We start from the raw sequence: 144179 nt of genomic DNA on the forward strand, positions 1-144179 counted from the left end.
TCTAATTTTCAGTCATGAATATTTTTCTAGTTGTAATCATGATATGTACATTCCCCTGTACATGTTCCTAACATCTTACATGTCTTGATTCTCTAATCATCACGACTCTAAAGTGGGCCGTTATCCTACTATTATTCGCATTTTACAGATGAAGGTGCTCAGATGCAGAGGTAGAGTAACTTTTGTAAGATTTCTTAGCTTGCAGGTGGTGGAGCTGGGTTTGAATATAAGAAGCTTAGTTCCAGAGTCCTGGCTTTTAACCAGTCTCCTGTTTGTTTTCATGCTTCTCATCTCTATGTTTAATGGCTACATTATATTATATAGAGTTAATATGCCCTAATTATGAAGGTATTCCATTATTGATGGACAGTTAAAGTATGCTCACTTCCCCATCTTAGGTGCAGTACAATAGTGAATGTCTAGTGCATTTCTCTGTTGAATTGTTTCATGAGGATAAATTAAGTGATATTAATATTACTGCATCAAAGCACCTGACATTACTATGTCTCCTACTATGTATTGGCAAAACATTCGTGCTATTCTTGGGTAAATGGTTAGAAAATTGGCATCAGCCTGAGGTGCCTTACAAATGTGTCCATTTAGTGACAGGATAGAACTAGAAACGGTTCCATGGTGAGTGAACTAGGCAGTCAAGGCCCAACAGGATTTTTGACTCCTGAGAGGTTGATGCTGATATGAACATTCCTGTCCAGGAGGCCCTAGACTATGGAGCACTTCTGGTTCCTAAAACTGTTGATGTTCTCTGAGATCTCTGGGTTTGGTGTTTGGACAGCCTGAGCGGTCCAGCAAGAGGAGGTTCTTCTTGGTGTGTTTGAGAGTAGGCTGACCACTGACAAAACTGAGCCCAGCAGGACTTACCCTGCCAAATCTGCCATGTTACACTCGACCCTCATCTTTTTTCCTCCCCTAATGGCAGCAATGGAGAAGGCAGTGGCACCCCATTCCAGTACTCTTGCCTGGAAAATCCCATGGACGGAGGAGCCTGGTAGGCTGCAGTCCATGGGGTCGCTAAGAGTCGGGCATGACTGAGTGACTTCACTTTGACTTTTCACTTTCATGCATTGGAGAAGGAAATGGCAACTCACTCCAGTATTCTTGCCTGGAGAATCCCAGGGACAGAGGAGCCTAGTGGGCTGCCATCTATGGGGGTCACACAGAGTCGGACACGACTGAAGTGACTTAGTAGTAGCAGTAGCAGCAATGGCAGCAAACATGAGACAAAATGATATTATAGGACCTCCACAGATAGATGATAACCCCAGACCCTGGGGCAGAGATGGGTTAGGGTAACTTCCAGGGCGGCAATGGCTCATTCTTAATGTATGCCTCCCTACCTTCCTTCCACAAGGATCATGCTAATTTGGTTATAAAAACTAGCATATGCTCTTATCTTTGATCAGTCATAAATTGATCCACGGGTTCTTTTTAGCTTACATCCTGTTTTGTTTTGCTTTTTAAACTTGAGTCAGCTGAAAACATTTAAAGAGTAGACTTAACAGAAAAGCTCAAATTTTCTCTGTGTCTCTTGAAAAATTGGGTCTGCATTTTTTAAGGGTAATTGTTGGTTAAGGCTGAGTAGTGACTGTGCCATTAAAGAGAGCTTTAATTCTCTAGTTAGCCACAGTGCCCACCCTACCTGCTTCACAATTTACTGTGTTTAGTTTCCTAGACTGGAGGTTTTCATCCTTCCCAGATCTAATATTTGTTAATGACTGCTTCACTATGTTGAAATTAATGCATAATATATAACCTAACAACACAGAAATTAAAAAAACTGTGAAACTAACAGTAACAAATTAAAACCATGAGTTACTATCCTTCTAATAAAATTGGTATTTTGGTAAGAATGCTCAGGTCCAGCTATACTAGAGGACGTATAAAGTGGTCAGATGCTTGTGTCTGCTTATAAATTGAGAAGTAAGACAGTAATATGGCACCTCATATTTGACATTTTGAAATAAGGGCTAAGTACATACGAAATTCTTGTGATTGTATTCCTGAAAGCAGTGTGTGGTATTAGCAACTCAGATACCACAAATGCTATGGCCTTTGGTGATGTGATTGTTCTGAAATGGTGAACAGTTCTTGGTATAGTAAGGTTCTGAACATGAAAAACTTGAATTTTTCCTCAGTTTGCAGGGCTAATTGCGTTACTGGAAAATCTGATGTATATTAAAACACCACAAAATATTTTGTATATATGAGTAAAAGTTAGATTTTTAGGCTTAGACAATTGAAAACACAGTGATTTTCTCGCAGACATTAGAAAGTCAGGTAAAATGTAGCATAATTGTAGCATAATTATTCCTTATGCAGGACTGTCTTCTGTATTATAAGAAGACCTGCCCATAAATAACCTGGATCTGTCTGTAAATAACTGGTAGCATGCCCTGACCATAATGTTAACCAGAAGTGCACTTAATGTTTCCCAGATACCCTCTGCGGGGCAGGGGGGGGGGGGGTCATTTTTTAAATTGAAACTCTTTCCCTTAAACTCTTGAAATGTGTCCCATTGGCCTTACCTCCTAGTGGTTTTATCACACATTTTGCTAGTTTAATAGGTACAAAAGGATACCTTTAGTTGCTTTACTTTTTGATTTCCTTATTTGTTTCCAATGTTTATTTTCTCTTCATAGTTTTATTTAACTTGCCTGTGCAGTTAGCCCTCTGTTGGTGGTCCTGAATCTGCAGCTTCGGCCAACCATGAATTCAAAATATTTAGGAAAAAAATTTTCAGAAAGTCCCAGAAAGAAAAACTTGAATTTACCATGTGTAGGCAGCTTTTTAGATGGCATTTCTCTTGTATTTACAACTATTTACATAGTATTTTCACTGTATGAGGTATTTATTATAAATAATCTGGAGATATGTTAAAGTATATGGGAAGATGTACATAGATTATATGTAATTACTTTATGTAAGAGACCTGGTAGTTTGTGATTTTAATATTGTCGGAGGGTCCTCGAACCAGTACCCTGTGGATACCAAGGGACAGTTGTAATTACAATGTATATCTTTGTCTTAATGTTTTTGTCTTTTATGCATTTTATTGAAAGTTAGCATCTGTATTTTTCTATTGATATTACATGCATTTAAATATTTTAATCCAACCTTTTCATTGTATCTTTTCTATTCCCGTCTACCTTACATGTTTCTTGAAATGTGATAAGCATTTTTAAGTGTTTATTTCATTTTCTTCCATGTAATCATTTAAACATTAATAGATTTGAAGAATTAAAGATCTCTTATATTTAAAAACTTAAACAAAATTTTAAGAAAAATTTAAGAGCTATTAGTCCTGTTTTGACTGGTCTTCCAGAGTGTTTTTTGAAGAAAGATACTCCTGTCTATACTTCAGAATTGAGAAGGGTGGTAGCTGTTTCTTAAAAACAAATTCCCAGGCCCTAATCCAGATCTACAGAATCAAGCTTTTTAGGGATAGAGTTTTGGAATCTGCATTTTAAACTAGAGGGGCTATTCTTATGTGTACAGTGGAGTTTGAGAGCTAGCTTGTCTTTTTTTTTCCTTAAAACACTTTTCCCCCTCCAATAATGTATTGCCTGGAATGGACACTAAATATACTTAAATATTCCTTAAATATTTGAAAACCTTCCAACTACTTTTTTTTTTAACTAATAAATACCTTAAAGCGAATGGACATTTTCAATTTTTTGTTTGGACTTCCTTCAGGGGCATAAAGGGAACAGCTTCTAACATCTTTCTTTTCCCCTTTGGTAAACCTTGGCATTCTAAAACATTCAGTATGCACTGTGTGCCAAGGACTTCTCAAAGATTCAGGAAGTGAGGTTTCCTCTCAAAAAAGGCTGACACCTTGTGGTAAAAGATATTTTTACAAAGCTAATGAATAACCTAACCTGACACTTAAAATGGATAGCCTGTAATAGGCACTCAGAGATGGGGTAGAGGGGTGATTGGAGGATTCAAAAAAAAAATGTTTTCCCAAAGAGGTTACTTGAGCTGTGCCTTGAAGGGTAGAGACTTCATAAGGTGCATTGATGTGGGGAACAGCATGAGTTGTAATAATAGGGTGTGAAAAAACTTGTTGAGTTTGAGCAATCATCAGTAGTTCTTGGGGCCATTGCTTGGAGGATGGGATGGGAGAGTGGCAGTAGAAGATGAAACTGGGAAGGTGGATAAGCAGTTTCAATTAGAATTTCAGCAAGGTTGTTTCCTTTATTTGGATAAAATCATCTTAAATTTTATATAAAACAGTAAATGCCTGGGAATAGCTAAGAAAGTTTTGGAAAAAAATAGTCAAGGTAAAGGGAGCTTCCTTTCTAGATACTAAAACATTGTATAAAGCCACTGAATTTAAATCATTATAACATGAGCATAGGGATAGACAAATAGTTGAACAGAACAGGTTTGTAAATTTCTACATAAATGAGAATTTAATATATGACAAATTGGTATTTCAGGTCAGTAGGAAAGGGTGTGATTTTTTTAAAAAATGTATTTATTTGACTATATCAGGTCTTATTGCGTCATTCAGGGTCTTTTGTTGCGATGCATGGACTTTCTAGTTGTGGTGTGTGGGCTCAGTAGCTGCAACATGCGAGCTCTCTAGTTGTATGCTCAGACTGCAGAGCATGCGAGCTCAGTAGTTGTAGTGTAGGGGCTTAGTTGTCCCACTCCATGTGGGATCTTAGTTCCCCTGCTGCTGCTGCTGCTAAGTCACTTCAGGCGTGTCCGACTCTGTGCAACCCCATAGACGGCAGCCCACCAGGCTCTGCCGTCCCTGGGATTCTCCAGGCAAGAACACTGGAGTGGGTTGCCATTTCCTTCTCCAATGCATGAAAGTGAAAAGTGAATGTGAAGTCACTCAGTCGTGTCCCCTACCAGGGATCAAACCCATATCCCTGCATTTCAAGGCAGATTCTTAACCACTGGACCACCAGGGAAGTCCCAAGGATGTGTTTTTAATAGATGATGTTGACACAACTGACTATACATCTTAAAGGAAATAAAATTGGGTCTTTCCTGTAACACTTATAGAAGTAAATTCCAGATGGCAAAAACTTCAATGTGAGGACCAAATTATCTTTCTTGGAAATCTAGTAGACTACATATACATTTTAGGGTTATGTTTTTAAACTTTTGGACCTAGACCCACAATAAATGTTTTATGTATTTTATATTGTGACCCAGAACATATGCATATATAAAAAATGAAACAAGATTTCATAGAACTTTGCTTACCTTTACTGTGTATGGTGCCTTTATTGTATATTCTATTCCATATAATTAAAAAATATTATCTATTACATTCATTTTATGACCCAGGTTTTGGAAAGCACTCATATGGAGGATAGGAGGGAGAAATCATCTAAGGCAGACTCAAAACAAGGTGTAAAATAAAAATATATTTGGCTAGAGTAGTGAAATTTCATTTCATACCTCCAAACTGGCAAATAAATAAATACATAAGTAAATCTGATTCTTGGCAAAAGATTGAGAGTGAGAAGATGGAAAAGCTCTCATCCATTCCTAATGTGAATGGGAGTTATTACAGCTTTTGAGGAAGTGATCTGGCAAGATCTGTTAACGTTAAAAATACATATACTCTTTGATCCAGTAGTTTCTTTTGTAGAAATTTAAAGGCCACTGATTAAGGATATATAAGCAAGCCTATTTCTTGCATTATTATTTCCTAGTGACAAAAAAATGGGAAATGAAGTAAACATATTAGGAGTATTATATTTATTATAAAAAATGGGAAATGAAGTAAATATATTAGTTTTTTTTTCTCCTGAAAAAAACATTATTAGGAGATTGGTTGAATAAATTATGCCATATCATGGAATAGTACATAGTCATGAAAAAGAACCTGTCATTAGAAAGAAGTATATTTGTGAGGTACTGGTGAATAGGAAAAAGATACAGGAAAAAGTATATAGTTCCTAGCTTTGCGTGTATATAAATTATTTTAATATGATTGAGCAAAGTACAAGAGGAAGTGTTAGGTTGTTTAAATGGATTATCTATCCTGGGGAGCAAATTACTTGGATAGGGAATGAAGGCAAACAAACAAAAAGGGTGAAAAATCACGCTAAAACAAAAAACCCTGTAGTATAATGTTCCTGTGCATTTAGGTAAGAGATTATAGTGTGTGTATGTATATTATACTGTGTACTATATGTATATGTATTTATGTGTATATATGCTTATTTTCAAAGGTGAGAAAAAATGTGTGGGTATAAGTTGTCCTCTGATGGGAATGGCACCCTATCAGAGTTTCCCCTTTTTTCCCTTCCAGTTTTGAGAGAGTTGTTTTAGGGCAGCCGGGGGCTGGGGAGACACCAGGATACCCTTGTCGGGGGTTCCTTATAAATCCTAAGGAGACTGAGGCAATTTTAATAGAGTCTCACATCCACCCATCCTTCACATTGTAGGTACCTTGTTTGATGCTGATTCATCCCTTCTGCCTTTGTGTTTTCAGGGACTCTTGTCCAGAGGCGGGCCATATCCTCTTGAAAAACACTGGTACTTGTTGAGCCGGAATGAGGTTTTCTAAGATAAAATTAAACAAAGCTACCCATTTGAAGAAAAACTAGCTTAAGGGATGGAAGTTTTTAAAGTTTAAATGTACCCTTAAACTCTGCTGGTTGGGCCAACAGATTTCAGAGCAAGTAGAAAATGAAAGTTTACAGAAATGATTTGGAAAGGACCAATCATCCTTGATTTGCTTCATGAATGTGGCATTCGTGATTATAATATTTACATTGTAATCATATAAATAACGTTTTCTGTGGCTAGAATTTTTTATTTGTATAGTAGACTTAGATACCATTTCATAGAGAATATACAGCATTGGGAAAAGCAGTCTATGTCATGGAGAATCTATAGGCTAGAGAGGGGCAGCACGTACTCGGGTTAAGAGCATGGTCCATGGAGCGCAACAGATGGGACTCAAAACCCAGCTCTATCATGTTATAGTTCTTAAGCCTCAGAGAAGCAGCACACCTCTCTATGCCTCAGTTTTTTCATCTGTGAAATAGGGATAACGTGACTTAATTTTCACAGAGTTGTGAGGCTTTCATGAGCACTAGGTAATATATGCTCAATAAGTGGCAGGTCTTAATAGATTTTCTGAAGAATACTGAGTTCCAGGTGTTCCATTACCAGAAGAGGGTATGCCACTGCTGTAGAGAATGAAATGTTCTCAAATAATTTTATGTCTGATTTAAGGGCAGTGGTGGGAAATTGCAGGGGTCTGTTTCTAGCATGTAATAGATACTTGGAAACTGTTGACTGAAAAAATCTGGGGCTTGGAGTAAACCCTTTCCTTTGTCTCGCTTTTCTACTTGGAGCATACCCTTCTTCCATCTTTTTCCATTCTGGAACATGGAATGAGGAGGGTTCCCTCATGCCGTGAGTGCCCCAGATCTGATTATTTTATCCCCTTGCACTGTGGCCATCTGCCCCAGCTCTCCTCTGGGCTTCTGAAGGCTCTTTTGCGGAGGTGCTCAGACAGCTGCTTCCCAGGGTCTGCCTTTCCTGCCTGATCTCACCAAGAGGCTATTGAGAACATCCTCAAAACATTTAGGTGTTTTGGTTTTTTTTCCCTCAGTCATCTCAAGGCAGCTGCTTTATTGTGCTGTGTAGGGTAAATATGTATTTTACTTATTTTTATTAGCTTCCAGCAGTATAATCTGACGTGGAATTCTCTTTTGTCTTTTCAGGTGCCATTTGGATAGTCCTTTAGCGGCACGATGTACTCTGAGTGGAGGTCGCTGCATTTGGTGATTCAGAATGATCAGGGCCACACCAGTGTGCTGCACAGCTATCCAGAGAGCGTTGGGCGAGAGGTGGCAAACGCGGTGGTTCATCCTCTCGGGCAGGCCTTAGGTACCCCTTCAGTGGCTGGGAGTGAGAGTTTGTTAAAAACTGACAAAGAAGTAAGTGTTTCTTCATTTCATTCTACTATGTGAAAGTATGGTTGTTACTGCATAATCTATTTAACATTTTATGGGATTCCCTGGTGGCTCAGACAGTGAAGAATGTGCTTGCAATGCAGGAGACCCAGGTTCAATCCCTGGGTTGGGAAGATCCCCTGCAGGAGGGAATGGCAACCCACTCTAGTATTCTTGCCTGGAGAATCCCATGGACAGAGTAGCCTGGCAGGCTACAGTCCATAGGGTTGCAAAGAGTCTGACACAGCTGAGCAACTAACACACACTTTTAAAATGGATTTCTGCTCAGTGGAGTGTGACTTCTCAGTTTGAACTTATATGGGTTGTGGGTTAGAGCTCAGAGTTTGTGGGAGTTCAAGGAATAGATTGTTCCATTGTGCTGTTGGGACTTCCTGCTGCTGCTAAGTTGCTTCCATCGTGTCCAACTCTGTGCAACCCCATAGACGGCAGCCTACCAGGCTCCCCCATCCCTGGGATTCTCCAGGCAAGAACACTGGAGTGGGTCGCCATTTCCTTCTCCAGTTCGTGAAAGTGAAGTCACTCAGTCGTGTCTGACTCCTAGCGACCCCATGGACTGCAGCCCACCAGGCTCCTCTGTCCATGGGATTTTCCAAGCAAGAGTACTGGAGTGGGTTGCCATTGCCTTCTCGGACCCAATTCTCCTCCACCTGAGCTGTGTGCTGAGCAGACTTGGATGTCAGGACATCAGGCCCTTTCCCCAAGTTCTAGGCTCAGTCTTCAGATTTCTCTTCAGAGGCTGTGTTTGGAAGGTCTTTGTTTTTACCTCTAAAAGGCCTCTAACCAAAGGCCTGTTTTGTGTGGTTTTCAGGCTGCCCGTGTGCATTGAGCCTGAGGCTCTCCTGCTGTCTCCATCCTGACTTATAAGTTTGAGAGTTCTGCAGAGCAGTTCAATCTGTATGGCTGTGAGCCCAAGTGGTTGGAATGGGGGTCATGTTTGCTGTCCCTAAAGATGAGGAGTTTTTGGAGTGGCTTGGCCTGGAGCTGGTCCTCTGTTCTTGGGTTCAGGGGACTGGGCATTACAGTTAGGTTGCTTTAAGTTGGACTTAACCTGCCCATCCCTTTTCACTTATGTTCTGATTTCTCCTGAAGGAGAGATTAGACTTAATCCAGGTATAGGACCATTCTAGAGAGACTGAAGATTATAGCTCAGGAGGCAGTTTATTTACCCTCTGTAGGCCATGGACTACCAAAGGGGAAGCCCTTCATACTGAAGAGCATTTTCTTCTCGGAGTGCCCTGGCAGAGACCTACCCTAAGGACTAGCACTTGCCCTGGTGCACTCTCTTCTTGGTGTATCTATAATTCCTTGCTGCTTTCTCCTGGGAGGAGATGGCATGTGATTAGGTGGTGGTGTTCAGTGCAGCTCTTTCTACTCTCGAAAGAATATGAGACAATAATAGTTCTTAAATCCAGTGTCCTCTCAAATTATGTAAGTGAACTATTGTATGAAGATACCACCAAAGGTATATCTTCTGCTTGGTCTTTCCTCTGATAATTAGGAACTTGGCAGCCTCTTTTAAAATTCTTTACCTTGTTCAGCTTAATCCCTCTCTGCACCCCTCCCCACCTTATTTGTCATAGCCTCAATGTGTTGTTATAGTTGCTTTTAATATTAATTGCTGTGACATGTTGTTTTCTGTTACACTGTTGTTATATATTTTCTACCTGTGACCTTTGTAGTTTTGTTCTGAGCTTAAATATTTCAGTACATGTATTTATCTTGTTACATTCAGGTTTAGTTTTAAACTCCTGAAATCTTTGTGAATCCTGAATTTCTGTTTTACAAGTTAGTTATTTTTTTAGTTTTGTGACGTCTACACATGGTCAGCATGTAATCCAATTTTCTCTAAGTTAAAATCTTGGCAGAGCCTTTGGCATGCCATTGGGCATCTGCTTCCAAAATGATCTTGGTACAGTAATCTACTGCTAGTCTCCCACATTATTTTGACCAGTTACAAATCCAGCCATTCTACCTTCTTCTGGACTATATGTTGTCTCCATCTTGTCCACAAGGACCAAATTTATTAAAGCCCAGATCCCCCTTTGCCAGAGAAGACTGTTAATGGCATGGTGAGAATAGCTTTAGATTTCTAGGCCAGGGATCTAGTTTTCAGCTCTGGTATTTTGAAGCAGAGGCTTTGGGCCAAATAGCTTAATTTGCTAAACTTCAGTTTTCTTATGTCTAAAATGACGATAGTTTACCCTCTCACATGGGTTATTCTGATGGTTAGATAATATTTATGAAAGTGCCTCAGAAACTGATTTTAAATCAGTACCAGGTTTATACCAGCTGCCTTCATAGTAATCCTCTTGATAAAGGAATGAAGCTTGTCTGGCATGACTTGTTCTTTTGAGCAGGCTAGTTCCCACTGACCCTTCTTCCCTTTTATAAGTACTCCCTGATCATCTGCTTAGTAATTTGTCCCAGAGTTTTGTCTGGAATTCACTTAAACTTTCCAGTCTACATTATCTGGAATATAGTTTTATCTTCTTTTGCAAGTTGGACCATTTTCCCCTTTTCATTGTACCTTATTCATTCGTAATTGCTGGCAGTGGTTCAACAGTCTCAGACAATTCCTCTCAGCCCCTATGATTCAGACAGGTCAGGAGACTGGAAGTCATTTAGTGTACCTAAGTGCCTTTTTTGGAGAAGGCAATGGCAACCCACTCCAGTACTCTTGCCTGGAAAATCCCATGGGCAGAGGAGCCTGGTAGGCTGCAATTCATGGGGTTGCAAAGAGTCGGACACGACTGAGCAACTTCACTTTCACTTTTCACTTTCATGCATTGAAGAAGGAAGTGGCAACCCACTCCAGTGTTCTTGCCTGGAGAATCCCAGGGACAGGGGAGCCTGGTGGGCTGCCGTCTATGGGGTCGCACAGAGTCGGACATGACTGAAGTGACTTAGCAGCAAGTGCCTTTTTAAGATGTTACCCAGCTTCAGTCTCTTCTGTCTTGTGTTTGATCTTGCCCTTCCATTTAAAATATTATTTTCTTTGCCAAATGAAAATAGTCACACAGTAAGAGTTGGACAGTTCATCTTCCTTCCTGTTGTTTGTTAAGTTGCATAATCTGAAAATGGAATATGATTAAATTTATGTAAATGATTTCCTAAATGACACATACCCACATGCAAATTAAGTGGAGGAAAATATCTAAAATTTTCTATTTCTGTGTATCTAATCTCTGTGGAAAGCCAAGATGACCTGTACTTTTTATTTTACAGAGCAAACAGTAATAATGTCTAAGGGGTGAAAGCCAATGTAGGCTTGATAATTAGAAATAAGCACATAATTTATTTTCTTAAATCTTTTGCTTAGAGAGTGTTGTCTGAGTATGTCTTATACATGGGAGGTGCATTTTCTAAAATTAATCTGATCTATGTTGAGACGAATATACTTCAATTGAGAGGTTTTTGGTAATAAGAAGTTAACATTTTAAATCAGTCCACTGATAAACAGGGAGGGATGTGTAATAATTCTATATCTATATTTTCTTTTGTGTAGGTAAAATGGACCATGGAAGTAATTTGCTATGGACTGACACTTCCATTGGATGGAGAGACTGTAAAATATTGTGTTGATGTATATACCGACTGGATTATGGCTTTAGTGTTACCGAAAGATTCTATTCCATTGCCAGTTATTAAAGAGCCTAATCTATATGTTCAAAGTATACTAAAACACCTGCAAAATCTTTTTGTACCAAGGTAAGCTATACTAGTCTATCTGGCCATTATCCGGATCATAATAAAATATTCATCATTGTTACTTTTTTATATTCTAGGAACTGATTTCATTGTTAGTCTTTTGAGCAGTAATTTTCATGTCTTTTTCAGTTAAAAAATGTGTTAATATCAGTGAGAGAGATGGGCTTATATAATGTTTTCTAGGACTCTTTAACAATGTGTTTTCATTTTAACAGCTTTTGGCTTTGCTTCTAAGATCTGATAGCTATTAGGTATGAAAATACTGTGACCCCTTTTCCCTTACAGTAAAAAAAACCCTGTTTTTGCCTAACATAATTCTTGTCTAAACTTAAGCTAAAGGACTAACTAAGCCCTGTACCTTAAAATGAATCTTATGAGAGAATGAAGATATAGAAGTAAGCAGATTTGAAATTATGGGCAAATTTGTAGTAGACCGAAAGAATACTTTTGACAGTTGTATTACTGAGTTTTTCTCCTACCTTCTGTGACAGAGACCTTAACTATTGTAATGTACGGTTGCCTTCAGTTCAGTTCAGTCTCTCAGGCGTGTCTGACTCTTTGCGACACCATGAACTACAGCACACCAGGCCTCCCTGTCCATCACCAACTCCGAGAGTTCACCCAAACTCATGTCCATCGAGTCAGTGATGCCATCCAGCCATCGCATCCTCTGTCGTCCCCTTCTCCTCCTACCCCCAATCCCTCCCAGCATCAGGGTCTTTTCCAGTGAGCCAACTCTTCACATGAGGTAGCCAGAATATTGGAGTTTCAGTTTTAGCATCAGTCCTTCCAGTGAACACCCAGGACCAATCTTTAGGATGGACTGGTTGGACCTTCTTGCAGTCCAAGGGACTCTCAAGAGTCTTCTCCAACACCACAGTTCAAAAGCATCAATTCTTTGGCATTCAGCTTTCTTCACAGTCCAACTCTCACATCCATACATGACCACTGGAAAAGCCATAGCCTTGACTAGATGGACCTTTGTTGGCAAAGTGTTATCTCTGCTTTTTAATATACTATCTAGGTCAGTCATAACCTTCCTTCCAAGGAGTAAGAGTCTTTTAATTTCATGACTGCAGTCACCATCTCCAGTGATTTTGGAGCCCAAAAATTAAAGTCTGACACTGTTTCCACATCTATTTGCTATGAAGTGATGGGACCAGATGCCATGATCTTAGTTTTCTGAATGTTGAGCTTTAAGCCAACTTTTTCATTCTCCTCTTTCACTTTGATCAGGAGGCTTTTTAGTTCCTCTTCACTTTCTGCCATAAGGGTGGTGTCATCTGCATATCTGAGGTTGTTGACATTTCTTCCGGCAATCTTGATTCCAGCTTGTGCTTCCTCCAGCCCAGCATTTCTCATGATGCGCTCTGCGTATAAGTTAAATAAGCAGGGTGACAATATACAGCCTTGACGTACTCCTTTTCCTATTTGGAACCAGTCTGTTGTTCCATGTCTAATTCTAACTTGCTTCCTGACCTGCATACAGGTTTCTCAAGAGGCAGGTCAGGTGGTCTGGTATTCCCATGTCTTTCAGAATTTTCCACAGTTTACTGTGATCCACAGGGTTGCCTTACTTATACCTAAAACATTTTTTCCCATTCTAAAAGAATTATATGTCATTTTAAAGGATTTTGGAAATAATAGAAAATGGAGAGGAAAACATTAGTTGCCTACCCATTTGTAGGGATTTCCTTTGAGAAAAATCTGTTTTCATCTGTGTGTGTTTCTTTTTTGAAAATGTCTGGAAGGGTCAAGAGGGCTGACTTCTATCCTTCTGGAAAAGTTTTGGTTAGGACTTTTGGTCTGTCAGATGATGAGGGACTATAAATTATCCAGAAAGCATCTCTGTAAATTTTAGCATTTTAAATTTAGAAGGAAGATTACTTTAGAAAATCTGAATTAAAAAAGAGAATCTTCATTACGTGCTGTGATCTATAGGATCAAGTTTGCAAACATACCTCAAGATATTGTTGGTTTGATTCCAGGCTGCTGCAGTAAAGCAAACATTGAAATAAAGCATTTTTCAGTTTCCCAGTATAAAAGTTATGTTTATACTATATTGTTGTCTATAAGTGTGCAATAGCATTATGTCTAAAAAAACGAAGTACATGTTTTAATTAAAAAATACTAGCATTACTAAAAAGTGCTAAGTATCATCTGAGCCTTTAGTGTGAACTGTTACCTTTTTGATGGTGGAGGGTCTTACCTTGATGTTGACGGCTGCTGGCTGATCAGGTTGGGTGGATGTGGCAGTTTCTTAAAATAAGACAACAGTGACATTTGCCACATGGGTTGACTCCTCAGTTCATGAATGATTTCTCTGTAACATGCAGTGCTATTTGATAACATTTTGCCTTCAATAGAGGTTCTTTCAGAATTAGAGTTAATCTTGTCAAAGCCTGCTACTGCTTTATCAACTAAATTTATGCAATATTCTAAATCCTTTGTTTTCATTTCAATAATGTGCACAACATCTACACCAAAAGTAGATTCCATCTTAAGAAACCACTTTCTTTGCTCATCTGTAAGAGGCAGCTCCTCATCCATGAAAGTTTCATCATGAGATTACGGCGATTCAGCCCCATCTTCAGGTTCCACTTCTAATTTTAGTTCTCGTTATTTCTGCCACATCTGCATTCACTTCCTCCACTGAAGTCTTAAACCCCTCAGAGTCATCCATGAGGATTGGAATCAGCTTCTTCCAGACTTTTATTAATGTTGATATTTTGACCTTTCCCCATGAATCATAAATATTCTTAATGCCATTTAGAATGATGAATCTTTTCCACCGGGTTTTCAGTTTCTACTTGAAATTGAAAATGGCCATCAGAGAAATCCCTGTCTATGGCAGCTATAGTCTTACCCAAATGTATTTCTTAAATAATAGGACTTGAAAGTTCAAATTACTCCTTCATCCATGGGCAGCAGAATGAATGGTAGGTTAGCAGGCAACATTAATCTCATTGTACATCTCAGTGTTGACTGAAAAAACTGCGCAGCCTAAAAGTTGAGAATTACATTTTATTCATCGGATTTACTGAAAACTATAGCCTGGATATAGCCTCTCAGATGCTCAGAGGGAGTGTTCCAAAGAGGTAAGGAAGGAGCAAAGATATATAGGAGTTTTTCTGGGGAAAAAAAAAAAAAGCTGTGTAGCAGAACATGAAAAATTACTGCTAATCAAAAAAAGACATCTCAAGTTAATGATTTTAGTGCCTTTCTTTATATAGGAAGATGCAAGAGTTTGAGCTTATTGAAATTATTCCTTTGATATGCATCTTAACTGTGTAGGCTCAGTATTTTGTTTTCCTCTGTCCTCAATTCCCCTAGGGTGTACTGTAGGGAGCGGCTTTAGTGACTGTGGCTTTATGGCCACAACATTGTTTACTGAAATGGCAGGTGACATCCATCAAAACTCTTGGATGACCAAGTGCTTTGTAAATGAGCAGTAATATTTTAAAAGGCATCTTTTTTTCTGAGTAGTAGGTCTCAACAATGGGCTTAAAATATTTAGCAAATCATGTTGTAAACTGGTGTGCTGTCATCTAGGCTTTATTGTTTCATTTATATGGCACAGGCAGAGTAGATTTAGCATAATTCTTAGGGGTCCTAGAATTGTCAAAATGGTAAATGAGCATTGGCTTCAACTTGAAGCCACTAGCTGCTTGAGGCCCCTATCAAGAGTCAGCCTGTCCTTTGCATTTTTGAAGCCAGGAGTTCTCTCTAGCTATGAAAGTCCTTAGATGGGATCTTCTTCCATTAGAAGCCTGTAGGCTGTTTTGTCTCCACTGAAAATCAATTGTTTAGTGTGGCTACTTTCATCTTCCTTAATTATCTTGGCTAGATCTTCTGGATAACTTGCTACAGCTTTTACATTAGCACTTGCTGCTTCACCTTGCTGCTGCCCCCACCCCCCATGTACACTTTTTTTTTTTTTTACGGCAACAGCTTCTTTCCTTCAGCCTCATGAACCAACCTCTGCACTTCAGACTTTCCTTCTGCAGCTTCCTCACCATTCTCAGCCTTCACAGGATTGAAGAGAGTAAGGGCGTTGCTGTGGGTTAGGCTTTGGCTTAAGGGAATGTTGTGGTTTGTTTGATCTATCCAGACACTAAAACTTTCTTCATATCAGTAATAAGGCTGTTTCTTTTTCTTATCATTTGTGTGTTCACTGGAGTAGCACTTTTAATTTCCTTCAAAAGCTTTTCCTTTGCATTCACAATTTGGCTTACTGATGCGGGAGGCCTAGCTTCTAGCCTGTCTTGGCTTTTGACCTGCTTTCCTCACTAAGCTTAGTCATTTCTACCATTTTACAGTGCCGTGTTACATTTTGTTATACAACAAAGTGATTCAGTTTTGTGCACGTGCGTGCACACACACACATGTTCTTTTTCAGATTCTTTTCCATTATAGGTTATTATAGGATATTGAATATGGTTCCCTGTGCTATTACGGTAGGTACTTGTTATTTCTAGTTTTTGATTTAAAGTGAAAGACTTGATTCTTCCTTTCATTTGGACACTTAGAGGCATTGTAGGGTTATTAAATGGCCTAATTTCAATATTGCTGTGTCTCAGGGAATAGGGAGGCCTGAGGAGAAAGAGAATGCAGGAAAATGGCTGGTTGGTGGAGCAGTCAGAACACATTTATCAGTGAAGTTTGACATCTTATATGGGCGTGGTTTTTGGTGCTGCAAAACAATTATAGTAGTAACATCAAAGATCAATGATCATCAAATCACTGTAAAGATATAATAATAAGGAAAATATTTTGAGAATTACCAAAATGTGGCATAGAGACACGAAGTGAGCAATGCAGTGGGGGAAATTGCACGTACAGACTTGCTCAGTCAGTGTAAGGTTGCTACAAGTCTTTAGTTTGTAAAAAACCCACAATATTGGTGAAGTGCAATAAAACGAAGTGCAGTACATTGAGGTATGTCTGTTAACCCCTTAATCTTATCACCCCGTCACCAGCCACCCAGTTCTACTTCTGGTGGTGTAGTCATTCAGTCATGTCCAACTCATTGTGACCTTGTGAACTGCAGCACGCCAGGCTTCACTATCTCCCAGAACTTGCTCAAACTCATGTCCATTGAGTCGGTGGTGTCATCCAACTATCTCATCCTCTGTTGCACCCTTCTCCTCCAACCTTTGGTCTTTTCCAGGATCAGGGTCTTCTCCAATGAGTCGGCTCTTCGCTTCAGGTGGCCAAGGTATTGGAGCTTCAGCCTCAGTCCTTCCAATGAATGTTTGGAATTGATTTCCTTAGAATTGACTGGTTTGATCTCCTTGCTGTCCAAGGGAAGTCTTCTCTAACACCACAGTTCAAATGCATCAGTTCTTCAGTGCTCAGCTTTCTTTATGGTCCAACCCTCACATCTGTACATGACTACTGGATAAACCATAGCTTTGACTGTTTGGACCTTTGTTGGCAAAGTGATGTCTTTGCTTTTTAATATACTGTCTAGGTTACATTTGGGTGAATTAAATGCTGGTTGTTTGTATTTATTGATTTCAAATAGAAGTTATAACAGGAAATGGTGGAAAGTAAGTGGTAGGAAGACATTGTTTGTAGCTACGCAGATTCTTCTAAAATGATAATACTTTTAATGCTTTCTTATCATCCCATTTAGGAGACTAATTTGCTAGGCTTTTTCTTAGTAAATGGGAGAGTTTCATGGGTAGTATTGTCTCCTCTTTGTACTCTTACCAACTCTGAGTGCTCAGTTAATTTTATTGATGAGAAAAATCAATTGCATTTATATTAATTAGGCTTTTGCTTTTCTCTTTTGAGAAGCATGACTACCGTATAAATCGTTCATTTTACTATTTGGTAATTAGCTTGTTTTCCCAAAAGTGTGTGTAATTCTCAGAGGGTGCTTGCTGAACTGAGTATTAGAGTTCTCCTGGATAATTGTATCTTAGGGAGCTGAATATTTTCAGTGCTAAATATTGGGAGTTATGATATTATCTCCTGTTATTGGGAGTTTTTTGTTTTTGTTTTTTGAGTCAAATAGTCACAAAATCATCAAGTTTACTTAATTGTTTTTATGAAAACTAATGCTCAAATAGAGGAAACAGCCTCTACCACTTTGCTGAAGATTAGGTCAGAATGGTGTAGCCTTTCTCTTTTCCCTATCAGTTTGATTTGGGGGAGTGCATAACTTATATGCAGAGTACATCATGAGAAACACTGGACTGGAAGAAACACAAGCTGGAATCAAGATTGCCGGGAGAAATATCAATAACCTCAGATATGCAGATGACACCACCCTTATGGCAGAAAGAGAAGAGGAGCTAAAAAGCCTCTTGATGAAAGTGAAAGTGGAGAGTGAAAAAGTTGGCTTAAAGCTCAACATTCAGAAAACTAAGATCATGGCATCTGGTCCCATCACTTCATGGGAAATAGATGGGGAAACGGGAAACGGTGTCAGACTTTATTTTTTGGGGCTTCAAAATCACTGGAGATGGTGACTGCAGCCATGAAATTAAAAGACACTTACTCCTTGGAAGAAAAGTTATGACCAACCTAGATAGCATATTAAAAAGCAGAGACATTACTTTGCCATCAGAGGTCCGTCTAGTCAAGGCTATGGTTTTTCTGGTGGTCATGTATGGATGTGAGAGTTGGACTGTGAAGAAGGCTGAATGCCAAAGAATTGATTATGTTTGAACTGTGGTGTTGGAGAAGACTCTTGAGAGTCCCTTGGACTGCAAGGAGATCCAACCAGTCCATTCTGAAGGAGATCAACCCAGGGATTTCTTTGGAAGGAATGATGCTAAAGCTGAAACTCCAGTACTTTGGGCACTTCATGTGAAGAGTTGACTCATTGGAAAAGACTCTGATGCTGGGAGGGATTGAGGGCAGGAGGAGAAGGGGACAACAGAGGATGAGATGGCTGGATGGCATCATTGGCTCGATGGACGTGAGTCTGAGTGAACTCCAGGAGATGGTGATGGACAGGGAGGGCTGGCATGCTGCGATTCATGGGGTCGCAAAGAGTCAGACACGACTGAGTGACTGAACTGAACTGAACTGATAGCTGAGTGAGCACATAGCCATCATTTAAAACTGATTAGGGTCTTCATTGCTCGAATATACTGTACTTTAAAAAGTGTGGCATTTTTCTAAAGCAATCGTCGGCAAACTTTTTTTGTAAAGAGGCATATAGTAAATATTTTAGGCTTTGTGGGCCATACCATAGTGTCTGTCTCAACTATTCAACTCTACTGATATAGAGAAGCAGCCATAGACGATATATTAATCAATGAGCATGGTTGTGTTCCAATAAAGTTTTTTTTTTTACAAAAACAGATGACAGGCCAGATTTGACCCACATACCATACATAGTTCACCAGCTCATGTTCTAGAATAGTTTTTCTGAAGTTCGCATGTTACTTTTGGAAATATTAGGGGGAAAAGAGCATCTGTGGTGTTTCGACCTTTCTATTTGTTTTTCAGTAAAGGTTGCCTTATTTCTCTTAGCTGTGTAAACTTGGACACTGCTCTTGAATTTAGGCTGCTGAGTGATGCCACAGTACCTAAGGAGCAGATGTTTCCTTTTCTGCACTGGCAGGTAGTACTAGGAATGGTAGGTAAGCCTGGGTTACCGTTTGAAAAGTTTCTAGTGTTATTGCTAGCTTGTAAGAATGTTGCCCCCAGGACCACTAGTGGTATTTTTATTTTTTATTCTGGGTTTCCTCTTACATGGCTATATGAAGTTTGGGGCTATTGTGTATTTCTTACTCTTGCTTAGTAGCAGACCAACAGATACAACCTTGAGCCTTTTGGCTTCCCGTGGTCTGGATTCACCTCAGACTGAACATGGGACCTCTCCCTGTCCTTGGGGACTCTTGTCTTTTCCTAGGTGAATGTCTCATCATTTCACTTTAGGTCTGGCTTCTTTAGGAGGAACTTAGGGTTGTCATTTTCTTGCAGCTCTAGTGTAAGTGTTTGATTTTATGGGTTGTGGCCCAGAATCTGAGAATCTTTATCTTGAGGTTGTGATGGAAGTTCTAAGAGCACTCACTTCATTGTCTGGATTTCTCAAGGAGGCTCTGAGATTCCCTCCTCTGATAGAGACATGTTTTATGAATTTTTTGTGACGTGAGTCATGTAGAAACTTGGCCTCAAGATTTATTTCAATAATGATAGTTACTTGCCTTGGTCTTCACATGGGAACTCTGGAAGCCAATTCACTATTTGCCAATGCAGTAGGTTTACTATGATTCTTGAAAATCTTAAGGTGATCCATGTTGGATAGTGGGAATAAGGGCTGGGGCTTGTACTTCTATCTTCCTCCTCAACCCTAGCCCTGATACACTGATGTAATAATACTGTTGGGGGAAAATGGTGTTGTGAAGTAAAGAGAGCTATAAAACTTCTTTGGGAGTATCTTGGGTACCTTTGGGCTAAGTTGCCTTTTTTTAATAGAGCCACAGTTAGCAGGTGCTCATTTCTGAGGAAGTTATCTCTGTATCCCATCAGTTTGGGGGACCTGTTAGGATATTTCATTTTTTAAGCTCTTCTCTATCAGACATTAACTTCAAAGGGATTGTGAGCATTATGAAGTTCATGCTGAATTGTTGTGAACATATGTTTAAAAATTTTTTAAAGAATACAAAGGTCATTCTGCTGTGTGAGCAGCAGAAGTAGCTGTGGGTATTTACTCATTCATTCAGCAGAAACCTATGAAGTATCGGTTGTATGTGCCAGGCACATTTCAGACTTAGAAAACCCAGAGGTGAAGTCCACTTTCTAGTATCCTCCCTCTCCTCGGGAGCTTTTCAAGCTCTTTAGGAGTGGTAGGTTTACATCCCAGAATGCCAAACTGCATGAGGAGGAAGTAGCTTTGAACTGAAGAGGGTGCGCCTAGTTCTGTCTGCTGGTGCTGTCAGAGAGTTGCCTGTCTTTAACTGTTGCATTCTGTCCTTAAGCTTGTCAGTGATGTCTGTCTGTCTTCTTTAGACAGGAACAGGGCTCCAGTCAGATCCGACTATGCTTACAGGTCCTGAGAGCCATTCAAAAACTGGCCCGTGAGTCATCCATTATGGCCCGAGAAACCTGGGAAGTCTTATTGTTGTTTCTTCTGCAGATTAATGACATACTTCTAGCGCCACCAACTGTTCAAGGTTTGTTAATTATTTTTTCTGATTTATTGCTGAGCTCCAAACACAGTTCACTTTTAGATTCAATGAGTAGTAGACTCAGTAGGGATTTAAAATTTGGCACTACAGTTGACAAACCAGTATGAGGAGAGACTCAGTGTTTGATAATGTACATGTTTGATAATGACAGCAACAGTAGCTTGTTCAGTGTATCAGGACAGATCGCCTATATAAGAAACAACTAATGTACCTGATTGCAAAGTAGTTATCCAGGAAGACTGAAAACTTGATGGCTGCAGAAGATATTTTGTTTAGCAAATGAAACCTAGAAAATCTTAAAGTATTCTATTTGGAAGTATGACAAGTATGTCATTCATTACCTAGCCATCAAAAAGCCTTCAGTTTTATGAGTTCAGAGTGTATTTTAAGATGTCTTGCTTTGTATAATGGAGCACAGACAATAGAGTATACACAGACAATAAGTTGACAATTCTAGTTCCAAATTCCCCTGTTGCTTATTCATCTGTTTATTCTTTTTATTAACAAATGTGATTGTGCTTGTGCTCTCACATAAATGCAGTGTCCAGGAAGAATTTTAGTGTTGAAAGGGACTCCATAATAGAATACCCTGTCTGGGATTGGTGATGAGCTAGCCAGACAGGTAGTGTGCCTCTCTCTTAAACAATCCCCATGCCAGGGATTCAGCACCATAAGTCAAGCCATCCATCCCTTTCTGGAGCTTATTATTGTTGAAACTTCACTTTTGCTCATTTGAAATCCTTAGAACTTTTCGTTCTGTATGGAAATCCAAAGTTTGCCTTCTGTGGCTAGGCAGAGTACAGACCGCTGCTGTTCTCCTTAGTTCCCAGGCTTGGAACCGAGGAGCAGCTCTATTTTCATGCTTGAGGCTTTGTCCTACCAGAACTAGTCCTTTGGCTCCCTTCTTTGTCTCCCTCTCCCTTGAAGGGTGGCTTTCAAACACATGAAGCATTTTATAGCAAAGTTTGAAGGTAGGAAGTCTCAGGTATTTGTTCTGATTCCTTTTCTTATTGGCTGTGTGAACTTGGGCAAGTTACTTAAATTTCCAGAACCTGTTTTCTCATCTTCAAAATGGATATAATTGGTACTTGGTAATAGATACTATTGATATAAAAACCTACCCTGCAGAATTAATGTGAGGTCACGTGTATGAGCTATGTGGCACAGAAACTAATAGCACTCGCTCATTGTAGGCACTCATCCTTTCCCTTCTTCTGTGTGTGCTCCTGGAAGGTTAAGATCTTCCATAAGAACCCAGCAGGGTCACTTGAAAACTTCCTATGTGATAATGGGTTGATGTGTTCATGATTTCCTTCATAAGAGCTCCTAAGAGTAGTTTTTTGTTCTTACTATTAAGTGATTATTTGAAAGTCAAAACTTAACATTGCAGTTATTTTAATTTTTTGACCAGTTCTCCCAAATCGGTGAGTTAGAGTCTGCTTTACAAATAAGTATGCCAAAGATGTTTTCTTTTTGTTGGTAAGGTGGCATTGCTGAGAATCTAGCAGAGAAGTTGATTGGTGTTCTCTTTGAGGTTTGGTTACTAGCATGTACGCGGTGCTTCCCAACACCTCCTTACTGGAAAACAGCCAAGGAGATGGTGGCTAACTGGAGGCACCACCCGGCAGTGGTGGAGCAATGGAGCAAGGTCATCTGTGCGCTCACTTCAAGGTAAGTTACTGTCATGAACTTGCCTTCTTTCATCCATCTGGCTGTAGGCAGCCTTCCCCTAATTCTGTGTCTTTCTGGAGTAAGTGGTAAAAGTCTCTATTCTGTGTCTCTTATTATTATACTTTAGTTAATAGAATCAATCAGTTTTTAAAAATAGATGTAGCAATTGGCCTTGTGCCTGTCTAATCTAAAACCTTTTAGATTGAGAAAGTATGTTGGAGAGGCAGATGAATTCTGAGCCCTACTATTCCCACCCCCCAAATCCCACTCTAATTCTGATTATTAAAATGTTTAGAAAGAAAGTGAAAGTGAAGTCGCTAAGTCGTGTCTGACTCTTTGCGACCCCATGTGCTGTAGCCTACCAGGTTCCTCCGTCCATGGGATTCTCCAGGCAAGAGTACTGGAGTGGGTTGCCATTTCCTTCTCCAGGGGATCTTCCTGACCTAGGGATTGAACCCAGATCTCCTGCATTGTAGGCAGACACTTTACGGTCTGAGCCACCAGGGAAGTCCAAAATGTTTAAGATCATTATTTTAAAAAAATGAAGCAAAGAAAGTTATAACAGAAAGAGTTAAGTTCACCAGAAATCTTATAAATAATTTTACAGAAATAGGACCATACTATAATATTCTCATCTGTAACCAAAGTAGGTAGTTTTTTATAATAATGATTTTTGTTTTAGCCATTTATATATAATATCATCACTATTCTGTGAGTAAACCGTTAAGCTTCATTTTTTTCGGACTTTTTTTTTCATTTCTTGTAATATATAACTCTTTAAAGCTGAGCATTCTTTTTTAAACATGATCACAATACCATTATCACACATGAACAAAATGTTAACAGTTTTCTAATGTTGTTTAGCTATTGAGTGTTCCGATGTCCCTGAATGTCACAACTTTTTAAAATAGTTGATTCCATTGAATCAGAACACAGACAAGGTATGGACATTGTATTTAGTTGACATATTTCTTAAGCCTATTTTAAACTGTAGGTTCCTGCTCTCTCATTTTTATTTCCTTGCAGGTGTTTTTTGTTGAACTGGTTTGTTTTGTCTTATTGAATGCTTCACATTCTGGATTTTTCTGATTATGTCCTAGTTTTGTTAATTAATATGTTCCTCTCCCTTATATTTCCTGTCCGCTGGTAGTTAATCTGACAGGAGACTGGAGATCTGATTAGACTTAATCTGATTTAGACTTAATGGGAGGGTTAGTGGAGGAGGTGGAAACAGATAATTTATAGGTGGTATTACTAGGTGGTATTATAGGTGGTATCAGAAGGTACATTGGTCTTTGTATGAGTTAATATATATATCTTTATCATCATTTAAGATGAATTTTTGTTTGTTTATTCTGGTATGTCTTTATGAATGTCACTATTATGAATCTATTTTTAAATAATACATCTTTTTATCTTGATTATAAAAGTATAATACATGCTTATTATGGAAAATTTGGAAGACATAAGGGGAAATATCCATCACTTACAAATAACCAATCTTTGAATATATATTTTTCTATCTTTTTTAAAAATCAATTTGAGATTATTCTATATAATGTTACCTGCTTTTTTTTAACTTTATGTCTGACTCTTGTCCCAGTAATTACATGTACCTTTTTTCTTCTTACATAGATCTCAAGATCCTATTTTAAATGGCCTTATAGTTTTTCATTATATAAATGGAATTATAATTCATTTAATAGTTTCTCTGCTGTTTTGATATTTAAATTGTTCTCTGTGTTTTCCTTTTAAAAACTATTGTTGGGAATTACCTGGTAGTCCAGTGGTTAGGACTCGGCACCCTCAGTGTTAATGGTCTGGGTTCAGTCCCAGGTCAGGGAATTAAGATCCCATGAGTTGCTCAGTGGGGCAGGAAAAAAAACAAAACAAAAAGAGGTAAATAAAGGAGGATATAAAAGTAAAAAAGAAAAAATATTGTTGATTTGCAAGTACTTTACACTTAGTCTTTGTTTGTATTCTGGTTATTTTATTAAGATATATTTTTAGATTAGCTGTAATAGATCATAATCTGTTCTCAGTATAATAGATTAATAATTGAGTCAAAGAGCTTTGAACAGTTTTAATACATTTGGAATATTAGTATTTAGTTAAGTAATTGAATTGTCAAATTCAACTTATGGGACACATACCATAAATTCTAAACTTCATGTAAAGTTATGTTGTAGTTGTTAGGAATAAATTATAATAAATTAGTTGTGTTGAAGGCATTTGTAGTATGATGAATCTTTTAAAAAAGAATTTATTGTTTATATTATATGACTATATAATCAATATAAGCATAATTGTGCATGATTATATGATTTGTTATTTGCAGTTATAAATTAAAATTTTAAATAATTTGTAATTTTATAAAATTATATATAATTTGTAATTTATGTTATAGTATACACTATAAATGGAGAAGGCAATGGCAACCCTCTCTGGTCCTCTTGCCTGGAAAATCCCATGGACTGAGGAGCCTGATAGGCTGCAGTCCATGGTGTCGCTAAGAGTTGGACAAGACTGAACAACTTCACTTTCACTTTTCAGTTTCATGCATTGAGAGAAGGATATGGCAACCCACTCCAGTGTTTTTGCCTGGAGAATCCCAGGAACAGAGGAGCCTGGGGGGCTGCCGTCTATGCGGTCGCACAGAGTCGGACACGACTGAAGTGACTTAGCAGCAGCAGCAGCAGCATACATTATAAAATTATATTCTGTATAAGTGTTATTTATATACAGTGTTGTATATTACATACTATGTTATATATAATAAGATGTATTAAAATTTATAATGAGAAGAAATATTTAATTTATAAAATCACTTATTTTATAATTATAATGAAATCATATAAGTAAATAACAAATTTATAATATAAATCATATAACATAAATATATGAGATAAATTATAAATGATATTTAAATAAATAAATACTTTAAAATAATTTTTACAAAACTGAAAGTCCTCTTCCAGTTTATTTTATAAAAGGGTTTTCACTTATTTTATTCACCTCAGTGAGGTATAATACAAGTTTCATTTATTTTTTCCTATCATATTTCTCTTACTATATTTTAATGCTTGAATGTATCTTCAGTTCTGTTAAAAATGAACTTAGTGGTGTGATTTTTTTTTTTTTAATTTTCTAGATTGCTACGCTTTACATATGGTCCTTCATTTCCTCCATTTAAAGTTCCCGATGAAGATGCCAGTCTGATCCCTCCTGAAATGGATAATGAGTGTGTTGCACAGACTTGGTTTCGCTTTTTACATATGTTAAGGTACCTTTGTTGTTGTATTTCATGTGTCCTTACCCAGTAAATGTCTTAGGCAGGAACCATACTGTAACTCCTTGTTGGAGTTCACAGTGTAGCTGCCAAGCCCAGGGGTCAGATGGAGCCAAATTGGACAATACACTCATCTGTGTCACATGCCCCTTCATCCTGGCAGGGTCAGGCTCTCCTCAGCTGCTCTTGGGCCACACTCTCTAGGGGCTTGTTCCCTGCGGTAGGTGCAGTATTTGTTCTCCTGCCTGTTGCTGCCACCTGGGTGACAGTCTCTCTTTCAGGACTTTGTCACATTCTATGGGGGCTGAAGACTACCTTGTTCCTCTCTGTGACCAGCACTGACTGGTCAATCTTATTCTCAAGGCCTCTCCTCTGGTAACCTTGTTTAAAATTCCACTAAGGGAACAGCATAAAATTTCACAGAGGGACAAATTGTTAAAAGTAATAATACTTCATGCTCTTTCTTTCTTTATGATATTGTTTTCAATTCAATTTCATTGCTTCCTACCTTTCTCTCTTCTAGCCCCATCCTGTGCTCTGTGGAACTTTAATTCTGTTGTGTACTATTTTGATTCATAAACTTTTTCCTTGCATCTTTTCTTTCTAGTTTGATGAGCCTCATTTTTCTGTTTGTATATTAGTGATTCTAAATTACTCTCTATGACCTGTTTATAAATTAGGGGTCTTAACTATTTTCTGTCATTTTATTTTTCAGTTTGTAGTTTGTTTTTCATCTTTCAGTGATTTTATATCTACCTTTTTCTGTGACCATTTTCTGTTTCCTTAAGATTAGAAAGTCTTCTGTGTACTTTGGTCAGGTATATACTCATCTATACTCACTCACTGCTTCTGACTGTTTTCTTTGTGCCATTAAGTTTCTTTATATGTATGGGTTTTGTCTTTGGGTTGCATATTATTCCATTGATCTTTCCATTCATTCTTATAGGAGTCACACTTAATTACTTTAACCTTCTATAGTTATTGGTATTTGGTAGAACTAATGACTTTTTCCCTTTTTCCACTTAGAATATTTTTAAGAATCCCTCTTGCCTATTTAACATTTTAGATGAATTTTATAATCCATTTGACATGTTATAAAGTACACGTGAAGAGAAGAACCTCACAAAACCTGTTGGGGTTTGGAGTATATATTAGGGTAAGGAACATGTCCTGCTTTAGCAGATGAACCTGAAAATTTTAGTGGCTTGGTACAATATGTTTCATAAAAGCCTTGGGTAAGGAGCAGCTTTGCTTAGGTAGTTGTTCAGGGCCTCAGGCTGGCAAAGGCTCCGCCATCTTCAACATGTGGCTTTATTAGAGCATTAACTTTGTAGGCAGAAGCCTCTGTATCTGGCTGGAAGTTGGAAAAGAGAAAGCAAGGAAAATTATGTAGAAAGTTTTTATGGACCAGCTCCTAAATTGATGTGAATCACTGGTACCCATATTCCTTTGGCTGGAACTCACATATGCCACATTAAATTAGAAGAGAACATAGAAGGAAAAGAGAAATTACCAAACAGCTAAGCAATTCTCATCTCTGCCAAAGATGAGAATTGTATTAGCTTGTATTTCTATTTGGGAGCAGCTGACATCTTAATATATTGTGGTTGCCTTTCAAGAGTAGGTATTTTTCTTTTTAAGAATCTTAAATATCTTGTGGAAGTGTTTTGTACATCTGCATAATTTTTTTTTGCCATTATTCCTATGTATTTATTGCTGATGTTGTGAAAGGCTAACTTTTTTTTCCTATTGTTAAATCTTACAAGTGGCTGTTGCTGCTGTAAAGAAAATGTTTTACGTATTTTACTTTTGTATATTATATTTGGGGTTTTTTAATGCTGTATTTCACTGATTCTTTTTAGATTTCTAGATATAACAGACATATATATTTGCATATATCTGCAAATAAAAAATGTCTCCTTTCTAGTAATTTATACTTGTGTGAAGTCGCTCAGTCGTGTCCGACTCTTTGCAACCCCGTGGACTGTAGCCCACCAGGCTCCTCTGTCCATGAAATTCTCCAGGCATTTATACTTGAGTCTGTGTTAAAAGTATTTTGATTGCAGTAAGACCTGTATATGAGTTCGTGTTCTACTACTGTTTCCTTTGTGAGCTTGAGCAAGCAATTTAGTCTCTCTGAGTCTTTTTTAGTCTATAAAATGGGGATAATTATAGTGTCCATATTGTTATAAGAATTGAAGAAAATGTGAAAGACTGCATCTGCTATGTGGTAGGTGCTTGAAAAGTTGCCACTTTTGTTACAATTATTTTTGTATATTGTTCTCAGTTCAGTTCAGTTGCTCAGTCTTGTCCTACTCTCTGCGACCCCATGGACCGCAGCAGGCCAGACCCCCCCTGTTCATCACCAACTCCCAGAGTCCACCCAAACCCATGTCCATCAAGTTGATGATGCCATCCAACCATCTCATCCTCTCTCGTCCCCTTCTCCTCCTGCCCTCAATCTTTCCCAGCATCAGGGTCTCTTCCAATGAGTCAGCTCGTCTCATCAGGTGGCCAAAGTATTGGAGATTCAACTTCAACATCAGTCCTTCCAATGAACACCCAGGACTGATCTCCTTTAGGACGAACTGGTTGGATCTCCTTGCAGTCCAAGGGACTCTCAAGAGTCTTCTCCAGCACCATAGTTCAAAAGCATCAATTCTTAGGCGCTCAGTTTTCACATCCATACATGACCACTGGAAAAACCATAGCCTCGACTAGACGGACCTCTGATGGCAAAGTAATGTCTCTGCTTTTTAATATGCTATCTAGGTTGGTCATAACTTTCCTTCCAAGGAGTAAGCATCTTTTAATTTCATGACTGCAATCACCATCTGCAGTGATTTTGAAGCCCAGAAAGATAAAGTCTGACACTGTTTCCACTGTTTCCCCATCTATCTGCCATGAAGTGACGGGACCGGATGCCATGATCTTAATTTTCTGAATGTTGAGCTTCAAGCCAACTTTCTTTAGTTCTTCTTCACTTTCTGCCATAAGGGTGGTGTCATCTGCATATCTGAGGTTATTGATACTGGTCAGAATTTCTACAACACTGTTGTGTTAAAATGACACTGTTTTGACATCCCTCTTTTCTGATTTTCACTCGAATGCCTCTACTGCATGAAATTTTGAGTGGGATATTGGTTGTTAATATTAGATAGTTACTGTTTCTTGTGTTCTTGATTTCATAAGCAATTAAAGAATTTTAAATTTAAAAATATAAATGGGAAATAGGGCTGAATTATTTTCAAGTCATGTTTTGGGATCTGTTTAAGCAATTAAATATCTTTTCTTCTTTTATCTGTTGATAGTATATTAATTTTTTCCCCCAATGTTGAATCCTGCATCCTTTAAAGATAAATTCTGCTTAATTATAGAATGTTGTTCTTTTAATATTTTCCCAAATTGTCTCTCTTTCTGTTTTTTGACTGATTTATATTTTGGCGACTTTAAAAAACTAGGAAACTTCCTATCTTTTTCTGTACTCTGTTGTATGAAAGTTATATATTCCTTAAGAATTTGAAATACGCCACCAGTAAAACTCTAGTAGTGGAATCTTTTTTAATGGTAGTTCTTTTTTTTTTAGTGGTGGTTCTTAGGTAGTCTTTTCCTTTTCCTTCACTATTTACAGTCTTTACTTTTGGTTGTGCTGGGTCTTTGTTGCTGCACGGGTTTTTCTCTAGTTGCAGTGAGTGGAGGCTACTACTCTTTGTTGCACTGCATGGCCTTCTCATTGGGATGACTTCTCTTGTGGAGCCCAGGCTCTAGGGCGTGGGGGCTTCAGTAGTTTTCAGTGAGTGGGCTCAGTAGTGACTCCTAGGCTTTAGCGCACAGGCTCAGTAGTTGTGGTGTGTGGGCCTAGCTGTTCCATGGTATGTAGGATCTTCCTAGACCAGGGATCAAACCTGTGTTTCTTGCATTCACAGGCAGATTCTTTACCACTTAGCCACCAGGGAAGCCCCTACTCCTTCACTATTAATTGATCTCTTCATACTCTGTCCTTCTTGAGCTGAAAGAATGTTTTAGTCACTTTTTTTTTTTGAATGTACAGAATAGGAATTTGAACAAATGCTGGTGGAAAAGAGGCGTTATTGTGTGATAATAGAGAGGTCTTACTGGGCGTCGGGAAGCAGTGAACACTCAGTACTCGTGATTGGAGGGATCTGGGCAGCCTTGGGATAGGCTGCTCTGTCATCTGTCTGTCTTGGCTGTTTTGATGATCTTATGTATATGCACTGCTCTCTTTCTCTGGCCCTGAGGCACATGGGACCTTAGTTCCCCAACCAGGAATTAAACCTGCATCCCCTGCCCTGGAAGGCAGATTCTTAACCACTGCGCTGCCAGGGAAGTCCTTAGAGACTGCTTTTCTCCTCCACCCCACAGAGTGAACTGCAGTTTTGTGGATATAGTATACTAAAGTATACAGTATACTAGAAGCCCTTTTCCATACAATTCTTCTGTCCTTACTTTCATTTACATGAAATTAAGGGTCTAACTGGATGAAAAAAGGTTTCAAAGGCCCAGGTCCTCTATAAACCACTCATTTATATTTCTCAGCTTAATTCTTTTGATCTTGTAGCTAGTGGAAGTTCTTTCCAAGTGGCTGGCTATGCGTTAACTAACATTATTACTTTGAGTTGGAAAGGCTGTTTAATGGACACTTAAGCAGACTGTTTTGAATGAAAACATAAATCTGTTTTTCAGTGGAAATACTCAAGCCCAAATATGTTGTTTTAAATATATCAAAATGTATGACTTGAGTGCATGCACAAGAACGTAAGCACTAATCCCAATTTTCACGTAGTTTTTTCAAAATTGGAAATATTAATACTCAAGTAAAATTTTCTCCTTGGGGTTCTTGTACATTTATTTATAATTTTACCATTCTGTTGCTTAATTCCAAACATATAACAATATATCCATATATACTTTTATAAAGTAAAAATTTCTAGTCTTATTTTGGTTCTCATTCTCTGAATAGGCAAATGAAGTTTATGTAAACATACTGCAGGTCTTCTGTAGAGTTGATGTTTGCTTCTCTAGCCTATTAAACACAGATTCATCTCCTCTCTGAATCAAATAGGTACACACAGCCCTGTTCTTAAAATTAGATTGCATGCATTTTATTGCTAAAGAAATTTCTAAATGTATAATTAATTCTTGCTCTCTCTTTTGATAGTAATCCCGTGGATTTGAGTAACCCAGCCATTATAAGCTCTACTCCCAAATTTCAGGAACAGTTCTTAAATGTGAGCGGAATGCCACAAGAATTGAATCAGTATCCCTGCCTTAAACATCTGCCTCAAATATTTTTTCGTGCCATGCGTGGAATCAGCTGTCTGGTGGATGCATTCTTAGGTGAATTTTGTATATGTTGCTGAATGTTTGAAGATAACTCTAGAGTCTGGTTTTAGAGACTATTAGGGGACAGCCCAAAGAAAAAGATGAAGAGATTTGATTGCCAAGTAGTAAACTAGGAAAAATTATTTGCAACTAATGTAATAGCCTGAGTGTTTTTGTTATTATTATATAAATGCTGAATAGATCAGGCGATGCAAGAGAAAAGAATAAGACCCGGTAGATAAGTGGACAAAGGCTATGAATAAATGATTTGCTAAAGAGAGAAGTGTCATTTCACTAATAATCCTAGAAAATGCAGGTTAAAATGTGTTAGGTATCATTCTTATATGAATCATTAGGAAGCAAATTATACTTTTTGTGAAACGTTGTTTTAAACTGTTTTTCATATGAAAAGTCAGAATTTTTTTAACCTGTTAAAGAGCAGTGATATTTAATGTACTCAGATGCTCAGGTGTATCCGACTCTTTGTGATCCCATGGACTGTAACCTGCCAAGCTCTTCCATCCATGGAATTCTCCTGGCAAGAATAGTGGAGTGGGTTGCCATTTCCTCCTCCAGGGGATCTTACTGACCCAGGGATTGAACCCCACATCTCTTAACATCTCTTGCATTGGCACGCAGATTCTAGTGCCACCTGGGAAGCCCTTGATATGTAATACCTGTCATTTAAAAAACATTTGTTATGTATACTTAATATATTACAGAGGTATTACAGAGGTAATACATTAGTTAAGTTAAGTTTGGCTGCCACTTGGTCAAAAATACCAATGGGTTTAAACAGAGTAGCTTATTTTCATACATGTTAAGCCCCAGGCTAAGCTGTACAGGGCTGCTATGGCAGTTCCACCATTCTCAGAAACCCAGGGCACTTCCATCTTCTGGCTCTTCATCCTTTGTGCACACTCTTATGGGCCATGATGGTTGAAAGAGTCCCAGCCGTCCTCTTAGTAACTGGGAAGGAAGAAGCATCTATCTTTGATTGGTCCTTAAAAGGACACTTAAAAGGGGATTTTTGGAGAAGACTTAATGCAGTAATCACCCACTTCTCTATGGTCAGAACATGGCCACATCTGGCCATAAGCGAGCCTTCAGAATGTAGTTGTTTATTCTGGGTAGCCACGTCCAGCTGAGTTTTGTGTTCTGTAACTCAGGAAGAAAGGATGGGTGGCAGTTGGGAGGCAGCTTGTAGTCTCTGCTATACTAGTCGGTCCTGAGCCTTCACCAGTGTTGCTTGAGGAAGATTTGCTGACCACATATTTGGAATAAGAAGAATAACTCCTCTTGTCTTTCTTTAAAGGCATTTCTAGACCCCGATCAGACAGTGCTCCTCCAACACCCGTGAACAGATTGAGTATGCCTCAGAGCACTGCTGTCAATACCACCCCACCACATAACCGGAGGCACCGGGCTGTTACTGTGAATAAGGCCACCATGAAGACAAGCACAGTAAGAGTTTTCATCACCATTATTATACCGCATACAATTGGCTGTTTAATCAGCCATCCTTTTAAAAAGTCCTGCTATTTTTGCAAACTTCTTGTCACTGTGGCTCTATTATTTTGTTCTTCTAACAGGTTAGTACTGCTCACGCCTCGAAAGTTCAGCACCAGACATCCTCCACCTCTCCTCTGTCAAGTCCAAATCAGACTAGTTCAGAACCCCGGCCACTGCCTGCGCCCCGGAGACCAAAGGTTAACAGCATCTTGAATCTCTTTGGATCATGGTTATTTGATGCAGCATTTGTTCACTGTAAACTTCATAATGGGATAAACAGAGACAGCAGCATGACTGGTAAATATTGCTCAAGAAATACGTTATCATTTTTTTCTTTCCTTTTTTTTCTTTTTAATCTTTCCTACCTGCAAGATTAATATGTATCTTAAAAAGCTCTCTGTCTCTGACCAAGCAGTGTCTTGTGCTTAACCCCTTCCAGCTGAAGTAATTTTGAATGTTTTCCTATGTGTCCTTTTCATGTTTATTCTACGAGGTTTGGCTTTTGTCTGGTTTTATTAGACACATTTCAGGCTAGCCACTTTTTGTTCAATCAGATTCCTTTCAGTAGGTGACCTGGAAGTTCCCTTCATGTCAGCCAGGATAATACTGTTGATATAAAGAATTAAACATGATTGACCGGAAATTTCACAAGAAGTGTTTTCTTAGATTTTGACAGCCATTCACTCATTACTGTATATAAATCAAATTTCTGCTTCACAGAAGACTATCCTTTTAAGTTTTAGTCTAGAACTAAAGTTTATTTCAAGGGCACATTTTAAAAAATATCATTTGCTCTGTAAGTAAATAAGACTAATAAAGAATTAATAACTCAACCTTGATATCTTCATTTAGATTTTATTTCCGAAATGAAACTCTTATCTAAATCTTATCTATGTCATCTTACCCTTACAGTTGTAAGTAGTGGCATTAGGGTACAGGATGGGAGGGTGGGGTCCTATAGAATATACTGAATATTTATGACTGAATGAATAGAGCTGAATAATAATAATGGCTAACATTTATTGAGTTGTGGTTACTTTGTACCAGGCACTGTGCTTTATGCATTAATTCTGCTCTATGTAATAATATAATTAATATTGGTTGATTGGTAAGAGAAGCACTTTTCCCCTGGGGTTGGAAATAACTTGAGATAAAAGGATGCCTAATTGCATTAGATTATGCATCTTCCTTGGTGGCTCAGACAGTAAAGAATATGCCTGCAATCCAGCAGACCCAGGTTCTATCTCTGAGTTGGGAAGATCCCCTGGAGAAGGGAATGGTAACCCACTCCAGTATTCTTGCCTGGAGAATTCCATGGAGAAAAGAGCCTGGTGGGCTACAGTCCATGGTGTCACAAAGAGTCAGACATAACTGAGCGACTACCACACACAATGCATCTCTGGGGACAGTGCTGATTTCAAGGATAAAACTAATAAAATAGCCATAAGGGTATCTTGCTTTCTCTCAGAAATAAATTCTTTTCTTTTATATATCATCTCAGAACTAAGGGTATATGGCTGTTAGCATTATACACATGTAATTATTCTGGATGTTCTTATAAATCTTTAAATAATTTAGAAGAGTAGTGGATATAAAGACATTTTCAGGAATATAATTTGAGGTTGCATGATTGAGTTTAGGGATTCCTTGTTTGTTTTGTTCAAATTCAGATACCTTTTATTCTACCATTTCATATTTTATTTACAAGTTTGACTTATGGATAAGTAGATGTATTTATTTGATGACTAAATGAAAACACTTAAAAAACTTTCTGGCTTCTATTTTCTTATGTTCTTGTGCCTTATATTTTGAATTTTATCACCCATGTTTATGTTTATTGTATTATATTTTCTGGATTGAGTCAGTCATATATTTATTTTCACTAAGATATAATTCTTTTACAGTGTAACTTTTGAGTATCAAGCTGTTGACACTAAAATCCCTGAATCCAGAGTGGTTCAACCTGCTGCTTCCTTGGTGGGCTTGCTTAAAGGGAACTTACAAATCTTCCCACTCTATAGGGAGTTTTTAACAGCTTGGCTCATCCTCTCGTGCCAAAAGATAGAAACTAAAATTCACATTGTATGTGGGCAACTAATTCTTATTTTCAACTCGTAACCATTTTTCTTGGTGGGGAAAGGATAGCAACTCTTCTTCTCTGACCTTGTGTTCAGAGATGAGAAAATCTGTCGTATTACTCAGGAGATAGGAGGTGTCCAGACAGTTGAATGGGTTAAATCCTTTTGGGTGCTGCTCTTGAGGATTTGGGGGTTGTGGAAAGTTGGAGAATACTAACTCTATTAGTCTGTTTTCTAAGTACTGGCTGCCATCAAGGAATTCTGCCATGTAGTTCACCTCTAACTTAAAATGTTTGCTTCTATGAACTAGTTAGCTTTAGATATACATGACAGTATATGGTGTTTTGTAAATGTAACATTGAGCTGGGAAGGGTTAATGAACTAAAATTTTAATGCACGTTATGGGCAGTTCAGAACCTCAATTCCTTGTAGTTGTGTAATTTTCTCCGTTCATTGTTTTGCATGATACAAAAACCATAATTTTGGATCTGAATGCAGTTTCCTGTTTTTGAACTAGCTTGTGGTATCATAAAGCTTTTAACCTAACTTTTAAAAAGCTAAAAAGCTTCTTAACTTATTGTAAAATTTCACCATCTTTAAAGTATTTTATAATTACTGCTGTCCTTTGATTTGTTTCCATTTATTTCTATTATCTTGCAGCATCTTTTATCCAAATTCTTCTTTCTTATAAATCTTGTAAGTAGGAACCAGAAGCTTCTCCTTAATTGCAGTCATGTTTTTATTTTTTTTCATAATTCCATTAAAATTTTTGATTGTCATTGTCTCTTGTAGTTTTTGCACTTGGGAAGAAAAATACTTTTCTGTGTTTTGAATGGGGAAGATTGTTGGCAAAAGCAAATTAATCTGCCTGAATCAGTCCCATTATTTTGTACACTAGTCTGGTCATGTCATGAATTCCAGGATTTTGCACTAACTGTGTTTTGGCTTTTTTTTTTTTTTAATTTAAAGCTTAAGCTTATTTTTATACAGATTTAGTGTTTGATTTGTATGCATTCTGCATGTAGTGTTTTTCAAATGTATTATTGCTGGATACCTTATTCAGGACTAAAAATGGCTCATGGGAAGTTGCATAAAGATTTATGCTTGACTCTGCATTCTGTTAAATCTATTACTATAAAATAATTTAAACATTTCATGTAGAGTGATAAAAGATTTCAGAGTGACTTTCACTACACAATGAAATCTTTTCCTAAAAACACGAGCAACTTTCGAAGGGCTTCTGTTTCAGTGACAACAAATGACCATGATAATCTTTCTTAACCAATCCAATTTTCTGATTTATCAACCTCAAGTTAGCTGCTGTCTGTGGTTGTTAAAATTCATTCTCATTTTGCTTGGTTGAGCAATTTTTGGTGTGTGTTTTGGAGTTGGGTGGGTGGTGGGAATGCTCTCTCTTCCTCCCTACCCATTCTGTCCTTACCTTGTCCTCTCCCTAAAGTATACACCCTGGCATGGGATTACCCATTCAGTTATGATGTCTGTCTGGGGTAATGTGTAAATTGCAGCACCTTTTTTTCTTATTGTTTAAGCATCACTTTTATCGGGAGAGGAAAAAACAGAATAAGTAATAGAAAAGCCAAATTCTGTGTTATATATCTGTATGTTTGTGAATACAGATATATATAAATGTACTCTGCTAATCAAAAATTCAGTTGAAAAATGCTTCTTGTTGAATCTGTTAACTGACAGTACCACTATAAACTGTTACCCCTTTTCAAAGAAGATTTCAGAGAGCCCTTTAAAAAAAAAAAAACAAAAGCATTTGCCAAACAAAAGCATTATTGGATTCTATTCAAGTAGCTATTTAATCACACCAACATTTGATCTTTGTGTCCAGGGTCCCATGAGCCTTTTTGCATATCAACAAATATAATAAAACCCTCCTTTTTTCTCCCCAGCCATTACAACACAAGCTAGCATGGAGTTTCGACGGAAAGGGTCACAAATGTCCACAGACACCATGGTTTCCAATCCTATGTTTGATGCAAGTGAATTTCCCGATAACTATGAAGCAGGAAGAGCTGAGGCTTGTGGGACACTGTGTAGGATTTTTTGTAGCAAGAAGACTGGAGAAGAGATTCTGCCAGCTTATTTATCCAGGTCTTAGAATTTTTTTGTTTATTTTTCCATTTGTATAGTTGTGATAGTGAAAGTCTATTGTAGCATGGCTTGGTAGGCTGAATTGATAAGTAAATGTTGGTTTTAAATACCTGCAAATGCATGTAAGTAATTGAAAGTTTTGCTTGAATTCCTTTTTACCTACCATACTAGATTTCGTGAGGACGCCCAATACATCTCTTTTATTTTAGAAGTATTTATTCCAACTTATTGACATGTAATAATTATAGAGAGATTTGGAAGGGCCACACTCAATTTTTGATACATTTTTTTTTGCCACAGTATTAGACACTATAGGTGATCCAAAAATGTTCGCTGTCAATCCTGCCTCTAAGGAGCTAAGTTTCTCAAGCAGAGCCATGTGCATAGTAATACCAGTCCAGCAGCAATAGGAACTTGGCAGGAGAGAGACACAGGTAAAATGCTGTAGGCATTCAGAGGAGGCAGCAGCATGCCCTTGCTCCGGGGCTTCAAGAAAGAGTGCAGAGAGTTGGGTGATCGTGCTGGACTTGCTAGATGGCTAGTTACTTAGACTGGGTTAGCAAGTTGAATGGGGTCATTCTATCCTAATCTGTACCTTCAGCCAGTCTTTTTGAATGTCTCTGCCATCCATTCAGTTGCTTATGCCAGAAACTTGCCATCATTTTAGGCTTCTCTTCTCTCCCTCTGTATCTTTAGGTGGTCAGCCAACTCTTGGCTTTCTTCTACTTAACTCTCTTTCTAATCTCTCCACTCTGTCCCCACTATGACACTTCAGGTGTCACTTTTTCCCTAGATTAACTGGTAATGGCCTCCTATTTTTCTTGACTCTCTTTTGCCTTCCTCAACTGATCTTTCACACAGCTGCTGAAGTGATATTAGAAAGAACATTCAGGTGTCTGTGTACATACTAGATTCTCAGGAGAGGAGATTAAACTGACGCAGAAAAAGTAGAGAATATAGGTAGAAACAGAATGGTACATGCAGGGAACTAATCAGGAGTTAATAAGCTGTTGACTTTAATGGAAACCCCTCTTAATGTGACTTAAGCAACAGTTTGAGAAACTCATGCTATTTAATATCTTCTAAGATCAGGACATGCAGCAGGGTCTCACAAAGGGCAGAAACCAGGGGCTAGAAAGTATTCAGGGACCAAAACACCTTTCTTCCTTTCTGTTTCTCTGTCGTCATGGCCTTCTAGAGCTGCCTCATTCTTCTGTTATCTGCATAGCAATTTCTTACATTGTAGTGTAGTTCTGAGTTCCAAATTTCCATGGCCTTTGCCTTAGTGACACAAAGGCCAATTATTATTCTGAATCCCAATTTCAGATTCCTGGGAAAGAGGATCTGATTAATCAGCTGTCTGCCCCTGGTCTAATCAGCTACAGCTGTGTAGGTGGTTCATACTACATACAGGCACCCCTTGTGGGGACAGATTTCTTAGGAGGGAGACTATGGGTTGGGGTGGTCCTCCAAACAGTGTCAGTAGCAGTAAGGGAGAAGGCTGTGACCATGAGCCTTCCATCTGGCCCATAAGATCGAATGGGTTGTAGTGTGACCAACCAAAGAACAGATGTGTGAGGGGGCCAAGGATGGGCTTAGTGTTGAAGCTGTTGAATTTGAGGTGCCTGTGGGTTATTTACCAACAGATATTTATGAAGTTCCTTCTTTGTGCCAGACACGGTGCACAGGGAGTTCTAGAGTCAGACACGTGCTGTCCTCAGGTCTCCAGTGTGCTTTTGGCTAATGGATATGGAGCTAGAGACTAATTTGATTATGTTTGCTGGCTTGTGTATTATTTAACCAGACTAACAGCTTAGAGAACCAAGGTTGTCAGCCTGGGGAACACTAGTATTATGAGGCATGTGAAATACGATTTGTTAAAGGAACTAGCCATAGACATGAGAGAAGAATAAGAGAAGAAGGGAGTACTCAAAAGGTTGAATGCTTTCAAAAAGCAGAGTAAATTAAGAGTTAGACATGTTTTTTGGATTCAGCAATTGAGAGGCCACTGGTTATTTGTTATAACATATTTTTAGTTGAGTTCCAGAAAGAGAAGGTAGATTGAAATGCATTGAGCAGTAAACAGGAGGTGAGGAGTTTTGTGGAGAAAATGCCTTATATAGTTGGAGAGTATACCTATATAGTGTCTCTTGAATGACAGAAGTTTGAATGCTTAGTTCTTTGGGGGTTAGGGGAGGATGTTGAAAGTAAGGTACACTTTAAGTACATTCCTAAAAGAATTCTTACTCAGGGTGACCTTCATGTTGTTCATAAAGGGTCAAATGAGGTTTCTTTCTTTCATCGTGCCCCCAAAATAGTAGGGAAGTGGGAAAAGACACAACACACTTTTTTTTTCAGGTATTTTGGAATACTCCAAAATTTTACTGACATGAAATTTAATTTGGTCATTCCTCCAGTTTATTGATAATTACTGCGGCCTTTTGTTTTTAGTTACTTCATTTGCAGGCACCTGTAACTTTGAGTTGCAAGGCTTAATTAACACTGCAAGAAAGTGTACTAGACATGAATCTTTTTTTTCTTTTAAGAAATTATAACTTGGTTCTTAGTGTATTTGATTCTGAATTGTTCTAACTTTCATTAATGCCTTTTAAAAGATAGAAGTAGTGAAGATTGGAAATAGAATTTAAGATGACTATGTAGAAAATATTAGTGATAATGAAAACGGTTGACCAGCAGTTTGTTTAAAATTTTTTTCTTGCTTTCCTAGATTTTACATGCTTTTAATTCAAGGTTTGCAGATAAATGATTATGTGTGCCATCCTGTCTTGGCCAGCGTTATTCTAAACTCCCCTCCTTTGTTCTGCTGTGACTTGAAAGGGATTGATGTTGTGGTTCCTTACTTTATTTCAGCTCTTGAAACCATTTTGCCTGACAGGTAAGCTTTCATCCTGTACTAGTATGTCAGTTGTTGGTTTTGGCCTGGTCTATTTTGGTGCTTCCTCCCCGGTTTCCCAGTTTCTCCTGTGCAGTGGTCGTCGTAATCCAAGGGCTCTCAGGCCACATTAAATGAGAGTAGAGTGTCTAGACCCACCTTGTCCCTGAACTCCTTCAGTTCTGATTTGTCCATGGGTGTATTGAATCCTTTCTTGCCTGGTCTAGAGGGATAAGAGTAGCCCCAGCCCATGGGTCTTTGTAGCATAGGCCTGATATTTAAAATCAATCCATCAGATTCTAGTTTAATTCCCTAACAGTTTAACAGTGTGATTCTCTCTCTCAAACACACAGAAATTACAGAATATAAACTCAGTGGAAAGTAGTTTCTGCATTCTCTGTAAAACCAAACCCAGTACTTGTATTGTGAAAAATTAGCGTAATATATATATATATGGCAATAGGTAAAAACATACTTCAGTTCAGAAATACTAATAGCTTTTGGGTTTTTTTTGCAGAGAACTCTCAAAATTCAAAAGCTATGTAAACCCAACAGAACTGAGACGATCTTCCATTAATATCCTGCTTTCTTTGTTGCCCCTCCCACATCACTTTGGCACAGTCAAATCTGAGGTAAGATTTTATTAAAGTTTTTTGTATTATTTATGTTTTGTGTGCTAATTCAAGTCAATATATATTTTTAAGATGGAACAGGAACTTTCTTAAAAATTTCAGATTATTTCAGGTAAATCAGCAAAGTTGATTTGCGAAGGTATTTCTTCTGTCACTCAGCCATTCTACTATTTCACGTGGGGAGAGGCTAGTGTGTCTGATCCCCTATGTTGTGTAAGTTAGTGATAGACTTTAGCACGGTGGCTACCATCAGTCAGACCGAAAGCCCTGCTCGTTGGACTGATGCTCTCTTTGTCCACTGTAGCAGTTCCTACAGGACTGTAGTGTGCCACAGCAGGTGATATTAAATGTCATTTGTTTCTTCCGCAGGTAGTCCTGGAAGGAAAGTTTAGTAATGATGACAGCTCTTCTTATGATAAACCAATAACTTTTTTGTCACTGAAGCTGAGACTTGTGAATATACTAATAGGTGCCTTGCAAACGGAAACGGACCCCAACAACACTCAAATGATACTAGGTTTGTGTTCACACATTTTTTCTGTAAGTGGAAACCCAGATACTGTTGTTGATCTCAGGCATCTTGAGGCAGGGGGTCAGTGATAGGAACCTAAGCGAAGTACAGCCCTACTTAATTCTTAATCAGAGGCAGAATTGTTTGCTCTTAAACTTGAAAAAAGTTTGAAGAGGTGAGATGAGGGAAGGAACGCATCAGTTGTCTTGGTAGGTCATGTTGGATTAGTTTTTTGTGTGTTCTTTATTCTTCTCTTCCCCGCTTGCCCTTCCTCTCTCCTTGCGTCCCCCTTTTCTCCCCTTTCCTCTCTGCCATCATTACTTTTACTTCTGCCTTTTCCTCCTGCCCGTTAGTACATGCAAGGCTGTTTGGAGTTGGGTGTAATTGTGGAAGTCATGACAGAACCTGCCAAGAGGAGACTGAGGAGTAACTGTTTCTGCCTCCTCCCTTTTCCCTTATTGTTTCCTACTGGTTTTCTAATCATACTGTTGTGAATGACTTTTCATCATTATCGCCACTTCTGTATTTTAAACCCTTATCACCTTTCAACTTGGTTACTGCAGCTGTCTCTTACTGTACTTTTTTGGTTTTTAATCAGATCTAAGGGCATGGTCCTAAGTACAGGTACTCTGAGGAGAAAGAAGCAAATTGCACAGCTTTTATCCTTGAGCAAGTCTCATTGCAGAGATTGAAACACCTTCTCAGAATACTCAGATAACAGCAGAAGGCAGTGCTGCTGATAGCATGTCATGTTGGATGTCTTTAGTGTTGAGAGAGAATAAACTGAAAGAGCAAGGAAACTTCATAGGGGAAAGTGGAAATTAGATTGGATCTTAAAGGGCAGGATTTGAATAGGCACCATTGAGGTTAGGATTTCATTTCAGGAGGGGAAACAGCAAGGCCGGAGAATTTGTGGTGACAGGAGTGGTCGGAGTGGGTGCCCCGTAATTATAGTGTGTTATGCAGCAAGAAGGGAGAATAAATAGAAGAGTAAATCCTTTCATTTTGGAAAGGAGTTTAATGAACAGAGGTTAAAGCTCAATATGAGAGAGCCTCCAAGTTGTAGTTTTTTAGATTGTTTAAAACACATATCACTTGAAATCAGATAGTTTCTACAGTTGATGGAGTATTTAGTTCTGCTTTATCCTTGTTCTGTAGAAGCTCCCCTTGTATGTTCCAAGGAAGAGCCAATTGTCACTCTTGCATAGTTTGGCAAAACTGTTACTGTTCTCTCTATCCCTAATGCACGGGAGCACTCCCTCACGGGGACGAGGAGTGCACGGTTCACCATCTTGTTTCTTTACTAGTTTCTAGGGCTGTGAGTTCCTTGGTGATAAATACATGTGGCTTGCCTTCAGAATATGCAGCTGTGGGCAAGCCCTAAAAGCATTCTTACAAAGCAGTTAGTTGGTCAGAAGGATACAGCTGTGGATTTTCACTTTGTTATTTTATACTGAAAAGATCAGAATCTGGTTTTTAAAATGTTCCATAATACTTTTCTTAGTTTATATTACCCTTGAAATTGAGATGTTTACATCTAGTCTTTTACACCAATTTAAAAATTGGTCATGTTTTTATACAAAACAAAGTTTGACATTCAGATTTATTTTAGAAAAATGTCATTTTAAAATTTGGGGGGCAGATCAGAATTAGGTCATTTTTGAAGAGTTTCTTTTTTGACCAACTGATGGATTTATCAGTAATCTTATAGAATTTCCAGGAATATTCTGCTAAAATCATATTCTTATCTTTGCTGTTAATTGAGATATTTTGTCCATTTTCATATTCTTGTCATGTATTTAAATGTATTTTTTTGTTGTTTCAGGGGCAATGTTAAATATTGTTCAAGATTCAGCACTTTTAGAAGCCATTGGTTGCCAAATGGAGATGGTAAGAAGCATACAATATGTAATTAGTCAGAGAATATCAACTTCTGCTTTTATGTGAATTATATTCCAAAATGTCTGTCCTTGTGTTCTTAAAGGCATTTGTAGATTCAGCTCATTGATTCAGTGGGTCCTTTCAAAAATATTATTTGTTTTGAGGTTTCTTACCTTTCAGTGTCTCATTAGGTCCCTGAGAGATTCTGCGGGAGAGAAATTCCAGCTAAACAGTGTCTTTACTCCTGGACAGTGTTTACCTAAAGCTTTTTTTTATATCTTTTGCTGTATTGGTGAATTGGCTTGAATAATCTAGAAAAATTCCCTTATTCTCTGATTCCATGTATCTGTAGTAGATGTAGTGTTTGCTGTAAACACTATCTAGTTTATCCTTTTTGATCTCAGCTGCTCTTTCTGTCCCTCTAGACCAAAGTTTGAAGGTTTTCCCAAAGCACCAATGCCTCTAAATCAGAAATACTTTCCAGAGACTCCAATGCTCCCTGCTTCTGTCTTCAAGATGTGTGATGCCTCTACCTGGAATAGAGGCAGGCAGTTGGTAGGCAGGGAATTAACCGAGTATACTGGGGTGAGATGAGTGGATGTAGGATGGGTGATCAAATTATTATTAAGGAAATTATGTTCACGTCCCAGTAGGTGGCTAACAACAGTCACCTTACATGGATAAGGTGAAATGTGTTTGTAGGGGAGATGAGGGAAGTCTTCAGCAGATACCTTCATTAGCTCCTGTACATATGAGTTGATCTTTATCTATCTATCTATACTAATATATGCTACATATACTAATCATATATTTATTGTTTGTGTATTTTATGTAACATTGGAAAGTACTGTTATTCATTTATTTGTGTTTTGTTTTTTAAGATGTATTCCTATTCTGAAGTTTTTTGGAAGGCACTAGGGTATTTTTTTACAGACCCAGAACCATTAACTATTGAAGTCTAGTGAAGGTGGAAATAGTCTGATCCTTTTAAACAGCAGCAAAGATGATTCCAGAATGGGCAGCCTCTAATCATCAGACCCTTGATACCACCAGTAAATGGTGTTTATGTAAAAACACAACAGTTTTAATCCTGTTTATATAAAAACACAACAGTTTTAATCCTTTGTCAGTTTTTATCTATGTATTAGTTTGTGCTATTTAGCTGGCACATTCCATTTTACCTGCATGGCTTTTAGTGATTGGCTTCTGTCCATATTTGCATATTTGATTCATTTTTTTTTTTTTTTTTGACTAGGGTGGTGGAGAAAATAACTTCAAGAGTCATAGTCGCACAAATAGTGGTATTAGTTCAGCGAGTGGTGGAAGCACAGAACCCACAACTCCTGACAGTGAAAGACCTGCTCAAGCTCTCCTGAGAGATTATGGTAAGCCATGTTTAGTTTAGTTTGTTTTTTTTTAATCTAAAGTTATAGAATAACTTTCAATGCCCAGATATATAAAACAAGCAGAGAAATTTTAAACTAGATTTTCATGTTCATAATTTTTGTGTACTTAATATAACAGAGAAGCTATTAGTCTAAAACATTATGAAAAGGAAAACAGATCTTTTAAATTTAGCTCTACAGTTTTTAGTAGTTAGATTTTGGATAGTTTCTTAGATTTTATAAGTGATTTATAGGAAGCATTTCTGAATTCTATACCAGGTGCTAGTAATTCAGAATTGAATAGGATTTAGGCACTGCCTCAGAGTCTAATGGCAGAATCAGTCAGTGTTTCAGTTTTTGCAGTGTAGTGAGGATGGTTTATGCATTAGATGGCAACCCAGAGGAGAGTCTGCCTTTGTGTTTGAAGCCTGTGTACCCTACTATGTCTGGATAGATTCTTCAGTCACAAAGAGTAAGGAAGCATTTGCAAGTAGAGCATCCTATTCAGTAATGTCCTTTACCATGGCCAGTTGCTTTCTGGATTTTGTTGAGTTTATGGGTGCCTTTATGTTTTTATGCATAAATACTAATGGTGTATTGAATCTAAGATTATTAATCCAACTAGATTGGAATGAAATCTAACTTCTTAGATGGAGTTTAATGTTTTAATCATTTGGAGAGTTTATAAGCCCGGGAGTCCAGGCATGTTTCAGTGATTTAAGTTTGCTATAAGTATCCTTCAGCTTGTCAGATACATAAGGTCATTATGTGGTTATTTAACACATTTAAATATTGCATTGATGAAGAAGTTCTTTAAATCGTTATTTTATTCATTATGCTTGTATTTAAATATAGGTGAAAATTTGTTTATTTTTCTTCTAAAATGTTTTTAAACTAAAGAAATTTTTGCATTATTATATGTGTTCTAATATAAATGTTTGAAGTGGTTATTGTTTGTTTCAGTATTTTGAACTGGTGTTAGTGAGTTCTGCTTGTAATGTCATAAAATAGTTTTTACTAAGAAATCCAGATTTGTGTTAGTGTCGCATGAATGTCTCTCTTTAATGATCATTCCTTTTTCTGTTGTCACTGCCCTCTTTCTGATAGGATCGACAGGTATAATGTCCCTAAAGCTTCCTTTATAAATTCAATTTAGTTTGTCCTAATTTATTATTAACTGAGTAGTAATTACTTTTAAATATAGAATTGGAGGCTACATAAAAACACAGTTACTTGATTATTTAATTTTTTAAGAGTATTAAAGTTGTCTCAGAGAATTAAATGTTAAAGTTTGCTTGAAAAAGCATTGCATGTGACTTTTGACGATATGAACCCTGAAAATAATTTCAGCAGATGCTTTAGGATAATTCCCAGCATCTGAAGAGATTCTAAAATTTGAATTCCTTCCTCTATAAAATTCCAAGGAAATAATTGATAGCCTTTTGATTGTTTCGTTGTTTTTTTTTTTAATGTAACTCTGTGAGTTAATTTGGAAATGTTGAGATTTATACTGTTAGAGAATGATATTGAAGCTTTCAAATCCCAGTGGATGTCTGTGTGAGAGTACCTGAGCTGGGAGCTAGAAGCTGCTCTGGTCCAGTGTGTGCACCCTGTGCACCATTGTTCAGTCAGGCTCAGCTGCTCAGGCCAGTGGGGCGGGGAGCGTAGCACTGTGTGGGTGCCCGTCATGCTCACTGTGGCTGCTGTGGTCTGTGCCTGGTGGAATGCTGTGCTTCTCGTTACTAATGCTTAGTTGTTTTCCCTCCCTGTGGGATGTGGCATTGGGGTTATATCCTAGCTCTTAATACAGATTCGGCTGCTGGGCTCCTGATTCGCAGCATTCATCTTGTCACCCAAAGACTCAATTCTCAGTGGCGGCAAGACATGAGCATATCACTGGCAGCTCTGGAGCTCCTCTCTGGACTGGCAAAGGTGAGATGACAGTCCCTTTATTTTAGCCCAGCAGCCTTGGAGTATGGCTCTTTTTTCTGTATCTCCTGACCCCCTTCATGTGTGTGTTGCAGTCTTGATTACACTCATCACAGTTGATACCCAAAATGTGCAAAAATGAGCCTCCAAGTGAGATTTTACAAAATGATCTTTACTTTTTTGTTTAATAGGGTCAAAGGGTGTGAATGATACTTTTGCTGTTAGATGATAGGAAACATTTCAGTACTTGCTCTTTATTTGCACATAATGATAGAACACTGGTTGATTTTGTGTTTATTCATAATACCCTTAAATTTTCAGCATGACATTTTGTGCCGTTATAAGATCAGCAATCATCTAATTTTAACGAATAAATACAGATTTGGCAACGAAAGAAAAACTTATCGTAAAATACACCATTTGGGCCTACCTGTGACTCTTCCATCTTCCATTATCAGAGTTAAATGAAAGTTGGCTGTACTTTCAGATTTCTTTCCCAACTGTTTATCTATTTTGTGGAACCTTAGAGTTGGGTGTCCATTTGCATTTCTCTTTTTTTTTTTTAATTAAAGTGAAATTCACATAAAATTAACCTTTTGATGTGAACAGTGCAGCGCCTATTAGTGCTCTCACAGTGTTGTGCAACCACCCCCTCTTGCTGGTTCCAAAGCATTTGCCACCCCCAGAGAAACCCTGTGCCCATGAAGCAGTTGTTTCCTGATCTCCCTTTTGCCTTATCTCTGACAACCACCAGTCTGCGTCCTGTCTCTGTGGATTTACTTACTCTGATACTTCATAGAAATTAAATCATATAACCTGTGACCATTTGTATGTGGCTTTCTTCACTTAATACGCTCTTGAGGTTCATTTATGTTGTAGGAAAATGTCTCAATCTCATTCCATTTGTGGCTAAATGATATTCCATCATATTTATGTACCAGTTTGTCTATCCATTCCTCTGTAGCACATTTGAGCTGTTTCTACCTTTTGACTCTTGTGAGTAGTAGTGCTGCTGTGAGCATACATGTACATGTGTTTATCTGAATGCCAATTTTCAGTTATTCTGGTTATATAACTAGGAGGGGAATTGCTGGGTCATATGGTAATTCTATATTTAACTTTTTGAGAAGCTGCCAAACTGTTGTCCTCAGCAACTGAATCACTTTACATTTCTACCAGTGATGTAGGAGGGTTCCAGTTTCTCTGAATCTTCACTAGCATATAAGTATTTTCATATCTGTAAAATAGGCAGGATTATCTTGTGTGTAACACCTGGTGATGTGAGGATGAAGTGAAATGAAATATGTAGAACACTTTGTAAACACAAAGGTGATATACACACATAAAGTGATGATGTCTGAGATGGTAAACTTTAAGCCCTCATTTTATAGATGAGGGGACAGGTGAGCAGAGGCTGTGACTTACCTGAGTCATGAAAGGCAAAACAGACAAGAAAACCTGAGGTGTTCTCACTACCACTTAGAGCTTACCTTTACCTTAAAGATTCTCAAGCATAGATGTAATGGCCATATTTTTGTGAGGAGCAGTTACTGATGTAGGAGGTAAGAACAACCATTTGTGTGATGTGCAGGACCACATGGTCTTTGAGAGCAAGATACTGTTGACTGTGACCTTCGGTATCCTTGCAGTAGTAAGGAATAATTAACCCTAAATGGAGTGCTGTCTAGACCTAACAAATCATAAAGGGCTAACACTACCTGATTTTATGACTTGCTATAAAGCTATGGTAATCAAAACAGTCTGGTATTGGGATAGGTTAGACAGCTGGATCAGTAGATAGAGCGGGGAGTCCAGAAATAGATCTGTGTGTGTATGGACATTTGATTTTTGACAGAGGTTCCATGATAATTCAAAGGAGAAAGGATAGTCTTTTCATCCAGTGGTGCTAGAACAATCAGATATTTATGTACAAAAAGAGAGAGAAAGGACTGTTAAATGGTGTAACCATTTTAGAAAACAATCCCCTGGAGAAGGGAAAGGCTACCCACTCCAGTATTCTGGCCTAGAGAATTCCATGGGGGCTTAAAAAATGTGTCCATGGGGTCACAAAGAGTTGGACACAATTGAGAGACTTTGACTCACACTTCACAGGTCCATAAAAAACTAAACATACACCTATCATATGATCTAATCAGTCCACTCCTAGGAAGTAAGAGAGCATATACTCTTACAAAGTCTTATACATAGCAGCTTTATTTGTAATACTCAAGAGCTGGAAAAAATCCAAATGTCTAACAGTTGACTGGATAAATTAATTATGGTATAATCCATATAATGGAATACTACTCAGTAGTAAAAAGGAGTGAAAAATTGATATACACAAGACTGTGGATAAATCTCAAAACAATTATGTTGAGTAAAAGAAGCCAGACTTTCCCCCCACCCCAAACAGTACAGTACTCTATGATTTTATTTATATAAAACTATAGAAAATGCAAGTTAACCTATAGTGACAAAAACCAAATCAACAGTAACCTAGGGAGGGGACAAAAAGGAGTAGGGGGAAGTTTTTTTTTTTTTTTTTTTTTTTCTGGGGAAGTGTTATAAAGGTGCATGAGATTGAGGGGTAATGAATATGTCTACCCTTGATTATGGTAATAGCTTACAGGTGTATACTTAGTCCAAAATTTATCAAATTGTACACGTTAAATATGTGTAGTTTACTATATGTTAATTATACCTCTGGACAGCTGCATAGAACTTTGTAGCCCATAGAACATCATTACGGGGTGGGTTAGGGGGCTTAAAATGTGTACATGTTCCATTGCCAGCTCTTCTTGTGGTCTCTGGCAGTGATGAGTAGTTGTACCCCAGCAGTTGAGGTTTTAGAGCATGAAAAGGGATGCTAAAATAAAATTTTACTGTTTTAGGGTTTGAAAAATGCCCTCTCTTTTTATAGAGTGTATATGATAGTACATCTGAAATATATTCTCAGAAAGGCTGGGCCTCAGTGTAGAGGCTTTGAAATTGGTACCGTGGTTCCTGGCTAACTGTGTTCACCAAACGAATATGCTCAGGTGAAGGTGATGGTTGACTCTGGAGACCGGAAGCGAGCCATCAGTTCTGTGTGCAGCTACATTGTGTACCAGTGTAGTCGGCCAGCTCCTCTTCACTCCCGGGACCTGCACTCCATGATAGTGGCCGCTTTTCAGTGTCTCTGTGTATGGCTGACAGAGCACCCCGACATGCTTGATGAAAAGGTTAGTTTACTAGGTATTAAAACAGAAAATAGGAACAAAAATGTACATTGGGAAAATATCTTTATCTTATCTAAAAGAGAATATCTAAATTTAAATCCATATTGCATACTTTAAGCTGAATATAACTTGTTATATTTCAGGAGAACACTTATCCTATTGAGCATAACTGAAAAACTATCATCATGCTTATATAGTTGATCCTTGAATAACATAGGGTTGAACTGCGTGGGTCCACTTACATGCACATTTTTTAAAAACTGTAAATATTATTACATGATTTGTGATTGGTTGAACCTATGCATGTGGAGCTGTGGATAGGGAGGAATTGCATATATGGAGGGCTGACTTTAATTTATATGTGGAACAGAAAAAAGAAAAAATAATTTATATGTGGGTTTTTTATTGTACTGGGGGTCGATGCCTCTAACTCCCATGTTGCTCAGGGGTCAACTGTATTTGATTGCAGATTAACCCATAGAGAAATTCTTTGAAAGATGGAGCTTTGGATAATTTATCTGCAAACAGTCAGGATTGTTTTTTCTTGAAAGGATGGTAGTCTTGAGATGGCCAGAAGGTACTTTGGTCACCTTTCATCAGACCAGAAAGGGAACTTGATAACTAGGCTGCAAACCTAGAGAACACCTTGTTCGTAAAGGTTGTAGCTAAAAATTTCATTTCACACATGTTTCTTTCATCTTAAGTAAACACAGATTATCTAGGCTGCTTTCTCTTACCATTGTAATACTTTTCTTATGGGAAGACAATTATAAAAGAATGCATAGTGTAAATAAGAGAAGAGATATCAGGCTTACTGGAAAATTATACAGAGCTTTATATAGTTTATAAAAATAATACCATTGATTAAATCTTAGTCATTTGCATGATGATGTATAGGATTAGGATACCAGAAATTGTTTTAAAAGTGTCCAGGTTTAGCTGAATTACAGTTATATCTCTTTCAGTTATCTTTCACAATTTATAGTCCATGGTAATTTTACAGGAATGGTGACTGATAAAATTGAAGTGAATTTATCATTACTTGTTATCTAGATCTCTTAATACTCAAATTTAGATCTTTAAAGAAAAATTGGGGGGGCAGCAAGTTTATTTATTAAATTATTATGAAGTTGATATGTACCTACCAAAGAAAATGAGACATTAGAGTCTCACCACCAAAACACAACCAATATTGACACTTGGATATATTTCCTTGTCTTCTCATAAGATAGATGTATTATAAAAACTAATCTGCTTTTCCTTTTTCTAGGATTGCCTTAAGGAAGTGCTGGAAATTGTGGAACTGGGTATTTCAGGAAGCAAGTCCAAGAACAGTGAGCAAGAGGTCAAGTACAAAGGTGATAAGGAGCCAAACCCTGCCTCTATGAGAGTAAAGGATGCTGCTGAAGCCACCCTAACATGGTATGAAAGTGATGTCACAGGGATTGTGTCTAGGAGTTAGACGGGATTGGATGTGATACTGTGTTGTTTCATCTCCTCCCCAGTTGTTCAACATTAAGTGACATAACCTGATTTAGGATACTTTTTCTCCAGAAATAAAATGGAAAAGAAACTGTCTTGTTCTTTTGGACCAAAGAAACCAGGATTGAGGCTAAAAGTTTGGGTCCTTGTTTTTCTATGCTGGCTGACAGTAATTCAAGTCATATCATGTTAGAGCTAGAAAGGATCTTGGAGAGCCTTACCCACACCCTCACTCTGATGGCTAAGTCCAGAGACTTTGATCACACCATTACCTCTTCTGCTTTCCAGCTTAGTGGTTTTTATTCTGTGCTACACCGTTTATATTACATGCTATAGGTTCATTCAGCCAAAACTTACAAACATCCTCTTACAAACTAGTAATAGAATTGTAAAAATAAATCAGATTTAGTTTCCACACCCAGAGAGCTTCTAGTCCAATAGGGAGGAATAAGATATGAACACAAATATCTATAATATTAGCTGGAGAATAAATGCTCCAAGAGAAGGGGTACATATGGAATGCAGGTGTGTTGGAAAAAGGGAGTGAATACTTTCAGATTCAGGGAAGTCAGATTCCTGAGGAAAATCACATTGACCTGACTCTCAGAGAATGGATAGTTTGAGCTGTAAGTCAGATTTCAGGGGTGGTTATGGCAACAAGAGAAAATTCCTATTTCAAGCATTTTGGTAATGAAGGGACGGAGACAGGTTGGTATCTTGAAAAAGTAGCAGAGAGAGTTGAAAGTTTATGTTTGGCCGGTTAGTTAGCAGAGTAGAAAGAGGGAAGAAAGGCAGTTTATTGACTGAAAGAGACAGATGGAGAAGATTGGGTAGAATTGGTACAGCTGGGAAGAAGTGGCTTATGAAAGGGTAAGTGTGGATGAGGATCCAGAACAACATAAAAATCAGGGAGGAGGAATGTCAGGTCATATTGAGTTGGCTCATCTTGGTCTTCTTAGTAAAAGTGGTAAGACAGCTTGTGGGCTTCCCTGGTGGCTTAGCAGTAAAGAATCTGCTTGCAGTGCAGGAGGCAGGGATTTGACCCCTGAGTCAGAAAGATCCCCTGGAGAAGGAAATGGCAAGCCACTGCAGTATTCTTGCCTTGGGGAATGCAATGAACAGAGTAGCCTGGCGGGCTACAGTCCATGGCATCACAGCAGAATCAGACACAACTCCCTGACTACACAAGAAGACAGCCTGTAGAAGATTTGTATGCAAATGAGCCTTTTCCAAGAGAACTTGGGGCATGGACAATAAAGTTGGGTTTATTTCTGTTCCTCATGGGCTTAGGTTATTCAATAAAATTTTAGAAGCATGCTTGCTTTAGTTCAGTCCTGCTCACTGTGCTAATGCTGGGCTAATGCGTGGTCTGGGGTGGACTTAAAAATGTTATTAAAAACTAAGATCTGGTGGGTACCTTAGAGAATAAAAGAGATATGGAGAAAGAGAGAAGGATATTTCTCACTGGGACTCTGCATTATATAAAAATAAGTTTGCTCCATCCTAGCCTGTGGATGGGACATTCCGTTGAGAGTATGATTGACAGTGAGGATTGGATATAAGCCCAGAATGAGCAGAGTCTTGCTTGTCGTCCTCAACTTAGGCAGTAGTTGTCTAGGTGGCTCATCTCTGCTGGCAGCTCTACAAAATGCCTCATGTCTTAAAGAGGGCCCTAAAGAGTCATCATGAAACATCCAAAACCAATTTTCTCTGTTCCCACACAATTAGAGCTTTGTGTCAGTATCATGACTGTTTTCCAGCTATGCAAACTCAAAATTTTGACTCTTTCTGATTTATCTCTGTTTTATCTGTCATTCCCTATATGAAGTCAGTGACCAAGTCCAGTAGAATTTAATTTTGGAAGTATTTCCTCCATTCCCTCAGACCTGAGCATCCTAGTCCAGGCCCTTCTCACTTTCTGTCTGATTTCCCTGTTTTCAATCTCTTACTCTTTTCATTTTGCACTCTGTTACTGAACTCATCATCTTAGGTACTGTGCTTATTCTGTGTGAGTGATTGAAAACAGATTTCTGTTTATTGCCACATGCTGTGAAATTTTTGGTCTGGTGTTCAAGGCCCTCCTTGAGTCCCCACTCAAACTGTGATCTCCTAGCACAACCCTTCTGCCCCAGCTGGCTGGCCACTCGTGGCTGTGAACTGCACGTGTTCATACCTATCTGTCTGCTTCCCCTGCGTTTCAGGACTTCCTCTCCTCTTGGCCTCATCCTCCACTGTTAGCTGCTCACGTCACATCTAGCTACCTCTGTGGAACCTTCTTTGATTATTCTGCTTTTCCACACCTCTGTGTTCATTCAGTCTGACCCTGCCCCACTACATGAATTTTATGGTGTCAATGATCACACCTGGTTGTATTTGATATATGCTAGTCTTAGCTCCCTACCCTGGGTAGAGGCCCCATTTCCCTTTTTACACCCCTCATGGTGTAAGCACACAGGAGATAGTTACAGAATGTAGATCAGCTTGTTGTGGTTTTCCCCTTGCTGTAGAATATACATTAGGACTCTTGGAAGTCATTTCAGTAGCCCCTCTGCTTAGTGATTTTTAAGAGTTATTTACCAAGTTATTTAGCCTCTAATTTGGGGATACTTTAACCCCCCAAGTGCCCATTTCAACTGTTGAAAACTTGGTGTTTACATCTAGCTGAAATCTCTCCCGCTTTAACTTCTACCCATTTGTTCTGATTCAGACTTTCGATTGTAAAATCCTGTTTTTCCAAAGAGTGGGGATATCTGAAGACAGTGCTTGTGTTTTGTTTGTTTTTTATTTTACATTTTGGCTGCATCCCCTGGTAGGTGGGATCTTAGTTCTTTGACCAGGAATAAAACCCACACCCCTGCACTGGAAGGCAGAGTTTTAGCTTCTGGGCCACTGAAGGAATTCCAACAATGCTCATGTTCTTCCTCATTCATTTCTGCCAGTACCTTTAACTATTTTTCATATGACAGGGATTTAAAGTACTTTTTATCCTAGTCATTTTCCTTTCAGTGCCATTGGTTTGACTGTGTACCTCTTTAAAGGGTGATCACCTTTAAATTCTGTAGAATATTATATTTTCATTAAAATTGGGTTTTTGAGAAACCTAGTCAAGGCAAACCTTAGAGGCTTTTTTTTTTTTTAACACATTCACATTTGTCTTTCTCATCCTGAACATTTATTTTGAGGTGTTTGGATGTAATATATAGAATTTTACATTTAAACTTGAAATTTCTTTATGTAAGATTTACCTTATTATTTTTAATCTTTTAAGATTCTTTTGGATCCCAGCTCTTACTCTGGTAATATTAACTCTGCAGCTCAACTTTAGGCCAACTGTAGATTTAATGAGCCTGCCCTGTGTGTCCTAATCGGAAACTCTGATAAGAATATTGAACAGAAAAAGACTGACATAGTACGTGATAAAGAGATTTCCCTTCTGGTTCACAGGGATTTTTAAATCTTATCTATAAGTTTTTAATGATATACTGCCAAGTAAGCTGCATGTCTTGATTTCAAAGATACTTCTCTGCCTTTCCAGTCTAGTCATTATCGAGAAGAGAAAATGTAGTTAGGCTGGTGTGATTTGATCTTAGTGACCTATTCCCTTCCCAGCATCCTATTTGATAACGCCTTAAAATCCTGCATGGAACATAAGCTTACATGGTCCATATGCTTGTGACAACCATCTCTGTTCCATATTAGAAAACCCATGTTTTTCCCATTACTGGTTTTCTAGAAATCCTTAGGCCTGAACTCATCATGAAATTCTCCTTGTCCTTGAAATTCTTAAATAGTCCTCATCCTAGAAGGAGAAAAAAATGGAGGGAAAGTATCTGTTGAGCAGTGTTGTCTTCTGTTATCAGAGAGATTTGGGTTCAAGCATTAGAATGAAAGAGAAGAGGAGAGGCTACTCAAGCTGAGAATTGCAATGATGTAAGTAGTGGTGGGGAATACTAATTTTCCAAATGAGTTGCTTTGGAAGGGTCTGATGATATTAGGACCACAAGATAAAATCTTTATGTTTTCTTAACAAGATTCTTTCTGTGTTTCAGTTTCTTAATTATGAAATGGAAATAATAATGGTACCTATTTCATAGGGTTGTTAAAATAAATAAATAAAGTGTTATGTGTCAAGTGCTTAGCTCTAGACTCTGGCACATAGTAAATGGTATTGTATAAGTTATTACTGTTCCTTGAAGACATGCAGGAATCTCTGTGGATGTAAACATTTTGGAATGTTTAGGCTTGATCAGTTGAATTCTAATTTAAAAAGCATTTTTTCTTATATAGTCTGATTTAATAATTACAGCAGTCCTGTAAGATGTAACTACTAGTGCATCAAGTTCCTGGTCTGTAAAATGAGGATAGCTGTTCATGGCCACACAGTGAGAAGGCAGCAGGTCTTGGTTTCTGGTCTTTTCAGTTCAGTTCAGTCGCTCAGTCGTGTCCGACTCTGCGAGCCCATGAGTCGCAGCACGCCAGGCCTCCCTGTCCATACCATCTCCCAGAGTTCACTCAGACTCACGTCCATCGAGTCCGTGATGCCATCCAGCCATCTCATCCTTTGTCGTCCCCTTCTCCTCCTGCCCCCAGTCCCTCCCAGCATCAGAGTCTTTTCCAATGAGTCAACTCTTCGCATGAGGTGGCCAAAGTACTGGAGCTTCAGCTTTAGCATCATTCCTTCCAAAGAAATCCCAGGGCTGATCTCCTTCAGAATGGACTGGTTGGATCTCCTTGCAGTCCAAGGGACTCTCAAGAGTCTTCTCCAACACCACAGTTCAAACGCATCAATTCTTTGGCACTCAGCCTTCTTCACAGTCCAACTCTCACATCCATACATGACCACTGGAAAAACCATAGCCTTGGCTAGGCGGACCTTAGTCGGCAAAGTAATGTCTCTGCTTTTGAATATGCTATCTAGGTTGGTCATAACTTTTCTTCCAAGGAGTAAGCGTCTTTTAATTTCATGGCTGCAGTCACCATCTGCAGTGATTTTGGAGCCCAAATAAATAAAGTCTGACACTGTTTTCCCGTTTCCCCATCTATTTCCCGTGAAGTGATGGGACCAGATGCCATGATCTTCCTTTTCTGAATATTGAGCTTTAAGCCAACTTTTTCACTCTCCTCTTTCACTTTCATCAAGAGGCTTTTGAGTTCCTCTTCACTTTCTGCCATAAGGGTGGTGTCATCTGCATATCTGAGGTTATTGATATTTCTCCCGGCAGTCTTGATTCCAGCTTGTGTTTCTTCCAGTCCAGCGTTTCTCATGATGTACTCTGCATATAAGTTAAATAAGCAGGGTGACAGTATACAGCCTTGACATACTCCTTTTCCTATTTGGAACCAGTCTGTTGTTCCATGTCCAGTTCTAACTGTTGCTTCCTGACCTGCATACAGGTTTCTCAAGAGGCAGGTCAGGTGGTCTGGTATTCCCATCTCTTTCAGAATTTTCGACAGTGTATTGTGATCCACACAGTTAAAGGCTTTGGCATAGTCAATAAAGCAGAAATAGGATGTTTTTCTGGAACTCTCTTGCTTTTTCCATGATCCAGCGGATGTTGGCAATTTGATCTCTGGTTCCTCTGCCTTTTCTAAAACCAGCTTGAACATCAGGAAGTTCACGGTTCACATATTGCTGAAGCCTGGCTTGGAGAATTTTGAGTATTACTTTACTAGCATGTGAGATTGCATCCAAGTACTGCATTTCAGACTCTTTTGTTGACCATGATAGCTACTCCATTTCTTCTGAGGGATTCCTGCCCACAGTAGTAGATGTAATGGTCATCTGAGTTAAATTCACCCATTCATTTTAGTTCGCTGATTCCTAGAATGTCAACGTTCACCCTTGCCATCTCTTCTTTGACCACTTCCAATTTGCCTTGATTCATGGACCTGACATTCTAGGTTCATATGCAATATTGCTCTTTACAGCATCGGATCTTGCTTCTATCACCAGTCACATCCACAACTGGGTATTGTTTATGCTTTGGCTCCATCCCTTCATTCTTTCTGGAGTTATTTCTCCACTGATCTCCAGTAGCGTATTGGGCAGCTAATGACCTGGGGAGTTCCTCTTTTGGTATCCTATCATTTTGCCTTTTCCTACTGTTTATGGGGTTCTCAAGGCAAGAATACTGAAGTGGCTTGCCATCGCCTTCTCCAGTGGACCACATTCTGTCAGGCCTCTCCACCGTGACCCGCCCGTCTTGGGTTGCCCCGCAGGCATGGCTTGATTTTTAATGATCACTTATCTCTTTTGAGCCTGAATTTCCTCAGCTGGAAAGTTGAGGGGATTTGGCTGATCTTCAGATCCTTGTCTGGGTCTAGAATACTTTAGCTAGCATAGTCCTTAAACCTGGAGTGTGCATATTTTTAAAATATATCTTTAGGAGCTTCATGATTTGGAAGTATGATTGGTCAGGTTCCCTGGGGAGCAGGCTTTGACAGAGAAATTTGCCTGTAAGAGGTTTATTGGAAAGTGCTGTCAGGATCAACCCTTACGGGGGAATGAGGGAAGTCACACTGAGCAGAGGGAAGACCCAAACTGTGATGCATTTGCAGCAAAGAGCTTTGGAGCTGGGCTGGCCCTTCAGGAGTCTCTCATGTTGTGGGACTTTTTACCCCTTATCCTCCGGCATCAACAGTTCATTGGACATGAGCTGTCCCAGGAGGAAGCTGTGGTCTTGAATAAAGTGGTTCTCATTGGCCTCTCCAGGACTCAGCTGAAAATTAGGGCCAACGTCTCTCTGTATCTGGGGCAGTGGATCTTTTCAGTTTTGGAGAGGGAATCCGGACAGCACACCACAATATCCACCACAGGGAGTAAATCTGACCCTCAAAGAGGAAGCGTGGCTGTGGTCAGATAAATCTAGAGACAGATTGATGCATGGGGTAAAGTTGTGGTCTTGCTTTGGGATTTAACTCTTATCTTTTGCATTCTCTCTAGTATTATGCAGTTGCTTGGCGCATTTCCTTCACCCAGTGGTCCTGCCTCTCCTTGTAGTCTGGTGAATGAGACCACTTTGATCAAATACTCCAGACTGCCAACCATAAACAAACATAGTTTCCGGTACTTTGTCTTGGATAACAGTGTCATCCTGGCAATGCTGGAGCAACCTCTTGGAAATGAACAGAGTAAGTTTCAGCACTTCGGGCTTTTTCCATTGCTAAATCAACATGTCTATCAATATTAGCAGGCTGTCTCTGGGATCGGGGAAGGAAAGACAAATTTTAAGTAATTTTGCATTTGTCAAAAAAGGCTTCTAGCTGATGACCTAATAGCAACTGAAAAGCAGAGGGTCAAAAAGTAGAATATACATATGAAATAGAATCTTTTTAGAGGCTCTTAATGTATATCTATTAGAAAAGAGCTCCATAGCTTTATAAAAAGTTTATTTTGGTAGAATATTTTCTGTTGTTCCCTGTGTATGAACATCATTATTCCTCTTCCTTCCTTCTTGACCTTTGGATCCTATACCTCTCCTATCCCACCTTCACTCCGCATTGTTCTTTTTCAGTTATGGTTGCCACCCAAACAGGCTAGAAATTGGAGGAGTCATCTTCACCTGCTCCTTCCTGTTACTCCCTTATATATTTGGTTTCCAAGTTTCTCTTCCCTTAGTGACTTTGGCGTCCTCTGTTCTCTGCATTCCTCCCAATACAACCAAATGCAGGACTTTTATTTCTAGATTATTGCAGTTGCTTCTTGCCTGATCTGATTGTCCCTCCTTCCAGTTCCAAAATTCATCACCCTTCCCTCCATCCAACTTGCTGCCAGCGGTGCCTCCATCCTCAAATGTAGATCTGATCATGCCCGTGCCCTCCTGAAAATCCTTCATTGATTTTTCCATTGATGCAACATACACTGTTTTCTTCCCATCTTTCCCCCAGTTATAACCATCTCAAGGTGTATTACCCCTGCAGTATAGACTGCTCAAAGTACTTTTTTTTCTGATGGTTATTGGAATCAACAAATATGTAAAGGAAGCATGTTCTTAGAGAGATCTTTATTGCTGGGAAGGGGAAGGAAAGTGAAGATTACAGAATCTTTGGGCATACAGGAACCCAGGGAATCTACAGATGAAGAAAGTAGGGCTCAGAGAGGATATTTGACTTGTTCATGAAATAAAACTAGATGTTTCCCAGAAGTTCAGGGAAATAACCACCAGAGGTGTCCTTTATGTTGTGGTAAAATATAGTGATTTTAATAACAACTAGATGGGGCTTTTAATTGTTGCCCAATTCCAGAAGCACTGGTCCCAGGTCTTTCCTGCAGGCACCTCATCCTTCTCTACCTTAGACCTGGGGTTGCTTGACTTTTTTCCTTGGCTCGTATCAATTATTCCTGGCTCCTCCTGCTTCCCACTCCCAAGCTACCTGCTGTACGAGTCTATAAAATACCAGTCTCCCCTGTTTCCTGGCCTGAGGGGTGTCAACCCTTTTCCAAATTTTTTAAGACCTCCACTCCTCTCATTCTAAGTGATTTCATTGCATTGAAAGTCTACCAAAAATATAAACAATTGGGATTATTTATATGTACAAGGACATTTTAAAACAAAAGTGAAAGAAGTTTGAACAAGTTTGACTGCTAGACCAGAGGAAAAAGAAGGAAATAGGAAGAAGGATCTAGGTGCTTAGGAAGTCCATTCTGCATCTATTCCCCCTTGGGATGAAACAGTGCCTGCCAGTGGTGGGCAGCAGTACACAAAGGCATGGGTGAATGTGACTTCAGCATCACACGCACCCAGTCTGTCTTTTGCATTTAGACCATCTGCAACACTGACAGTTAAGAGTATTTGCCAGGATAACATTTCCAAAACATGTGTATGTGTACTGCTGGAGGTATGCAATATGATGTTATTTTATATATTTTTAAATAGGTGTTTTAAAAATATATAATTAACACACCAGAGTTTCTGGTTTTCCTTTTAAGGATATAATTTCCTTTTGAAAAAACAGAAAAAGGGAAGAAAGAAGTTAATAGAGAAAGTAAGGTAATAGTCACAGCGGTACATGGATATGGCAGAATCCGCAGAGGTGGTTTACAAAGGAGAAAAGCTAGAGAAGCACTGTGCTAGGGCTGTGTTTATTAGACGCTCTAAAATTGACAGCAGGTGTATTTTATGTGTTGCCAGAAATAAAAACTTTTCCACCAACATTTTATTCTAGATGATTTTTTCCCCTCTGTCACTGTCCTCGTCCGGGGAATGTCTGGAAGACTTGCTTGGGCACAACAACTTTGCCTTTTACCCAGAGGAGCAAAAGCAAATCAGAAGGTATCCATCAGAAGTTACAGGGGAGTGGCTAGGAGTGAGTGCCTGTGTATGCGTTTGTGTGTGTTGTGATTTAAAGATTAAGTAATACTCCAACAAAAATAACAGAGAAAATAAGTATTTTTGATCCTAGCCAGGTTCTCAGTGAGTTCACATCAGAATCATCTTAGGAGGCTAGAATTCCAGGTCCACTGAAATACTCTTTAAAGACATCTTCAAGGCAGGTGTAATTTCAGAACGCTTTCTGGGGTGACTCTGACATCCACTTAAGATTAAGAAGTGCTCTTCTGAGTGTGGCTGAGTCCCTTTGCTGTCTACTTGAAACTGTCACAACATTGTTAATCGGCTATACTTCTAAGTAAAATTAAAAGTTAAAAAAGAGAACTGCTGTTCTGAAGAGTGGCCCCAACTATTTTCATGGAATGTTAAATAAAATTTACGTACATGCCATATGAAAAAACTTTGGCCAGATCCTAGATGTCTCTGTCAGTAGTACTTAGTTTCTAATTGTTTCATTTAACTATATAACTGGTAATATGCTCTGTAATTTTTTAATGTGCTGTATAATTTAATGAAGTCTTTCTTTTGGGTGGCACAGTTTATTTTTTTATAACAGTTGTAATTATGTGAATAAAATTTGCTCATGGGAGAAAGTTGGAAAATGAAAATAATGAAGACGGTATTTTAAGTCACCTATATTGTCACTCTTCAGAAGTAGACGGCCTCTGTTAATGTTTTAGTGGATTTTCTTCCCATCTTTTTTCCCTTTCTGTATCTAACACTTCAATAGAATTTAGTCATTTTTGTATACTGCTCTTTTCATTTTTTATCACATTGAAAGCTTTTACTTACGTTATTAAAAATTCTTTAAAAAAAAGAATAAAATTTGGCTTAATAAAATTTTACAAGCATTTGAGAGAGAAACTCACAAAATTAGAGTGCATGCCTAAAATAATTCAACATTCTAGATGTTGCTGTTGCATAACATGTGTTTGCTCTGAGGAGCACACACCTGCTTTCTCCTAGTGGTGTCATACCTGTCAGCAACACTATAAGCCACTCAGTCCCAGTAAAGACTGAGGAGGAAGGAGGTCAGAAAAGGCACTAAAACCTGTTTGACAGTTTAATATGTGCCATATATATTTTTTATTTAATCCTTGCAGCAGTCTTGTGATGTGTTGTTTCCATTTGTCAAATGTGGAAACAGAAGTTACATAGCTCATATATATTTATTAAAACAGGGATTTGGAGCCATGAAGACCTAGATTCAGTGCCAGACTTTTTCAGTTAAGCGATGCCAAGTTTCTAATTATTGAATTCACTGTCTAGAGATGCCCAGTGGATGTAAACGTGCATGATTTGAAAGCCCTTGGGGGAAGACGGAAGTTTGAGCCTTAAATTTGGAAATGCCTTATCTATTAGCTTATCACTGAATGTAGAAGATTCAGGCCTGGTATACTAGAGGTCCATAACACATACATCAGTCACAAAAATCTATAAGTTGATGAACATTTTTATAAAAATAAAGAAGAGTACACTGGTGCCTTTACCATTAGCAGTAGTATTTGCAGATTTTTACTGAGATTCTGTGTTTTGTAACCCTAGGGAAACACAGACATCTAAGAGACCAGGGAAATACATGTCATTTCTGATGGCACCAAATGTAATACATATAATGTTGTTTTTTTTAACAGCTTTTTGTGCCTGAACCTCGTCCAGTTCCTAAAAATGATGTTGGATTTAAATATACTGTGAAACATCGACCATTTCCTGAAGAGGTGGATAAGATTCCTTTTGTGAAAGCGGATCTGAGCATTCCAGATTTGCATGAAATCGTCACGGAAGAAGTAAGATAAATTATTACCAGCTGTTGTTAAGAGAATGACTATAAACATCCTTAAACAACTTCTGCGATCAAGATACTGCCTTTGTTCGGTATTCCTGGAGGTGGTTCTTAAGATGACCTAGATGTTTGTTATCCAGAAAGTTGTCATGTAGTAAGACAAATAGAGATTGTGGCTAAGTGAAAGGAACTTGACATCGGGCTGCCGATGTCCAAAGGAACCAGTCTAAAGGAACTGGACTGGTCTGTGGTTTCGTTAGTGTGATGGCATGATCCAACCCTAGTGGAGGATGTTTGGAGAGGGGAGACCAATTCAGAGACCGTTATGATAACTCAGGCAGGGGATGGGAAGGACTGCCTTATTGGTAGTGTAAAGTTTAAATATATGGCATGTCTCATAGAGATATTTTGATCCAGACAGTCTTGGATTGATGAGGGATAGAAAAGAGCTGAAGAACTTTAGATTTTAGGCTTGAGTGGCAAAGATAACAGTGCCATTTATAGAATATAGAAATATAGACATTAGGAAGAGGACAGGTTTAGGAAAAAAATTACTTGGCTTTAGATTAATTTAGGTACTTAACTAGATTAAATAATTGGTTACTTAGGTCAAGGAAGAAGAGTTCTAAGAAATGAAAGACAGATATGTCAGGGCATGAGCGAATAGAAGGGCAGGTATGGAGGCTGCCTATAGTATCAGTTGCTGGAGAGATTGGGGGAAGGAACACTAAGAGACCCCTGGATTTTGTTATGAAATGTTGGTGACCTTTGAGAGCAAGTTCAAAGAAATATTAAAGTGTAAGATCTGGGGAATGAATGGTAAATGAGGAAAAGGCAATGAATATAGGCTACACTGTTAACTGTTAGCAGTAAAGGGAAAGGTTGTTGTTTAGTTGCTATAGTCATGTCCGACTCTTTGCAACTCTGTGGACTAGAGCCTGCCAGGCTCCTCTGTGCAAGATTCTCCAGGCAAGAATACTGGAATAAGTTGCCATTTCCTCCTCTAGGGGATCTTCCCGACCCAGGGATTAAACCTGCGTCTTTTGCATTGGCAGGTGGATTCTTTACCTTTGAGCCACCAGGGAAGCAAAAGATACAGAGTAGAAAATAGAATGAGGAAATGGCCTAGTGAAGGAAAGGCAAGGCTCATTTTTCTTTCTTTTTTTTTTAATTTAAGAAGAATCAGAAGTAGAAGGAGCCAGTGAAGAAGGGTCAGCAGCCTACACTGTGAGGCAGGCTGGGGAAATGATAAGTAATAGAATAAGGCCCTGGAGGCGATTAGGTCAAGAAAATCTGTGATTGTATCTAGAAAAGGGGTCCTTCTGGTAAGATAGGAGAGAAGAGGGGCTTGGTTTAGGTTCAGAGATATTTCGAGGTGGAAAGAAGGGAAATTGAAGCTGCTTATGTAAATTTTAATCTTAGTTCTTAGAAATGACATAGGGAAGCAAAGATGCTGCTTAAAATTGCCAGGCAGCCCAGCTAGATTAAGTAGGATCATCTGTAGTGAAGTTACTTAACTCATTCTGCTGACTTTCTTCAAAAGTTATTGGTATCCAGAGGCATAAATAAAAAATTTGAGTGATGTGGAAATTGGCCAGGTGAATAAGGAAGCATAAGGAATAACATAGCCATTTTATATGCTTAGAAGAGGGTATTAAGATGTCAGATTTGGGGGGTTTACTTTTGGTTGGGACATAGATGAAGCCAGAAGGCTTGGAAAAATAGAGAGAGGGGTTGTTTACCCCACAGTGATGGTAAAGGGAGAATGGGTATACAGGTGAGCTGTAAGAAAGGAATTTCAAAATTGGAGCTTGAAAGTATAGCACATCTGAGGTACAGAGTTTGTCATGGAAGGCCAGAGTTGTGAAGGTTGAGGAAGTTGTAGGAATGTAGGCCAGGCTATTCACCAAAGAGGATGAAATTTTAAATAGGATAGATCAGAAGGAAAGCAGAGGCAACTCCCAAGAGTATAGCAGCTAATTCATGCAGTTGTGGACTTCAAAGAATGAGGACATCCTTGTAGGACAAAGATGGACAGGGGTCTGGAAGAAGAGGGAAAATGATGTGGAAGATAAAGGGAACATGGCAGAGAATGGCAGCTCTGCCCCCTTTCTTGCCAATGTAAAGGGAAGCAGAGACAGAATGGTTTCACTTATAGCGAGGAGATAAAGGAGCAATTTTTGAGGCTAAAGGAAAATTCTTGGGGTTTTATTTTAACTTTAAAACATTTTTGCTTGGTTTATGCGTATTTGCTCTTGGTTGTATTGAATTGAAGCTCAGTGTTGATCACTGAAAATTATCTTCTATTTTGTTGCTTGTAGCCTTCTTTTCATTTAAAAATTTAAGATTAATCCTGATACGATAATTCCCCCAAAATGAAATGTTCGGTTTATTTCAGTTAGAAGAGAGACATGAAAAATTAAGGAATGGCATGGCCCAGCAGATCGCTTATGAAATACACCTTGAGCAACAAAGTGAGGAGGAATTGCAGAAGAGAAGTTTTCCTGATCCAGTTACAGATTGTAAGCCCCCACCTCCTGCCCAGGAATTCCAAACGGCACGTCTTTTCCTTTCACACTTCGGATTTTTGTCTTTAGAAGCATTGAAGGTAATTTTCATAAACTTCTGTGAGTAAATATATTCATACATTAACATTCAACTGATGATAGCTAAAGCATTTTTGTGAAGATGGAGAATTAAAACAACAGAAACTATTTAAAATCTTACCTTTCATACAAGGAAATAAAATTCTATTATGCTGCAGCTTACAGTATGAGCTCCAAGACAGTTTTCCCGTGAATGTATTTAGAGTTCTGTTGTGAGAGCTGCTTTGATAATATATCCACCTCTGACTTTTCCTAGGTGCTGTAAGACTCATGTTACATATATTAATGACATCTATAAGCAGTTAGAAAAAGAATGTTAAAACTTTTCCCCAGTAAAGTTTATGACTGAAAGTATGGGCTACAGTTGACTGCTCTTTCATGCCACTTTTGAAAAGGAACGAATGTAAACACTTGTTAGGTTGTGCAGTTTCTAGTGTCAAACTGTCTTGGTTTATGTCCTGGCATCACTACTTACCAGCTGTGTGATCTTGGCAAAGTTACCCAACTTTGAGTCTTAGTCTCTCATGTCTGAAATAGGGGTGATAAGGGTATCATCTCATGGCGGTTGTGTCAGGAGGTTCATGTAGTACATAGAGTCAACCAGCCTGTAAGGTAAATGTTGCCATTACTCTTAATTTCATTAAAACAGTTTTACTAGGAAAGTGGTAGTATCTCTATATCACATATGTAGAAACAGGGCCTCAAAAATGTGAAATAGCTTACACGTATGTGAATTTAAAATTTGTGCTAAGCCTGTTTGTTTTGAAAAACCCAACTGAAGATTGCCAGGCAAGAAGTAACTTATTGCACAAGTTGCCCCCTGCCTTACTCTCTAGCAGCTACTTGGCTAAAGGCCATTTAACTTTTAAGGAAAGTAGAGGGGAACATTGCTGTCTTGAGTTTGGATTTTGGCATGTAGATGAAAAATATTTTATGTTGTAGAAAATTGAATTAGTGGTGGAGAGTAAAAAATAAAAACTCTTAAAATGCAGAAGAAAAGAACAGAAAGAGGAAAATAATGAGAAAAGCAGTGGTAAATGTGGAAAGAAAGGAACAAAAATACAACCTAACAGGTGATAAGTGATATTCCTAGTGGAGAAAATTGGACAGAGTAGAAGCAGTAAATAAAAACATTCTAGAAGGAAATGATTGCATGCTATGGACTGAATGGAGACAAGACAGATCTCTGAGATTGAAATTTCCTTTCATGTTATCTACTGTAGTTGAAATGTTTAACCTTTCAAGAAAATAATTCCTGTACTTTCTCACCTGGGTCAGAACATAGGAAAAAGTTAGCAAGTAGCCTGGTTTATTTTATGAATCTAAGCATACCTCTAATAAACCTGACAGAACACACATGCAAAAGTATATACAAAAGTATTAAGAAGAATGCTAATAAAATGAATTCAGCAGCAATGAATTCAGAAGTTAAACAAATTAACTTCTACAACCAAGTAAAGTTTATCCTAGGAATGCAGGAGAGTCAGTTATTGGTAAATATTAGTAAAGTTATTAAGAAAATAATTTGATTCTGTTAGCAGATCAGTCAATACAACAGTCAATATTCAGCAAAACAATATTTAGTCTGATTTTTAAAAAATGAATAAACAGCCAAAACTTCACCAGGGCCAGTAATGTAGATCTGTGTAAATGGCAGCCCATTTAAGAAACAAGGTGGAGAATGAGGAAATGTTTTTTTTAAAAAATGTGTGTAGGGAGATTCCCCCAGTGAGTAACATCTTACCTAACTATAGTATACTATCAAAACCAGGAAGGTCAATGAAATACTAAAAGAAACTAAGAGGGGAAAAAAACATTGGAAAGGAAAAGACAGTTCCCAGATAATATAATTTCTAATTAGACAGCCATGGCATCATTGACTCCGTGGACATGAGTTTGAACAAACTCCGCAAGATAGTGAAGGACAGGGAAGCCTGGCGTGCTGCAGAAGAGTCAGATACAACTGAGCTACTGAATGACAAGAAAAAGGAGAATCAGTAGAGTGTTTAAAGTAAATGAAAGTTAAGATCACCAGATATGAAGTACAAATATTAATGACTATAGCTGTTAATACCCAGTTAGAAATACAATGCAAAATAACTCAGTTACAACTGTGATATTGACAAAAGGTATCCTAAGGAAATTTATTAGGAAAAACACAGACCTCGAGGAAAAAACTTTAAGAAGTTATTAAGAGATATAAAGTACATACATGTTATGTTCCTGAATTAGAAGAACATCCAGAAGAACAAGCTGATGAGGTAGCTTTAAAAAAAAAAAGAATGAGGAGCCCTTGTCCTGTGAGATGTGTTGTAGCACGCTGCCGGACTGCAGTTCCTTCTTCATGATTTCAAGGTGAAAAATGAAAAGCAGAACGTTTTTTGCATATTTTTGCAAAAAAAAAAAAAGCAAAAAAAAAGTAAAAGAGAAGAGTGAAAAAGTTGGCTTAAAGCTCAATATTCAGAAAACGAAGATCATGGCATCAAGTCCCATCACTTCATGGGAAATAGACAGGGAAACAGTGGAAACAGTGTCAGACTTTATTTTTTTGGGCTCCAAAATCATCCCAGATGGTGACTGCAGCCATGAAATTAAAAGACGCTTACTCCTTGGAAGAAAAGTTATGACCAACCTAGATAGCATATTCAAAAGCAGAGACATTACTTTGCTGACTAAGGTCCTTCTAGTCAAGGCTATGGTTTTTCCTGTGGTCATGTATGGATGTGAGAGTTGGACTGTGAAGAAGGCTGAGCGCTGAAGAACTGATGCTTTTGAGCTGTGGTGTTGGAGAAGACTCTTGAGAGTCCCTTGGACTGCAAGGAGATCCAACCAGTCCATTCTGAAGGAGATCAACCCTGGGATTTCTTTGGAAGGAATGATGCTGAAGCTGAAACTCCAGTACTTTGGCCACCTCATGCGAAGAGTTGACTCATTGGAAAAGACTCTGATGCTGGGAGGGATTGGGGGCAAGAGGAGAAGGGGACGACCGAGGATGAGATGGCTGGGATGGCATCACAGACTCGATGGACGTGAGTCTGAGTGAACTCTGGGAAATGATGATGAACAGAGAGGCCTGGCATGCTGAGATTCATGGGGTCGCAAAGAGTCGAACACGACTGAGCGACTGAACTGAACTGAACTTTTTGCATGTTTTTAGAAAATTCATTTAGTGGAAAAATCTGACCTGAATTGACACGAGGCTATCTGTAGTCTTTTTTCATAGTGTGAATACTCTTCTGTTTGACTGCAGAAATAGTGGTGTCTTTAATGACAGGGTGTTGCCTCAGCCCTTGTTTGGAGTAGGAAAAGAGTAATCCTTGCAATCTCTGAGGGATGCTTTCCTGAAAAATACCAACAATGATAACAACCTGCTGGTCAAGATCAAGATCTCAAAGAAGATAAGGGATCAGGGGGAAAACAAAACAAGAAATGAATAAAAATTAATAGACTATTTTTTAAAGCAGTTAGGTTTGCAGAACAGCTGAGTAGAAAGTGTAGAGAGTTTCCATATAACCTCTTTTCCTCCACACACATAGTTTCTCCTAACATCTTGCATTGTTGTGACATAATTTGTAACAGTTGACAAACCAGTATCAGATGGATTATTAACTGAACTCTATAGTTTACATTAGTGTTCACTCTGTGTTGTACAGTTCTGTGGGTTTTGGCAAATATGAAATCACATATGCTCACCATTATAGCACTATAGAGAAGAGTTTTACTGCCCTAAAGTCCGCTGTAGTCTTGCTAGTCATCCCTCCCCTTCTCTGGAAATTCCCCGGACTCCTGACAACTACTGATCTTTTGCTGTCTCCACAGTTTTGCCTTTTACAAAATGTCATATAGTTGGAATCATATAGTATGTAGTCTCTTCAGATCGGCTTCTTTCACTTAGCGGTTTGCATTTCAGGTTCCTCCATGTCTTTCTGTGGCTTGATAGCTCACTTCTTATTATCGTTGAATAATATTCCATTGGGTGGATTTATCACAGTTTACTTACAGAGCGACTCCTTGGTTGCTTCCAAGTTTTGCTTCCAGTTACGAATGAAGCTGTGTTTTTGAGTAGACATTTTTAATTCATATGGGAAAAGAGTTATGCAGTTGCTGTCCTGTATGGTAAGATTATGCTTAGCTTTGCAAGAAACTGTCAAACTGTCTTCCAGCATGGCTGTACCATTTTCCATTTCCACCAGCAATGAATAAGAATAAAATACATACTAAATTTTTTCTAGAAAGTTTGGTGTATTACAGAGAAAATTGGATTTTAAATTAAATACATAGTATGATCTCAACCGTCTTTAACAAAAAAAGGCAAAGGAACTGGAAGGAAATACACAAGAATGTTAAATAGTTTCTGTAGTTTGGGATTATGGGTCTGCTTATTCCTGTCACTTTTTAAATTTTTTTTAATGTTTATTAAACCATGAGCAAGTATTAGTTTTATAATTAGAATAGTGCAAAGAGATGATACCTTCTCCTTTCTTCCTTTGGCGGTAGGAACCTGCAAACAGTCGTCTACCTCCTCACCTTATTGCACTTGACTCCACGATACCTGGATTTTTTGATGACATTGGTTATCTGGATCTCTTGCCATGTCGTCCCTTTGACACAGTTTTTATTTTCTATATGAAGCCAGGCCAGAAAACAAACCAGGAGGTAAGATTTCTGGATTTGGGGGATAATTTTTTATGCTGTAAACTGAAAAAAATTTACATGACTTGCACTTCCCTATGGTGGATGGTGAGTTATTCCTGATCTTTAAAGATTTCCTGTGAATCAGTTCAAAAACTGAGTTAATGAAAACTATGATGCCTAGACCCTCAAGTCTCTTGACTCTCAGTGAATGTGATGTAGAGAAGAGCTAGAGCATGTCTTTCTTATCTTAAGGAATTCAGATTCCTAAGACACAGGAAACTAAAATAACAAAAGTTAACCATGAAAAGCTAAAGTTAGGCTTTACTGCCCAGCAACAACTGTTTACTGACCATCTTCCCTGTGGCTCCCTTAATGTGCCCAAGTGTAGAAGTGATAACACCCTTTCCTCTTAAGGAACTCACTTTCCAGGTAATTTCACAAGGAAATAATTTTAGTCAAGGCATGCACAGTAGGAGAACATCTGAAATAAAGTAAAGGATAAAAACAATAAGTAAAAAACAGTTGGGTACATGTAACAAAGAGACTAGGAGAAGGATGAAGACAGGTATAAGACAGGTGAGAACAGAAAACTGAGAGAAGATGTCAGGAGATCGCGTGTCTATCAGAGATAAACGGTTGAAACATGGATTGGACAGCAGTTACCAGCTGTGACTGAGAGAGGACCAAAAGAAGATGTGTAAAATATAGCATGTATTCACATGTGTAGAGCACTATGACTGTATTATCTTGGAGTTTCACTATAATCATTGCAAGACCATTAGCTAATCAGATTAAACACACTTGAAGAAATATACCAGAATTACAAAATGTTTATACTAGAAGCATATTTCAGATTATTGGCAAACTACTAGAAAAGGAGAAAATTCTTCTCATTTCATGTTAGTGATTCAGTAAATATTTACTAAGTGTCTGCTGTCAGGTGCGTGGGTTATAGTGGTGAGCAAGATATACGAGGTTTCTGGACTTCTGGAACTACTACTGTGTAGAGGGAAAGACAGATGATGAAACACACAACCGTGAATAAAGTGTGCTGATAGGAACATGTTATAGGAGCCGTAACACAAAAACCTAACCTGGTTTGAAGAAGACTTCCTGGAATAAAAGACTTTTAAGCTAATGTATGAGGTATACATTGACTGTAGGTTAAAAGGTAGAAGTGGGTTGTCACTAATCAAGAAACAGCATCTGTAAAGGCCCTGGAGGTGAGAGAGAATTTCATTTTCATAAAATTCATTATTGGCTCCAATTTGTTTGTAGCTTGGGAGGCTACTGGTAGCCAGAGATGAGACTGGTAGACTCCCAAGTTTTTTGGAAGATCTTCAGTAGAAGTGGATTAAATGCAGAGGGTGGGGATCTGTCTTGAAGGAAGTCTATTCATGGTTCATATGAGAGCAGTGGGGCCATTTTCCTCCTACGTATAGAAGAAGACACAAACCCTTGAAGTAATTCTTACACCAGTTGAGTTTCCTTAGCTTTTTAGGGACCAAGGGTGATGGGAAAACAATAAGATTCCCAGAAGCCTCCTTTAGAATGGCTGAGTCCTGCCTTCCCTAGCCCCATAGGGAAGATTTAGATGAATTTCCAGCTGCCAGTCAGTGGCCTACAAGTTGAATTTAACTTACTTATTGTATCTTGGCTACATTTTCAAATTGTTTAAAAGTCTCCCCTCTGAATAAAATAATTAATTGGGAGAAAACAAAAACTGGCTGTCAGATCAGTTTCCTGGCACTGATAAGAATATGAAGGGATATGGGGAACTAAACAGGTATACTTCTGAAGAGAAGTGTTAAAGAGATGAGGCCTGGCAATGATGCCCACTAGATTGAGAAGTATTTGATGTAACCACATATTTTGACTTCATTAGGTTAGCATTGTATGAACTACATCAGTGATCTGTGGGCTGGCTACATTAAAAGTTACTTGGGAGACCTCTTGGAAGTAGTAATTCCAGGATCTTATCTCTGCTAATCTGATACAGAGGTTCTGGAGTAGGCTAAGAAAATCTCATGTTTAAGAAATTCCCCAGGTGATTTTAATACACTGCCTCTCTCCCCATTTCATTTTTAATTTATAGAGGACTTCTCATTTTCCTTCTTCTAGCATTGGACTTTGAACAGCAGCAGTGTTACTGTTTTGAACCAAGTAATTCCTTGTTGGGGGAGCTGTTCTATAAAAATAGGACATGTAACAGCATCTTTGGCCTCTGCTCACTAGATCCCAGCAGTGTCCCACCAGTTGTGATGTCAAAAATGTTTCCAGACATTGCCAGATATCCGCCGGAGAGCAAAATCCACCTGATGTGAACCACTGTTTTAGAACAAGGGACTTTTCTTTCTGGGGCCCAGGAATTAAATTTGGTACCTGGTGAAGAGGAGAAAGCCTTCATTTTTATCTGGGATGGTTGTATTCTCTTCTTTGAACCCAGAGAAGAATGTTTTCCCACTCACTTATTAATTATAGCTAGTCATTATTGAATTTTTAACAGGTTTGTGCTTTTTATAGCATTTGTCAAGATTTGTAAGTAAATAATCACATACCTATGTGAAGGCAGGGACCTAGTGTTTTTTGTTTACTTTTGGTAAGCATATCTGGCTCAGTAATTATTTTGCTAGGAAGAGAGTTAAAGGATTTTCTTGCTTTATCTCACTTAATCTTCACAGCCATCATTATTACTCGCTTTATAGATGAAGAAACTGAAACAGTGGGATTAAGAAACTTGCCCAAAGCCCAGCCAGGATTTGAACCCAGATCAATATAACCCAGAAGCATACATATTTAACTGCAGTCATATGTATAGTCCTCAGTTTATTCTCAGCTTGGACTTGATTTATCAGATACTCCAAAGAGAATTTTTATGAAGATACTTTGATATGCTCTTTTGTTTCCTTCACTATAGTTGATGATTGGTATGTATTTCAGATTTTAAAGAATGTGGAGTCTTCCAGAAATGTTCAGCCACATTTCCTAGAATTTTTGCTCTCCCTTGGCTGGTCAGTAGATGTGGGCAAACACCCTGGCTGGACTGGGCATGTTTCCACCAGTTGGTCTATTAACAGTTGCGATGATGGTGAAGGACCTGAACAAGGTAAATCTCATATGGTCATTTGTTTTTTCTTATTTTGTTACTCTTGACCTCTCTCCTTTAATATGAATTTGTAGTCTTATGAAAGAAAAAAAAAAAAACAAGCAGATGTATGGAATGGAGAAGTCTCTTTCCTCTCATCCTCACAGGAGATCACTTAATAACTGTATCATCTTCCAAACATTTTCTGTTAATATGAGGAATAATTATGTGTGTGTATATATATATAAACATGTATGTTATATACATACATTATGACAACTAATATAAAATTAATGGCTTAATTGTCATAAAGTTGGTAAGTTTTTTATAGTGGGAGTGAACAAATTCCATTTTCTATAACAATATTATAATAATTTTAGATTATAGCAAACAATAGTTTCCTAACAAGTATACTTTGTGTAATAAATACAGTTTTTCTACTAGCAGGTATGTTTTTTAGACTTTGGGCTATCATTTAAGGTTACACTGTTAGGACATTATATAAAAACCTTTGTAGTAAACAGCTGACTGAGAGATTCATACACATCAATACAAATCCTCCTGAGGAACTGTAATCAGGATAGCAAGTATAAATTTAATCTTAAGGCCTTTGCCCTACCTGGCTGGAGCTTTCTGTTCCAAGGGCCCTTGAAATCACTGGAAAGTTAATTATACCTCTCTGAAGTGGGAAAAACCTGTGTCTAATGCTTTGAATTAGCAGAGTTCCTCTGTCAGTAAGATTATGCTCTTAAGTTTCCCATTAAATACCATTGTGACTTGTGACATAGTTTTCTCCTGCTTTCAACCAAGGTTGAATCAAAGTATATGAGAATGTGCTCTAATTTCAATTGCCACATAACCTTTAATAGTTAGCTTGAGTGTATTTATCAACTAAATTCCCACAAGTAGAATTGATAAAAGATTTGCACATTTTTCCAGTTGATAAATGTATAAATGTGTCACTTGGATGCTTAAGGTTGCAAGTAACAGAAAACCTGACCCAAACTGGGCTAGATTTTGAAGGTCATTTATTGCCTCATATAACTGAAAATCCCAGACATTAGTGTGCAGTTTTGTTGCCATGTGATCAGCACTCCTGTTCTATTTCTCTGCAGTTTTCTTTTAGCCCTGTTTTCCATGTGTTGGTTTTGTCCCATCCTGGCTTTCTTCACACTGCAAAAAGGCCATTCCAGGCTAAAACCATTCACATACCACACTAGTCTAAAGAGGAGAGGTTAGCTGGGTCTCAGAACCTCCCTTCTCCCAAAGCCAGAAATACACAGTGATTAGACCACCATGAACCATTGCTGTGGCAAGAGAGGTGGAATGACCCTGAAAGAGAGATGTGAACGAGGAGGCGGGTAGAATGAGTGTGTTGGGGCAGTAACCACAGTGTATGCTATGGTAGGCACAATGCCCGCCCAACATCTAAACCAGGAGCCAGCACCTACAGCCCATGCCTATTTTTGTAAATAAAGTTTATTGGCACTCAGCCATACTTGTTCATGTATTATCTGACTGCTTTCACACTACAACGGCAGACTTACATAGTCATGGCAGAGACCATATGACATGCAAAGCTTCATTTACTGTCTGACCCTTTGCAGAAAAAGTTTGCTAGACTCTGATCTAAACTTTGTTTGCCACCTCCTCACCAAATTAGGTGTCTTCTGATCTGTTAGATGAGGAGTTTTCTATTTTTAATTATGATTGAGTTTTAGCATCTCATATTTTTATTTCTTAGCTGAGAACTACTTGTTTATTTCCTCTTCCCAATTTTTTGTCAGGTTGTTGGTCTTTTATGTATTACTTGTAGGGCATTGTGTTCATTTTAATGGAGAACTAGACCAGCTCTCATGCGAAGAGTTGACTCATTGGAAAGACTCTAATGCTGGGAGGGATTGGGGGCAGGAGGAAAAGGGGATGACAGAGGATAAGATGGCTGGATGTCATCACCGACTTGATGGATGTGAGTTTGAGTGAACTCCGGGAGTTGATGATGGACAGGGAGGCCTGGCGTGCTGCGATTCATGGGGTCGCAAAAAGTCGGACACAGCTGAGCAACTGAACTGAACTGATACCAGCTCTCAAGAGTGTTATTTTGGTTAATTCTATCTTGCTGACTTAGAGCAGATACTATGATTAAAGTTTCCTGTACATTTTCATATTATATCACTGATCACAGGAGAAAATGACACACAAGCAAAGCTGAAGAGCAGTAGAGAGACTAGGGACAGAAATGCCTGCGAGCAAGCGTACACACACGCAGACATCTGCCCCACCTCCCTTCAGAGGGACTGGGTGGTCTCCCTTTTAATTACTGTTACCTCTTCCAAAAAGTCTATTCCCTGAAACTGCCTGATACACATGAACTAAGGTCCTGCTAATCAGAAGTGATCTGATTCAGTTTCAGCAACTGTGAAATTAAGATTTTATGGTTTAAAGTTAGTGTTAAGCCATTTAATGAACATTTATAGTTTATTCTTCTTACACATTAGTTCATGTTGGAAATGTGCTATTTATTATCACTTTTTATTAACCAGTTAAAATTTCATGTAGCAGGGTGATACTGGTTTTCCCCACTTTTCAGAGCAGTAATGTAGTGTTTCTCGTTCATAGATGAAGTGATTTCTTCTGAAGATGTTGGGGCTAGCATTTTCAATGGACAGAAGAAGGTGCTGTATTATGCCGATGCCCTTACGGAAATAGCTTTTGTGGTTCCTTCTCCTGTGGAGTCCTTAAGTAAGAGAATTTTTTTATGGTGCTGGGTTTTTTTGTATGGAACAATTTTTGTATTCACTGATTGGTGCAGTATTACTGCACTGGGAGAGATTCTGAAGTCATCTAAGATATTCTCAAGCTTCAAAGACATGATAGCTTTTAGATTATGCAGAGGTATGGGGTGTTAGTTCCTCTTAACTAAAGGAAGGTATGAAAGACTAGAAGACTGACCCTCTAATAATAATTTTTAAATAGCAGAGGAGATCTACTTTGACCTATTTTTTTTTACTTTCTTTAGTGGGATTAATTGGACTTCCCAGGTGGCTCAGTGGTAAAGAATTCACCTCCCAATGCAGGAGGCGCAGTTTTGATCCTTGGGCCGGGAAGATCCCCTGGAGAAGGAAATGGCTACCCACTCCAGAATCCTTGCCTGGAAAATCCCATGGACAGAGGAGCCTGGCAGGCTAATGGGGTCTCAAAAGAGCTGGACATGACTTAGCGACTAAACAACAACAATAAATCTGATTAGTTTAACTAATACATAGAAGCCCTGTTTTTCAGTTTATTCATTTCTCTCTCTAATGAGTCAACCCCCACCTGCTTCCCTCTTTCCATGTGAGAGCCTTTGTATGGAACCCCAGAGAACCCTGCAATTGGAGGCTCTCATGGTGGTAACTGCCTGGTCTTCTAACACCGAAGTGGAGAAATTCCAGCCTGGAGAAGGTGGCCATCAAGCATGTTCTTCTCAAGGATCAGAAGTGATCATTACTTCTCAGTCTGAATTCTTAGTCTTATTTTGCCTTGAACCTTTGCTTCTTACAAATTGAGTACATTACTTTGTGCCTGACCAAACAGGAGATGGAAAACTTCACCTTCTCCATGAGACCGTCCATAGGATGGGATGCTGTACATCATGCTTTCACATTTCTCATTTCTAGGCTAATGATTTTTCCTGGACCCTGCTTTGGCCGCCTCTTAACCTTTGTACTTGGACCCTTGATTTTGCACTTGAGGTTCCTCCCTTTCTCTTCTCTGGGGCCAGTTATATCCCTGGCAGGAGGGCCCTTCCATGGTCTAGGTCAATGTCTGAGCAGCTGTTTGCCTTCATGTCAAGGCTGTGATCTCCTGCCTTAATTCCAGAAGCCAGGCCCCAACCATCCTCTGTGGACTGAGTCCATCCCTGGTGTCTCTGGCCCAGCTTATTTGCACCAATTCAGTAGAGCTGGAGCCAGCAAATTATGGCACACAGGCCAAATTCAAAACACTAAGAATGTTTTTTGCATTTTTAAAGGGTTGTAAATAAAATAAGAATATGCAGTAAAGACCTATATAGCCAGCAAAGCCTGAAATATTTATTACTTGATCCTTTACAGAAAAGGTTTGCCAACCCTGGCTCTATAAGCAGTGCTTTGCCTAAGTAATTTAAGTTGTACTGTTAACATAGCTAGTTTAATAAACACGTTTGCTCTAACGAAGTAGTAGATATTTTATTTATATATATTTTTCTTTACCCTATAGCTGATTCATTGGAAAGTAACATCTCAGACCAAGATAGTGATTCAAATATGGATCTTATGCCAGGAATTCTGAAACAGCCATCCCTGACACTTGAGCTTTTCCCTAATCATACAGACAATCTTAATTCCTCACAGAGGGTAAGTCACTTTGTTGATTGATCTCCAGAAATTTGTAGTGAAATGGAGGTAATTAGGTAATTATAGAATCACACCTGAAAAGCTTTTAACTTTAACCCAAAGAATAATTATATCTGTACTAATTCATTAGGATCTTAATTTTTTTTAATCAAAATTTCATGATTTTCTTCTTTTCAGCTTGCAACAGATGATTCACTCTAATTCCATCTTTGTTGCTTTTCTCTATTTAGTCATTTCGGTTCCATGCTTGGTTCTTTCACCCATTCCTTCTCAAGTATAGGTTATTATTTGGTCCCTGAAATATCCACTAATAATAGTATGTATTTTATAGCATTAACCATGCAAAATTCAACTTCGGTCTGACAACACACATGATAGCATTTTGAAGAATAATCCAGTGTGTGAATAAATCCACTGAGTGAGGTGACACAGCAGCTGAGTGAGGTGACACAAGAAGAGAGCATTTTGGTTTTACACTTTTTTTCTTACCTTATCAGTGGATGTTACATCATTGTCTGTGTTTTCCCCTCGTGTTACCTCCTAATCCTTACTGGAAAATGACCAAGTAGTAATCAGCAAGAGTATAGGATCAGTTCACAAATATAAGACAGTTGATATAGAATAAATAATAAAGACCAAAGAAGTGCTGTGCAAACTTGTCTGAAGCCCTTCTTCCATTGTAAAGAATTTTAATTTGGACCTCTCTACACTTAAAATTATTTTTAATATAAGTATTTGCTTAAAAGAATATGGGAAGGGTTTCACCTTTAAAATTGATTTAGGAAAAAAAGTTAGCTTGTATAAAACTCTGAAGTAGACTGATTTTGAAAATCATAAGTTGCTACATTAAAAAAAGATTTCACAGAATACAGTTTGGAGAAGAGCAAGATCGGTAAAGCACCATGTTTTTATTTACCACATACTTTGCAGACTACTCACAAACTAAGGGAAAAAAATTCATAATATTATCTCAGTAGATAAACAGGTGACAAGAATTGAACACTGAAAAGATCTCCAGGCGGAGCAATGAGATTACTCTGACTGAAAAAGCATACTGCCTTCTGGTCACAGAGATAGACTTGATCCTCTTAAGTCCTCTTTAAGACATAGTTTGCAAATTTTGTTTTTATTAATGTCAATTATAATTGTTCAGTATTGCTTATCTTTTTTTATTTGAATATTTTAGACTTTCATTGCCTTGTTCTAGTTTGAGACTTGATAAACAGAGAAACCAAAGAAGGGCTTTTTTGTAAATGTATTTTATACTGTTTTCCAGAAGTGACTTCCCATGACCTGATCCTTATGTCACTGGGTAGCTTGATGAATGTATGATTGTAGTTTTATTAAGCCAGTTTTTTTTCCCCCTCTTCCGCTTTTCTCTACCTCATACAGCTCAGTCCCAGTTCCAGAATGAAGAAGCTGCCTCAGGGTCGCCCTGTCCCTCCCCTCGGACCCGAGACAAGAGTTTCTGTAGTCTGGGTGGAACGCTATGATGATATAGGTATTGTGCAAGGACTTTATCCATAAACAAGATTTTGGTAGGATGACAGTGACTTGCTGAATGTCTGAAAGGAGTGGCAGCATAGGCCCTATATGGTGGCCAAGAGCTGGGACTGGAGTTCAGGAAGCCTGGGTTTCATTACTCCTTAGATGACTAATCTGTTAAGTGAGTGACCCAGCACTTATTTCGTAGTCGTGAAGATGTGATGGATGCAGAGCCTTCAGGTCTTCTTAGTATGGCAGGTGCTGGTTTCTGGCCACTTGGTCCCACTTGATATGCCTCCCAGTCACCCCAGGACCTCTGGAAAGGGGCAGGGAGTTCACCTTCCTCACCCTCTTTTCACAATCTTGTTTCATTGTAAAGATTAATTGGTCCTTAGGGATTCTGCTATGAATATGTTTCTCATGATTTTTATGTAAGCTGCATAAGAACATTAGAAATGTATATTTACCCTAGAATCTCATGCAGCTCAGAGTTCACAGGAAAGTGTAATGGTTGCTTTCTAACGCTTCTAAAGCTCTTTCTTACATTCTTTAAAAACTCTCTGCTGTAGGTGAACTTTTCTAAAACATGCCTTGAGGGGTTTTTTTTGTGTGTGTGAGGAATATTTAGGACTACATGTTTTAGGGGAGCAAAGTCCGTATATTTGTTGTCTGCTATGTAAAGAGTTTAGGAAATTGAGTTTTCTTGAAGGGAGATATTAAATGTAATGCCATGATTTTCTTCCAGAAAACTTTCCCCTCTCAGACCTGATGACAGAAATCAGTACTGGTGTGGAAACGACTGCAAATAGTAGCACTTCTCTGAGGTACTCCCTCCCTTGGCTTGAAGTTTACCAATATTGACTTTAAGCATAGAGAAAGCTATTTCTTATAATACGGTGGTTGTAGTTTAATTCAGAAATAATGACTTTAGTGAAACAAAAGGGATGAAGACAGTAAGAAGTAAACATAATTATGGGGAAAGAATAAAAAAAGTTTGTAGATAAATGCACAAGGTGATCAAATTAGCAAGGATTTTTAAATGGCATAATTAATTGCTGTTGTACATTTATCTGAGGCAAAAAGAAAGATGGAAAAGTGGAGACAATTAAGTATTATTAATGAAGGGTGATAATAGACTAGCAATATTAGATGGAAATAATGGAGTTAAACTGGTCAAAACATTCTGGATAGATAGCAGTTAAAGTATCCTCATCACATGATTTTTATTTTAGCTGCTCATGCACAAAAACGGATTAAAAACAGAATAGTAAAAATGTGTCTGTGCAGGCTTTATCATCTCAAAGCTTTTTGCTTGTCTTGTCTTTTGTTTAGACAAATAATTTATATCAAGCTTAACTTGATATTTTAGCTTTGAGTAAATTCCTATTTTCCCTGTTCTGGTTTATATTGCATATAAAATGAATTTAGTCTAACATGAGAAAGATGGTTATTTTAACATTATGTTAAATTTCCAGAATAGGGCAAATCATTCCTAAAATTTCTGTTTTTTATGCCAAAGTATCTTAAAGCAAACTGCAGATTTTCTAACATTCTGAATACATCAGTATGAGCCTCTGAAAATTAACACTTTTCAAATGTATAACGATAACGTTATCAGAGTAATAAAGTTAGTCATAATTCCTTAATTTCACTTGGTAGCCAGTTCATATTCAAATTCTCCATTTCCCCTAAAATAGTCTTTGCAGCTGGTTTTTTTAAACCAGCACCCATTTCAGCCTTGTGTCCAGTACTCATTCCTTCAGTCTCTTTTAATACAGAACAGTCCTGTTTTTCTAACTCCTTTTTAGCCTTCTTTTTTGACATTGACTTGCTAAAGAGACCAAAATAGATTTCATGAGGTAAACTTTACTTGAGAAGAGAACTTTTAAGTGTCTTGTGCTGTTTTTTGTTGTTGTTGTTTTAAACTTTTTAGGTCAAAAGTACCATATGTTTGGACTGTAAAATTTGTATTTTACTAGTAGTTTAGCAAAGTTTAGAGTTTGTCTTGGGGACAGAATTAGTATAGGATTGATTTTTATTAGATGTCTTGAAAAATTGACTGTTTGTTACTTTGGCCAAAATCACTTTAGAAAGAAGGCTCATTGTGTTACAAAACAAAAACAAACCAAAACCCTGACAAATAGCCTCAAAGAGCCACATGGGTATGTCCAGACGCACTGGCATATCCCCAGCACACATGTCACTCAGTCTCCTATGGGTGTGGTTGCTTGCCTTGGCCCCTATTGCCTGTTCAGGGGCTTTGCGGGCTTTGGCTGTGTCCAGATCCAGCTGTTTTTCACCTCTGCTGAGGAGGACACCTGCAACTGCCCCAGACTAAGGTGCTCCCAACCTCCTTCCCCAGCCCCTAAAAAAATGACATCAGGGATTCCCTTAGTGGGCCTAAGCTACATTCCCACTTGCTCTGAGGTGCTAGTCTTGAACATGGTAGAATTCCCTGCCATCTGGCCAGTTCCGTTTTTGTTCCCTACAAGGAGGAGGAACTAAGTGAAAGTCCCGCAGCTGGCTGCTAGATTGGTTATTCCCCACGATGTATTTTTCTGGCCTTTCCTTCCACCCTGTGTCCCCAGTGGTTTTCTAAGCACAATTTTAGGCCCTTCTTTTGGTCAGCTTCAAAAGGCTAACCCGAGTGATGGGCATGTAGGGCCAGATTTTGGTGGGGGGCTTCCACATGGCCTCCCGGGAAGATTTCTGAGCAGACTGATCACTTGGCTCATCTAAACACTGCTTGGCAGTAGTTCCCTTGGTATTCTTGTGTCACACATGGGGGACTACAGCTCTTGAATGTCTGGAATAAAAGGAGTGTTCTTTTCTTTTCTTAAGATCTACTGCTCTTGAAAAAGAGGTTCCTGTCATCTTCATCCACCCTTTAAACACTGGATTATTCCGGATAAAAATTCAAGGAGCCACTGGAAAATTTAACATGGTCATCCCTCTCGTGGACGGGATGATTGTCAGTAGGCGAGCGCTCGGTAAGCCTCATATGTAGCTGAAGGATTGAAGTTTCTTTCTTTTCTTTTTATTTAACATTTTTATGAACCAGAAAGGAGTAGAAATAAGAAAATGGTCATATTACTTAATAGGTCCCACATGTAGAAAATCCTGTGACTCTTATTTATAAGAGGAAGCATGTTTTGTTCTGTTTTGAAGTGTGCTTCAATCTAGTAAGTACGAGCAGAACTATAATTCACAAACTTCCAGTATTGGAAAATGAATATAGTTTGTTTGTAATCCAGGGCAGGAAATGGGTTGTCAGGCTAGAGTTTGATTCTGTTTTTCCTCATCATTGTGTTTCTTTTGACAGTTTTATCTTACTTTCTTCTGACAGTTTTATCTGTCTCTGTGAGGAGTTTTGTAAATGGAATAAGACAGTGTGAGTTTGCCAAAAATAGTTCTCTTGAATACTTAGAGTTCACCTAGCTACCTGTTTATTCACATCGATTTGAATGGAAACCTTCTGTCTTCAAGGTTTTCTGGTGAGGCAGACTGTAATTAATATTTGTAGAAGAAAGAGACTGGAGAGTGACTCCTACAGCCCACCACACGTCCGCCGGAAACAGAAGATCACTGACATTGTCAACAAGTACCGGAACAAACAGTTGGAGCCAGAGTTCTACACTTCACTTTTTCAGGAGGTTGGACTCAAAAACTGCAGTTCTTAGACCACTGTCTGTCTAGGACTGTTGAACTCTAGTTTGGGGCTATAATATCAAAGCAAAGCAATTTGATAGGCGATCACTGTAAAAATAAATCACTCCCCAAGAGCTTACTGTTTAATCACCAGAATAGAAGAGACACGTTATAAACCCATTTGAGAGAAGACTTTTTGGCTTTCTAGTGAAATGGGCTCCCAGACACAATCATATTCCTGCTGGTAATGATGATACACATTTTAGCCATAAACTTTTCTTTCAGAAGTGACAATTTTACTTAAATACAAGCCTTTTGAGGAGAAAGGCTTTTATGCATCTCAGTTAAACATGTGCATTGGTAGTTTCAAATTTGCAAATTAGAAGTTGAAGATAGTTTTATACCTCACTTTTTAGGAGGTTGTGTTCAAAATTAAAATCTGTCTCAGAATCGTCCAGGACATTTAAAGACTCATGTGGCTAGCATGGAGGAGAAGGAAGGAAATCTCAACTTTCTGCTCACTCGTAGGTCCATTTGTCATCCATCTGTCATCCAACAATCGTACTGACAGAAAGGAACAGAAGTGTTTTTTGCTCAGTCTGATATTAAAATATTTCATATTTTCTCTCCAGATTTCAAAAAGTTATTCTCATCACTGCAAAGGTCTGTCTGAAGGCCTCAGTTTCTGGGCAGCCCAGGAACGGATCTGAAATGGAGGCACGACCTGGTCCTTTAACGAGGATACAGATGGAGTTTGTGGAGTTAAAAGTCAGAAGTGACACCTCCCCCCTCTTCATTATTGTCTAGCTCAGAGATAAAACGACAGGTTAACCGTTTGTAATTCCTTGGTAATTTCTTGGTTAAATATTAAGAAATATAAATTCATAGCACAGGTTTAAGCATTGTTTGGTTCCATCCCTTGTCTCTTACTTCAGGACCAAGCAGGAAACTGCAGTAGTTTATGAAGGATTCTAATTTGGGGTTCAGGAAATAGCCTCTCAACGCTCCTGATTCAGATCTCTCTCAGAGAGCTACTGGATTTCATCATAATTGACAAACATTAGTGACCGCCTCCTGGGGTGGCTGCTTTTAGAAATAGCTGTTGTCATATTTTCTGGACTTTGCCAGCTGAAGGCATGACAAATCCCTGCCCAGGTTTTTTAAATACTTCTGTTACCTCGCTGCTACTGTTCTGCCAGGAATACATGTTTTGAGGTGGCCAGACCCAGAACATCCTCACAAGGATTCCTGTTACAGTGCTGGAGTGCACACTGCTCATTTCTCCTATTCTTATGTTTATTAAGAGTAACATAAGAATATTTATGTTATTTTCTTTTTTATTAAGGTTATTTTGTGCTCAGAAGATAAGTGACGTTTAAAAGTCCAAAGAGGAATGATCGCAATTGTGTAAGGGGTGGTTTCCTACTTGAACTCTGATGTCAGTAGATGCTGTAGGTCAGGACTATAGTGGGCTGTTTGGTTCGATGTTTTGGTAGTTTACTTCGAGGACAGGGGATAGTATAGGACCTAACTCCCAGTGCAGATATTTCTATTTCAGAAGTATATATTGATATCTAGGAGCAAGAAATGTGGGCATAGCAGCTCTCCAAGTTTGCCTCACCTTTTTTCTTCATGTTTGTTTTAAGCTCAGGTAAAGGTAACCTCCTCCTTCTATGACTCCAGTTTCCATTCAGGGTATAACATTTGATTTTCTTTTTAATCTGGGCAATAAATTGATGTTCCCAGATGGTAGCAATGGGGAACGGGGATGTATTATTAGTAAGTTCTACTCTTGAATTAGTAGCCCAGCTACTAAGCTATAGAGTGAGATTTAACAACTTTCATGGAAATTCCAGATTGACATTTCTTGGGGGAAAAACGGGCCCTTCTTTCTAATAGGTGTGGGCAAAGAAGGCTATAAATTAATGTGCAACTTGTAACATTCCAGAAGCTAAAAATAGCTGATGTAGGTATGCCTCCACAGTGTGACCCTTGAGATGACACTTTGACCTTTGGCATAGTTCTCCTGTCAGGAAAACGTATTGTGGTTGTACGTGTTAGTGGTGGGCTTCATGATGCTTCAGTTTGCTCTAATTTCTGACAACTCTTTGTAATTCTAATGGCTTTGATAAGTCAGTGAACAACTGTGCGAACAACTGTGTTTAGTGCAGTTATGATCTGGAAGACTGGTCTTCCAGGGAAGACGGGATGGATTCAGGGCTGTGCTGCTCCCAGAGGCATGAAACCCCAGTATATACAGCACAGAATACAGGGTATGCACACCTCGTCAGGTGCTGGCTCCTTCTGCTCAAAATTACATCTACCTAAAAAGGGAGTGTGGTGAGGACCCTTAGACCTTTCACTAGTGTGGGTGTGAGTTTCATGGTCACTGAGATCTCTCAACTGCCTTTGTAAAAATCACTTTGAGTAGAATAATGCCAGAGGGGCATATTTAGTCCCAAGAATAACCTTTAATAGTCCACTTGATATTTGCTAACAGAGGTTCAGAACCTTTGGGGGGTCTTTGGCTTGAACAGTTCGGTTGCTGCTGTAACAGGTGAACCAGGGCATGGATGAATGTCACATTTGGTGACAGGGAATGTATTAATTACCCAAGGGACAGAGGCAGGTAGCCCCTCGTAGTCCCTTCTCACATTTGAGGGTAAGGGGCTCTCTCCCCCTGTCTGCCTGAGAGTACCAAGGACAGTGAGGCGTGCTTTTGCGTTTTCCTGTTCAGCCAGCTCTCTTTTTGTCCAGTGCTTCCTCCTAAGACCCCCTCCTATCCAATGGCCCTTTGACTGGAATCGTTACCTGGTGGGTTGACCCCCCTCCCTTCCTGGCAATATATACACAACACACATGCATGCTATCCTCCATTTCCAAGTCCTCAGCTCCCCTGAGGCAGCCCTTTAGACTCATTTATAAAACAAAATATGTCTTTGGGCCAGTTACGTCAGTTCCCTACAGGTTGCACATGTGAGGCCTTCATGAGTGGTTACTTCCTATATACACTGAGGAAACATTTGTCGAGTTCTGTGGACTGATTTTTAGAGAAGCAGAGTCTTCAAGGAGTACTTAACTTGCATTGGAAGGTAGAACTTTACCCAAAGAAATGGAAGTCAGCCTTGCTCAAAGACATGTTTTGCACTGGACAGTAAAAAAAAGGTATCAGAGGTAATTTGACACTCCTGCTGGTTGTTCTTCATTCAGCATTTTAAAACCTGTTCTGGTTATATTTTTCCAAAAAAGAATTGGTTTATATGTTTACATAAAGCGGTAAGTTATGTTAGATGGTCTGTTTTAGGGATTTCCATGACAACCTCTTGTCCCGAGATGGAGAGATTGGAGGTAATCCACGCATTTAACGTGGAATCAAACCGTAGGTTCTCAGCAGCAAAAGAAGCCATGTACTGTATAGTGTTTTTCTCAGAATATCAACTCATGTTTTTTCAGATGATTTTCTTTTTTTAACAGTGAGGGAAAGGTATAATTTGGGATTCCACAGTGCCTTGCATACAGTAGGCGCCCAATAAATATTTGTTGAAGCAAACCAAGTTTCCCAAGTCCTTGCCTCTTGCAGTGACCAAGAACATCTTTCTCCTCTGAAGGGCTTGGCAATTGTGGCTAAAAAAATAAACAGTATCATTATTTGCTTGAAATCATATACACAATTTGTATGAATTTTGGTATGTTGCCAAGACATGATCTTTTTCTTATTGTATTTTCTGTAAATATTTCTGGCACTGAACTGTAAAGTAAAGGCAAAATGTAAATATGAAGGTGTCCCGTGTACCCTCGCCTCCTGTGTTTCCTCTTCGTCGGTTAGGGAAGAAGGCCCAGAGGCTTGTTTGTATTTATGCAGACCGTTTGTCCAGAAGAAACCATGGAATATTGAATGTAATACATTTAGTCAATTAAATTTTAAGGAGATTCTTATCTAACAATGTCACGTGTGCTTTTGGTTTGACTATTGCATGGATGTTCTTCAGAATTTACATCAGTAGGTTTTTACCCTGGTTTTGTAGACTATCATGAAATTCTCAAAATTTGAAAATTTTTATTTACTTTCATTTTTTTAATTGGAGGATAATTGCTTTACAGGGTTGTGTTTCTGCTGTACAACCATGCGAATCAGCTGTATATGTACATATATATCCCCTCCCTCTCAAGCATCGCTCCCTACCTCCCGCCAGTGCACCCTCTAAGTCATCACAAAGCACCGAGCTGAGCTCCCTGCTGTACAGCTGCTTCCACTCACCATTTCTGTTACACGTGGTAGTGTATACATGTCAGTGCTACTCTCTCAGTTCACTCCCCTCTTCTTCCCCCGCTGAATCCACAAGTCTGTCCTTCACATCTGCGTCTCTATTCCTACCCTGCAAATAGGTTCATCCGTACCATTTTTCTAGACTTCATAAAATTTTTTAAAATTAAAAGTACTTGGCATTTTCTGCTGAAAGGAGGTCATGTAACTAAAGCACTGCTGTCAAAAGGCCCACCTGACAGAGGCTAGCAGTTGCTGAGGGGCTAGCTGGCTCTCTGTGTCTTGAGAACCAGAAATGCCAGCTGTGCTCCCTTTCTGCAGAAGATCAGAGCTCCATCAGGACTGGCCAGTCAGGAAAGCAGAGACACAGGGGGAGCGCCTCCTCTGCCCACTGGCCCTTTGAGCAGAGCTGGCTGCAGCACGCTCCATGGGGCCCATTAGCATCTAATCCCTGTGCCACAGGTGGTGGCACAGCTGTGTGCCACTTGAGCACACAGCTATGGTGTGGGCCTCTGCCCAGAGCCGCCCCTCCAGCCTGCCACTGACCACGTGACACTAATGTGTGACTCCTCACAAAGTATGCCTGGAAGCCAGGGCTGGGAGCTGCCTCCCCTGCAGCGGTGTGTCTACGCCTGCTCCCCCCAGGACCTGCCGCTGTGTCCTGGTGGCCAGGGAAGCTTAGCCCTGGGCTGACTGCCCCGGGACCCTGTTGTGGGGTCTGGAAAAGAAATAAGTGCTCAAGTCTGTCTCAGCTACGTTGCTCAGTTCTTTCTGCCCCTAGCCCCTTCAGGACCCAGGGCCAAGAAATCACCCCAACCCAGACCCATTTCCTCTACTCTTGGCCCCAGGGTCCTCAATGGCACAGCTCACCAGGGGACCATGCTTTGAAGGTACACATTCTAATACTATCTGCCTTGACTTCTGCCGGGGACTCTGGTCATTCCACAGTTGGACTAAGACTCCGACTAAACACACTGTCCCTCCGAGCCCCAGCTGTTACCCACTGTTTTGCTGAAAGTTTTCAATTATCTGTTTGGCTCTGCTGGCTTAGTTGTGACATGGGGGATCTCTACTTGAGTTATGTGGGATCTAGTTCCCTGACCAGAGATGGAATCCAGGCACCCTGCATTGGGAGCACAAAGTCTTATTCACTGGACCACCAGGGAAGTCCCTGTTTTGCTGAAAATTTTACTTTTGTTTTAGATTTGTTAAACCACTCATTACATGCAATTTCAATTTTTTATAGCTTATTAGACCTAATTTCAGTATATAGTCATTAAAAGAAAAGAAACAATAGAGAAAATAACAGCGTATATATCACCAAATTGGCCCAACCTACATCCAGACTTGAACAGCACTGGGAAGTCCCTCACTAACAGCAATCTGGAGTACCAGTTGGGAAAGGGTCCCTGGTGGTGTGTCCACCCCATGGGAAAGACTTCAAATTGCCGTTTCGGGGGCTCCCGCTTATAAACCCAGGTTGCAAACTGATATCACCCATCAGTTTACAGGCAAAAAATGCAGCTCTGGTTTTACTTAAAGTTTTTAACAATGCTTTTCATTTCACCATGTGAGTCATAGGATTTTGTTAGACCCTAGGGGATTGGCCAGACCTCCTGGGGCTCAAGAATTCCAAGGCCATTCCCTTTCTTATCCAACATGCTCCCTGACTTGCTGTGCTTGCAAGTAGGCATGGAATCCAGGCAGTGTCCAGGTAAGTCAGAGGCCTGCTCTCCTTCTGAAGCCTGAATAAGACTTTTTCCATTTTAATTTCCCTAACACCTGCCCCATTTTTACAGTGGTGTCCCCCCTTCCCCTTCTCCTTTGGCCAGTGTCTTCTAAGGAGGTCCGTCCACTCCGTGTCTCCCCTAAGTCTACCCCTCTTCCTGCAGCTGCTTCCCCAGCCTGGAACTGGGTCTGCCTGACTTTCCAGCCTGTGCTTCACTTGATGCCATGGTCTCAAAATCAAGTCGGCATCAGACTGGTTGCCCATTGACATGTGGAGTTCAAACATCACCCCCAGAGGTTCTGACTGCCGAGCAGGGTGAACCGTGCCAATCGGCCTGTTTCCTAGGTCCCCTCCCCCCACCCCCATCTGCTGGCAGTGGTTGAGGCAGGTGGGCCAAGCACCCTCTTGGAGGATACCACACTTCTTCCTTCCTCCCCTCCACAAGCAGCAGCCACTCTGGAGGACTTCTGCACCCATCAGGCTCCGAGCCTGGCCAGAGCCTCCCTCCAATTTAGGTGCTCTCCGGCCCTGGGAAGCCCGGGGCCTCTTTCCTGCCTAGGGGCCTGGCTCAAGGAGCTTTCCTGACTACTTTACACATGAAAGAATGAGAGATAAAAGAACAAGGTTAAAGTCTTAGAAGCTCTTCACCAAAAACCCTAATAAGGAGAGATACAGAAGTTTCCAGATTAAATAATAATAATCTACTTAGGGACTGGCTGGCTCCAGGAAGAGTCTGTGACCTCAGATAAGTGAACACCCACCTGGGGGCAATTTGTATCCATTTTTTCTAACTTAGCATCTTGGCATGTTAAGGATTATTTCCATCCTGCAAGAGGATTGGGGAGTAAGGAAATTCCAAGTGCAGAAATGGAATTGGTTGTCGTATATATGAAATTCATGATTTCTGAACAAGCAAGAGGATTGTGATACCACAGCATCGTACAGGGATTTAAACCCAGGCTGGCCTGCCTAGGAGCCTGGGCTTTTGTTCTCAAACTGTCCCATTACCCCAGCTTCTGCCCACTCGTCCAGAACAGCTTTCTCTTGGCCCGAAGGACACTGTTGCTTCCTTGTTACATCACTGGCTCAGTCACAATTGGGCTGAGAGCAGAGCATGGCCGGCCCGCCAGGTCCCCAGGGCAGCCCCGGCTGGCCCGGCCTAGCCACACACGCACCATGAAGTACCCTCTGGTGCCACTGGTGAACGAGCTGACATTTTCTTTCCTGGTGTTCTGGCTCTGTCTGCCCGTGGCCTTGCTGTTGTTCTTGCTGATCATCTGGCTACGCTTCTTACTCAACCAAGGTGAGCCGCCCAGGCGGGGCTGTAATCCTGGAGCTGGGCAGGGCATGGAACAGGGTGGGGTTCCTGAAACAACTGTCAAGAAAAGGGCTTCCTTCAGGTGTTTTAACTGCTGGCTCTGTGTTAACAGACGGTCACCTGTAAGAGAAAGGGAAAGGACTGACTTGCTAGTTTAGAGTTTCTGAGCCTGGAGTCCCAGAGCGAATCTTGAGTTTGGGCAACAACATGTATGTGTGCATGTCTGTCCCTTCAGGGCCACCGCTAGCACAGAAGGCCTTTGGTCTGCATGAAATTATTGTGAGTGCGATTGCAAATTTGGTTAAGGTATTCTAGATAGAAGATAAAACAATTTACTTTTGCACTACAATATAAATATTTATGGTAAAATAAACGTGAAGCAGAAATGGACTTGGTTGTTGTATATACAAAATTCATGATTTCTGAACAAGCAGTAGTTATGTACCACTGGTAATAAGAACTATTAATATAAAAATGTATGTGTAAAGTATATTTTATTTTTATATTTATAAATAGACTAACAGAACTATACTTTTAATATGAAATATGGTATCAAATGTAAAATATATGTGTTAGCATGATAGTGAACGCTTTCTGGTTTTGCAACCAATCAATAATTTAGGAGGAAATGAATCTTGATAATACATAAGCAAGTACAAAAAGAAAACAAGGCGTCCCTTCAGGGCCACCGCTAGCACATAAGTCTTTGGTTACAAACTGGAAAGGTGTGGTCCCCTGGACTGATGAAGTAGTTAAGTGCTGTCCCTCCTGTGGATGCAGCCAGGGCGTAAGGCTCCAGGAGTAGAGAGTCTGGGCTGGCTTTCAGCCCCTCTCAGCCCTCAGCCTGGTGCTTTTTCAATCAACAACCAGCTGGATGGGCATAGCGGCCTTAGGCATTTAGCAGGTACCCGGAGACCACTCACTGGAGTAGGAAATGGCACCCGACTCCAGTATTCTTGCTGGGAAAATCCCGCGCACAGAAGAGGCTGGAGGGCTACATACAGTCCACGCGGTCGCAGAGTTGGACCTGACGGCGCGCGCATGCGCACACAGAGACCACTCACGGTTTCCAGCTAAGATCGCGCCGCAGGGAGGATGTGGGTTTCTGTGGGACCCTAGAAGCCGGCTGACATGTGTCCTGAACTCAGCCAGCCACCCAGAGGAGCAGGAGGCAGGGCGAAGCTGGCCTGAGAGAGGCTGAGGGCGGTGGGCCAGCGGGCAGGGACGTCAGGAATGACACTCTGCTCCCCGAGGGTCCCGCCTGCCCCCCCCAGCAACTCCCCTCACCCAGCGACCTCTTCCTGGGGACCGCTTGACCCTCCACCCCCTGCTCCGCCGCCCCATCACCTTTGACCAGCTGCGCAGGGAGAGCGCTGGGTGTGCTGCCAGCTCTGCTCAGATGGCGTTCAGACCGGCTGAGCAGTTCACCGCCAGCTTGTCCCATGATCTCCAATGTGGGGGCGGGGAATTGTGCCGTTGGGCGTTCCTGGCGAGGGCTTCCAGAAAATGTCTATAAGTGTGTTCTCTTTCGATTCCCAGGGTGGACCGCAGGCTGAGGCCTGGCGTCATGGTGTCAGGTAGAAGGCGAAGCCCTTGTCTGAGCAGTGGCTATAGAAGCACATCTCCCTCGAGCCTAGGGGAGGTGGGCTCAGGTTTCAGCCTCGCCCCGCCCCGCCCCTCTCCTCCCCCCCTCCCCCACTGAGAGAAGTAATCCAGGCAGTGTCAAGGTTAGAGGATGTGTAGGCATGGCTTTGGTTGACTTTTCTGGAAGGTGGGACATCGTCCCTGAGGTCCAAGGCAATAACCTTCTCCAGCAACTCATTCTCCCTGGAGGCTCAGCTCTAAGCCATCCACAGCCTGCCCTGTTTGACCCCTTCTCTGACGGGCGTTCACCCACCGACATCTCACATGGCAGTTTGAAAGACATCCTTTTGTTAGTTTTGCAATGAAGAGAAACCGTCTTTAAAGCGAGGCGAGCAGCCCTCCCGAGGGCCCCTGTCTTCTTGGAATTCTCAGTATTGCTGGGTCTGTTCTGTCCTTGTGCTGAGAACTGGCTCAAACCCAGGGTCTGGATCTGCCAGGGCTTGCTGGGTTGGAACTCCAGGCACCCTGTCCAGGGGTTTCTAGTCTGCCCTGGATTTCTTTATTGGAATCAGTCTGGTCTGGAATCCAGTATGAACAGCAGGCAAGAGGAGTTTTGATTCCCCTCCCCCCACCCCTGCTTGGGCCTCAGTGGGGCAATTTCAGAGCCCAGAAGGCGGAGGGCTCAGCACCCATGCATCCCATGAGGGTGGAGGCGCTTTTCCAAGTGCAATTGGGAGCAAGTGAATAGGAGGAGGGAGCTGCCTGGTGAGATGAGAGCAGAGCCAAGAAAAAGAAAAGGTCATGGCAGCTGAGCTCTGAAGAGGAGGAAAGGGGAGTGATGCCAATCCCTAGTCTGACATGGAGAAGCAGGATGTAGCCTCTGAACTCTGCCTTTGAACAAGGGCCCCAGATGGAACTGCACCGGACTGTGGAACCTGCCTTTGCGTCCCAAGCTACCACCACCTGGTGGGAGCCTGGTTGTTCCACCTCTCCAAGCTTCTTTCCTTGCAGAAGATGAATAACACTGGTTGGTAATCGCCTTCATGAAGTTGTTAAGAGGATCAAATGAGAAAGTGCATGCAAAACAGTTAGCACAATGGAAAGAGGAATATGGAAACTTACATTACCTTGTGTAGAATAGATAGCCAGCGGGAATTTGCTGCATGGCTCAGGAAACTCAAACAGGGGCTCTGTATCAACCTAGAGGGGTGGGGTGGGGAGGGAGATGGGAGGGAGGTTCAAAAGGGAGGGGATATATGTGTACCTATGGCTGATTCATATTGCACTTTGACAGAAAACAACAAAATTCTGTAAAGCAATTATCTTTCAAAAAAAAAAAAAAGCACAGAGGATGTGTTCAAAACACAGTCACTGTCTCTTGGGAGGAAAAGTCACTTCATCACACTGATTTTATTTTTTTAATGATCTCAGTTCTTTAACAGATTTTTTTTTTTTTTGGCTGTACAGGGTCTTTGTTGCTGCATGCAGGCTCTCTCTAGTTGCAGGGAGTGGGGGTTACTCTCTAGCTGCGGTGAGCAGGCTTCTCATTGCTGTGGCTTCTCTTGTGGCGCACAGGCTCAGTTGTCACGTGGCCTGTGGGGTCTTCCCAGAGCAGAGGTTGAACCCATGTCCCCCGCATTGACAGGCAGACTCTCAACCACTAGGCCACCAGGGAAGTCCATCGCACTGATTTTAAATCACAGTAAGTGCTAACATTGTTGAAAGCCTGTTTACCATGTCTTACTTCTCAATTAACCCTCACCATACCAGAAGTTATTATGATGCCCATTTTACAAAGGAGGAAATCAAGGCTCGGCCTTTTCTTGGTCTGCATTTGAGGGGCTGTTTTCAGCCTCCTTTACTTCTCTGTAACTGGTGAAACACCTTGAGTATACCAAGAAAAATAATAATCTCTCCCATTTGCCTTCTTTTCTCAACTTTCTTTTCCGAGATAAGCCATGTCGGCAAGCTCATGTGCCCATTTAATAATATGTAATTATCCAAATAATACAAAATATAATAATACAAAATAATCCCATTTTTTTAAAAATGGGAGGTGTGTTCTTTGGATTGTTTTAAAAAAAGGATTCTTTTTTTTCTTAATATAATATTGTATTCAAGTATAATTGACTTACAATGTTTCAGGTACACAGCAAGGTGATTCAATTATACATATATACAAATAATATATGAGTACATGTATAACTTGAATATGTATATGTATATTATTTTTCAGATTATTTTCTATTTTCTATTACAAGATACTGACTGTAGCTTCCTTTGCTATACAGTAAACCTTTTAACCTGTTGCACATCTATTTCTTAAATTAGAAATCTCGCATTCTATTCATACTAAATCAAACAAGTGGACTCAAAATGTCATAATTTTTTTAGTTAGGCAAAAATTCATAAGTGTTCTAAAATTAAAGGGATTCTATCATATACTTCTCTGCAATGCCGTTGGTTGGGTTGGCCAAAAAGTTCACTTGGGGAGGATGTTATTGAAAAACTCAAACAAACTTTTTGGCCAACCCAATAATACACCACAGACATCCTGCAGGCAGAAAGATACAGATCTAATGTGCAACAGCCTCACGACATGCTATAGGATGGAAGGGTTCTGTGGTGTGAGTGTGCCACACTTCACCACCCAGACCTCTCATCATGGACACACGCGTGGTGTCCAGGGTATTTTAGTATCTGTGTGCTTCACCAAAGAACAGTGCTGTAAGAAAAAGCACTGGACACATATACTCAAATTTTTGTTAATGAATGAACTGGTGGACCAATGGATGAACAGGTGGATGGGCGGGCTTGTGTCTCCTGTGTCCCCTCCTGGACCATGCTCAATGCAGGTAGGTCATTTCTTCACCTCTAGGGTCCTTCCTCCACTTAAAAAAAAATTATTTATGTATTTGTGGCTGCACTGGGTCTTCGTTGCTGCTCAGGTATTCTCTAACTGGGGCAAGTGGGGGCTACACTTCATTGCAGTGCAGGGGCTTCTCATTACAGTGGCCTCTGGGACTTGCAGGCTTCACTAGTTACAGCATGCTGGTTCAGTAGTTGCAGGTCCGAGGCTCTAGAACTCGGGCTCAATAGTGATGGCTCATGGGTTTAGCTGCCCCATGGCATGTGGGATCTTCCTAGATCACGGATCAAACCCGTGTTTGTTGCATTGGAAGGCTGATTCTTATACTATTCCACCAGGGACATCCTGGGGTCCTCCCTCTGCTAGAAGGTTGGTATTTCACTGACCAGCCTTCTTTCTTGGTCTCTGGCCTCATTCAAGGCCCTGAAGTCTTCCTGGGAGGGCTGTCTCACGTGTCGTGATTCTGCCTTGGCCCCCTGGCCTCAGATAAGGCTGCAAGGATGCGGGTATCCAGCAGGGGGCTCCTTCAGCATCAGGAATAGGAGATAAGAAGTGACCACCCAAGTGGCCTTGTCTTGTCCCTCCACAGATTCAGAGGAAAATGACTCAGATGTATGCCTCGATTGGGAGCCCTGGAGCAAAGACCCTGACGAGTTTTGCCAGGAGGAGATGCTCCACAACCAAGAGGAGGAGAGGCCTTGCTGCTGAGCCTATTCTGCCTGGTGAGGCCTCTCTGAGGGTTGGAGAGCTGGAACCAGAAGCCTCAGTGCTTCTGAAGCCTCAGCCAAAGCCTAGGGTGGCTGCCATCCTAGAAGTCTGCTCCCTCCACTGTGCTGGAAAGCTTGAGATCTCTGCCATCAGAGAGCCCTCTGCCTTGTGTGGGAGACCTGGTTTTGCAGGTGAGAGGACCAGTCACTCCTGCCATAAAGGGCTTCTTTACAAAGGTCCCCCTGCCCTTTATCTCTGTGACCTCACCTCCCACCACTCTCCTTAGAGTCTTTGCACTGGCTCTTCCCTCTGCCTGGAGTCTTCTCCTCCAGACATCCCTCACCTCGGAGGTCCTGCTCAAATATCACTTTTTCAGTAGGGCCCCCCAGCCAACCTCCTTACTGTTATCATCTCTCCCCCTCACTTACTTTGCCATGGCACTTACCATCCCTGACATGCTCGATAACTGACATCTCTCTTCCTAAGCACCCGCAGCAATCCCTGACACAATGGGGGCCCCGTAGATATTTGTAAAAGGAAGGCGAATGATATCATAACAGTAGTAATAGTAATAACGGGACTTCCCTGGTGGTCCAGTGGTTAAGACTTTGCTTTCCAGTGCAGCGGCTTTGGGTTCAATCCCTAGTCAGGGAAATAAGATCCCACATGCCTCCTGTCCAAAAATCCAAAACATTAAACGGAAGTAACATTGTAACAAATTTTAAAATGGTCCACATCAAAAAAATAAAAAAACCTTTAAAATATATAGTAATAGTAATAATAATGGCTGATAGTCACTGGGTTTTTAAGAGGTGCTAGGACCCTTGCTAAGCACTTGCAAGCTCATTTACAGAGTCCTAAATGAGGGAATGCAGAGTGGCAGTGAAGTTAAATAATTTGCCCAAGTATCAGAGTTCTACCTTCGCTGAACAGCGAGGACACCTAGAACATCCTAATGGGATTAAATGCCATTTCTGTGCCAGTGACTTCAAATATCTCTCGCTCTAATCTCCCTTCTGAGCCCTGTTATCTGTCCACTCAAAGTCTTCTCATGGCTAGAATGAGATTCTTCCTTCCCTTTGCTACCCCACGAAGCAAAACACAGCAGCCCGTCTTTTCCCAGCTGGTCCCCATGTCCACAAAGAGTACTGCCATTGGTTGGTCTAGCTGCCTGAGCTACAAGCCCAAGAGTCAGGCTTCATGACTTTCTTTTCCTCCTACCCACGTCTAGTCCATTAGCAACATCCTAAACGCCATCTCTCACATGTCCTCTTCTCTCTGTCCCCAGGGCCACCCCCAGGTCAGCCCGTATATCTCACTGCTTGTCCACATGGAGAAAAGAGGTGGTGGCAAGAAGCAGGGACCTTCACTCAACCTCAGAGACACTGATTCTTAACCTTGTCGGTCATGACCTTGACAGTTGAGGGCCCCTTTCCCAGAAAACCACACACCTGGATACGCACTCAAAGTTTTGTGTTTGGGGCCAGCTTCACAGTGGTCACCTGTGTAGTCCCACAAGGTTGCCTGTTCAGGAGAGCCTCGTGCTTTGTTTAACCTTCTGCTGTCCTCATCTTGAAATTCTCAGTTTATTTTGGCCACGCCATGTGGCTTGTGGGATCTTAGTCCCCCAGCTGGGAATTGAACCCAAGCCCTTGGCAGTGCAATCATGAAATCCTAACAACTGGACTGCCAGGGAAGTCCTTTGAAATTCGTAATTTTTGAACAAGGGGCCCTGCATGTTCATTTTTTTAATGGGTGCCACAAATCACGTAGCCTGACCTGTTTATGTACAGTTATTATTATTGGAGTATAGTTGCTTTACACTGTTGTGTTAGTGTCAGCTGTACACCAAGTGAGTCAGCTCTTTGTGTACACATATCCCCTCCCTCTTGAGCCTTCGCACCCCATCCCACCCCTCTGGGTCATCACCGAACACCAAGCTGAGCTCCCTCTGTTAGACAGCAGCTTCCCACTGGCTAACCTATTTCACACATGGTAGTGTATGCTGTCGTACCATTAATGGGGGAAGAGGAGGAGATTTTTGGTCTCTACCCTAGAATCCTGTCCCATTCTTTTTTTTTTCTTTTAATGTTTAATTGGAGGATAATTGTTTTATAATGCAGTGTTGGTTTCTGCCTACAACAACGTGAATCAACCCTAAGTATACGCATGTCCCCTCCCTCTTGAACCTCCCGCCCACCCACGTCCCGTTCTCCCTTCCCACCCCTCACTTACTCTTTCATCTCCCTGTCACCCTAGGTTCAGCATTTCACTACTTCCCAGCCTGGTTTTCCTGGCGTCAGTGGAGCCGTGGCCATGGCCGACGGCGGTGGGAGACTCTCCAGGGAGGGGAGAGGACTTGGGCGAGTGAGGTGCTCCCCTGTGAGCCCAGTTTGGCTCCTCCACTGATGGACTCACGAACACCTCCAGAGACCCAGCTCTTCTCTGTTACAGACGACCTCCCTGGCCCCCCAGGGAGGAGCCGGAGCTCCTCTTATACTGTGAAGACAGCGTAAGCGGGCCCTGGGGAGAAGCTGGCCAGCTGAGCTCAGAGGTCTGCAAGGGCAGGGCTGGGCCAGACGGCGTGGATCCGTATTAAAGAAACAAACAAGGTTCCTGTGCTCAGGGGACCCTGACAAACCTGCTGGGCCTGATCAAGCCCACTCATTTGACAAGCTGTGGGGCCGGGGGCAGCCCTGGCACCAGAGTAGTCCTGGCACCGACTCGTGCCATCCTGACCTTTGGGGATCTGTTCCCATCTGTCCAAAGGGCTGGCAGATCCTGCTCTGAACTTCTGTTCTCTCATTTCAAGCACAAATTCACTCATCTTTTTTTATTTTAGCCACGCCACATGACCTGTGATCTTAATCCTCCAGCCAGGGATTGAATCTGGGCCCTTGGCAGTGAGAGCATCGAGTCCCAGCCGCTGGACCACCCAGGAATTCCCTTAGTCTCACTCCTTGATTAGTCTTCAGGTTGATTTTAATAACACATATTCATTTAATAACTATCACAAAAAGAAGAGCTCTCGGTTAGTGAATGCTTACTGCGTACCAGGTGCTTTTCCGTTTTTTTTTTTTTTTTTTTTTTAATACACAGGACTTCCCTGATAGCTCAGCTGGTAAAGAATCCACCTGCAATGCAGGAGACACCGGTTCGATTCCTGGGTCGGGAAGATCCCCTGGAGAAGGAATAGGCTACCCACTCCAGTATTCTGGCCTGGAGAATCCCATGGACTGTACAGTCTGTGGGGTTGCAAAGAGTCGGACACGACTGAGCGACTTTCACTTCACTTTTAATACACACGATGGTTTTTAACCCTCAGAAGCATGCAGTGAGGTAGGGTCTCTGGTTATCCCTGGTTGACAGATGGGAAAACTGAGGCACAGAGTTGTCAAGCACCTTGCTCAGAGTCATACTGGTGGGGCTGGGAGGGAACCTCAGCCCTGCCTCTAGTGCCAGCCCTGCTCCGTGGGGCCAGTTCTCCAGGATGGGGTGTTGGAAGAGAACGTGGAGGAGACACAGAGCTCTGACCTTTCCAGAACCCCCCCGTCTCTGCATCCCCGCTGGCTACACGGAGGCAGCAGGGTTGATGGGCTGGAGAATAGGACAGACCCAGGGCATCACCTGGGTGGTCATCTTTGTCCCCCTTTTCTCTCTCAACCCATATCCCACCAACCCCCACAAGGCTTCTAAACAAAGGAGAGAGAATAAGTCTGAGTTATTAGAGCCGGAATTACTTTTTTTAGTTCATTAATTGGGCAACTTGATTTTTGGTTACCTTTTTATTTTATATTGGAGAAAGCGCTTCTGCAGGCAGGCTTGACCGAGTTCCAAGGAAGGATCAGAGCAAGGCTCAACCCCCTGGGGAACTTCCAGAACCTCTCTGGAAAGCCCTGCAGAGAAGCCCATCAAAGGAGCAGCCACCACTCAGCTGTTGCAAGTTGTTGTCCCTCAGGGACAGGACCCCAGGATAACCCTTTCTTAGTTTTTCTTCAGAGAGGAATTAGAGCTAGAGGATTTTAAAATGTGAGACCGCCCCATGTTCAAATAATGGCAAGCTACACTGAACATGCTAACATTCCCGTGTTGAAATGATGGCAAGCTATATTAAATGTGCTCTAACATCCGCTAGGGGGAGCCACTCTGCCACTTCAAATGGAGCTTGGAGGATCCTGATCTGGTTGGGAGCATTTGTCTTCTCTGGGGTCACGGGCAGCACTGTAATTTCCCCTAGTCACCTGAAAAATGCAGCCGGCCGCTCCCTCCCAGAAGTGGTATGTGAGAATTTCGATGCAGTCCATCTGTTCCCCCCCGACTCTTGAAAGCTTCTGTACAGTTCTCTGAGCCCTCGTGGCATAATGATGGTTCCAGCAGAGTGCCCCAGCCTTGGCTGCACAATGGAATCAAGTGGGCAGCTTCCAATGATGCGGATGCCCACGTCCCATTTCCACTGGTTTTGGTGCCATTGGTCTGGAGTTTTGCCCAGGCATCAGGACTTTGAAGGATTTCCTGTGTGATTCCAGTGCACAGTCAGGGTTTAGAACCACCGGTCTTTGGGTCTGGTCTCCACATCTAGAAAGCAGTTCCTTGGCCCAGCAAGTCTCCTATTTCTCTGGCTCTCACCCACCTTGACTAGGTGAAGGGATCACCCACAGCTGTGCTTTTCTCTGTCTCCTGGCCCAGCCTCAGCTTGGATTCAGGAAGCTTATATCGATTCTATTTCAAGACGTTTTCATCCGTGTTGTCTATAACACAAGAGCCATGCTTGAGAAATTCACAACCCAGAGATCAACTCTACCAGACTTACTATGTGGAGGAAAGGTGGTGAACATCACTGGACAATTCAAAGAATGAGCACCCTGCATGAAATGAACCCGTCTGGTCTTAAGGGTACCTTGAAGCCATGTAGGAAGACTGTGATGAGGCTGTGGTCCAGGCCAGAAAGGAGGGGTACTTGGACCAGGTGGTGGGAATTGGGGGAAGTGGGTGAATGCAAGAGATGTATGAAGGATTGAATTATCTAGAGGTTTAGGGAGCTCAGCCTGGCACTCTGTGATGACATAGAGGGGTAGGATGAGAGGTGGGTGGGAGGCTCAAGAAGGAGGGGATATATATATATATATAGTTATGACTGATTCGTACTGTTGTATGGCAGAAACCAGCACAGCATTTTAAACCAAATATCTTCCAGTTAAAAATAAAAAAAAAATTTTAATGAAACAAAATTATCTAGTGGTTAGTCAGATGTGAGGGCTTCCCTGGTGGCTCAGTAGTAAAGAACCCACCTGCCAATGCAGGAGATGCAGATTCGATCTCTAGGTTGGGAAGACCCCCTGGAGAAGGAAATGGCAACCCCCACCAGTATTCTTGCCTGGGAAATCCCATGGACAGAGGAGCCTGGTGGGCTCCTGTCCATGGGATGGCAACGGGTCAGACACGATTTAGCCACTAAGCAACAGCAACGAATTGGATGTGAGGAGTAAAAGAAATCATTTTCAGGAATGGCCCTCAGTGCACTTGAAGCAACCATCTGGTGAGACCAGGAATTCAGAAAGGAGAGCAGAGTTTATGGAGGGGAAAGAATGGGCTCAGATCACTTCCTTCACTGTGGCTTCCACAAACCATAGTGCATAGCAGTTGAGAGCACTGCATCTGGGGCTTGCAACCTGGATTTGAACCCTGGGTCTGCAGCTTGCCAGCTGGATATGTGTAGGTGGGCCATCTACTCCTGGGTCTGTCTGCCCATCTGTAAACGGGACAGTAGCACTCACCCTTGAATATTTAAATGATGTCTGCACGTGTCTGGTGCTGGGCACGTAGTAGTAATAATTCGATAAACGTTGGAAACAAAATGACAACCGGAGATTGTTATTCATACTGTCCGCTGAGGATCCATGCACTTTTCTGCATATGCTGCACATCAATAAAACACTGAAAACAAAACAAACACAAAATCACCTGTTAGTGATGCTCGGAACAAATTCTATGGATGTGCTGAGCACTCTTGTTCTCTGGTGGAATGAGGGATTTGTTGTCCCACCGCATCACATGACTTTAGGACAGCGATGCCATTGGAACTGTTAGGGTTTTATTTTACTTCTTTTCTGCACCCTGCCTGACCTCCTCAAAAAGTACACCCAAAGAAACAACTGCTCCTCCCTCACTGCTTAGCTGTCAAAACAGGGTCACAGTCCTGAATATTCATTGGAAGGACTGATGCTGAAGCTGAAACTCCAATACTTGGCCACCTGATGCGAAGAGCTGACTTATTGGAAAAGACCCTGATGCTAGGAAAGACTGAGGGCAGGAGGAGAAGGGGACGACAGAGGATGAGATGGTTGGATGGCATCACCGACTCAACGGGCATGAGTAAACTCCGGGAGTTGGTGATGGACAGGGAGGCCTGGTGAGCTGCAGTCCATGGGGTCGCAAAGAGTTGGGCACGACTGAGCGACTGAACTGAACTGAACTGAACGCGGGTGTGACTCGGTTCTGGGGCTTTTTAGTCTCCTCCACCTAAGTGGCCTTCCTTCTCCAGGGCCCTGGGAATCCTCCAGGCTTCACTAAGGGGCTGTTCTGTGAAGTGAGAGAACGCGCATACCTCTAAGCATTTCCATCCATTTGCCTCTCTGGCCTGAGGACAGTAGGAAGGGACCTTGAGGTGAAAACTTGGGCCCTAGGGTGGACTTCTATTTCAGCCTGGAAAAATCACTTGCTGGGGCAATGAGCCTTAGCTAGGAAATAACTTCCTGGGGGTAATGGGTCTGAGCTCTAAGCCCATTTATTTGATCCTGGGGCTTGCGCTTGAGTCTGGGAAATCACTTCTTCAGCCAAAAGTCCTGCGTCCTCAGCCTCCAAACTTGCTTTCCTAAGTCAGGATCTTAGCCCCTGCATCCTAGGCCATTGTTACTGAGTGGACTGGGTCTGACTGAACAGAGGTTCTGTTCAGAAACAGACGTTCTGTTTCCCTGCAGCAGCAGAGTCTGAAAGGCTGCAAGTTCAGGCTTGCAGTTGGGTCGGGTGGTGGCAGGAGGGGGGCAGAGCTGGGGAGGAGTCTTCAGCATTTGGACTCCACTGACTCCAAACAAGCTGTGCAGCTGCTGCAGAGAGGCAGGTGGTCCGGAGAGGCACCTGTGCCTGAGGCAAGGGCTCCTGGCTGGTGAGGATGCTGCCCAAAGGGCTGGCGGCCAGGCCCCATCTTGAGGCACCAGTACATGGAGCAATGGAATATTTCCTGCCGTATCAATAACAAGGATGTCACAGTCACCAGCGATTGCAGCCACCACAGATGACGAGCCAGTGATCCCTGAGGGAACTCAGGAAGGAAAGAACACCTGCCATCTAGCTGCCATCAGACTGCAGCCACTCCCTATACTGAGCCTTGAAGTAGTGCAAGATGTGAAAACACAGTTTATTGGCTCCAGAGAGCTGAGGTGCCTATCAAAGGAATGATTTCAGTGAGCTCAGACTCTTGAAAAGAATTTCCCATATATAGAAAAGAGCTAACTTGAGTTACGTGGTTTTCTTTAAGTTGCAATAATCTTTTGATGTTCAGACCACCTGTCTCGGGCTGTCCAGGAAGCCCGAGAGTGAGCGTGGGCTCTGCTCTTTGTCCATGGCCCTTTATGGGGCTAAATGGCCCACCTCCTCTCATCAAACTAGTGCTTCAGCCCTAAGTTCAACAAATACATATTGCCAAGCTGTGTTTGCCGGGACTGGGACAGGAAAGAGGCCCCACTGACCCCCCCAGCTCTGCCTGTCACCCCGGCGGCCTGACGTCCTTGCTGAGACTTTCTGGCCAGGCCGCCTTTCTTGATGGCCCAGATGTGAAAACTGAAGGACAGCAGTGGCCGACAGCCCCAGCTCTGCGACGGGCGACTCAAGATCTTGCTGTGAAAGACGTACGCAGACAACAGGGCGGCGGACGGCCCCGAATGGGTGAGTGCTCCTTACTCACCCCCACCCCCCACCAGGTGAAAGAAGAAAGGGGCAAGGGGCAGCGGGAGGGCACCTGGTGGCCCTGCGTTTGAATCCTCCGCATCTGCAAGGACTGGGGACCAAGCTGCCAGGAACGGCGCTGCCGATTGTGGCCACAAAGGGGCGCCCCGAGCCCATTGCAGCGAGCGAGGAGGCGGGGTCTCAGAAACTAGGGAGGTGACCGGGCTGAGCAAGGCGAGAAAGGTGCTTCTGGAAGCTATCGCGACTGCCCCGTTTTTAGGCAGCTCTTGTGTACTTTGCCAAGGGTTGGGAAAGTGGGGTGTTTAGTGATTGTGGTGAGAAGCGGGCAGGAGAAAGGAAAGTACTTCTAAGAATCCTGAGTGTTCCAGGGAGGAGTCCAGAACCAAGAAGTTGGCCTTGTGCCCATGTTTATGTGAACCTGTCTGCGTGGGTCTGCAGGCGCCCTGCACGCACTCCGGTTGTGTATGAGCGTGAACGCATGTGCACACATGGTTCTGTGCTTGTGTTTGTGTGTGCACCCTTTGGGGAACATTGTGTATGTGGACTTGCTATGATCCATGCACACAACTGGTGTGGATGTGGATGTGCGCATCTTGGATTTTGAGCGTGAGTCTTTGCGAAAGTGCACATGCATGAGTGTTTACACACACATTTGAACTCCAGGCATGCATGTGTGTGTTCATGTGTAGGAATCTTTCTCTCTCTGCAGACTCCCCGAGTGGCAAAGATCCGGCGGCCTGGCCGATCAAAGATCCCCTGGAAGTGGCCCTGTTCCCCGACACCAGAGTGGCCCACATCCTCGGGCAGGTTCACAGAGTGCTTCAGCCCTGGATCACAGGGTCAAGAAAGCAGAGAGGACACGGACAGCTTCCCCTTACCCCTTACAGGAGCCTCTCCCCTGTAGGGAAAGGGGTGCAGGTACAGGGAGGGGTCAGCACCTTGGAGCTGAAGGCCATTGAGGGGAGTTGTGCAGGCTGTGGGCCATTCCTTTCTGGGGAGATCTGAACCTGAGCTGGGTTCTCCAGCCTTCTTAGAGAACTTCTTGGCTCCAAATCATAATGATGATAGCCATCATTCATTCATTCATTTGACAGGTATTTAATGAATGCCTACTCTAGACCAGGCACCATGTGGAATGCTAGAATCACAATGAAAAGGACAGGGGCCCTGGACCTACAAGTTCACAGCCCTGTGGAAGAGATACGACATGAGTCAAATAGCCACAGAGTAAATATCAAGTTACAAAGTGTATTGGGGTGTATAAGAGATATAAGGAACAATGGGAATGTAAAACAAGTATAGTATAGTATGGGATAGTCTGGAGAATGAGATAAAGCTTCCAGACACCGAAAACTGCAAGTGCAAAGGTCCTGAGGCAGCAGGCCTCAGAGCTGAGAGAGGATCCGTGGGGATAATCTGCAACTGTCACCCCAGGATGTAAGAAACAGCTTGAACTCTCAGAAGCCTCCTGATAGAACTGGCATGAAGCACTCTTGGACTGTCAGTTCTTAGCAAGTATCTAGCCCAGTTCCTCTGGTACAGATGGGAAAACTGAGGCTCAGAGAGGGGGAAGAGCCTTGCCCAGAGCTGCACAACAAATTGGGGGGAGATTTTGGAATTGAACTTGGGATATCCATAATTATCATATGATAATTATATGACCCTTTTATAGTAATTATAATTAACATAATACTCATTCAATATTCATAATCATCTTGACTTAGAATTTGCCCCTCACTGCAAGCTCGTGTCATCATCCCAGCACTCCCCTAGCTTTCATTCTGATGTCCAGCAGGAAGGGGCCTCATGGTGGGGGACCTGTGGCTGGCCCTCCCCAGAGCCATCCAGCTGCCTCTTCCCTGCCTCTGGGTGCTGGGCTCCTTCCTGGGCTCTGGCTGTCTCAGGAGGGTCCTTTAATCTCATCTCCCACCTGAGATGAAAAATCACTGAGGCCACCCCTTCCAGGCCTGGGCTCCATGCTCGGTGATTGGTCTTACTGTCTCTAGAAGAACTAGCTGCTAGCTTCCCTCTCTTATAACAACAGGTTCACAAAGTCCGTCAACATCCTCCTCTGTGAAGTCAGAGGGAATATCAGGAAGTGCCTTGATGGGGAGTGGGTCTGAACCTAGGTCCCTGGGAGCTTTCTCTGAGCTTTGAGGGCTCACTAGGCCCCTCTGGAGAAGGCCAGAGTCCACCCTGGGATGAATCTCCCCCTCAGGCCTCTGTCTGCTGTGAAACAAGGTAGAACCTTGCTGTGAGGTCAAGGTTCAGTTTGTGCATATCTTAGGATTCCATCCTGGGGTTTGGAGTTTTGCCTGGAGCTGGCTTCAGGCATGGAGGGGACAGAAATTTTTGTTTAGTGTGACAGCTCCTCCAGTGAAACTGATGTCTCTGGGCCAGGCTACCTGAAGCCGACCTGCTCCGGAGCCAGTGGCTGTGGATTCCTTAAGCAATTCTATATGAGCACAGGCAAAGTCGTGAACAAAAATCCATGCAGATCTAAGTCCACGAGTGGTGTTGGCATACAGCAATCATGGGGTGGGAGCCCACTGTAGGGAGTGCATGGGAGTGAGGGCTCAGCTTGCATGGGCACAGGCAAAGTGTGCCCCAGTCACCAGAGCTAGCCCTCAGATACAGGGGCAGAGATGCTCTTCTCTGCTCCTGCTATCATCTTGGTCCAAGCCTCTGTCATCTCGATCCTTTTGATGATGGTGATGATAATGGTGGTGATAATGGTGGTGGTGGTGATATGATGGTACTAAGTCTCAGTGGCTTCAATGCTTAAAAAAAAAAAATTTGACCACCCTGCATGACATGTGGGTTCTTAAGTTCCCCGACCAGGGATCGAACCCCTATTCTCTGCAGTGGGAGTGCAGAGCCTTAACCACTGGACCACCGGGGAAGTCCCTTCTATGCCTTTTCACTGCTCTTTCTCCTTGCCCTCCTGTCTGTCCCCTGTACAGCAGTCATGGTGAGCCTTGCAAAACAAAAGCTCAACTCTGCAAAAAGCCCTCGTACTGACAACCTTCCAGAAAGATGCCACACCACTTCAAGTATTAATAGTGTCTCAACCGCTTACCCTGGCCCGTGAGGCCTGTCTGTTGTATCTGCTGCCACTTCGCCCACTCTACCAGCCTCACGAGCTTCCTTTCTATTTCTCAGATGTACCAGGTTCATTCCTGCTTTGGGACGTCTGCATGTACTGTTTTCTCCTCCCAGAACATTCTCCCTTCAGCTACTCTCATAGCCAGCTCCTTTCATCTCCAGGTCTCAGCTCACATGCCACTTCCTTTCAGAGGCTTTCTCTGACCATCTTATTTGAAGTTGCGTGTGTGCTAAGTCACTTCAGTTGTGTCTGACTCTTTGCAACCCCATGGACTGTAGCCCGCCAGGCTCCTCTGTCCATGGGCTTCTCCAGGCAAGAATACTGGAGTGGGTTGCCATGCCCTCCTCCAGGGGATCTTCCCAACCCAGGGATCAATGCTTCCTCTCTTTCTTTTTCTCACCACCTTAATTAATTTTCTTCTTAGCTTTTATCACTACCTGAAAGTATCATACTTAACTTTTTCTCATCTGAGACCCTGAATGGGATGCAGCCTCATGAAAGCAGAGACCACGTGAGGCTTTGTCCACCTTTGTGTATATAATGGTGCAGAGTAGGTGCTCAATAACAATCTATTTGCTGAATGAACAGATACATGAGTCCCTCCCTGCTCCTCTGTCGGTGTCCTCCGGAAACTGTTGTCTTTGCCACCTGAGTTAACTCTGATCTCCCTGGTGTGACGTATGAGAATGAGGAAATGCACCTGAAGGACCTGTAGCCAGAGCTCATTCAGGGCTGTCATTATTATTAATTATTAACAAAAGCCAGGCAGCCTGTGATGGTAATGAATGATATTATCTCCCCCATGGTTCTTGGCACCTGCGCTGGTCCCATGACACACCTCAGTCCCTCATTAACAAGGCTGGGATGCCAGGGAGCTGCGTGGTTGGAGGGAGGATCCTCCTGCCTTAACCTTGGCAGGAGGAGGGACACATGCCTCAGTGGGTGCTGGGAGCCCAGGCGTGGCTGCACTGACTTTGCCCATCATCAGCCATCAGCGGAGGAGCCCAGTTTAATCACATGTCAGTTTCCTCATTCATCTTCAGCACTATCCAAGGCCTCATCTTTCCCCACTCTCTGGCGTCATGGTGATGGATGACCTCATACCAGCCCGGCTGCTGGGTTAGCACAGCTCACAGTGGGTACCCAGCCTCTCATGCCTCTTTGCAGCCTGGGGCTCACTGGGCCTGGAGTCATGTTTCTTTTAAGGAGCCCTGTTATGGACAGAATTGCATCACCCACACACTCCCACCCCCAATTCATATGATGAAGCCATAACCCTCAAGATGACTGTATTTGGAGATCAGGTTTTAAGAAGGTAATTAAGGTTAACCAAGGTCATAGGGGTGGGCCCTGATCCGATAAGACTGGTGTCCTTATAAGAAGAGATACCAGTGCTCTCTCTCTGTCTGTGGGCACAGAGAAAAAGCCAGGTGAACGCATAATGAGGAAGCAATCATTTGCAAGCCAGCAAGAGAGTTCTCACCAGAAACCAAATTTTCTAGCACCTTGACCTTGGATTTCTAGTCCCCAGGCCTGCGAGAAAATAAACATCTATTGTTTAAGCCCCCAGCCTGTGGTATTTTGTTGTGGCAGTAGGAAGAGACTAAAACAAGCCCTTGCAGCCTCCAGCTTCTGAGGTGGGTGAACAGATGACCTCCAATGGGAGCGCTTCCTCCGGCAAATGGTGTAAATGACCCCTGAGCAGAGGAGGAGGTGTCTCACCTGGCTTTCAGGTGAGTGCCTCCCCGGAGCGGCAGTGCTGAAACAGGGCCACCATGGGCCTGGCTGGTAGATAGGGCTCCAGTCCAACTCCATGGGACTGCAGGTAACTTGCCCAAGAGAGAGATTCTTGTGCTATCGCTACAACACGGGGAGTGGGGAGGATGAAATGAGGGAGTCTGCAGTCGCTTGGCAATGACATTAAATACCCACTGTGATCCCAGCCCTGGGCTAGGCTGGGGCCAGGGTAATAAATAGGATGAGTCTTAGCCCTCAGGGCACTCACAGACTATTGAGAGAGAGGCACTAACTTAGGAACAAATGATCTCACATTGTGATCAATTTCTGAGAAAATGAGGCAGACAAGAAAGATGCGACGGGGTGAGGAGGGGGAGAGAGAGAATCGGGTGGGGACGGGGTGGGAACGTGAGTGGATCTTTGTTTTGAGTGGCCAGAGAAGAGTCTTAGCTTTGGGGCCCCTGGAAACAGATTCTGAGCCAAGAGCTGGAGAATAAGTATTTGGGAGGTGGTCCCAGGTAGACCCAGTGAGAGCAGAGATCTGAGATGGGGAAGGGCCAGAGCCAGTGAAGGGTGCATTTTTGAGCAGGTTAGAGCCATGACCAGCTGTGTAGGGTAAGGGAATTAGAGAAGGCGAGGTTCAGAAAAAGAAGAGATGGGCACTTTACACCCTGGAGAAGGAAATGGCAACCCACTCCAGTATTCTTGCCTGGAAAATCCCACGGACTGAGGCGAGAAGGGGCAGCAGTCAGTGAGCAGCAGTTAGTGAGCTGCTTCACTCACCCAAGAAAATAAGGACACATAGGCATATATGTGGAAAGCTACTGTCTTAAGGGGGCCTGTTCCTCTCCAAGGTTGTGCGGAGTTGTTTTCTCTTAAATGGCTGGGGCAAGGAATTTTGGAGATCAGCAAGAGGCTGGACCGGCTGGGAGCAGGGCGTATTCAACCTTAATGTCCATTTTTTTCCTTCAGGTGAGAGAGTTCTTTGTTTTGCATAGAGTGGTGGGGAGGACCTGGAGAGGAGTTTTAAACTCCAGGCTATTTTGATTCATGCAACTTTTCTTCAGGCTGGGGCTAAATGCTGCAGGGATTTCTGGGAAAAGGTGTAGATGTGCCTCTAATGCAGGCCAACCAAGGAGCAAAGAGGATGAAGTATTATCCACCGATTCTTCTTTGATGGGTTGAGTGTTCCTCCCAGGGGTATTAACTCCCTAGCTCGTCAGGCCTGTCCCACGTACTCCGAGCTTGGCATCTTCCTGTGTCAGAGGAAGACCCTGGGCAGAGAGAGTCCTGGGTGCTGGCAATCGGAAGCCATCATGGTGGGTGCCAAGGGGCGTGGGTGGGGCTGATGTGGAGTGTCTGCTACCAAACACCTCTCTGAGGAGATCACGCTGGAACCGACATCAAAGTGATGAGAAGAGACCAGCCATCGGAAGAGTCAGGAGAAGAGGTCTGTAGATAGAGGGAAGGAAAGGTGTCAGCCGTGGCCACTGTTGCTAGAGCATCACTTGCCAGGGCAGAGAGATCGTCTTGGGGAGCTGGGCCAAGAGATGGATGAGACTCCCTCCCAGAGATTCCCCAACCCTCCCTCCTCACCCCCTTCATGCAGGCTCCTCCTACCCTTTGTCCTCAGCTGCAGCAGAGTCACTCCACCCTGTCCCCTTGCTCCTCCTCTGCTCCCCACGTTGGCCCCACATTTTCTGAACTCTGTCTCTTCTTTGGCCTCAGAACCTTAGCTCGTGCTCTTCCCTCTTCTGAGAATGCCCTTCAACCCCATTTCTGCCTGATGAAAACCTCCAACATGAAATCAACAAAAATTTCTGTTGAGAGCCAGACACTGGGGATGGAGCACTGAATCAGCACAGATCTTCATCTCAGAGTTTACAGCCTAGTGAAGGAGGAAAGAAGTTAAAATGATGCATCCCACAAATTGCTATTTGCTGACTACCGTGGTATTGCTAATTACAATTGTGGGAAGTGAGATGAAAGCGAGGGGAAATGGACTAGCTCTGAAGTTTTCCAGGAGGCTGAACTTGAAAGATGAACAGTGAGAGGTGGAAGACCACTTTGGGCAGGAGGAACAGTGTGTGTTAGGCTCTGAGTGGAGGAGATCCTGAAAGGCTTGTGTGGCTGGAGCTGAGAAAGGTCAAGGGGACAGTGGGCAGGCTGGGCAGAGACTGGAACTGGATCCAAAGGGGTTTGGGAAGACCGGAAGGGTTTACTAATTTATTTTTTTAAACTATTTATTTATTTTTATTTTTGACTGTCTTGGATCTTGTATACAGGATCTTTTGTTGTAGTGGGCGGGCTTAGTTGCCCCCCTAGGCAGTATTAGTTCCCTAACCAGGGATTGAACTTGCATCCCCTGCCTTGGACTACCAGGTAAGTCCTGCCTGGAAGGGTTTAAATCTACCAGATCAGTGGCCTGAGAATTCTGAGACCATTCCCAGATTTGCTCTTAGCAAATCTACATTTGGCCCCAATGCCATGGCATGGGACGTCAGTTGGTCTGCTCTGGGTTTCGGCTACTGCCCCAGGCCCTTTCAAATGGTCCCATATATTCTTCCAGACCTTCAGTGAAGTCCTTCCTCTCTGGGAAGCCTTATAACCTTGAAATCAGAAGAGATCTCACCTCCCATGTCCTCCCCTCCCCACACTTGGCTCTTGGCATCTTAGGGCCACTAGTGTGAAGTGGAAAGTTCTTCTGGGGGCAGGGCAGCCCAGGCTCAGTGGGAAGGGGGCTGAAGGGTGGAGGCTCTGAGTGGAGGGCCTGGTACCTGGCTGTGGGCAGGTCAAAGTGTTAGTTGCTCAATTGTGTCGGCCTCTTTGCCACCCCATGGACTGTAGTCCGCCAGCCTCCTCTGTCAATGGGATTCTCCAGGCAAGAATACCAGAGTGGGTTGCCATTCCCTTCTCCAGGGAATCTTCTTGACCCAGGGATCGAACCCCAGTCTCCTTCATTGCAGGCGGATTCTTTACCTTCTGAGCCTACAAACTCTCCTCCTATACCTCCCAGGGTCCACACCGGTGCTTGCCCCTCACACCTGGATCTTGCAGGATATGTGCCATCGTGATCTATAAGGGACTTCATCCACAGACTTGGTAGGGGAGGGTCTCTTGTCCCGATTGTCAAGTCTGGGTGGGAAACAAGCTGACATCCACTGCTGTGCTTTGCACGTCCCTGGAACCAAGGCTAGGGTAGTAGAAATGAAAGATTCCTGGCAAACCCATCCTGCTGCTCCCTGCCCCCTCTGGGGGCTGCTCAGAGGGTGGGAGAGCCTTCTATTGAGAACCCCTCTTCCCACCCCAGCCACTTTGCCGTCTGGGGGAGGGGAAGGGGAGCCACTTTCATTGTCCCTGAACGCTGGCTGGCAGGGGGCCCAGGGAGGGGACTCCCCAACAGCGAATCTGCAGCTGCCTGTCTTTAAGGTAAAATTACCGTAATTACTCCAATTACCAAATCCATCAAGAGCTTTGGACTGAGGAGGCCGGTGAACAATCAGTTCTGAGGAGTGTGAGTCACTGGGGTGAGGGCACAAATTGCAGAGAGGGCGGCAGTTAATGTTAGAGCAGGCCCTTGACTGAGGTGGGGGTGGGGAAGTGCAGAGAAATCACGGTTAGCCAAACCCCACTTTGCTTTCTCAGTGAGATTTTTCTCCTATGTTGGAAAGAAATTCAAAATAAAACTGCCTACTCCTTTCACAGACCGCCCCCCCCCCACCACCTCATGGCCAACTGACTTGGTTCGTCTTTACCTTGTATGAGAGTTAAAAGGAAAAAATAAAAATGAACCGAAGCAAAGTAAGAACAGCAACTGGTATCTGGTAGGATCTTGCTCTGGGCCAAGTCTTGTGCAAAGAACTTTTCAATTTTCATCCTTTCCAACCCCCTGGACATGTTCAGTCTGTCTTACAGATGCAGGCATTGTGTATTTCCTCTTGGCCTAGATGCTCCAGACCCCAGGCCCTGGGCGTGGTTTGCCTCTGTGCCCCTCATCCCTGCCATGTGTGTTCTGGTAAATCTGCTCTTTTAAAAAATATATATTCATTTATTTTTGAATATATTGAGTTCTAGTTACAGCACATGGGATCTTAATTGTAGCTCATGGGTTCAGTAGTTCCCTTGAGGCATGTGGGATCTTAGTTCCCCGACCAGGGATTAAACCCTCATCCCCTGCATTGGAAGGCGGGTTCTTAACCACCAGCCCACCTGGAAAGTCCCTAAATCTGCTCTTGGCACACACTCAAGAGATACTGTGAAGGAAAGGAAGTACCAGTTTGGCAGACTTGGTGGAATACTGGGAAAATCAGCTGACTGATCAGGCTCCTTTAAATCAGCCCGTCTCCTCCCTCCCTGACTTCTCCATCCACCTTGCAGCCTGGACTTCGGGGCCCGGAGCTCCCGAGGGGTCATCCAGTGTGGACAATGACCTTGACCACCAGGCTCACCCACTGAGATAGAAAGATGACCCTGATCACCCATGCTGATGATTTCAGTGCTGTGGAGCTGTGTGTATTTTACCACTACTCAACTATATACATAAAATGTACCCATTTTAACCATTTTTAGGGGTACAGTTCAGTGACATTAAGTACATTCACATTGTTGTACAGTCATCATTGCCATCCATCCCCAGAAATTTTTCATCTTCCCAAACAGAAACTCTGTGTCCATTAAATAGAAACTCCCTGCTCCCCTCTCCCTCCAGCCCCTACCAGTAGCCATCATTCTAGCTTCGGTCTCTGTGAATCTGACTCCTCTAGGTGCTTCGTCTAAGTGGACTCACACAGTGCTTATTCTTTTGTGTCTGATTTGTATCACTTAGTGCAACGTCTTCAAGGTTCATCCATGTTGTAGCACGTGTCAGAATCTCCTTTCTTTTAAAGTCTGAATAATATTTCCTTGTATGCATAGACTGCGTATTTGTTCACCCATTGATGGACTTTTGGTTGTTTTCCACTTTTTGGCTATTGTGAATAATGTTGCAATGCACATGGGTGTTTGAGTCCCTGTTTTTAATTGTTTGGGATATAGACCCGGAAGTGGAATTGTTGATTCATATGGTTATCCTATGTTTAATTTTTTCTTAAAGAAACCATCATCCTGGGGTTTCTACTTTATGACAACTAAAAATTACCCCCCAGAATGATAACTGTTGCGTGATTATTTCCCCCATACTCTGAACAAAAGAGACATTCCAAGAAGGGTGCTCTCTGGCACTCTGCCAGGCTACTCATATGCCCCTTTGAAAAGCATGGCTACTGTTCATGGATTTATTTGTTAATTCCACAAATGTTGACTGGGTACCATCTCTGTGTCAGGAACCCCCACTATATTCCAGGGAGATAATAGGAAACTGGACACAATATCAGACTCCAGGGCTTACAGCCTGTTTGGGAGGCAAGTGTCAGAGGCACAAAGGCCCATAGCCATTCTCAGAGCCCAGACCTGGAGACAGTGTCTCAGCCCGCAGCGGTGGCGCTTCATGGTGGGCTGGCCCAGATCCCAGTGTCCCTTCTCTTCCCTGGGTCTCAGCTTTATCATCTGTGCAATGGAGGTGACCAGTCTCCCCATTCCCCACTTCACTGACGTGGCAACATGGGACTCCAATCCTCTCATTCTATTTTTAAAAATAATTTTATTTATGTATTTATTTTTGACGGCACTGGGTCCTTATCATGGTGTGCTGGCTTCCCTTGGTGTGGAGCACAGGCTCTCGAGTCTGTGGGCACTCGGGCTTAGTCGCCTCACAATATATGGGATCCTCCCAGACTAAGGACTGAACCACAGAAATTGTCCCCTGCTGACTCGTAACCACTGGACTGCCAAGGAAGTTCCTCTCATTCTCTTCAAAATCTCTTCTGGCTCCCTGGATCAGGAAGAGAATTATCATGCCCATTGCAGTGACAGGCAGACTGAGGTTCGTTGAGGCAGGGCCTGTCCCGAGTCCTCAGCAGGGTCTTTCTTCGGCAGTCTCCCCCAGCATACCTCCTGCTCCCAGTCTTCCCTCAGCCTGTGGGGCACCGACTACTCCTCTAGCTGGGCTCCTGGTGAAGGTTGCTGTATCCTGGCCTCTGAGGGCAAAGATGGGGGGTAGTCCTTCCCAGGAACCTCCCAGGCCTCCTCCCCCTTCCTTGCTTTCTTAACCCTGGCAGGGACCCCCGGGCTCCAGCTGGGGCATCAGTTCCCACAATTCTGGAAGCTGGAAGTCCAAGATCAAGCTGAGGCATGTTTCGTTTCTCCCGAAGTCCCTCTCCTAACCTTGCAGACGACTGCTTTCTTGCTGCATCCTCGCGTGGTCTTTCCTCCCTGCCTGTGCATCCTCGCTTGTCTCTTCCTCTCCTTATAAGGACATCAGGCGTTTATGGCCTAATTTAACCTTCAGTTCAGTTCAGTTCAGTCGCTTAGTCGTGTCTGACTCTTTGCGACCTCGTGGACCGCAGGACGCTAGGCTTCCCTGTCCATCACCAACTCCCAGAGCTTGCTCAAACTCATGTCCATTGAGTCAGTGATGCCTTAATTGCCCTTTTTATGTCCAGTCTCCAAATACAATCACCTTGGGGGTTAGGACTTTAACCACTGAATTTTCAGGGGTGGGGTACGGACATGATTCAATCCATAACAATGAGTCAGTAAATAAAAGGGAGAAATTAATGATAAATAAGAGAAGTCAGACAAAAAATGTACACACTGTATGATTCCCATACAAAATGCTAGAAAAGTCAAAACACATTTACAGTGACAAAAAGCACTTCAGTGGCCGCTGGTGCAGAGGGATGGGTGGGAGACTCCGTGGGGGGCTTGACTGCAAAGGGCAGAAGGGAACTTTCTGGGGTGATGAGACTTTGGCTTTTTTTTTTTTTTTTTTTTGGTCTCACTGCCCAGCATGTGGGATCTTAATTCCTTGACCAGGGATTGAACCCCTAGAGTTTGAATCCGAGCCCCTGGCATTGGAAGAAAGAATCTTAACCACTGGACCACCAGGGAAGTTCCAAAAATGTTGCCTCTTTCCTAGGGTAGTGGCTGTGTGGATGTAGACATTTGCCAAAACTCGCTGAACTGTAAACTGAGACGGGGGTGTGTTTTATTATATGCACATTATGCCTCAATAAAATTACAGATGCCAAACCCTATCTCAAAGGGTTAAAAATAAGGTTCAAGTTAGGTGGTTGTTCAGAGTAGATGAGTTAATGTCTGCAAAGTGCTTAGATTGGAGCCCAGCACAGAGTAAGTGTGCAAGTAAATGGTAACCATGGTAACCTGAAAACAAGACTTTTGCTCAGTAAATGGGGCAAGAGAGAGAAACAAACAGAGGGCATCCAGAGGCAGGGGGAGGGAGCGAGGGGTTGAGGAGGGAGGAGGAGAAAGGCAGGGGCTGTGAACATTGCTCCCTGCTGACCCAGGGGGGATGCCCTTATCACCTCTCAGCATCTTCTGGGCTCTGGGGACCAGCCACCGGCTACTCAGCCTCTGCTGTCCCTAGCCTGCTCTGCTTCACTCATTCATTCATCCACTGAACACACGCACTGGAGTACCACCCAGTACAATACCAGGGATCAATAGCTGCTTCTATTTACGGAGTATGTTCTGGGTGTGGGACGCTGCTCAGTGCTGGACAGTTTAGGATGAGCTGATATTCAACTGGTTTTCACTCACAGAAAAGCAGCTTGTGGTTAAACCAAATACATGATCACGTTCTATTCTCATGACACATCCGTTGAGCTATTATTCTCCTTTTTTGTGGCTGAGAAGGTTGATGTTCAGGGAGGTGAAGTGGTTGGCTCAAGGTTCCACAGCTATATAAGTGGTTGGATTTGAATGCAGGTCTGACTCGGAAATCCTAAAAAGTACATGGTCTTTGTCCTCAAAGTCTCGATCCAGTGGGGAGATGAACATATTAAATATGTCTCCCTGGGTCTCCCCCTGAAGATTCCTCCCTGAGTCCCTATACAGGCTTCTTTCTGCTCCTTAGACTCTGGGGATGAGAGTCCTTGGTCTGAGGATGCCCAGGCCTTTCCTGCCCGCCCCCTTCTCCCTTGCTCACCGGAACATCCCATCCCTGCCTGGCCTGCCTCTCCTGGGCTTTGGGGGGCTTGTTTGTGGGCAAAGCCGGCTGAGCCCTGGCTGCAGCAGTGTTTGTGTTCTTCTGCTGCCCCAGGAGGCGTCCCCATTCTGCCCATCTTGTCCTCACTCTGGGCCAGGCCCTCACCAGCCTTGCCCTCTTTCCAGCCTCCCTCTGAGTTTGTGTTTGTCTTTAATTCACAGCTCATTAGCAGATCAAAGAAGACAAGGATGCCCTGTGTCCAAGAGACCCCCAGGCAGCCCCCTCCTTACACTCTGCAATGCCCTCCTCCTTGGCACGAGGCAAGGGACTCCCCTGGTTGCTCTTTGTGAAGCAAGAGGGAGGCCAGACTCCCCCATCCGTAGCTGGGCCAGAAACTGAGCTGGTGGGGGGCTGAGGCCAGGGTGCTGGGAGGCAGCATCAGCCCCCTCCTCCAGAGCCTGTGCAGGACAAGGACAGTTAATTCCTCTGGTGTTATCAGCTGGGCACAGGCACTGGTTGCATAGCAACCCAGATTGCTCTCTGTCTCCAGTGCTCAAAAAAAAAAAAAAAAAAAAAAAAAATCAGTATTTTCTCCAATTCCGCATCAGCAAGATAGAAATGGGCCGGGGCAGCCCTGACTCCCTGCCCCCAAGTGTGACTAATTTCCAGGGAGCTTCTACCCATACCCTTTGGTGGGGTCCCCACTCTTAAGGTCTGCACCTCCTTCGTCCCTCCCACATACCAGGATGGGTGTAGGAATCCACCAATCACCCTACAGTAGCATGCAGTTGGGTCAGGACCTAAGTCTGGGTTTGTGCAAGGAAATGAGGGGCAGGCCTGGGATCTGGGTTACAGGATCAGTTGCAAGAGCCCCAGCCAGTCCTGGCAATAACATCAACTTATTCATTCACTTAAAAAATATTGATTGTGGGAGGGGACATTTGTACACCTATGGCTGATTCATATGATGTTTGACAGAAAATGACAAAATTCTGTAAAAAAAATTTTATCCTTCAAATAAAAAATAAATTAATTCATAAAAACCCATCTTGATTGTGGACTTACCTGGTGGTCCACTGGTTAAGAATCTACCTGCCAATGCAGGGGATGCAGGTTTGGTCCCTGGTCTGAAAACTAAGATCCCAGGTGTCTCAGGGCAACTCAGCCCATGTCCCACAACTACTGAGCCTGTGCTGTAGAGCCTGTGTTCTGCAACAAGAGAAGCCACCACAATGAGAAGCCGTTGGGTCACAATGAAGAGTAGCCCCCACTTCTGGAAGTAGAGAACGCCCACAACAAAAGACTCAGCGCAGTCAAAAATAAATTGGAAAAATTAATTTTTAAAAGAGAAATATTTATTGAGCACCTGTTGTTGTTTAGTCACTAAGTCATGTCCAACTCATTGCAACCCCATGCACTGTAGCCTGCCAGGCTCCCCTGTCCATGGGATTTCCCAGGCAAGCATACTGGAGAGAGTAGCCATTCTCTTCTCCAGGAGATCTTCCTGATCCAGGGACTGAATTCCGGTCTGCTGCATTGACAGGCATGTTCTTTACCACTGAGCCACCATTTTTGAAGAGCTTATTGAGCACGTACTGGATACCATAATCTTAAACTCTCCAGATTTGGTGGCTTAAAAATGGTGCAAAGTCTTTGCCACTCCTCTCCTGGAGAAATAGAGTCTATTTCCCTCCTTCTTAAGTCAGCGCTGACTCTATGGCCCATTTAACCAGTAGTATGTGACACTGTGTAGCTCTGAAACTGGATCCTAGGAGATCAACAGCTTCTGCCCTTGTCCCTTGAAATGCTCCTTCTTGGAATCCAACCACCACGATGTGAGGAAGCCTGAGCAGCTACGTGGAAAGACCCTCCTGAAATCTGTATCATTTGCCAGCCATGTGAGAAAGCCATATGATGGCACAGGAAGCTGAAGAAGCATCCAGCTGAACCCTACCAAAGCTCTGACCCACAGAATGATGAGCAAATAAAACCATTGTTGCTTTAAGCTAGTACTTTTTAAATTTAAATTTAAATTTTATATTCGAGTATAATATGATTTGGGCTTCCCTAGGGCCTCAGCTGTAAAGAATCCACATGCAATGCAGGAAGCACAGGAGATGTGGGTTTGATCCCTGGGTTGAAAAGATCCCCTGGAGGAAGGCATGGCAACCTGCTTTGGCATTCTTGCCTGAAGAATCCCATGAACAGATTGGGTTACAATTCATTGTGTCTCAAAGAGTCAGTGGAGAAGGCAATGGCAACCCACTCCATCACTCTTGCCTGGAAAATCCCGTGGATGGGGGAGCCTGGTAGGCTGCAGTCCATGGGGTCACGAAGAGTCGGACTTGACTGAGCGACTTCACTTTCACTTTTCACTTTCATGCATTGGAGAAGGAAATGGCAACCCACTCCAGTGTTCTTGCCTGGAGAATCCCAGGGACAGGGGAGCCTGCTGGGCTGCCGTCTATGGGGTCGCACAGAGTCGGACACGACTGAAGTGACTTAGCAGCAGTAGCAGCAAACAGTCAGACTCAAATGAAGTGACTGGGCATGCACACACATAATTGATTTATTGTATAATGTTGTGTTACCTTCAAGTGTACAACAGAGTGATTCAGTTATACATACGCATACAACCATTCTTTTTCAGATCCTTTTCCCATATAGGTTATTACAGAATATTGAGTAGAGTGCCCTGTGCTATCCAGTAGATGCTTGTTGATTACCTGTTTTATACAGAGGAGCCTGGTGGGCTGTAGTCCATGGGGTCTCTAAGAGTTGGACACAACTGAGCGACTCACTTTCACTTTTCACTTTCATGCATTGGAGAAGGAAATGGCAACCCACTCCAGTGTTCTTGCCTGGAGAATCTCAGGGACAGAATCCCAGCAGCCTGGTGGGCTGCTGTCTATGGGGTCCCACAGAGTTGGACACGACTGAAGCAACTTAGCAGCAGCAGCAGCAGCAGCAGCAGCAGCAGTGTGTATATATTAATCCAAACTCCTAATTTATTCCCCCACATTTCCCCTTTGATAATCATAAGATTATCTTTAAAGTCTGAGCCTGATTCTGTTCTGTAAATAAGTTCATTCATATCATCTTTTAAGATTCTGCATAAAAGTGGTATATTTGTCTTTCTCTGTCTGACTTATTTTGCTTAGTATGATAATCCCTAGGTCCATCCATGGTATTGCAAATATCAATATTTCATAACTTTTTTGGCTGAGTAATAGTCCATTGTATATATATATACCACATCTTCTTTCTCCAGCCCTCTGTCAGTGGATTTCAGGTTGCTTTCGTGTCTTGGCTATTGTAAATAGTGCTGCAGTAAGCATTGGAGTGCATGTATCTTTTTTAAGTATAGAGTTCTCCAAAAGCTAGTAAGTTTTGGAGCAGCTTATTAGGCAACAATAACTGAGACACTAGGAAAACTTGCTTTTTTTCACTCAGAGACTCCCAGATAACAACAACATGGCTTAGGTATCTGATGTTGCTGGGCCTTATGCTAAGCTCCAAAGTAAAAGGCCACTCAAAAGAGTTGAAGTCTAAATTTCTGTATGGCTGGGAGTATCAAGAGGTGGCCGGGATGCAGGAGAATGGAACCAGGAACTGAGACAGAAGCAGGTAATGAATAGAAGTAATTTGTAATTAGAGGAGTCAAGAGAGGCAGTGAGGAAGGCATCCTCAGTTCCTGACCAGCACACATATTTGAAATTTGGGTACCAGGCCTGCTTATTTGGAAGTGGGTGTCTGGACCACACTGGGAAAGATTCTGATGCTAAGTCAGTTCCAGCGAGCTGTGAGTGATTAGTGATGTCTGCAGCGCGGAGGCGAGGAGAATAGAGACATACATCTCACACACGTGCCTCTTGAGCCACACTGTCTGTTGCCCTCTTTGGCTAACTCTCCTGGGCCTGCTTGAATGTGGAGAGAGGTTGGAAAACAAGGTGTTCAGATAGGTCCCGCGAGGGCTGGAGCAGAGAGGACCACAGATGTACACTCTTACTTGAGTCCTTCCATGGAAACTAGCTTCAGAGGGTTCGTTTTAGTTTAGGTTTTGTTTTGATTTTTCATGTCTCCTAGTCAATTGAGTTCAGGATTCCGTTGTCTCATTCTGTGTGGTTGGGTCCGACTTTCTTGGCCTTTACCACACATCAAAACCACTGATGGAGAATTCCCTGGCAGTCCAGTGGTTAAGACGGCTCACTTCCAATGAAGGGGGCATGGGTTCGATCCCTGGTCAGGGAACTAAGATCCCACATGCTGTACAGCCAAGAAGTTAAAACAAAACCAAACCAAAAAACCCACTGATGATGGGCAGCAGGCATGGGGTGGGGGCCAAGTTGTGGTTTGTCGGGGGCATGGGATGAAATGGCAGGAGATGAGGCTGGGGAACTAGGTTTCTCAGAGTGTGGTACGCTGAACAGCAATATTGCTAACCCGGGGACTTGTTAGAAATGCAAATGTTGGGGTCTGACCCCAAATCTACTAAACCAGAAACCTCAGGGCCGGGACCAGAGGCTATGTTTTAAGAAGTCCTCAGGTGGCTCTGGTGTGTGCTCACATCTGAGAAGCCCTGGATTAATGAGAGGAGGCGGAGGAGCCGTGGAAGGCCTTCTGTGACTTGGAGGGATGCCCCCCTTGCTGCCTTCACAGGCTTCCTCCTTGGAGCCCCCTTGACAGGAGCTCGAGGGAAGAGGAGATCTCCTCCCTGTCTTCTGGCCGCGTGCGTGCGCGCTCAGTCCCTTTAGTCGTGTCTGACTCTTTGCAACCCAGTGGACTGCAGCCTGCTAGGCTCCTCTGTCCATGGGATTCTCCAGGCGAGAATCCTGGGGTGGGTTGCCATGCCCTCCTCCAGGGGCTCTTCCTGACCCAGGAATCGAACTCACGTCTCTTGTGTCTCCTGCGTTGGCAGTGGGTTCCTTACCACTAGCCGTGTGGCAGCAATTCATTCCAACATCTGTCCTTTTCCTCTCTCCCACTCTTTTGCCACGTATTCCAGCATCAGTCACAATGACATAGTCACAGTTAATTGTGGGCAATTCCCTTATTCTGATGTGCCCATGATGTGTACCGGTGTCACATGAACCCCTCCTACAGTTCAGTCCCTGAGCCCTGACTTCCTAGTGAGATGTGACTTCTGAGTCAGTTTCATGTGTGTGATGACTGGAGAGGGCTCTGCCTGGCACTGACGGATTTGCTGATGAAACAGTGATGGAGAAGAAATCTCCATCCTCTACCCCTTTACCCCAGTCTTTATCTGAAAATCTTTGTTCCATATTTGGCCTTTCTGAGATACCTGCTGTTCCATGAAGCCCTCCCTACCTGCCACTCCCCACCTTCATCCTGATTATGCCCCTCCATCACTATGAGCTTACAGCCCCCTTAACCCTGCCCACTGCAGCACCTTTCATGTTGTTCTCTGATCACTTGTTTAATTGTTTCTTTTTCCACCACAAGCCTGGGACCCTGTGCATCTTACTCGGGGTGGCATCCACACGACCCTGCCCACAGTGACCTCTATTCCACTTTTAGTATCATGCCAAGGGCTTTATGGGCATTGTGTCAATTAAACTTGATACTCACCTTATGAGATAGGCATTTTTTCATCCCCATTTTACAGATGAGGAAACTGAGGCACAGGAAGTAAAGTACATTGCCCAAACCCACAGGGCTAGTGAGTCACAGTCTGCCTGCCTCCAACAAGATAAATACATCTTGTTTTGTGAGTACTATTATTTTTGTTTTTGTTCCAGGGAGGGGGAAGATGAAAAAATTTCCTGAGCCTCTTTTTTTAAGGTTTATTTATTTTTGACTGTGCTTTGTCTTCGTTGCTGCGGGCCTTCTCTAGTTGCAGAGAGCAGGGACTACTCTTCTTTGCAGTACACCCCCCTCATCGCGGGGTCTTCTCTTGTTGTGGAGCATGACCTCTAGGCAGTAACTTCAGTAGTTGCGGCTCATGGGTCTAGAGCACTGGCTTGATCGTTGCAAGGCACTTGCTTAGTTGCTCCGTGGCATGTGTGATCCTCTGGGACCAGGGATCCAACTGTGTCCCCTGCATTGGCAGGAGGATTCTTAACCACTGGACCACCGAGGAAGTCCTTCTTGAACACCTTTTTTGGTCCCTGGAGTCTGCAACCACCTCCTGATCACTGGCCTGAAGTCCTAGCAACACTGCTTTTGTCCTGAGGGACACTGAGGAAGGACCTGGCAGAGATGAGTCTTGTCTGGGACCAGGGCCCAAGACGTTTCAGGGAAAAGGAGCCAGTGTCTCTGCCTAGACTCGGCCACCATCCCGGGATTTCAAGGGAACTGTGCCTGCAGGGCGCTGACTGGCAGCTCTGGCAGATAGCGTCTCCCAGCTCCCCCTCTCTCCGAGCTACAGCCGTTAGCACTGCGAATTAGCATCATAATTGCCTCTTAACTATTCATAGCCGTGAAAGAGACCAGGATGGTCCCGCCCCTCCCCCTCTCTGCCCAGAGACCCCCTCAGGCTTCCTCTCTGGCCAGAAACACCCCTGCCCACCCTCCCAAGAAGGTTCTTCACAATCTTGAACCTCTATTGCTCCACCCCCTAAGTGAAGGTGATGATTCAAACCTCAGAAGCCCATTGAGAGGCATGGAAAATGCCGGGCGCAGTTTTGGCACCTGCGAGCGCTTGCTGTTGTTGCTGTTGTTGTGTTTGGAGACTCAGGGAGAACAAATATTTGCAACGGAGGAGCCTGGTGGGCTGCAGTCCATGGGGTCGCTAAGAGTCGGGCTTGACTGAGCGACTTCACTTTCACTTTTCACTTTCATGCATTGAAGAAGGAAATGGCAACCCACTCCAGTCTTCTTGCCTGGAGAATCCCAGGGACGGGGGAGCCTGGTGGGCTGCTGTCTATGAGGTCGCACAGAGTCGGACACGACTGAAGCAACTTAGCAGCAGCAGCAGCAGCAGCAGCAGCTTGGCCCCAGGCTAGCACTCAGGTTCTCTCTGCAATGAGCTCAGAGCTCTTCCTCCATCACTATCTCAATCCTTGACTTTATCTTTGTCTGCCAACCAGAACTGGAGGGCTTGTAATCACCAGAGCGGACAGTAAACACTACCTTACCTAAAGACATTCTCTTTTCTCATCATAATTAGAAGATTTTTACTTTAAACCAATCAGGACTTCATTAAACAGGGGATTTGCCCCAACTCTGTTAACCACTGAGTCATTTAATTTGAGGCTTCCCTGGTGGCTCAGCGGTAAAGAATCAACCTGTCAATGCAGGATACACGGGTTCAATCCCTGGGTCCAGAGGATCCCTAGGAGAAGGAAATTCTTGCCTGAGAAGTCCTATGGACAGAGGAGCCTGGTGAGCTACAGTTGGTGGGGTCACAAAGAGTTGGACATGACTTAGTGACTGAACAACAACAACGTCTGGTTTGTCTGTTGTGAATGTAAAGATGCACCAGAGTCGTGGTGAAGGGACTGATGCTCAAGCCCAGCTGCCTGGGTTCAAATCCAGTTCTGCCGCTTCGTGCAGGGTGACCTTGGGCCAATTACTTGACCTCTCTGTGCTTCAGTTTCCCACTCTGCAAAATGAGGATGAAAATAACAAACGCTTCCCTGTAGGACTGTGGTAAGGTGTCAACTGGTCTCTATGTGTGCAGGAACTAGAACAGTGATACGATATAGTAAGTACTCGGTGTTTGCCCTCATTACTTATTAAGCATCTTTTACTACTCGCTTGTATGGCTTCTGCACTGTGTTTTGGGGGAAGGAGTTTCTGCAGTGATCATCAGCAAGATGCTCTTAAGCCAATCACCATCACACAGATCACAGACAAAGTGCTTTCCTGCCCTTCATTTCGACTTGAATCTGAGTCAGGCCAGGAGGGGAGAGCCCCAGGCTGGCCCCATTGACAGATGGGAAAACTGAGGCTCAGAAAGGTGAAGTGACTTTCCCCAGTCACACCGATTGTGAATGGGCGAGCCTGCTCTTGCACGCCATCAAGCCACCAGTGCTGGATGCCAAGTGGCGATAGCCACAGCAAGCTGTATCTTCTCAACCCTCACAGCCCCTCTTACCAACATGTCCACGTTGGATGCAAATATCAGACCTTTCTTCAAGGTGAAAGGCAAGATACCTTGCAGTGGTTAAAAGCACAGATAAACCGAGTTGATGCGAGGACTAAATAAACTAATGTTTTTAGTGACCAACAGGATATGAGGTGCATAACTGCACAGTGAGTAATCTCTATTAGTATGACTAGTCCTATTATCATTTAGCTCAGAAAATCAGCTCTCAATGACCTCACCTGATACACTACTTCCAGGCCTGGATTTTAAATCCCCTGCATAGGTTAGTGCCTTGTCCTGGCTTCAAATATATAAATCCTGCTGTGAGAAGGACATGCCCTCTTTAGTCATATTGCAACTCTGCTTTGGCAGAGAAGAAAGTAGCAGCTTGATGCTGGTATGTCTTCAACACAAGCCTAGCACTCCTGATCTCCTTTAAAAAAAAATTTATTTATTTATTTATTTATTTTTGGCTGTACTGGGTCTTCTTCACTGCGTGGACTTTTCTCTAGTGGTGGAGCAGGGGCTTCTCGTTGTGGTGGCTTCTCTTGTTGTGCGGCACAGGCTCTGCAGCTTGCCCGCTTCAGGAGTTGCAGTATGTGGACTCAGCACTTGTGTTTCCCGGGCTCTAGAGCACAGGATCAATAGTTGTGGCACACAGGCTTCACTGCTCTGGGACATGTGGAATCTTCCCAGACCAGGGATCAAACCCATGCCTCCTACAGTGGCAGGCGAATTCTTAACCACTGAGCAACGAGGGGAGCCCCGGAACTTTTTTTTAAGGAGAAAGCAAGCAGCCTTGACTGGCTTGATTTTAGTAGCATTATGGTTCTTTCATTGTATTTATCTCTGTAGATATCTTACCTTTATGGCCAGAGATACTGGTTTTGCATTTATGGCAGTAATATGAATTCCCTTTTAAATAAATGTAAAAAGGGTAAAAGTTGAAATTTAGTAAGTAGTTGAAAAAGTAAAAGAGTTGAACCAATTTAAAGAAAAATATTAAGAAAATAATTAATAGTGTGGCTGGCACACAGATAAAGCCTACATTTTGATAGTGATTTGTAGATGATTAAATTAGAGAACACTGCCTTTATCTGGAGGGTAAGAAGTCTGAGCATTCAGAGAGAGACCTGGAGGAGGCTGGACTCTTGTGAGTGGCCCTTGGAGCCAAGGAACCCAGACCTGGGGTCAGCCAAGCCACTGCTGGGGCTTCCCCGGTGGCTCAGAGGTAAAGAATCTGCCTGGAATGCAGGAGACACAAGAGATGTGGGTTTGATCTCTGGGTCAGGAAGATCTCCTGCAGAAGGGCATGGCAACCCACTCCAGCATTCCTACCTGGAGAATCCCATGGACAGAGCAGCCTGGCAGGCTATAGTCCATGGGGGTCACAAAGAGTTAGACACAGCTGGTGATTTAGTGCACACACAACGCCAGCCCCTGCCAATTTTCCCCAGGTGTCCTCTGTCAAAGATAAACAGAGCCAGATGCTAGTTGAATGTGGGAAGGATGATTTTTACTGTAATGCAAAATAGTAACATACTATTGCAATATGGAAGAGTCCAGTGTGAACTGAACTCAACTCAAATTTGTACAACCAGGTGGCTGGTTGTATTGGAGAATGAGGAAATGGAGGTTGGAGGTGAACCAACTCAGTGCTCAACAGAGTCAGTGAAAATTTACAAGAAGTTCGAAGAGGCAGGTGATCCATGTGAAACCCATCTGGGTTTGCTCCCACCCTCCTGAAGGGGCAGGACACAGTGGCCCATCTTTAGGTGTCGGCTGGAAGAAATGGTCTGTTCAGTTTGGCCCCCTAGTTTCTGGACACTCACTGTCAAGTGGTAGAATTTATTCCCTTCCCCTTAAATGTGGCTGCCCAGGAGCTGAGGGGCAGACCTATGGAGTCAATCAGATACTCAGTTCAGCACCATCCAAAGAAAATATACAGCTATCACAAACGTAACCCACATATATCATTCTACATTTTTAGTAGCCATATTAAAAAAAAATAATGAGACAGGTAAAGTTAATTTTAAGAATATATTTTATTTAACTTAATGGATACAAAATATTCATGTCAATATTTCAACAGAATCAATATAAAAAGTGATTAATGAGCTATTTTACATTCTTTCCTTCACACTCAAAGTTCAGTCTGCATTGTATGCTTGTTTCACATCTCTAGTAGGGCTCAAATGGCTACTGGCCACGTGGTTAGTAGCTCCTGTACGGGACGGTGAACCCTTCTGTACCAGGCACCTGGAATCTAAGGCTGGAATGGCCATGGGGGCCTCAGGAGCCAGGTCAGAGACAACCAGCCCACACTGAGAACCCATCTTCCCTGACCGGACCTGCCAAGGAGATGCGCTTCTTGACCTGTCCACCCTGCCACCTTCTCTTCCATCAGGGGTTCCCGTGAACCTTCACTTCTCAGGAAGAAAGAGGAGGAGGGGAAGCCAGGCACTCAGCTGGGTACTTAAGAAAGGGGTAGTGAGGGACAGACTGCCCTGCTCTTAGGAAGCTTTAAACCAATCAATGTCTAATTACAAAATTCGATACATGCCTTGAAAGAGAAGGAAACCAACAGGGTGGTATAGGGACCAAAAAGGTAGTGGGGAATTCTACTTCCAAAAGGATGTTCAGGGAGGGCTTCTGGAGGCGGTGACATTCAGCTGAGAGGGTAGGAGCCAGTCATGGTAGAGTGAGGTCCGCAGCTTTCCACACAGAAGGAGGAACACGTGCAGAGACCCTAGATCATGAAAGCCATCAGCATGATCCAGGAAACAGAAAAGGACACTGAAGGCATGGGGCGCATTAAAAGACACCGTGGTCAGTGTGGGTTGCGGCAGGAGCAGGGGCTGATCCCACAGGGTCTCGTCGCCATGGTAAAGACTCAGGGTTTGTTAAACCAGGGGAGTCAGAAAGGATGGCCCACCCAGTGCTCTGTATGTCCGGAAACACTCGAAGTTGGGTCCAGTTTGGCAGGTTCTCGGGCCTCTGGGGTTCCCAGGCATAGCTCCTCTCCCTCTCGGCCCCCGACTCTCCCAGGGTGGGGAGGGAGGGGATCCTAACGCGCCCCCACGGTCACCAGCTTTAATCATTTTCGCGACAACAGATAATGTTCTACTCGGCTCCAAGCGGGTCAGCAAAACCAAAGCAATGCTTCTAACTGTCCGCGGAAGGCGCGAGGGAGGGGGCGGATTGGGGGTGTGGGGAGCGAGCGAGGGAGCACCCGCTGATCTCCCGCCCACGCCTGCCCCAAATCCTCCCTCGGGCGCCCCTCCCGGGCGCGAGACCCGGACCCGGACCCGACCTTGGGGGCCCAGCCTGTGGCTAGTGCCCGCCGGGCGCAAGCGCAGAGCGCCGGGCGGGGGCGCTCCGCTCCGTCGCGGCCCCCCGCGCCAGGCCCTTTGTTCTCCTGCTCCCGGGAGCCCCGGGCGAGTGCTGGTCTGGGGATGGCATGTGGTCGCCGACCTGGAGCCCCCGGCCCAGCTCCTTTCCTGCCAGGGTGGAGGGTGGGAAGGGAGTTTGGGGGTGAGTTCTGCTCAGTCCTACCCCAAGCCCCAGGACCCGAGTCTCCCCACTCCTGGCCCACAGCTCCCTCTCCGCTTCATTCAGTGCGGATCTTCCTATTTTAAGATCGGGAGGTATTCTCAGGCACTTTGGCAGCTCCAGAGCAGGGACCCTAAACTCGTCCGGCGAGGTCCGGGAAGGCCTCCTGGAGGAGGTGAGTCCGCAATGCCCGAAGCAGGGGTGGATGGGGTTTGGTCTTGGAGGGCCTTGAATTCTGGGCAAAGAACCTGGAACTGTAGCTGAGGGCAGCAGGGCTCTGCAGGGAGACAGGCATTCTTCCACCCACATGCCAGGCTTCTCCCAGCTAAGATGATCCCTTCCCAAGAGATCGTCCCTTCCCAGGGATCATATGTTCCCTGGTGGCTCAGATGGTAAAGTGTCTGCCTGCAATGCGGGAGACCTGGGTTCCATCCCTGGAATGGCAGCCCACTGCAGCACTCTTGCCTGGAAAATCCCATGGACAGAGGAGCCTGGCAGGCTCAGTCATGTCTGACTCTTTTCCACCCCATGGACTATGCAGTCCATGGGATTCTCCAGGCCAGAATACTGGAGTGGGTAGCCTTTCTCTTCTCCAGGGGATCTTCCCAACCCAGAGATCAAATCCAGGTCAATTCTTTACCAGCTGAGCCACAAGGGAAGCCCAAGCTCAGGAAGGCAAGCACAGATCTGAGTGAAAACACGAGTACCAAGTCAGTCAGCCCTGGCCTCCCCTGGGGCCATCACTCTACTTCAGGTATATTACAACATTTAATCTTCACAGCAAACTTAGTGAAACCCTCCTGTTTTCATTATTCCCATTTTCCGGAAGGAGAAAGTGAGGGTGTAGCGGGGTTAGCCAGCTTATGTAAGGCTGCACAGATATTACATGAGAAAGCTGGCATCCAGACCCTCTCAGTCTGACTCCAGGGTCCTCAGTCCATGCTTTCTCTGTGCTGACCGCCACAGGAGGCTGGAGGTGGCCAGGCCAGCCCAGCCAACCATTCTGTGTGCCGGGTGATGGCTGCCAGGTGTGGCCAGGGAAGCGTTTACTCTGTGGCCATCCCACCTCTGCTCAGAGATGGGGCAGCCCATGGGAGGACCGTAAACCCAGCAGAGGCTGAACCGAGATAGCAATCCTCGTCCTCCACTGCACTGTCACTGGACATCCTGTATTCAATCACCCACACATTCATTTCTTTTAATCATTCTCTTCTTGACCGTGATAAAGTCATTTTTATAGCACTGAGAACGTGCGCTTCATTGGAATTAAGCGTGCTGGGAGTCGATCAATTTTGTTGGAGAGTCGGGCTGATAAAGGAAGATGTATTTATATTTCAATGATTCTTTTTAACTGATTGTTCTCCAGGACACTCTAGAGTCTCATCCAGGGAGTGTGTGTGTGTGTGTGTGTATGACAATCTGCACACCCACTTCTAGAACTCTGGAATGCTAAGGAAGGCCACCTGGGAGCCTCTCTGTAGGAAAGGTATCAGTTTTCAAACCCAGCAGGGGTCCCCATGCATATGACTGACATTCAGACCTCAGAATCACATGGCTTTGAGAACTACAGTCAGCCCTCAATATCTACTGGTTGCTTGAGTCCACAAATTCAGAACACACGGATACAGAATTCTCAGATACAGAAGGTTGGCTGTACTATGCCATTTTACACAAGGCAGTTGATCATCCACAGATTTTGGTATTCTGGAGTGGTCCTGAAACCAGTCCCCCATGAATACAGAGGGATGACTGTATGTGAGTTTGGAGAAAGAGTATTTTAATAATGGCCAGTGGGAATGGAGAACCAGAGGATTCTCCCCAGATGACCTGCTCTGAGTAAACTCTTACGACCTCAGTTCAGCTGGCAGAGGTGGAGGTGAGTAGGGAAGCTCAGTTTTGACTAGTTGAATTTTCTTCTTGGCCAGCTGGATGGGGATTTGAAACTGATCACATTTAATGTTAGGAAATGAGTGCTGTGACTACTCTGACTCCCAGAATGATGGAGCTAACTTATTTCCTGGAGGAGGGCACGGCAACCCACTCTGGTATTCTTGCCTGGAGATTCCCCATGGACAGAGGGGCCTGGCAGGCCATAATCCATGGGGTCGAAAAGAGTTGGACATGACTTAGCGCACACACAGCTTATTTCAGGGATGTTAAATAGGGTTACACAAGTACCCTGATCCTGGGGAACTTCTTTTAAATTCTTCCATCTGTCAAAGTGATTACTTTGTTATAAGAGCTGGCACTTCCAAGAGTCCAGGTCTGCTGATTAGTGCTTTAGTGGACAACCTGTGGCTGAAAGGAGAGAACCTTGCAAGCAGCCAGCCTGGGCCAGACCTGCCATGTCTAGGGACAGCATGTCACCGATTCCCATGGGCCCACTATGCCTTGGTACCTGGCCTTATCTCATCCTGTCACCTCCTCTCATATCTTTCCAGGGAAGGACTTAGCATGGAGTGCTGCAGAGTGAGGGATGGTTGTCAGGTGTGTGACTGTGATGAGTGTACTGGCCCCTGCGTGTGCATCTGTGTGGGTGTGCTCTGTGTGCACCTGCATTTCTGTGCCCTTTTGTGGGTGTGCCTGTATGTGTGCCTATGTGCTTGAGTCTCCAGGTGCATGTTCATGCCTGTCTCTGGACACGTATGCATAGTCCTACATGCATGTGCCTGTATGACCATGGGAGGTGGGGCCCTTTGATAATAAAAGGAACTCCCACGTACGTCACCTGCTCCCACGTACGTCACCTGCCCCCACAGCGGGAAGACTTGTGTGTTGGCTAAAGAATCACCTGCAGCCAGGACCCACCCACTGGGTGGCCCAGGACATTCTCGTTACAGTCTGGGGTCCGCTGCTTCTCTAGCTCAGAATTCTGCTGTATGGTCCGACCACTGAGAAACACTTTATTCCTGCAGCAGGAAGAAACAGTGGCAACCTCAGTTTACCTGTTTGAAGGGACAGTGCAGCCCTGGCCCCCGATTGTCCAGGATCCTAGTGTGTAGATGGAGTGGGATTCTCAAAGCCAACAACTGCTTCCCTCTGCTCCACCTGTGAGTGGGAGAGGGCTGTCCATCATGCAAGGGCCAGCAGTTTTCACTTGACTGTGCTGAGATCTTAATTAAGTTATTTCATCTCTCTGAGCTTCACATCTCTAATGAGATAGAAAACTCTGCAAGATTGTTGGAAATTAAAATCAAATCCTATATAAAATGAGAAAATGCTCCCTGGCTGAGGGCATGGGACATGTCTTCTTATCATTGTCCCTTGGTATTTTGTAGGGGATCCAGTGAGTGGCAAGCTCCCAGTTCATGTTTTCTAAAGGCATGGACAGGTTTCCCAAGTGGCGCTAGTGGTAAAGAACTTGCCTGCCAGTGCTGGACACGTAAGAGACTCAGGTTCGATCCCTGGCTCAGGAAGACCCCTGGAGGAGAGCACAGCAACCCACTTCAGTATTTTTGCCTGGAGAATCCCATGGACAGAGGAACCTGGCAGGCTATAGTCCATAGGATCACAAAGAGTAGACTGGACATGACTGAAGCAACTTAGCACTCATGCAAAGGCATGGACAAGTGGGTAAATGAAGAAGAGTGTCTGAGACACAGTGGATGCACAATAAAAGTTGATTTAATTTTTATGTACTCTAAGGCTGAACTTCTCAATTGTATTCCACAGAGCATTATTGTTGTTTGAAGGGCCAATAGGGAAAAACAGCCTTGGTAAAAGGCTATTCTGTAGTTAAATAATTCTGGAATATGGAAGCCCTTGGAGATTCTCAAATCAGTTAATTAATTCAGTGCATGTTTATCGAGCTAGTACTGTATGTCTGGTACCATTCTGGCTGTTGGAAATTGGAAGAACTGTCGATGAGAGGCAAAGACCCTTGCACTTATGGAACTTACTTTCCAGTTGAATATTAGTGTTTCACATTAGGCTCCAAGAAGTCCAGCAGTAAAGAAACCTGATAAACTTTGTTTAATCCGGTGTTCTCCATATTTATTTAATTATGGAACATCCCCCCTTTTCTGAAATGAAAATTTAATTTTGCCTCATTTCTCATTTCCAGTCCCACTCCCATCTCCAAGATCCACACCCTCCCCACCCCCGCCCCCACCAAGAAGAACTATAGTAACTAAGTCAACCAGTTCTAAAGCCAGACCATCTGGGTTCTGAATCACACCACTAGCACTTATTAACTATGCAACCCTGGGTAAACCTCAGCTTATTTATGTGTAAACTGACAATCATAGCAAGGATTAGCTGAGATAATGCTGTGTGTCCAATGCTCAGTAGTGTACTTGATATTTATTGGCAATTATTCTTCTAAATGATATTTATTATATTATGCCAGGTCTCCTCAAAATCCATAAGATACTGGCTAAGTTCCTTATTTAATATCCAGTGCCCTACTCACCTCCCCAGAGTCATCTGAAATCATTCTCCCTTTGATAACCTGGTCAGGACCACTTTCCAATTTCCATGGCTCCCAAACAGCCTCCAGTTGGTTCATACCTTTGTTTACATGCTGATTCTTTTTCCTAAAATCTTCTGCTCAGAGCTGCCCACCTGGAAGACATGTTTTCCAGACTCACTCCTGGAATTACTCTCATTAAATTTGTACACTGTCTTGTCCCCCAGCCCTAAAGGATCCACTTGCTGGTTACAGTTGCATAAATTACCTAGTCACTGCCAGTGGGAGAATCACGCAATCAGCAGAATTACAATAAATAATGATTATTTTATGCCTGTAAGTTTTTTGGGGGTCGTTTATTATCCAGAATCAGATAACCAATTCAAGGCCCTTGAAGTCAGCAGCAACTGGTTTAATTCATCTTCATCTTGACCACTGTGGCACAGATGAGTGCTTAGGAATCCCTAGATCTACTGATGAAGCCAGGAATTAGTGAATACCCTGGGTTATCTTCAGCCAAGATTATAGCTGGGATAAATGAGGAACATGCCATAAGTCATTAAAGGAAGGACCCTAGTAGGAAAGACGGGTCAGACAGTATGCCGATCGATAGCTCCATCGACAGACACATTGAGCTGTCCAGCGTGCTGACTCTCTTGTTCTCTGTACCTGGCCTCTCCTGCCCCAGGATCATCCCCACGCAACCCCTTTCCTAAGTTTGACATCCATCCAAGTAGAATGTTTGTATCTTCACTCTCCCCCTCTCCTCTCTGTCCTCCCTCTCAGGAACCATCTGATCATTATAATAAAAATCCCGCTTTATGTAAATACCCTATCCTCCAAGTAATAAATGCCATTAGCTGAGCCTGTCTGAGAAACCGCAGGCTTTTAAACATCCATTTGAAGATCTTTGAAAGCTCTCTTGAGGCTGTTTCTCATAATTCACTAAGTGGAAGTTGGTAATAACTGTGTTAAATGGCCAGGCCCACAATTCGCAGGAGGTGTATCTGTTTTGTGTGTTTGTGGTGGTAGCTGTGGGGGGATGGCAGGAAGATGCCCTTTCTTCCATGCTGATCGGTTACTTATCTTTAAGAGTCCCCCTAGGGGCTCAGAGCCCTTTGATGAGCCACTAATGAAAGAGCCAGATTTAACAATTAATTTCCCCAGAGTTATTATTTGTTGTTTTGGCAACAATTCTCTGAAAAGCCTTAATACTCACCTGGCTTCCCAATGGTTGACAGGAGCCATGAGTTGAGGGGAGAAATGTATTCTACTCATTCAACAATCATCTACTGAGCTGTGTGCTAGGCACTATATTAGATCAAGGTATACACTTTGCCTTCAGAGATCCTTTAGTCTGGTGTATGGGTGCAGGGGAGGGGATAAGACAGGCAGATGAATAAGAAGTTACAATATATGTGATCCAGACTATGGAGGGGACAATGAAGGGAGCTACAGGCATATGGAGGGCACATAACCAAGACTCCTCAGGAGGAAGAGTCTTTAATGACTGCCTAGAGTTAGCAAGATACATAACAAAATAGGGAAAGAGAACACTCTAATAAGAAGGATCAACATGTTCAAAGACTCTGAAAAGAGAAAGAGTATCCATAAAATTCTGGAGAGAAGGAGGAGAACCATGAATTCTCAGTCATTTATAATAAGAGGTTCAGACTGGTACATTTTATAAGACAGTTGGGCATTATCTAGCAAAGCTGGAGATCAGCAAGCCCTATGACCCAGCAAATCTTTTTCTTTCCAGAGGTAGTTGTGTACATGACTTTAGAAGACACATATACAATGATCATAGCAGCATGGTTTATAATAGCTAATAACTGGAAACAATCCAAATACTCATTAAAAATAGAATAATTAATGGTGGTATAATCATGAGAAGAATATTACACAGCAGCGAAATGAATGAACTATAGCTATGTATAGCAGCATGGATAAATCTTTCTTACACTGACAGCAAAAAATAAATATGAGCCTAGCTCAGTTGGTAAAGAACCTACCTGCAATGCAGGAGACCCTGGTTTAATTCCTGGGTCAGGAAGACCCCTTGGAGAAGGGATAGGATACCCACTCCAATATTCTTGGGTTCCCCTTGTGGCTCCACAGGTAAAGAATCCGCCTATAATACGGGAGACCTGGGTTCGATCCCTGGGTTGGGAAGATCCCCTGGAGAAGGGAAAGGCTATCCACTCCAGTATTCTGGCCTGGAGAATTCCATGGACTGTATAGTCCGTGGGGTTGCAAAGAGTCGGACATGACTGAGTGACTTTCACTTTCTCACTTTATATAAACTCCACAGTAGGCAAAACTAAGATACTGTTTTGGGATGCATGCAAAAGTGGTAAAACTATTTAAAATATAAAAGCAAGGAAATAATTGACCATAGCAGATGGAATCAGTGACTTATTCTAGATGAAGGGTGAGGGCGTAATTATAAAGGATCACATGGGGAGTTTCAGGCAGTGTTCCATTCTTTAATTTGGGTGGTAGTTACATAGATGCCTACTTTAGAATTATTAAATAACTGTGTGTTTATGTCATAAGTTTTTCTAGATGTGTGGTGTATTTCACAATTTTGCTTAAAGGGGTAAAAATAAAACCCAAAACTATAGCCTCAGTTCCTGGGTCTCAACTTTAGCCACGTCCATGAGAAACCCAGCCTGCTGATGGAAGGGAGGACTGGAGGTGTCTCAGGAACTGGAGTCAGCATCCTTCATCTATAAAGATAGAGGAGTGGTAACAGAGAGGGGAAATGAGTTGCTCAAGGACACTAGAAAGCAAATAATTAGATCTGGACAGGGTCCCACACTCCTGGATTCCCTACACAGCATTTCTCACCCGCTCTACAGCTTTGATTTTTGTAGTAAATTTTCTAGGAATTGCTGGAACAAATCTTCTCAGAGTATGATCTTCCTTCATCACAATAATCGGTGCTTCATTAGAATTCAGATTCTGGAGTCATGCTCAAAAACTGTTGAATCAGAGTCTCTAGAAGTAGAGCCAATGAAGGTGCTTTTCTTATATTCACTAAAGTTAGAGAGCCATTACCCCAAAAGCTCAAAGTCCTTGCATAGCAACAAAGGGAACTCTAGGAAGACAGAGTTGGAGAAGTCAATGGGAAAATGACATAGTAACTCTCCCCTACCCCACCACCAGCTGGAAAGAAAGCCTTTAAAGCTGAAGCATCAGAACAGACTTGTCACTAGGGACCTATTGGCCTCTTGCTGCCCTTAAGCCAGAAGTAAGCTTTTACGGCAACAGAGGTGAATCTAATATATCACTTTCTTGCTGGTATAAAGGTGTAAATGTCGATTTCGTCTCATTTTTGTGAAGATTTGACAAAGCACTTAGAACAGCACCCATTTTAATCAACAAGGAAGCCAGAAAGATCACAGGGCAGCAAGTGTGCCATATCCTATCTGAGCTTTAGGTGGATTTGAAAATTGCACTTTTAATTAAAATTGGCATTTCTGAAGCTCAGAGTTGGAGCTGACTGTTTTGCTGGGGAATTGCAGACCACGAGGCAAACAAGCCGAGAGCGAGGTTTAAATGAGCAAAGAGAAAGCCTTGTGTATGAACAAGAGATTTTTATTTAAATAATGAAGTAGAGAAAAGATAATGTAAAAATGCCTTTGTCTGTGTTTAGATAGGTTTCCTCAGAGATCCGTGCAATTGTAGCTGAGCTGTCCGAGGTGCTGACGGCCAGATGAGAGGAAAGCTTGGAGCTAAATGCCTGGTGCATATTTCTCAGTCTGCCAAGTTTGGCCTCTTGCAACAGTTTCTTTCCAGTCAATGATAAACACACAGCCAGATGTTATACTACAATATTATTCATTCAGTAATTCTGCAAAAGTTACTGATCACCTACTATATAGTGGATGGTTCTCTGAAGAACTAAAAAAAAGATCAACTCATTATCAGTGAATCCTGTTTTGTAGGTGTTGCAAGGAACCTCAAAGTTGATACTTCAAGATTTAAGGATTTTGTGAGCCAGTAACTTTTGAAAACAAAAGGACAATTTCAGGTAAAAGACATTCAGAAACATCAACAGTCACCTACTCTTTCCATTTTTTGATAAAACCTGAAAAAGTAGGAGGCCATAATCTTAGAATAAAATACAGTGGACTAAAATAGATTTATGAAAACTCACTTCATTGTCCTTATCTCTGTCATTTCATTAAGAGCCACAGAAAATTTTATCAGTCACTGGAATCATTTTCAAAACTGGCATTTGGGAGTAATTGATCCATCAGCCAAGCCCTCAGAAGATAAATAGAATCTCTATAAATATCCAAATCAGAGGTCTTCTACTTTCTAGGTGCACATCTGACCTCCAAGTTAGCCTGTTGGACAGTCTTGTAAGAAAGTTTTTCCTCTTTCCATAGTTACAGTGCCTTAAATAAGAGGGAGGAGCATGTCTATGGGAGGGGGTGGGGAGGGATGGAATTGCCACTTGTTGAGACTGAGTGTAGGCCAGAACTCTGACTGTGACAGAGCCTATACTTAATTTATTCCGCATAATCTGATATTCACACTCATTTTATGAGGTGGGTGTCATTAGCATTCCAATTTGGGGATGAGAAATGTGTTAATGTATAACAATTTAAGTTATAAGAAAAGAATTCTCAAAGAACAATTTAGAGAGAAATGGTCAGTAAATAGCAAAATGGTAATTGGTTAGAAAAAGTATGCTTTGATCTTCACATCAGGGGGTTCATCAAACAAATTTCAAACAAGTTATATACTCAAATACAAATGTATAAAGTATTCTTAAAATGGAACACATGAAAATGAAAAGTTGTCAAATCTCAGGAAGAAAACAGATTTTCAAAGCTTAGAAACAATTGGGAAAAAAGAAAATTGAACTATTTTAATTTCCAAGATACTTTAAAATCTCATTTTGCAAAAGTTGATAATTTATAATTGTGGATGCTTAAAATTTAAAAGTGAAACCCATAGGGATCCCTTCTGGGGTAGAGAAATTGACTGGGATTCCTATAGGGGAATTCTATCGAGGAAACATTCTCTATTTTGACTTGAGTGAGAAGTAACTGAGTGGGTTGTACACTTGAGATCAGTACACTTTACTGTATGTTAGCTATACCTTGATTTAAATGGGAAAAAAAGAAAAAAGCAAAATCCAATCTAAATCCAATATGCCTGTTTTGGTTTCTTTACTGCCAATTCCCTATGTCAGTAAAATTTCTTGAGACCTTTGTGTTCTGTGTGAATTCAAGTCAGACCATACTGATTCAATCCCAGTTCATATGAGAAAGATTTGAAGAGTTGAGTTGACCACAAAGTCAAGAAGATCAACCATGTCATTCAGTGAGTAACAAGAAGATGTACAACCTCAGGTTTTACTGGAAAAGATACAGTGCCAACACGGGAATAATAGACACCTGGCTTAGTGACCATTACCTTGCTAGACTGGCTAATTTTTGAATAAATTAGTGAAACTTACTTATTGTTCTACAGGACAAAGTGTAAGGAGAGAAGCAGTCCAGCTTCAGCTTTGGAGTAATAGTGAGTTTGAATCCCAATTCTACCAAGTACAAATGAAATAAGTCAAAAAGAGAAGACAATGCCATATAAGTATCACTTATATGTGGAATCTAAAATATGGAACAAATGAACCTATCTATGGAACAGAAATATTAATAGAATCAGGGACATAGAGAATAAACTGGTAATTGCCAAGGGGGCAAGGGGTAGGAGAGGGTTGGATTGGGAGTTTGAGATTAGCAAACGCAAGCTGGTATATACAGAATGGATAAACAACAAAGTCCTACTGTATAGCACAGGAAACTGTATTCAGTATCCTGTGATAAACCATAATGGAAAAGTATATGAAAAAGGAAGTGTGTGTGTGTGTGTGTGTGTACAATGTTGTGTGTTAATATATACAAATTAAAATGTTGTGTGTTAATTATTGCTGTATAGCAAAGTGACTCATGTGAGTCACAGCAGTAATTAACACACAACATTGTAATTCAACGACGTCAATAAAAAATATATTTTAAAAAGAGGGACTTCCCTGGCAGTCCAGTGCTTAAGATTTCATCTTCCAATGCAGGGGGTGCAGGTTTGACCCCTGACCAGAGAGCTAAGATCCCACATGCCCCCCACCCCAGCCAAAAAACCAAAATGTAAAGCAAACAGTATTGTAACAAATTCAATAAAGACTTAAGAAAGGAAGCCAAATCTACCAACTTGTATGACCTTAGGAAAACAATGTCACTTCTCTGAGCTCAGTCTTCTCATCTGCAAAATGGGAATGCTAATAGGACCAGCATTGGAAGGCTGTTTTAAGAACTGAATGAGATACTGTATGTATTAATAATAAGTTTGATACAGTGTCTGCCATAATAACACCTCCTCACCTTAATGTTAGTTATTATTAGTTGTATTATTAACTGTGAGTTCCAGGGATCCTCCTCGTATATCACCTTCATGGGGCTCCAAGGAAGTTCCTTTTTGGAGGAGCTGGGGAAGTTGTGCGATCACTTACCAAGAGAACCAAATTGCCTCCGCCACCACCCTTCGCCTCCCACCACTGACCTAGAGATGCCCCAGAGCCTGCAAAGTCTCATTTCGCTGCTTGAGTTGCTGCAATCAATGTCCAAGGCAGCAAGCAAGGCAGGCAAGGGGGCTGTATGGGAGTGAGAAGCTGAGGAAAAGGAGAAGCCAGCAGAGCTGTGACGGAAGCTCATTGACTCCTTCCCCCAGGGGCCAGCTCGGCCAGCTGGGGAGGCCTGTCATTAACTGTCTTTATTGTCTGAATATTTTGCCTCACTGACTCATCTGAGAAGGCAAATGGGACAGGCTTTAAGTCGCTCCTTGCAGAGACACTGCTTCATTGGCTTCTGGAACTGGGAGGAGCTGGGATCACCGAGAACAGTGACTGCCAAGGAGGCATTCATACATGTGAGATGGGAAACCGAGCGTGCACATCATTTGGGGTTTTGTCACAGGAATTCACCCTGAAGATTATGGTAGTCTCTTCCTAATGACACCTTCTTCCAAGCCCAGAGTCTGCTACCACTGCCTTTTGGAAGGTCAGCCTTGTCCTTTCTGGCAAGAGTCATAAACTCATCCCTTGAAATTTTTTAATGAGTTCATATGGTGTTCCTCCAGAGGCTAGAGCCTGTGAGGCATGGAATTTGTATATAGACATTGATTTGTTGCATACTTGCCATGAAACCTTAGACTCTTCTGAGCCTCAGCCTCCTTCTCTGCAAAATGGGGTTGATTATACCTGTCTTAAAGGGCTAGGTGGAGATTAAGTCTCCGTATTGAACATATATCAATCAGATCCTAAGTACTCGAATAGGAGTTATCTCAATCCTACCCTCAGGACAATCCAATGAGGGAGGTACTATTATCATCCCCATTTTGAGGATGAGGAAACAGATACAGAGATGCTGAGCAACTTGTTCAAAGTAACACATCTCTCTCCCAACTTCCTGCAGGGAACTCATTCTCATAGCTTTTAACATCATCCCATGGGTGGAGGAGCGTGGTAGGCTACAGTCCATGAGGCCGCAAAGAGTAGGACATGACTGAGCGACTTCACTTAGACAATGGCTCCCATGTTAATTTTTCCAGCCCCATCCTTGCTTTACAGTCTGGCCTTTATATTCAGTGGTCTACTTGACTTGTCAACTTGGGAGTTAAACAGATCTCTCAATTTTAACTGTCCTCAGACAGATGAAAATACTAAGTGATTTTCCCAGGGTCAAATAACTAGAGAGTCACTAAACCAGAATCCGAACTTGTTTTTTTCTTTCATGAGTTGTGCGTTTTATTGAATGTAAAATTATACATTAACTTTCAAAATGTACAAGTAAATTAAAATTAAATTTTAGTTTCTAAAGACACATTGGTGTGAAAGCTGCCATTTAGTTTGAACAAAATATTATACTATATAACTACAAGGATGTATTTATGGAATATAGCCAATATTTAATTCTAACTATAAATAGAGTGCATCTGTGCTAAATCGAGTCCAATTCTTTGCAACCCATGGACCATAGTCCATCAGACTCCTCTGTCCACGGAATTTTCCAGGCCAGAATACTGAAATGGGTTACCATTTCCTACTTCAGGGGTTTTTTCCTGACTTAGGGGTCGAACATGAGTCTCCTGTGTTTCCTGCATTGGCAGGCAGATTCTTTACCACTGAGCCACCTGAGAAGCCCATATATAGACTTATAACCTTTAAAAATTGTGAATCACTATATTGTATACTTGTAACATATAATATTATATATCAACTGTACTTTAATTTAAAAAGTAAATACACACACTTAAAAAACACTGCATAATATAGGGTGATCTTGGACAATATACTCACAATTTTGTATATCCAATTGATTTTAATCTTCCTTTTCAATGGTATAAGTCCTGAAAATATTGGATTGTGAAGATCTATATCTACACTTCCAGGGCTTGCTTTATTAGGAGAAGACAAGTTTTTCTCAAAGAATATCAAAATTCTTCAAGGTTATTTTAATTACACTCTACTTATTAAGTATTTTTTTCCGGAGAAAAATGAGGGACTTCCCTGGTGGGCCAGGGGCTAAGACTCCACACTACCAAAGCAGGAGGCCTGATGAACCTGGGTTTTTGCTGTGAAGCTCGAATTCTTGTGTGTTAGTTGCTCAGTCATGTCCGACTCTTTGCAATCTCATGGACTGCTGCTTGCCAGGCTCCTCAGCCCATGGGATTCTCCAGGCAAGAGTACTGAAGTGGGTTGCCATTGCCTTCTCCAGCTTGAATTCTTGGGTATGCATTATCTATTAATTGATTTACCCGTCAAAATATCCCTCTATATCCTCTGGCTTAGTAACCTAGATATTAGATAAGATCTAAGATCTTTGGAAGGAATGATGCTAAAGCTGAAACTCCAGTACTTTGGACACCTCATGCGAAGAGTTGATCATTGGAAAAGACTCTGATGCTGGGAGGGATTGGGGGCAGGAGGAGAAGGGGACGACCGAGGATGAGATGGCTGGATGACATCACGGACTCTGGACGTGAGTCTGAGTGAACTCCGGGAGATGGTGATGGACAGGGAGGCCTGGCGTGCTGCGATTCATGGGGTCGCAAAGAGTCAGACACGACTGACCGACTGAACTGAACTGAACTGAAGATCGTACCTAAGTCAGATCTACCAGATCACTAGGAATTATGTTCCTGAAAGAGTTGGAGAGTGTGACAGTTCTCATTTATCCAGAGTATCCAAACCTTTTACCATCTGCTCTCCCCCAACTTGCCCAGAGTTAAGCTCCCTCTTGCAGGTGTTCTCCCTCACATCTCCATCTCCACTTTTACCTCAGTGTGGAGCGTGGCCTCAGACGCTCAGATGGGGCTATGCTACAAGACAGTGAAGCATAAAGAGATGGAGGAAATTCACACCAATTCAGTAATGTGTGCCAAGTATCTGCCCTGTTTGAAGTTGTGGGGCCTCCACGATTTATGGGGAGAAGAGGTGTTTTGCTCAGGATCACTGAGGGTTGACAGCCAAACCAAACGCTCCTTGGGTATATACTGCTTTCCAGCTATTCCTTTCACATTGAATCAGCAAAGGCACATGGAACTTTCGTGAGACAACCTTCTATTTGATGCTATCAAAGGTCTATTTACATCACCCCTCCTTGAGGATCAGCCACAGAGTGACTACAAGTCAGACCCTAGGTCTTCCCTGGTCAGCAACCTCCCTGCTGCAGAACATAGGGAACCAAACAATGCCCTGCTGATTCCAGCCCAGGAAAATCTAAAGGAGATTTTTAAGCTAAAAGATGGAACCCAGGAGTCTCCTTCTGCAAACATGAGGACACATGAGCCAATAAGTTAAAGAGAGACAAGTTCAAAGAGATACAGGACACTCAAAGAAGATGAAATGTTGTCAGGAAAGAGTGGAATGGAGGGGAAAATAAGTAAGGATTTCATTCTTCCCGAGTCCCAGGCATTGCCATATGCTATAGTGTGACTTCAGGCTGGTAATTAAGCTTCACTCATATTCTGTTTCCTCATTTGTTATATGGGAGATATGATAGCACCAATACGACAAGTTTGGTGGGTGGATTACATGAGTTGCAGCACACGAAGATTTAGTGCAGAGCGTGACACAGTCAACGAACTGTATTGTTATTGTCTCTTCCCTCAAGTTCCTTCTTTGGCCGATATTGATGTGGAATATCTGCTGCTGCTAAGTCGCTTCAGTCGTGTCCAACTCTGTGCGACCCCATAAACGGCAGCCCACTAGGCTCCCCCATCCCTGGGATTCTCCAGGCAAGAACACTGGAGTGGGTTGCCATTTCCTTTTCCAGATGTGGAATATCTAATTGCCCAAATCCTTCCTTCTAAGATCAGAAAAATTTAGCCTCACTCATTCTGCCTTCAGGGAAGGCAATGGCACCCCACCCCAGTGTTCTTGCCTGGAAGGTCCAGTGGACGGAGGAGCCTGGTGGGCTGCAGTCCATGGAGTCGCTAAGAGTCGGACACGACTCAGCGACTTCGCTTTCACTTTTCACTTTTATGCATTGGAGAAGGAAATGGCAACCCACTCCAGTATTCTTGCCTGGAGAATCCCAGGGATGGGGGAGCTCGGTGGGCTGCCGTCTATGGGGTCGCACAGAGTCAGACACGACTGAAGCGACTTAGCAGTAGCACCAGCAGCATTCTGCCTTGGCCAACTTTTCTTCAACTACTGGGCAAGTTGAAAAGGGCAGACCCCTAAATAACACAGCATTATTCGACCTGCAAAAGAATCCCCCTTCCCTCACCATCCTCTACCTCCTCTGTCCCTCTTTTCTTTACTCCCTTTATTCATCCCTCTTTCCCTCCTTCCTTCCCTTCCCGTTCCCTCCCTCCCTCCCTTCCCGTTCTCTCCCTCCCTCCCTTCCCGTTCTCTCCCTCCCTCCCTTCCCGTTCTCTCCCTCTCTTCCCGTTCTCTCCCTCCCTCCCTCCCTTCCCGCCTTGGAAAGCGTCCTGATGCGCTGTCCTTGGTGCTGACTTGTTTTTCTCCCCTGTTCAGCTGGGGAAGGAGGCGGTAAGCAAGTGAAAAGATGTGGAATCCCACACAGCTAGTGAGTGCTGAAGCTGGGGACATTCCCCAAAGTAAATTCTGTGCCTTGGATATGGTCATAACTGTCACAGTTCCCCTCAGAAAGATACCCAGAGATGTTGACCTGGCCTGGAGATGCCAGTCTGCCACAGTCATTGACTTCCAAGCTCAGGGCACAGACACCTAGCGCCTTATCTGGGTACCCTAGGGAGTGCTACTGGTATGGTGATGGCTCCACTGGGACGGTGAACGTGGAGCCCAAGCAGGATACACAGGCCGGAGATAAGGCCAAGAACAGATTCCCTTTGGCGCTCAGGTGCTGTTCATCAGAAATCAACAGCCCCACAGCCCTGGCTGGTGACAGGCACAGGATGATAACAATGCCATGTGACCAGTAGCCTTGGAGGACAGGCTGTCACTGGTTCAGAGAGATAAGAGAACAATGAGCAACCCCTCCAACTAGGGAGGGGCCCTCATGGAGCCTACAGGGCAAAGCAGCAGGAACGGAAGCTTGTCTCTGACCCCCACACCTCACCAGGGCCCTCTCCTCCCAGCAGGCATGGAGTTCTCTTCTGTCACCCAGGGACCCCTTGCCCCCATTACACACCCACTTTCTCGACCCTTGTTCTCTGGAGTTAATCACTGAATGTCTAGAGCACAAGTGTTCAAGGCTGATAACAGATAAGAGGTGAGTGCAGGGAGAGAAGGAGAGGGGCCATCCCAGCCCGACAGGAGAGGTCCAGGACAGGGCCTGGAGCCCCCGCCCCCCACCCAGGCTAAATCCAACAGAATCTGCTGGCAAAGGTTTCCTCTTGATGCCAGAAGGAAACCTCATCCCAGCAAGTGCCAAGTGAGGCCTGAAGACACAAATATTTGCTCGGCTTCTGCCCTTCTTGTTCAAATAGGGCTTTGGCTTTGTGGCTGGAGGCTGTCTGCTCTAGCAAGGAAGTGAGAAATCAGTGAGGGTGGAAGAGTGTGTAAGAACAGCGATTGCTCATGGGGCCACTAATGAATCCCCCCAGGTTCACAGCTACTGGAATCCATTAGCTCATCAAAGCAGCTAAATAACACCTCTTCCCCTTTAGGAGACATCTGTTCAAACAAAGGCAACCTTTTCCTTCACCATCAGTCTCCTCTGCACGCCCGGGTCTGTCCTGCCCTGACTATGGCTAAGTCAGCTGAGCTAGGTTGTGTGTTGCTGCCTCTCTGTTCCCAGGCTGTAATATAGTGTGTTATTTCAACAAGGTGTGTTGTTATAACCGAGACCTTGACTATGTGCTGCTCTGGGGCTGTGTTCCATATGGGTTTCTTTTTGGTTGTATGTAAAAGTCCATGTTAGCTGCTGTGGATTGAGTTGTGTGTGGGTGGGTGTGTGCATGTGTGTGTGTGTGTGTTTTCGACACCAATTTGCTGTGCAACTGTATTATGTGGTGTGTGGCTATGTCACCACAAGACTTGAAAGTGGTTTTTTTTTCATGCTGTGACAACTTGTGTGCCATGTGTTATCACAAGACGTGTTGCTATGTCATTTGGTATTGCGCTGTGAGACTTCTCATCTGTGGATGTGTGCTTAATGCACATACATTTTAAAAATGAGTTTGTACATGGCTAAATTATGCCACCTGGTCATGCATAAAGGGACATGGGCTTCAGTTGGACTGTGTGGCACTCCAAGAATTAAAGAGTGTGCTATATGTGGTGGAGTGCCACGGCAGTGCTCAGTGAGTTTTAGCAGGATGCCTCGTTGTGACTGCTGGTGTGAACACCCAAATCCAATTTCTTTCCCTGTGGACCCTACGATGCACCTGGCCAGATGTTGCAGATGTGACTGGATGGTAGATGGAGTGAGTACCACCTCTTCACTCCTCGGTGAAAGGCCAAGCCCTGAATCCTGTGAAGGACCCATCATGGGCAGAGGCAAACGCAAGAGGCAGCCAACCCAAGAACTGGTCAAGAGAGAAGGACCCTGAAGAGAAGGGATGGGTAATACAGCAACAACAAAACCCAAGGAGGCAGGCCGGAGGTCAGGTAGGG

At 42.4% G+C, this 144179-nt stretch overlaps 2 protein-coding genes across 3 annotated transcripts; both read left to right on the top strand.

The window, feature by feature from the left end:
- The first annotated feature begins 7754 nt into the window (after positions 1-7754).
- RALGAPB (Ral GTPase activating protein non-catalytic subunit beta) lies at positions 7755-82005 on the top strand. Of its 2 annotated transcripts, none has more exons than XM_068987176.1 (29): positions 7755-7940; positions 11482-11684; positions 20658-20821; positions 22321-22507; positions 25659-25790; positions 30976-31154; positions 32455-32603; positions 32732-32948; positions 36649-36850; positions 39579-39746; positions 40261-40375; positions 40745-40892; positions 42712-42776; positions 44023-44152; positions 45951-46084; positions 49120-49302; positions 50570-50721; positions 57725-57912; positions 59947-60053; positions 61745-61897; positions 64292-64501; positions 68997-69155; positions 72075-72240; positions 74839-74961; positions 76459-76595; positions 77988-78096; positions 78826-78904; positions 80922-81070; positions 81567-82005. In XM_068987176.1, the coding sequence occupies exons 1-29, from the start codon at positions 7755-7757 to the stop codon at positions 81758-81760; spliced, it is 4488 nt and encodes a 1495-aa protein (XP_068843277.1). In that variant the 3' UTR covers positions 81761-82005. The 2 variants fall into 2 exon arrangements, with proteins under 2 accessions (XP_068843277.1, XP_068843278.1); XM_068987177.1 differs by having other exon boundaries at positions 45963-46084.
- Positions 82006-88897: 6892 nt separating this feature from the next.
- On the top strand, positions 88898-94200 carry ADIG (adipogenin). The gene is made up of 2 exons (XM_068987792.1): positions 88898-89024; positions 94082-94200. The coding sequence occupies exons 1-2, from the start codon at positions 88898-88900 to the stop codon at positions 94198-94200; spliced, it is 246 nt and encodes an 81-aa protein (XP_068843893.1).
- The last annotated feature ends 49979 nt before the right edge of the window (positions 94201-144179 follow it).

The sequence above is a fragment of the Capricornis sumatraensis genome, chromosome 15 (genome assembly GCF_032405125.1).
Source record: "Capricornis sumatraensis isolate serow.1 chromosome 15, serow.2, whole genome shotgun sequence".
NCBI lineage: Eukaryota > Metazoa > Chordata > Mammalia > Artiodactyla > Bovidae > Capricornis > Capricornis sumatraensis.

Bases quoted from the DNA above. Each gene is read 5' to 3' on its own strand.
- RALGAPB (XM_068987176.1), top strand. From the start codon at position 7,755: ATGTACTCTGAGTGGAGGTCGCTGCATTTGGTGATTCAGAATGATCAG. The intron at 22,508-25,658 runs GTAAGTTACTGT...TTAATTTTCTAG, and splicing joins ATCTGTGCGCTCACTTCAAG to ATTGCTACGCTTTACATATG. The intron at 31,155-32,454 runs GTGAATTTTGTA...CTTTCTTTAAAG, and splicing joins TCTGGTGGATGCATTCTTAG to GCATTTCTAGACCCCGATCA.
- ADIG (XM_068987792.1), top strand. From the start codon at position 88,898: ATGAAGTACCCTCTGGTGCCACTGGTGAACGAGCTGACATTTTCTTTC. The intron at 89,025-94,081 runs GTGAGCCGCCCA...GTCCCTCCACAG, and splicing joins ACGCTTCTTACTCAACCAAG to ATTCAGAGGAAAATGACTCA.